Below are 144,179 nucleotides of genomic sequence, written 5' to 3' on the forward strand. Positions count from 1 at the left end.
CTCCCAGGGGTGTGATTGTGCCCTGTTTGTACACGTCCTTCAACCTGCAGGGGGTTGGTAGTCCCAGCGCTGTAATGTAGCGGGGATCCTCCGCCGGAGGGAGTCGTGGGTTGTGCGATACAGGGCAGAGAGGTGAGAGCTCCGGGGCCATGTCCTTTTGTAGGGCCAGTCTCCTCCAGATGGTCATTGTGACGTTCAGCGTTGGATGTTGTTTCGGCAATTCGCCTGGCGTTGCTTTCAGTAGCCACAGGAGGAGGGAGAGGGGAGTTTGCGAGAAGCTCGCCTCTATCGGTATCCACAGTTTGTCCTTTGGGTTGTGTGTCCATTCAATCAGTCGTTGGAGGTGTATCGCCTGTCGGTATTTTGTCAGGTCTGGTAAGCCTAGGCCCCCATGCAGTTTGGGTTTGGTGAGAGCGGCAAAGTTCAGTCTCGCTTTTTTACGGTGCCACACGTATCCTGCCATTGTTTTTCGGACTTGTGCAAAAAAAGGATTTGGGGATATGGACTGGTAGGGTCTGTAGGAGGTACAGGAGACGTGGGAGAACATTCATCTTGAGTACACTGATCCTGCCCAGCCATGTGATATGGGGGAGGTGCCAGGCATTCAGGTCTTTTGTGATCCGTTCCAGGGGGGGGAAGTTGATGCGGAAGGTGTCCGTAGGGTCCGCCGATAGCCATGTCCCCAGGTATTTGATCGCCTCTGCGCACCAGCGGAAGGGGAAGTCATTCTGTAAGCTGGTAACCAGCGCTTGGGGGCATCCCACATTGAGAATCTCAGATTTAGTGTAGTTGATTTTTAGGTTTGACAAGGTGCCATACGTGTTGAATTGCTGCAACAGTACTCTGAGAGAGTGCCGTGGGTTGGTGATAGTGAACAGGAGGTCATCCGCATATGCGGAGACTTTGCTGACTCCCCAGCTGCCTCCAATTCCGGAGATGCCAGGTTGAGCTCTAATGGCGTTGAGGAACGGCTCCAGACTGAGGACAAAGAGCAAAGGTGATAATGGACAGCCTTGTCTCGTGCCATTTTTTGAGAGGAGTCCGTTCACCTGTACCCTGGCTGTTGGGTTGGTGTACAGGGCCGATATCCAGGCCATCATGTGCTGACCTAATCCGAGGTGTGCCAGTGTGGACCGCAGGAAGGACCAATCGACCCTGTCGAAGGCCTTCTCCGCGTCCGTTGAGACCAGTAGGGCGGGCAAGGGACCCTGCTTTGCTGCGTGGATCAGGTTGAGCGCCTTGGTGGTGTTGTCCCTGGCCTCTCTGCCTTCCACGAATCCTACCTGGTCAGGGTGGATTAGGTCTGGCAGTAGCGGTTGGAGGCGAAGAGCCAGAATCTTGCCGAACAATTTGAGGTCAGTGTTCAGCAAGGAGATCGGGCGGTAACTGGCACAGGAGGACGGGTCCTTCCCTTCTTTTGGTATTATCACTACGTGGGCTCGAAGCGAAGCGGGGTCTAATGAGCCTCCGTTTTGAATGGAGTTGAAGAGGTTGAGCAAGTGTGGGGTAAGAACGTCCGCGAACATCTTGTAATATTTTGCCGTATATCCGTCCGGGCCAGGACTCTTTCCCTGCTTGGCTTTTTTGATGGCCAAGCATACTTCTGCGCTCGTGATGTCTTCCTCCAGGGCAGCAACGGTTTCGGGTGGGAGCTTAGTTGTCATGTGTTGTGTGATATATGCCTTCTGGCGAGCCTCGAAGGTCTCCGCCGTTACGGTCTGGCGTGAAGGGTTTGCGGGCAGGTTGTATAGTGAGGAGTAATATTGTCTGAACCCCTCCGAGATTGTTTTCGGCGTGAGCAGTGATTGTCCCCTCAGTGCGATCCGTTGGACATGGCTCTTTTGCCTCCGTGCTCTCAGCGCTCTGTCGAGCAGTTTGCCGCTCTTGTTCCTGTATTCATAGAATGTTTTCTTTGTGAGTTGAAACTGGAATGTAATCTTAGATGTGAGGCGCGTGTTTAGATCTGCTTTGGCGTCCAGGAGTTGTTTGTAGGTAGCGTGGTCAAGGGAGCGTTTGTGTCGTGTTTCAAGTTGGGTCACTCGGTCGATGAGGTGTGAAATTTCTTGTGCGCGTTGTCGTTTCAGGCGGGTGCCGTGCTTGATGAGAATGCCTCTGATGACGCATTTGTGCGCTTCCCAAATGGTGGGTAGTGTGCAGTCAGGTGGCTTGTTGGTGAGGAAGTAGTGTTCCAAAGCGGTGCGTATTTCCGTTTGGATGATTGGGTCTTCCAGGAGGGATTCGTTTAGCTTCCACGTCCATTGCGGTTTGTAGGGTCTGGGGTTATCGATGGCGAGGATTAGTGGTGCGTGGTCGGACCAGGTTATGGGTGCAATGCGGGCAGATCTCAGCGTGTCTAGGTTCCTGTGTTGTATGAAGAAGTAGTCTAATCTTGAATAGGAGCTGTGTGGTGCTGAGTAGTATGTATAGTCCCTTTCCGTATTGTGGAGAATGCGCCAGCAGTCCGCTAGTAGATGCTCGGAGAGAAGGGATCTCATGCCTCGGAGGACATGGTCCGGAATCGTGGAGACGCCTTTCGACGTGTCGACTCTGGGGTCCAGGGGGGCATTGAAGTCCCCTCCAATTATGACGGTGCCCTCTCCAAATGTTTCCAGGGTTCGTAGGGCGGAGGACAGGAATTGCTTCTGGCCCTTGTTCGGGAGGTATAAATTCGCCAGAGTGATTTTGGAGTTGCCTATGTTCCCTTTAATGAAAAGGTACCTGCCTTCCGCGTCCTGTATCTCCGCTTCGAATTTGAATTGGATTTGTTCAGGGGGTTGTGGGCGAAGTATCCCGTGGGATAGTATCTGTTGGAGAATCTAGGGGCCTGGGGAGTGTGGAAGTGGGTTTCCTGGAAGAAGGCCACCGATATCCCCAGTGCCCTAATCTCTCGCAGGGCTCTGGCTCGTTGGTGTGGTGAGTTGAGGCCCCTTGCGTTTATCGTGTAGAGGTTGATGGAGTTGCCATCGCTTCTGCCCGCGCCAGGGGCGCGGGGAGCGGGGGGAAGCGAACCCATGCCACCGGGTCACCTTCAGGCCCGGAGTGGGAGGTGTAAGGAGGGGAGGGGGAGGGGCAGTGGGGAGGGGTGTGGGGTGTGGTAGGTGTGATCGGGTCGCAGAGGCGACAGTAAGTAGGGGTAATGTGCCGCTGGGAGGCGGAGGTCCAGGGACGAAGTCCTGTGGGTCCACCTCACAGGTTGTTGGCAGTACACCCGTGGGGTTGGCAGTGTCGGGGGAGGGATGGTCGCCCACTGATGACTTCCCGGTGAGTGGTGAGTCTCAGTCGGCCCTCATCCGTCTCCTGCTGCCCATTAGCTCTGTGGTGGAGGTTGAAGTGGCACCCATGAAGGGTAGAGTCGTAAAAGGGAGCGAAAGCGGTCTGTGTAGTGTGGAAGCGGATGTCCGCTTCGGCCCCGCAGTGGTGTTTTCGTGAGTTGAGCGTTGCGAGAATGGGGCGGGGTGAGGGAGGGACTTTCTGATACATTCGTATAACCTATATCATTAAACAGTAGCATGCACAGGAAGATCGTAGGTAACATTTTAAACAAGTCAAACATTTCAGACGTTTTAAACATATTGAACAAGTTAAACCAGTTGAGCAAGGTAAGCATCTCAAACATGCCCATGTAGGGTGATGTGCAGTGGTGCGATGGCACTCAGTCATCTGTCGGTGGGAGTGTGCGTCGTGGGGTGCACGTCTGTTCGAGAGGTGACCAGTCAGGAATGAGGGGGGTTGGTGGGATCGAGGTGGGGGGGAGCGTATGCGAGTTTGTCATTACCCTTTGAGTTTCCGTCTCGGTGTTTTGTTAATTCAGGTTGTCTCACGTGGGTAGGGTTATGGGTAATATCGGCGTACCTGTATCTTGTGGGCGTTTGTAGTGTGGTTGTGTACCTGCGGCTAAGTGTGCGTACTCACGACGGTATGTGCCCCTGTGTGCTCTGTCCACCCTTTCTGGTGTCAGCCCTGTCGTCTATCGGCACTATGTGGTGGTGTTTCGGGCCTTCGGGGGGCTCGTCAGGGAGGGTCAGTCTTCCCGTCGTGTTGTACCACCCCCTTGCTGTTGTAAAGGCAAATATGACATTTTAAAGATTACATGGATTAAGATAAAGATAAACAACCTTGACATGAGCGGTACATCTTTGTAACATGGAAGATCTTAGGTAACATTCTAAACAAGTCAAACATTTCAGACGTTTTAGACATATTGATCAAGTTAAACCAGTTGAGCAAGGTAAGCATCTCAAGCATACCCATGTAGGGTGATGTGCAGTGGTGCGATGGCACTCAGCCATCTGTCGGTGGGAGTGTGCGTCATGGGGTACACGTCTGTTCGAGAGGTGACCAGTCCGGAATGAGGGGGGTTGGTGGGATCGAGTTGGGGGGGAGCGTATGCGAGTTTGTCATTACCCTTTGAGTTTCCGTCTCGGTGTTTTGTTAGTTCAGGTTGTCTCACGTGGGTAGGGTTATGGGTAATATCGGCGTACCTGTATCTCGTGGGCGTTTGTAGTGTGGTCGTGTACCTGCGGCTAAGTGTGCGTACTCACGGCGGTATGTGCCCCTGTGTGCTCTGTCCACCCTTTCTGGTGTCAGCCCAGTCGTCTATCGGCACTATGTGGTGATGTTTCTGGCCTTCGGGGGGCTCGTCAGGGAGGGTCAATCTTCCCGTCGTGTTGTACCACCCCCTTGCTGTTGTAAAGGCAAATATGACATTTTAAAGACATTACATGGATTAGAATAAAGATAAACAACATTGACATGAGCGGTACATCTATGTAACATTGTGACCATCATTAGGCAGTGCTTCGGTGATCTGTCCCCCCGGTATCAGTGCCTGAATGTGTGTGCAAAGGTGTGATGAGTAGAGTTTTGTCATGCAGGTGTAGGCCTATATAGTTAAGAGTGAGATGTTTGTATTTTCTGTGTGTGTTGTCTCCTGGGGTGGATGCGGTTAGCGGTGTGTCTGTGGTGTCTGTGTTCCCCTGCAGTATACTTGCACAGCTAGGCACATTTCCCCCAGTGGTCTCTGAGAGAGTGTTCAGAGCGTCTCTGGGTCAGTAATCCACAGAGGTTCAGAAAATCACCAGGCAGGAGCTTCAGCGTGAGGGTGGGGTGTAGTCTCTAGTAGGCAATCGGAGTGGAATGTCAGATGTCTACGTTGTAGGGCCCATATGGCCTGTATGGGGATTTACGGGGCAATCCAGATAGGTTGGGGGGTGTCAGGGTACCTGTGGTCTCTACCTCCAAAAGAGGTAGAGACTTAGCTGTTCCACCATCCAGACGGTCTGATGACTCCCTTCCCCGCGGTCTATCCGGTCATGCAAGGCCGGCCGCGAGGGAGTGACTGCCTTTAGTCACTCAGTGCTTGTGTATTCTATTATCCCTTTTGGTTTTGACCCGGCTTGTTTACCTTACTCTGCTTATCTCTGTTACCCTTGATTCGGCTTGTCTCTCGCTTACCTGTCTTCTGTTACCCTCGACCTCGGCTTGTCTTTGACCATTCTATACGGTACTACTTACGTTAGTCCGGCCATTCTAAGGTCCGGTATACGTATCTGGTTACTGTTTGTACTCTGCATGTTGGATCCCTGTCCCGATCCTGACAGGGGGGCAGGGGGGAGTCCAGCTATGTGAAGCTGCGGTGTGCAGGTGCACGTTGTCTCTGGGTTGGTGAGCAGCGTCCAAGGGGTCTTGCCGAGAAGGTGAGAGAGGGGCCGATAAAAACGAGGAAGTTTCAGGTTTGGGGAAGGGTATCTTGATGCCTGTCGAGGGTAGGTGGGTAGTGCCCATTGATGTGTAGTTCAGACATGGGTCTTGAGTGGAGGGGGGTGGGTAGTGCCCCCTTTATTCTTCAGGTGCTGCTTGCAGGGGGGAAGTGAAGTCGGTGTCTGGGCCTTGGTGTATGATGCGGTGGGTCGGTCTTCCTGCGGAGCGTTCGTTCATCGGGTAACCAGTCCAATCCGGGATGGGGATTCGTGGGAGGCCAAGCGCCTCTTGAAAGGCCTGGGTGTCTTGTGGCGTGCGAATTGTGGCTTCCGTGGTGCCCCGTCGGGCCGTGAGGGCAAAGGGGAATTGCCATCTATACCGGATCTGGGCCTCTTGTAGCGCGGCGGTTATGGGCCGTAATGCCCTCTGGGCCTGCAGGGTTAGGTGGGAGAGGTCGTTGTAGAGCTCGACCACTTGCCCCTCGTGCCTCCAGGAGCGTTCTGTGCGGGCTTTCCGCATAATGCCTTCCTTTAGTTGGAAGTCAGGGATGTGGCAAATTATGTCTCTGGGGGGGGCACCCGGGGGTGGTTTGGGCCTCAGTGCCCTGTGCGCCCTGTCTATAGGGATGCGGGCTTCCCTGGGCCGGCCTAGGATGCGATTAAATAGTGGTATTAGGAGGGCCCTGGTATCCTCTGGGGCCTCTGATTCCCTGCAGCCTCTTACCCTGATGTTGTGCCTTCTGCCACGGTTGTCCAAGTCCTCAACGTGGAGGCGCAGGTACTGCAGTTGTCTGGTTTGTGCTGTGATGGCTGGGAGTGCAGGACAGTGCTGGTCTGGGCCCTGGGATTCAAGGGCCTGCACCCTTGCCTCCAGTGCTGTGAGGGAGGTGCCAAGGGCCGAGATTTCTGTGCGCAGTGTGGATCTGACCTCCTCCAGGAGGGTCTGGAAATCCTCCTTCTTCGGCAGGGATGCAAAGAGGGCATACCAGTCCGGCGTTTGTGGTGCCGGTATGCTGCCTCGTGTGTTGGGACCGTCGTCCGACATCTCGGAGCTCGGCGAGGAGGGCGCCATATTGGAGTCCTCATCCCGCGGGAGTAAATCGCCCGGCGTTTGGAGGTAACTCCTAATTGAGGGGTGGGAGCTGGTCCCCTGGGTTCTTGGTGTGGAGGGGGTCATTTGGGACCGTCTAGTGCGTCCCATGGGTGCCGGTTCGTGCAGTTTTAGCGGTGTTCGAGAGCAGGCAGGAGCGGAGCGCGAGGATTAGGCGGACATTCTCGTCCGGCGCCAAGCCACGCCCCCGATCGTTAGTTTTTATTTATTTTTGGTTACTGCAGTAACCCTTCCTCTGTCTTCATGTGGCCACATTGCTTTATTTTGCTGAGACATTTTTCTAGTGAATATGTATTTTGCTGATATAACTAATTTGACTAAAAAAAAGAGAAGTGTTTGCTTATACTCCACAACACCTTGAATCTTTTATTAGTGCTAATTAACCTGAAACTGACTCAATTGGTTTAAAGAAGTGTTTTGAATCCCGGTGTAAGAAAGAGATACATTCTAAATTACATCATTAAACACTTGACAAATACTTAACAGTAAAACGCATCCCTCAAGGTCTGAAAGGTTTCACTACAGTATTACCAACTCTGTGTAAGGACAATACAAATCAGTGTGATCTGATATCAGGTAATAAACAAGTGTGCTCTTGACCTCATTGATCTAACTGTTGAACGTTTAAAGGAGAAATTGGATAAGATTGCCTCACAAAAAGATCGAAATTTCCAATTTACTAACTGCACAAGTAGAAGCAGAAAATGTTAAATGCTACATCCAGAAAATCTCAGCAGTTTCTGAGGTTTTTGAGGTTTGTAAGAAGGTCTGTACATTTTTCACTATAGTGCTGCAGTACAAACTTTCTCTAATGTAGTAAGAACCATAGTGGAACATCTATCCTGACACAACCAGAAGGTTTCTTACAATATGCCCTTCAGAGAAAAGCAGGATATACATGAATTTTTATGTACTCCCCAAAGTACATAACAACCCTACAATCCCACCTGGATGTCTCATAGTTGCAGGATATGATTCTGTGTTTAAGCCATTGGCTTTCTACATCGATCAGTTCTTGCAACCACTTGTTTATTTAAGCCAATCCTACATAAAAGACACTAAAGATTTGATTAGTGCCCCAGACATGATTTTTGTTATCCTGGGTGTAGCCAACCTCTATAATTCCATACCCCGTATGGACAGACTTAAAGGTATCCATGAGAAGTTATCTAACGTCCTACTTGATGAGAAACTATTTGCGCCCACACTCTTGGAGATTGTCCTTAAATAGTCCCTACTGTCGGTACCTTACTAGTTCTTATGAACAGGTTAAGAGTGCAGCGATGTGCCCGATTATGGCACAACCTATGCCACCCTGTCCATGATGGATTACAGGAATGCTTCTTGTACAATAAACCTTTTTCCTCTCCTAATGCTCAGACTTGATATCCGTATGTAATTGATTGCTTCCGTACCCGGAGGAGCTCTTCCATTGAACTTGGTCATTTTGTTAATTTTTGGAATATTTCATCATGACATCAAATTCACACATACCTCCAGTGAGCTATAATCTAGGCGTCTGGCTGTTCTTCTTCAGTGATGATGGTACCGGGTCATTTGTTCTCACTTCTGTTTTTGTATTTATATGGGTGAGGGTGTTTTGTTGAAACGTCTGTTTCCTCCTTGTAAGTAGCCCTATTTGTGCATGTTTGAATCTAGTTGTGCTGCTTTTATTTTTTTTATAATATTTTGATTATTGGAGTTCTCATTCACACTTAATTTTTATTTTGTTTATTTATTTTTAACTATGAGGTCGACCCAGCCTCCCTTTTTTTACCGTTGAAAGGGAGATGGGGTGGGACCTTATCCTTAGAGTCCAGTAGTAGGAGACTGCTGAGATCTCTCTGCACTCATTGCCCAGCTCCTAACTGATGCAACATCACATCCCACATCCCTGTTTCTAATTTACTAAGACTGATTTCTAAACACATTTATCGTAGTTTAAACACACATTACTGTGAGTGTTATTGCAGTGGAGCTCTGTAACATACACGGACACACCAATAATATAGAGACATTAGTAAAAGAGGGACATTAGGATAGAAAACAGGGACAGATAGATTTGGGCCCAAAATAGGGACTGTGCATTCTAAATAGGGACAGTTGGGAGTTATGAGTCACCCCAGAAAACTGATATCTACCCTTTATCTAGGTTTTCTTTTCAATAATCTCTATACCAAGAGGCTACTTTTGCATTAATATTTTTCAGCCCATGAAAAATGTATTTACTACATCCACTCTATTTATGCTCCTCCATTCCCAAAACGTAAATTTCAATCTTTCCATTAGTCTTTTACCCCTATTCTTCTCTTCTGCATTTTTTTTTAAAATCTATCCTCTAATTCCTTATCCCTCTCAGGCTTTTATTTGCTAAATCTCAGCTTTCTGACACCTTTGTTGAATAATACTTTAAATAAACGTGAGTCAACAATAGATACGTATTGCCTTCATGCACTCCAATATTGTTCTTACTGTCCATTGTCTTTGTATTGAAAGGGGTTAGGTGTGTTTAATGAGGCCCTTTCTTAATCTCAGTGATTAATAATCATGCTGTAAATCACACTGTACTTTTTTATTTTATGTGTTAAAAGTGTTACACAACTGTCATTTTGTGTTTTTGATATTTTATCATTACATTCTGACTTCTCTTCCTGTGCTTTTGAGCTGTTAAAGGGTCACTCCACTGTCCAAACACAAAATAAAAACTGCAGCTTAGTAGTTATACCCCAAATGAAAACTTGTATGCATTTGATTATGCATTTTTGCATTGGGAGTATATATAAAACGGCTTGCAAAAACCGCAGATCTCTTGTCTGCTGACTTTGCAAGCCATCCTCTTTTAACCCTGCCCAGACTTTCTGAGGCTGACCAATCACAGACTTTCCAGTGCAGCTCAATGAGAAGGCAGATGCTGTGAGCAATTGGTAACTTGTAAATTTAGCTCCACTGAGCTAACCAAACCAGGAAGTAACAGGACCTGTTATCTGCTTGAAAGCCAAGGGGGTGTAACCAGGTTAATTTATAAAAGTGTTAGTTTCTAATGAAATCTGCACTTTTGCAAAATGAAAGAAAGAGGACACGCTCTTCACACCTAAAGCTTTTCAGTAAGCTAACCTACTTTAGGGTGCTGTAGTCACCCTTTAACATTTTTAAAGCGGCTCTGTCACTTATTGGATCCCTCAGTTGACCATTATTTTTTTACTTTTATCTTGTCTCCTCCACCCTCCTACCCCAAACCTTTTTAGACTTATGAACTGCATTTGATTGCAGGACTGAGCCTGACTTGTTTCTGGAAGTGAAAGCGTCCTGTAGTAGCAGTCAGAAGGATAACCAAGAGATGTGCATTTAATCTTACAATGATTGTACAGGACCAATGCACCAAGACCATCGTATTTAGATGAATGACTTTTGCCTCACCCTGTATCTATAACCCAGCAACTTACACTATACAGGTTTTTTCGCTAATGTGGGAACTGGAAATTCAAAGAGAAGTTCACATTTTAGAGCTGAATAAGAAAAAATATTTTCCCGAGTCAGCGATGTTTTCAGCGTGCCTATTTTGGACAAAAGATGAAATTCACATCTCAGTGATTAACCTTGTACTAGGTTGATTCATTAACAGGGTTATTCATTAACCCCTTAAGGACCAAACTTTTGGAATAAAAAGGAATCATGACATGTCACACATGTCATGTGTCCTTAAGGGGTTAAAGGGAGAATTGTTGGAAAGTCAAAGTGGATTTCAAATTGAAAGGACCACTAGAGGCACCCAGTCCACTTCAGCTTAATGAAGTGGTCTGGGTGCCAGGTCCACCTAGGGTTAACCCTGCCTGCTGTAAACATAGCCGTTTCAGAGAAAGTGCTATGTTTATAATAGGGTTAATCCAGCCTATAGTGGCTGTCTCATTGACAGCCGCTAGAGGGCTTCCACGCTTCTCACTGTGAAAATCACTGTGAAAATTGATAATGCTTTCCTATGGACTGGCTGAATGCACGCGCAGCTCTTGTCGCGCATGCGCATACAGCCGAAGAGGGAGGAGAGGAGGAGGAGAGCTCCTCGCCCGGCGCTGGAGAAAGAGGTAAGTTTAACCCCTTCCTCTCCATCCAGCCCGGCGGGAGGGGGACCCTGAGGGTGGGGGCACCCTTAGGGCACTATAGTGCCAGGAAAACAAGTATGTTTTCTTGGCACTATAGTGGTCCTTTAAGGCCAAAGAAGATGAACTAGAATCATAGCTGTGGAGAGATTTTTTTTGGTTCTGCTATTTTGGCTTTAAATTTCAAATTCACTTACATTTCCTGACAATTCTCACTGTAGTGAATAACCCTGCAAACAGTGAATTGTGGTGACTTAAACACTGAGTAGCAACATTCAGCCTAAAGATTGTATGCATAAAATGTATAGTTTATTTTTCAATTCACTATTTAGAGAATAATCCCGTTATATATAACACCTATACATTTGTTCTCCCCACACAATGTACAGATTCTTTGCAAGTCCAGTTTCAGTGGCTGAGGGTGATGGGAGATGTATTTTAATGCCATCTGCAGATCCTTGGTTTCAGAAAACAAACTTCGCAGCTGAAACTTCTTAGAAAAACATTCAGGCAGAACTCCCAAAAGTCAGCTTTTTTAACCATAGTTCACAGGCAGCTCAGGAAGTAAATCTGCTTCGTCTGCAAAGGAGGACAGGGGGAGGAAAACTTAGAGGAAGAGGGAGATACTGGAAACTGGGAGGAAGGGGGAGGAGAGGAAACCAACTGGAAGAAGGAGAATACAGGGGATTGTAATGAGATTGTAAAATACAGGAGGAGACTTCACACAGGTAAGCAAAGAATGGTGTTTATCTCCCAACCCTCCCCACACAGTTTACTAGTTTCTGGTCCTTCCTCTCTGAGCAAGTCCATTCTAGTAATGTGAGCAGGACAGGGAGCCGGAGACAGCTGGATGCAGCCTCCCTGATACTGTAACTTCATTTATTGATGAACTGGGGCAGGATATAGCTGCGCCTGCTAGACGGATTCATTGCAGGTAGGATATCATTCAGCTTCACACTAATCTTCACTGAGAAAGAATAGACTCACACTCACTCACTTAGAATGGATAGACTCACACTCACTCTCTTAGAATGGATAGACTCACACTCACTCACTTAGAAAGGATAGACTCACACTCACTCACTTAGAATGGATAGACTCACACTCACTCTCTTAGAATGGATAGACTCACACTCACTCACTTAGAAAGGATAGACTCACACTCACTCTCTTAGAATGGATAGACTCACACTCACTCACTTAGAATGGATAGACTCACACTCACTCTCTTAGAATGGATAGACTCGCACTCATTCACTTAGAATGGATAGACTCACACTCACTCACTTAGAATGGATAGACTCACACTCACTCACTTAGAATGGATAGACTCACACTCATTCACTTAGAATGGATAGACTCACACTAATTCATTAGAAAGGACAGACTCACACTCAGAGACACATCAATACACAGGCACACAGATATACTCAAAAACACATCAATCCACAGACACACAGATATACTCAGAAAAACATCAATCCACAGACACAGATATACTCAGAAACACATCAATCCACAGACAAACAGATGTACTCAGAGACACATCAATACACAGGCACACATATATACCCAGAAACACATCAATCCACAGACACACATACATACTCAGAGACACATCAATCCACAGACACACAGATGTACTCAGAAACACATCAATCCACAGACACACAGATATACTCAGAGACACATCAATCCACAGACACACATATATACTCAGAGACACATCAATCCACAGACACACAGATGTACTCAGAGACACATCAATCCACAGACACACAGATATACTCAGAGACACATATCCCCAGAGGACCATATCCCCAGTTTATTTTTTATGATATTTTTGTTTTGTTTTTGGTTGTGACTAGTTAGTATATGCCCCAACCCTGGTATACAATTAAAGCTTATGAATCTACAATGCAAGACAGATCTTTTATAGTTGGCCATGCTTGCACACATCTATGATCTGTGTTACAATACACTTAAAAGAACACTACATCAAAAAAAATATATACTTATATTTATTTAACTAGATGTGTTCCTTTTGATTGTAAATTACAGGGGACCCCCATTTTGCCATTAAAAAGGTTAAAAATCAACCTTTATTTCAGCTGTGCGAGAGTCTCCTTGTTGTAGCTCCAATCCTCCTTCTGTGAGGTCATTGGCACTGGCAACTTGTGTCCAATCAGATGCTTCTGAGAAGTATTGCGTCACATGCGCAACAGTTGTCTTGCTTTAAATTTAGTTCAAAACAGAACAAAAATTAAAGCATTTTCTTCTGTTTTGAACTACAGTTCAATGGGTTTGAGTCTGTAAACCCAGACTGTTACTTCTAATAATGGTGGCACTTCTAATAATATGCCTGCAGGGGCATGGAGGGAGTGTCCCTTTAAAGGGACCAAAATGAGGAGAATTCATTGCCATTTTTTCCATTTAAATCTCCCTTACCACATCTCAGTCGTTTGTTTCTTCTCCAAGTTTTTCCTGTATGCCCCTCCGCTCTCCCCCCATTGGGTAATATTCTTAATAAATCCAATCTTAGAATCCTATCACAACCTTTGCAATTTAGCTAAACAAGATACGCTTTTGCCTCTATTTAGTTGGGAATAACTGTATTTAGTAAACTTCCAATTATTAGAGAAACACTTAATAAATGTATTTAAACATGCATACTTAATTTTTCAGCATGATTTCTTTGTGCATATGTGAAAACAGCTTGCAGAAACTGCAGACCTGTTGTTGCAGTCTTTGAGAGCCCCCACCTCTTACCAGACAGAGACTTTTAGTCTGGAATACACCAATCAAGGCTTTACGCTTTTCAATGAGCTGTAATATAGCTCATTGAGAATTAAGGCAGGCAGGTGTACTGTAGCACAGTGCACCTGTCACTTCTGTTACATTTGTGGAACTAACTGAAGAGGAGCTATACCTCCCTGTCAGTCTGAAAGATGGGCTCAGAAAGAAAGCATTGTATTGGCTGAGATCATTGATTTCGATGATCTCAGCAAAGGGGCCAGGCTTGAGCGAGGAGGAAAAAAGCTTAGTAATATTGCCCAGAGCACCTGTCTTGCAAATAAATCTCATTGTCTCATTGAGTTGCATCGTAAAGTCTGTGATTGGATAGTCACAGATAGGCCTGCCATAATAAATTTTGGGGCCCATTACACAGATCAATGTCTTGGCTCCCAGTGCTTGCTCACGAGTCTGCCCATGGGGTCCACCTCCGTGTCTGCCCCCAAGGATAAATAAAGTCGATGCAGTGTGTGGGTATATCGATGGATGCAGAGAGATTGTGGGAGGAAAGTGAATGCAGTGTGTGTGTATATCAATTAATTTATTTTTATAGAGTGTGTGTGTTATGTGGATGCAGACAGTATGTGTGTGTATAGTAAATGCAGAGTGTGTGTATAGTGGATGCAGTATGCATAATGGATGCAGTGTGTGTAGTAGATACAATGTGTGTATCTGTTTATGTTTGTGGTGTTGGATGAGGGCTGTTGGGGTGGAGGTGAGAATTTTTTTTTTTTTAAATGGATAATTAGGTATATTCCCCTCTCCTTGCCTTTTACCTGTGACCAGGTAGGTGCGGGGACAAGATTTCCTGGTGGTCCGGTGGCACAGTAGCTTGTATAGTGAAGAGGGTGAGCAGGAGTCTCATCTTCCACCTCCGGCAGCCAGGTCCTCTCCTTCTCTCGCGAGCCCAGCATGCATTGCGTTTCATGTGGTGCATTGCCGTGGCAACCCTTGGCAATGCTCTGACAGCAGCGGCTCACTAGAGGAGACTGCTGGAGGTGGAACATGGCGTTTCCTGGGCCCCTTCTTCATCATAGGAGACAGCAGGGCCCTGTACGTGCATATATATAGCAGTACTTGCTATGTAGATATATGCACATTGGTGGTATAGGGCCCGGTCACGCTGTACCCCCCTGATGGCGACCCTGGCCATTGAAAGGCTGGACTGAGGAAGAAGGCAATGGGAGACAAAAAAAATCTGCAAATTGCTTTTAAATATACCCAAATAGTAAATGCATAACTAAAATTATGCATGTTTTCATTAATGATACATTTTCTAAATGGTGTGGGGGAGGGGGTGCGGGTTAAGGATTTTTTTTTTTTTGGACAATGGAATGTCCCCCTAAGCCAAAATTGCTCAGTTGTACATTTTCTCCAGCCCTCCTACCTTTCCAGCTCAGCTATTTTCAACTAAAAATTCTCTTAATAATCACAATTCCAGAATAATGAATGACCCTAGTGGAAATTAAATTACACAGCGCTTCATATCTAGAAGTTTACTGAATGCAGCTAGTAATGTTTCCAGTCTCTCATTACTCCACTTTACAATTACTCCGAGTATTGTTGTTACAGGCGGGTAAACAGAACTGCCTGTTCATTGTACACATGATTACAGGGAATTACTCTGCAAGTGTCATTTGACCTAGAATGACAAGGATATTTGTTGATTTATGCAACATAGATGACATGATAGCTGCCTACTGGAAGAAAGAGTCATGTTTAGTTTCCCTTCCTTTCATAAAACAAATGACTTGCTTTGATCTCTATTGACTGACTGGTCTTATAATAATGAACGCAGAAACTGTATGATCTTCACCCAATACCAGCCTGATCCAATAACCTCTATCATTTGTTCTGTAAGTAACTTCAACTATCATATACATACGTTCCAAAGATTATATTAGGAAGTTGATGATTTCTCTAAGTAAAGCTAATTCTAAATTGTACTCCAGTTTCTGCTCCTTATATCCTTTGTGGTTGCATGTAGATGTACGCGACCTGTATTGAGATGTCCCTCGGTTACTTTGTTAGTGTTAAATTACATGATTAGAAGATGGATGGATTTACATTGTATTGCTTGACTGTTTAATCTTTATATTTGTTTATTTGTTTAGTAACAATTCACCTAGTGAGATAGCATTGTGTGTGTTTGTCTGTGTTAAACAGGTGTTTAGAATTCTGCTTTGTCCTTACCAGGCCACGGGGTCCCAGTTATGAACACTTTTTTAAAATATTGTATATGTTTTATCATTCTGGTATCTCTTGTGAATTGGGCTGTCATAGGGATTCAGACACGTGCCTTGGTACTCTGTTTACTGACTGTGGCTGACAGTCACTGATGTTGTGGCTGCTGGCGTATACACATAAACATTTTGGAGGACTACATAATATCAGAAGAAACAGATGGCATATTAGTTGATAATACCAGGGTAATTGGCACTAAATTAGGGCTTATTTTAGTGATTATCAAAGTAATTTAGCGACAAGTTGGTAATATCTAAAATGGCATAGCTAGTGTTAGCTAGTACACTCTATGCACTATAACAACATCATGCCATTGAAGTTGCTATGGTACCTACTTTCCCTTGACACGGCCCTCTGTTCAGTGTTAAACCATTTTAAAACACTTTGACTATAAATGGTGGTTCCTTGCCACCTGCAGCTAGGTCCCTATTAGAGGTGAAAGAGACACTACAGGCACCAAAACAACTCTAGCCTAATGAAGCAGTGCTGGTGTACAGATCATGCAGTCTCACTGCTCAATTCTCTGTCACTTTGTTTATACAACCCTAGTCACAGCTCCATGCATGTGACTTGCACAGCCTTCCTAAACACTTCCTAAAAGGAGAAATATAGTGTTTTAACTTCCTTTATTGCACAGTTTTTTTAAAATTTAGAATGTATTTGCTCCTGCTCTGTTAATAGCTTTCTATACCCTCAGGAGCCTCCTGTGTGTGAGATAAAGCAGGAAATAACAACTTCTAAAGCAAGTTAGCATCTGATTGAAAGTGTTTTTTTTTTTCCATGCAGGCTTTGTTAGTTACAACCAGAGGGGGCTAGGGTTGCATGGACAGAAACAAAAGTAATGTATCTCCTAAATGGCAGAGAATTGAGCAGTAAGACTGCAGGGACATGATCTATACACAAAACTGCTTCATTAAGCTAAAGTGGTTTTAAAATACTATAGTGTCCCTTTGAGTTATACCAATTCATACCAACAATGGGCCGCTCTGATAGGCTGAAAGTAGTTAGTCAATGCAGGGACTCCATTGGGAAGTATGCCCCATGCTAATTCCACACTCAGTTATCTCCACTCACTCTCTTCCCCTCCCAGATGCATGCTCACCATAGGTGAGTTTGAACTGATTTTCCAAATCACTTGCACAATGCTGGTTTCTTTCTAACAGGCGGGCCTGCAGTTCTACATTATTAAAAGGTCCTAATTTTAACACACAAGAGATGGGGGCAGGAATGGGAGAAAGTGCAGTTCCCTCTCTCCATTATTTTCCTCCCAACCTGGCAATTTGGGACCAATTGACATGTATTCAGACACATCAATTCAGAGTTTAATTTGCTTAATTAAGATGACCGTAAATGTGGAGAATGTCATCTGAATTTTAGGATCTGAATTGCCTTTAATTTCTTGAATGATTGTTTTTGAGTTGGCTACTGCAGAGTCAGCCTTTTGTCCATAGCCCCATCCTGTGTACATGTGTAGGTTGAATGCTGCATGTCAGCACAGTGCACACAGATCGTCGCACAGAATTTAAGATAGGCAAGCGTGTGAGTGATCAGACAATGAAAGTGCTCAGCTATGTATGAAAGATCATGTCTTGTTCATCCGTACGAGGCACAGAGCGTTAAAATCCAATCTAAATATTGTAAACCAGGTTCAAAGAGCAGAGACTCTGGATTTAGCAGGTTAGGAATTTACCAAACTTTGGAATAGCTGATGTTAGCCATTAAATTCAAATAGCGATTTATGATACACAACCTTCTTAACATGTGAAAGAATTTAGCAATTTTATTTTTTTTAAGTTGCCTGGATAGCATTTATAGTGACACTTTAATCCGCCTAATTAGTTTCTTTCCACTAACATCCAAAATTGTAACAAAATTAAATCAGAACAGATACATGTTCAACCCTTGGGTTGCAGGTTCGAATCCCAGCAGGGTTGACTCAGCCCTTCGTTCTTCCGAGGTAGATAAAATGAGTCCCTTTAGATTGGGTAATAGTAACAACCCCTGGATGTTGAGCTACGGTAACATCCCTGGTACGTACTTGACAAGCAGAGTAATCTGCATGTGCCTTTCCTGGTTAAATACTTTGTTATTATTATTATTATTATTAATATTATTATATCCAGGACTATTTACTAAAGTGAGAATTTAAAGTTAATTTCAAGTTTAAGATCAAAATGACCAAGCTGGAATAATTCTCTTAACCAGCTATGCTTTCCATTCGACTACTATGGTCTTAAATTCACTTTGAATAGTCATTTGAGTAAATGACCCTGATAATTCTAAGAATTCCTGAGAGAAAAAGCCCTGCTTAAGGGCCCTTTAATTGCAAACCAAGTGTAAGTTTGTATTTTGCTAAAACAAAACAATTTACAAAAATATTTAAATCATTACTACATAAAAGGCCTGTCTATTTTTACCTGAATTACTACATTTATTTGCACATGAACTGAATTAGCACACTGTATTACAGTGCATTGAAAACGAAACTGCTAAATAGTACAACATTTGGATTTGGAAAAATTGTCTCAGCCATGGTCACATATTGGTTTTTTGCTAGTCTAACTTTTTTCGTTTTTCATTTTTTTTTCCAATACGCTTTGCTAATCAATGTTTAGTGAATAAGATGAAGTTGTGAGGTATGGTATTGTTGTGGATCTCGGTATTACCCACAATACCATGACTTTATTGCAATGGGGGCCTCCAATGCACACAACTACAATGTATATATTATTGTGAATTGTTGTGAATAAATGTGCGGCCATGTGCTACATTCACACACATTGCACAGTACTGTGAATCTTGGCACCGTGGAGCTTTGTGACACACTCATTCACATTGCACATTACTGTGTGTTTTAGTGTTCTGGAACCTTGATACATTCACACACATTGCCAGATTAATGTATGGGCTATTAGAATTGAAGCCCCAGGCCCATGCATTGCAATGGACCCAAGCTGACTGACATTTATTTGTGATTTGCTTCCACCCTGAAATGTTGGGTGCCGTGCTCATAGTGTGTGGCAGGGGAGGCATAGATATAATTCCTGGCATAGTTCAGCACCATGGGAAACACTAACTATATAATATCAAAGTTCCAAATGTAGCTTTGGTATTGTGTATACTAATAAGTATTTGATCTGTGCCCGGATTAATAACTGAGAGGCCCAAATGGGGCCTTTGCACATAGATATGACCTATATCTCTCCTCCAACACATTGTTTATAGACCTGCTCTGCCTCGTAACCGTATAAGGGTCCCCTGTGCTCAATGACTCATGGGATGGCCTATATCACTTCTCCAAACATATTGTACGTAGTCCTTCCCTGGCCTATAACCGGGGCAGGGAAGGTGCTCAATGTTTCGTAGGATGGCCTATGACCCCTATTATCCCTTGCTACCTCAGCAAATTCCTCTGTAACTCCATTTGCTTGTGAAGATACATTGTATATGCTTGAAATTTCCAAAGTCTAGTTGCACATGGAGGAAAGGCGCATGAGACCAGAAATACAAATTTTAAATTTCAGCTCCAGGCCCAAGAAGCCTGTAATCCAGATCTGCACATTACTGTGGGTCTTATTGCTGCTGAGCTCTGTGATACTAGGGTTGCTCCCTGGACGGTATTTTAATAGCACAGATGGTATTTGAGGCTCTCTGGCCAGTGATGGAATTGCAAAAATACCAGCAATGGAAAAGCTGGTATTTTTTTTCAAGGCAATAAAATAAGAATCTGGCAGCATTTCTGGTATATACAACTATTACATAAATTCATATGCCAAATAAAGCATCAATATAAATGTCCCTTAAAAGAAATTAAGATAACCTTAAAATAAGTCAATGACAGCACTACAATCCCAAACAGCTATGTCAATACAATTCCAATAGATATAAAGAAGTTCAAACTGACTGCATGAAAGGACACAGTAATCTTGCGATACAACGTCTTCACTGTTCTCTTTATACTTCAATGGGAAAAAAAATCTTTTATCGAATGTATCAACTTGTGGCAAAAGTGTTTATAGTATTAGCATCCTCTCAAGAATCATATGTTCAGCTCCAGAAAACACCAAGAGATGATTTGTCAAGATGGCCGATTCACTAAACAGCCATCACTGCTCCGATTCCTCATGCAAATGCAGTAAAAAAAATCTGCATAGCTTGATGCTGTCTGTTAAGATAAAGTGTAAAAGTGTTTTACACTTTATTAATTATTTTAAGGTTATATTAATTTATTTTGAGAGCAATTTCCACTGAAGTTTTATTTTGCTAATTAATTTATGTGATAGTGGTATATACCAGAGGCGTTGTCAGATTCCTTTGTATTGTATTTTTGATTAACAAATGAGGGTGAAGCATCTTTATACCTGGTATTAAGGTTTTATTGTGACATTTGGCTCGTTTATTTCATTTCATTTTCTTTTATTGAATTGTTTACAGTATTTTTCTCTGACTTGGCTCTGGGAGATTGATGAGAGAAATGGATCCAGAATGTCCACTTATATCATACATGGCAGGCACACACATTGCTATACACACAGTAGCACACACAGACACATGCACAAACAGCAATACACACACTTAGATAAAGTATATATACAATAATACACTACTATACACCTACACAATCAAAGCACACACACAGCTTTACACACATTCATTCAGAAAATATACACACAACACACACTTATACACAGTATACACACGACAATATTACACATTCAGTGAGACACAGTATACACACATTGATACAAAGACAATGCTACACATACAGTCAGCTTTAATACCCTCATTGTCAGTAGTTGTTTTCCCAGATTTAGGGAATTTTCCCCCTTCATGTGTTTTTTTTCTCTTATGTCACTCCCTGTGATTTTACACAACATCCGGTGACATCAGGAGGAGAGAGATGGCACTTGAGAAGTATGTAAAGACAGCCTTACAAGAAGGTGCTAGTTATAAAAGAATCTATTTCACAACCTAGATAAACATTAATAGAATTGACTGAAACATTAATTATGTTCCTTTTTTTTTTTTTTAAGCAATTCCTTATTTAACCCCTTAAGGACACATGACATATCTGACATGTCATGATTCCCTTTTATTCCAGAAGTTTGGTCCTTAAAGGGTTAAATTCTAAATGGGAAAACATGAATTTGTACACTTTATACAATTTTTTAAATTCATGTATACTTGTAAACTTTTCCATTCTTCATTTTCTTTTTACTGAAATCGAAAAGTATTTTTCTTTTGTACACGTCTCAGGGTCATTTACTAACACGGGAATTGTAAGGAATTCAACGGTGAATTTCAAATTTTAGGCAATTTGTCTCAACCTGGCTTTTTGACGTATAATTTTAAATGCACTTTTCATTTCTGGCAAGTCACACTTTTTTTTAGATTGCATATAGATGTTTGAGGGAGTTTATCACAATGCAGATTAAATCATCTCTCATTTATAGATGGAATTACTGAATGATTTTCTTTGATATTAGTACAATGTGTAGTCAACAGAAACTATGTTTACTCTGTTTAAAACTATAAGTACGTGATTTAGAAATTGTTATGATGTTATATTTAGTGTTATTTTGTATTTTCCTGTATGGGTGCATATTCCCTGACATCTGCTGTTATCTTAGTTGTTCATTTTTATGTGCAAAGTTTACATTGCTATTTTTCTAATTTGTTTAGATTTCCAACATTTGATCTCCAGCTAAAATGTCTTGTGTACGATTCGAACCCACAGCAGAGGCTACTGCAGTTAATGGGTGAGTGATTGACAAAATGATTTGTAAGAATTGTGTCCTAAACATTTTGTGAATATACAGTATCTCACAAAAGTGAGTAAAGAAATGACACTCTGCTACAATGTAAAGTAGTACGTTTACAGCCTGTATAACAGTGTAAATGTACTGTCCCCTCAAAATAAGTCAACAGACAGCCATTAATGTCTAAACCGTTGGCTTCAAAAGTGATTACACCTGTAAGTGGAAATGTCAAAATTGGGCCCAAAGTGTCAATGTTTTGTGTGGTCACCATTATTTTCCAGCACTGCCTTAACCCTCATGGGCATGGCGTTCACCAGAGCTTCACAGGTTGCCACTGGAGTCCTCTTCCACTCCTCCATGACGACACCATGGGTCTGGTAGAGTTTAGAGACCTTGCGTTCCCCTACCTTCCGTTTGAGGATGCCCACAGATGCTCAATAGGGTTTAGGTTTGGAGACATGATTAGCCAGTATATCACCTTTACCTTCAGCTTCTTTAGCAAGGCAGTGGTCTTGGAGATATGTTTGGGGTTGTTATCATGTTGGAATACTGCCCTGCGGCCCAGTCTCCAAAGGGAGGGGATCATGCTCTGCTTTAGTATGTCACAGTACATGTTGGCATTCATGGTTCCCTCAATAAACTGTAGCTCCCCAGTGCCGACAGCCAGTGGTGTATCCTGGTTTTGTGCTGCCCTAGGCATCGGACCACAGGACATGGTTCCAGTAATCCATGTCCTTAGACTGCTTGTTTTCAGCAAACTGTTTGCGGACTTTCTTGCCATGCAGACCAATTTGATGCAGTGTGCGGCGTATGGTCTGAGCACTGACAGGCTGAACCTCTGCAGCACTGCTGGCAGCAATCAAACGTCTATTTCCCAGAGACTACCTCTGGATATGATACTGAGCACGTGAACTCAACTTCTTTGGTCGACTATGGCGAGGCCTGTTCTGAGTAAAACATGTCCTGTGAAACCGCTGTATGTTCTTGCCCAGGTTGCTGCAGCTCACTTTATGTAGAGCTACAATTCTTTTTTTTAGATCCTCAGAGAGTTCTTTGCCATGAGGTGCCATGTTGAACTTCCAGTGACCAGTGTGAGAGAGTGTGAGAGCAATAAGCACCAATTTTATTGGCGCTTCTGTCTTCACTGTCTTTAACCCCTAAAATCATTTTGACTTAGCTTTCTCTTCCCTGTTCTATTCTACGTGTCCTTCTTCCTGATTATTCCATTCTCCTGCTGACATATTCCCTCTTTTCTGGTCTTCGTGTACCTGATCAGTTGATCTTATTGTTATTCTTTCCTTATGTCAATGTACAAATGACCTATTCCAATCTCAGTTTCTTCAGTATGCATGTACATTGCCATTGCCCCTCTGTTCTAGTCTGTTCTTTCTCCATTTCCTGTCCCTCTGTTCTTCTTTGGTAATTTTCCATGTCATGTCCATCTGTTCTAGTCTGGTCATTCTCCAGTTTTTTTGTACTTCTGTTCTAGTCTGGTCATTCTCCATGTCTTGTCCCTTGGTTCTAGTCTGATCATTCTCCATGTCTTGTCCCTCTGTTCTTGTTTGGTCATTCTCCGTGTCTTGTCCCTCTGTTCTAGTCTGGTAATTTTCCATTTCTTGTCCCTCTGTTCTCATTTGGTCATTCTCCATGTCTTGTCCCTCTTTTCTCGTTTGGTCGTACTCCACGCCATTGTGTCTCTGTTGCATTCTGGTCATTCTCCATGCTTTTTTATTACTGCTACAAGGTGATTATTATCAATGCTTTCTCTCCCTTCCATTTGGTCATTCTCCCTGCAGTTACTTTCTATTCCATTCTTCCCATAGTTTGTGTTGGCAGCACTTTCTGTCTGTTCCATTCAGTTCATTCTTTCTGTATTTGCATGTTCGATTAAGATTCTCCCTGCTTTTTGAGGTTATGCTAGGCAGATATGATAAAGCTGTTCGGGTTGGTATTCCAATCCTTGAAATTACAATAGTAATGGGACACAATGATTGTGTTAGTGTATTAACGTTTATAGGAACCATCACAAAATGGGTAGGTTTTGTTTTTTACGATTTGTTGTATAAACAAAGTACAGATCAAATAAAACATCAAAATAATCATGAAAGTGTCAAATGTTTCTGTGTTTTTTTGTGAAGTGAACAATAATGTTACTTAATTTTTCACTGTTAAAAGTTAGATGTAGGGGTCAATGAGTTCAGCACAATTTACATATTGAAGTTTAATCTGTGTATATTGTATAAACAAAGAAGATACTGGTTCTGGAACAGAAATGCAAATCATGAGGAAATATCCATTATTGACTGTAAATACTGGTTTATACGACATCCTCATCGCTTTTTAAAAAAGATCGAGTAATCTTATTTTTGTCAGAGGTTCATCATCTATGCTTGGCAAAGAATGGCACACCACAGTAGAAATGTTACAAGTGGCTAGTTGGTTGGGGACCTTGTAACTGTCAGTGGTCATACAGTAATAATATCTACATATAGTAAAAGTGAAAGATATATTACACATAAGTTGGGATTCAGTAAAAAGTAATAAAGGCAAACAAACAAAAAAACCTGTAAATGTGCACATCTATTTGTCCAACCTGATAATAAATCATAAACAATGGCTTGAGTTGATGTCCATGAAAGATCAGGTCTCAACGATAGAGAGATTAGTCTTAAACTGGTGGCAGAAATTCAGATGGGACAGAGAATGCTTCAAAGTTCAACACCTACATTGCTAGGGGTACCATAGCTGTTTCCCTTTACCCATACTGACTCCCTGGACCCATTGATTTCAGAATTTAGAATTTTAGTGGTTGATGCAGAACTTACTCACTTTCTCCTGAATACGGTATATATCCATGTATAGCTTTCTGGAACTCATACTGAAGGTTCTAATCTTGACCTGGTGGAGGAAGCCCTTGCATAGAAATGCGAATAAAATCCTTATATAAAAAAAAGGCAATCATGTCACATACTATGGCAGATTTTAAAGGGACACTATAATCACCAAAACAACTTAATGCTTAATGAAGCAGTTTTAGTGTATAGATCACTGCTCAATTCTCTGCCATTTAGGAGTTAGAATTACTTTGTTTCTGTTTATGAAGTCCTGGCCACACCTTCCCTGGCTGAGACTCACACAGTCTGCATGAAAACTGCTGATTGTTCCGCAGGGAACTACAGGCATTCACTTAGTGTGCTGTCAGGTGATATTGCGAGAATTTTGGCATGGGGTTCTATTTCTGACAGCAGTGGATCACATCACCACTCTGAATTGGTGTGCCCTTAACTGAGGGACAGCAGGGGAGAGGGGGGAGATGGTGGATAAATTGCTTGCCAGCATTAAGGTAAAAAGTGGTCCCTGATCCCTTATGGTCAGGTAAACGCCAGATGTGTCTAACCCACTCCAATGCCCTTAGGGGTTAGGTCATATAAGGTGAGCCTTCAGAGGTGTGAGGGAGGTAAGTAAAATAAAAAGTTGTGAATGTAAATGCAAAAACAAAACACAAAATATAACAAGAAACAAGTGGCTGCACGAACAGGCAAGACAGTGACAGCAAGCTTAGTCAGGTGTTAAAAGACTCAGCTCTTCTAGCTGCCGGCACAAAAGGCGCCATGTTTGCCGGATCCCAAGTGTGTGGTGCCTGGTGAGTCATGGTGGGGTGTGGTGCAGAAAGTCCAAATGTGGTCAGGAATGTTGGTGCATCCGATGCAGAGTTGAGTCTGTGCACAGTTCCATTATGGGTCACCAGTAGGGATCGAGGTGTCCCCATCTATACATAACTCCTGCTGAGCGCAGTCGAAGTGTGATGTTCCGAAGGGATCTGCACCATTGCCAAGAGTCCTCAAACGTGAATGGCGTCTTGCCCCGCAGTGCAGTCATGAGGAGCCCCTTGTCTGGGAAGATTTACATAGTAGAATGACATCCCGTGGGGTGGCAGTAGGAGGCTTAATAGCGTCATGGAGTCAGTATATTCCGTCAGTGGTGAATCTTTTAGCTGCCTGTGGGGGTAACACCGTTGCCAAAAGATGTCGCAGAAAGTGAGGCAATTCTTCTGCCGCGATTGCAGCTGGAATGCCGCGGATTTTTATGTTGTTGCGTCTGTGACGATCTTCGAGGGCAGACAGCTGGGAGGTGAATATATACTGGGTAGATTGTACCTTGTAGGGCCTTCCCGTCATGCTGGAAACCTCTGCGTGAATGTCTATCACTTCCTCCTCCGTGGCCCTCACACAGTCTGTGACATGCTGGACATCCATCTTGATCACTGCCATATCTATTGCCAGCAGGTTTTGTATGTCTAGGAGCAGAGTTTGGAGATCTTGCTTGGTGGCAAGTGTTCCCACTAAGAAGTCACTAAGGACGTGGGTGGCTGCTGCAGTACTTTGATCTTAATGAGAGGGGGACTCACTGCATTCAGGTGGCTCTTGAGGGGTCGGCATGATATTACTCTCCTCGGAAACCATCTTGGATTGCGCCTGCATCTGGAGCATGGTGCCTATGTCCCTGGATTCAGTCCCTGTTGCGGGTGCGGGCTTCTGATTTCTGCGCCTCATAGTTAGTGTACAGGTCGTGGGTTCAGGCAGGGGCTGGGTTGGAGCGGTTGTGGAACTTTCAAGCTGTGATCCGCCGAGAAGTAAGTCCCAGCCAGAAAAGGCAGATACCTTGTAGGCCCCAGACCTGCATTTCTGTTTTGCCACTTTCAGGGCATGAAAGAAAGACATCAATGGACTCTGGTGCCATTGCTGTGTCGAATGTAGGGTGTGTTGCGTTTGGACGGTATTGGGCGATATTAATCAGATTGGCTCTGAAAGAGATGGCGTCTGCTCAGGCTCGCTGGCAAGCTCCGCCCCCCCCCAGATGTAACTTACTTTTAAAGGAGATAAGAAATTCTATATTAAACAGAATTTGTAATAAAGGAAGTATAAACATTAGATGACTCTTTGTAAATGTGTAAGTCACATGCAGGGAGGTGTGCCTAGGGCTGCATAAAGAAAGTGATTTAACTCCTAAATGGCAGAGAATTGAGCAGTGAAACTGCAGTGGCATGATCTATACACCAAGCTAAAGCTGTTTTGGCGACTATAGTGTCTCTTTAAGTTACTTTCTTCCTAAAACATGCATGCTTCCCTCACAGGATCATCAGGTTCAGAATTTTGGCTGATCCTTATTTTGATGCAACTTGCTTTGCCTATGGTCTACTAACCGAAGCACAGCCACTTCATAGAATGTCTGTATTCCCAAAACAGATATTCATATTTCATGCAAATGACTCTGCTCTTGTACTCCAAATGTCTCCTATGCATGAAGAAAGATGCTGTTTGGTCTGTATGAAAATAATTATCTACATCATATAGAGTGTGACTGATCAAACCATTCCCTGGGATGAAGAAGTAAAGGTATTATTTATCAGAATGGAACAGCATAAAAACATGGTTTAATTATTAGACTTAAGAACTAGCATTCAATCGGGGCAAGGCCAGTCTTTCAAGTTGGACAAAGCTAAAGTAGAAGAGGGTGTTGAAGAAACTATAGTGTTAGGAATATAAAGCTGTATTCCTGGCAATACAGCCCCCCCTGCCTCACCCGCGCCTTCCTCTGCCTGGTAAATAAAGGGTAAAAACTCTTCATATACTTACCTGATCCCAGCACCGATGTCCCTTGGCGCTGGGACGAAGGCCCGCCCCCTCCAACGGCCCTCGATGAGCGGGCACTAATGCGCATGCTCGGCAAATGCAGCGATCACATTAGACCTCCCCATAGGAAAGCATTAAATTAATGCTTTCCTGTGGGGAAAAATCTGACGCTGGAAGTCCTCATGTAGAGAGTGAGGACGTCCCGCATCAGATACTGGATCCATTTTAATCCAGGAAGCCCTCTAGTGGCTGTCTGGTAGACGTAGACTTAAGGCAGACTTAGTACTGCAATGTAAATGTTTAACATTGCAGCACTAGGTGCAAAAGAGTCAGTCAGTTTCGTCTGTCAGTTTTTTTTGAAATTTTAGAGGTGTAATATAACGTACATAAGTAAGTGAGCAACGTTAAAATTGTAACAAGATGTGTACAATGATGGGCACAAGTGAGGTTTTGTGAGGTGTGATTCGTTTGACCGTGGTGTTTTTGCTATTTAATGCAGTTAGTCATGGTCTGCGTTAACCCGGCCCCATAGGAGAGTTAGCTGTCAGCTCCCTCAGGGGTGCGGGAACCCATTGGTCATTTGGTGGTGGGGATGAGCGTCCACTCCCTGCCCTTCAGCTCCAAGATGGAGTTAGTCGTCATATTGTTCCCATGGTGCCCATACCCGATTAAAGGCTGTCATAGTGTTTCGGACCTGGGCTGTCATTTTGTCCATTAATTTTTTCTCAGTTTTTTAATGACTACTTCTCTGTCATATTTTCTTTATTTCTTTTTGTCTCTATGTTTATATATCTGTCTGTCTATCTGTTAATTAATTAATCAATTAACAGTCCACAGTAAAAAATCTGTCAAGCTAAATCATAGGGTGGTTATTGACATAGATTTTGCTGATGATATTATTGCGATATAATATAATTAGCACTGTAATTAAATGTTCTGGGGGGGCGGAGCTAGCAGCGGAGCAGAGCGGTCGCACTCACCGAGAGCTCCTCAATACAAACCGCGACAAAGCGTTATTTCAGGTGAAATCCGACGACCACCCGGGCTCAACGACCCACACCTGACACAGGATTAGCCATGGGACGCAAGCACAAAAAAACCAGAGCAGACAAAGACCCGACTACCCACGATATCGGGGAACTTCTCCGACGCTCGCAAAAGTCCGCATGGGACAAGATGGCGGCGGGAGACGACGGCTACTCCTTTTCATCTGCTGATCTCTCTATAGACCCCAGAGAAGGTATGGTACAAGCCCTACAACCCAACCCAAAGCCCTCACAAGCCACTGCAGAAAACCCTGTCACACCCTCTATTCTTAAAAACATGCTGGCAGAGCTCAGATGCAATATCGCAGCAGACATGGCTGGTATAAAAGAGGCAGTGGGGGGGGTCACTACCAGGGTTCAGCGACTGGATGCCTCAACTACCTCCCAAGAGGCAAGGATAGCGTCCCTAGAACAAGCACTTACTGAGGTGCAATCTCAGCAAAGCACAACGAACAACCGGATAAACACCCTTGAGGACCTCAGACGACACTATAATATTAAGATCCGTGGCATCCCGGATTCAATAGGCCAGATGGACCTACCACACTTCATCAGACGCCTGCTGGCTGACCTACTGCCGCCCAAACAGGCAAAAGCAGTGCGCCTAGACGGTATGTTCAGACTGCCAAAGCCCGCCACTGCACCAGCCGCGGCACACACAGACCTGATCCTCCACTTTCAAAATCTGCAAGACAGAGCCCAGCTGTTGGTGGCCGCGCAAGGGAAAACCCCTCTGATATTCGAGGGAGCCACGCTGTCCCTCTTTCAGGACATAACTAAAAGCACAAAGGGTTGGCGCAAGACCATGCAGCCCCTCTTACAACACCTCAGGAACAAGAACATCCAGTATAAATGGGGGACACCGAACATGGTCACCTTCACGTATCAGGATACCACTTACCGAGCTCGGAGCTACCCTGAAATGGACTCACAACTGCGCACGGCAGGCCTACTGTCGCCCCCCATGAAGGGAAAGCCCAAGCCTCGCCCAACTGCACCCAGCTGCGGTTGCGGACTTCATCCCAGGGGCACCCACCAGACCACCGCACCAACGAAAGACACCCTGAGGGAAATTGCGACAGGGAGGTTCCTCCCCAATACCCCAGAGACTGCTAATAATACACTCTCCTGGATATGGCCCTCTGCCCAAGATGGACCCTCGCGAACTCACGTATGATTACCACCCAAGTTCCTCCTCGCCATTTATTTTTGGTTGATCAAAATGGACTTTTTACTAGTCCACAAAAGTCCATATAGGTCTTCCAGGAGCGAACTTCATGCACCTGAGGCACTCTGGATGCACTCACTGCTCCCATTACCGGTGACACAAGCACTCACGACCGGACGCACGACTGACCACATCTGCACCTGTCTCACTTCCACACACGAACATAGATGGCACAACTAACAACACATCCAGTGTGACAGGCGGGTATCTCCAAGATAGGACATACCCCAGCCTAGGCCGCTCCATCCAAAATAAGACTCATCCCCGCACACCGGGGACTACACGAACACCCACACTGGGGGACTCGCGGACTTCATACCACACATACAAAAATACGCCTCCATAGCTGGTCCCAACACGGACCCATACGACACAACACATGCCCAAGACAATCTCCAAGTAGGCATACTCACAGACTCCACCAGGTCTTGGACATGCCCGGAACGCTAGACGACTCCACAACTATATATTAATATATAAAACGTGCAATGTATATATATGCCGCTACTGTATTACCATATGTTGCTAAGTATGACTACATAAGCTGTTGTGGCAATGTGGACATTAATGTTGAACCTGCACAATAAAATAAAGAATATAAAAAAAAAATGTTCTGATTGTGGTAGTTATTTAGAAGCAAATTGTGTAATAAGTTAATTTATTCTATGACTGTATTTTTTTGCCTCATTTAGCTTTAAACTTGTATATTCATTAGCAACAAATGGTTCTACTACATTACGTAATAGGAATATATACCATATAAAATATTTGCACTTTGCAATTCTAAAATAATTAAAATGTTACTTAAACACAGGGCCATCTTTAATATTGATTGGACCCTGGGCAAGCATCTGCTTGGGCCCCCTGGGCATGCAATCACTCCCTCCACCCCAACCTAGAGGCGAAACTAATGTAGAGAGTGCCTTGGTGCAAAAAAAAATTCAGGCCTGCCCTGTAGCACAAGAGTAAAGAAAAGATAGATCCCCATCTGTCATACAACTCCTGCGATGCTATGCCAGCTGGGGATCTACCATCCTTGCAGGGTTGTATTTTTGAGCAGTGTTTGTGCAATTGAATTTCAGCATGTTATTGTATAGAGTGCATGTGTGCATGTAGGGGTGTATTTGTATGTACTGTTACCATTGGAATGCAGTGGTGTACTTGTGTGTAGTGTTTGCGTTTGAATGCAGGGATGTGTGGTTGTCTGTAGTGTTGGCTTTTAAATGCAGGTGTACTTTTGTGTGTAGAGTTGGTGTTTGTATATAATTTTAGCATTTTAATACAGGAATGTGTTTGCATGTAATGTTTGTATTTGCATGCAGGGGGGTGTTTGGATGTAGTGTTGTGTTTTAAATGCATATGTACATTTGTGTGTAGTATTGGTGTTTCAGCAAACTGGTGTGTTTGTATGTAAGGTTTGTGTTTGCAGGGGTCTGTTTGCATGTTGTGTGATTTCTATAACACATATACATATATACATTAACACGCAGAAACACACATAAGCACACTGACACATGTTCACACCTTGACACATACTGGCACATACATACACACACACACTCAGATACACACACAGAGATACACACACACACACACACACTGACACAGGTATGTACACACACACTCAGATACACACATACATAAAGGTATAAATGCAGGGGTGTATATGTATACAGTGCTAGAGATGGAATATAGGAGTGTATTTGTGTTGGCATTAAAATGCTGGGATGTATGCATTACCACACACTCAGATGCACACACCGACACATACATACACACACACCCACACAGGTACACATACACACTGACACACAAGTACACATACACAGGTATACATACACAGAGAAACACTGACACACAGACAAACACAGCCAGATACACACACTGACACAAACACAGCCAGATACACACAAGGACACAAGGACATAGCCAGATACACACACTGACACAAACACAGCCAGATACACACACATACACACACACACACACACATATATATGTGTACATTTACATATTTTAGTCTCTGCCTTCTAGCAGCTCTTGGACAGCAAATCCCAGCAACCTTGGCCAATATAATGTCTCAACTCTGTTCTTACATACCCTGGTCCAGAATTTGGCAAAAGTGACATTTGGAAATGGTGTACAGCCTTTGATAACACTTGATGCAATAATATGTTAAAATACATACTTTTTACATTTATATTTAATAGGGAACTGCCAGGTTCTTCTAGGATGTTTAACATGTACTTATTCCCTGTGTGTTACATTACAAACACCAACACTTGAATAAAAGTGATATCAGAAATATGCAAAATAAAAAACAAACAATATTTAGCCACCCTCCTGTCTCCTTAGCTTTTGGGTACAGAGGGGTGGCTTCCCTGGGGTCCAGTGGGAGCTTGCTGGCCAAGGCTGATGGGAGTCTGCCATCAGCTTTCTCAGTCCCTCTCCCCCACAATGCCTCCATGTGGTGTGTGCCTCCTCCCCAGCGGCACTGAGGAGGTGGCGATCTGAAAAGGGATCACAGGGCAGTGTGTGCAGGGGCTAGCTGTGAGTATGTATTCAGCCAACCCCCGTCTTATAGGGGCCCGGTCCAGAGCAGTATTAAAGGGCCGGGGCCCCTGATTACCTCAGGTGCTGCAGGGGGCCCATGGGGCAGCTGCCTTAGGGCCCCCAGGAGTAACTGGGCCCAGGGCAGCTGCCCCTTTTGCCCCTCCTTAAAAACGGCCCTGCTTAAACAGCGAATTGTGATGAACTGAAACTGAATCAAACAGTCATATACTGGAGAGTTTTTCAACTAACATTTAAAGGGACACTATAGTCACCAGAACAAATACAGCTTATTGTATTTATTTTGGTGAGTATAATTAGTCCCTTAAGGCTTTCTGCAGTAAACATGGCAAAACATTTTTTTTTTTCAGATTAAAGGCAGTGTTTAACTTACAACCTAGGGATACCTCCACTGGCCACTCCTCTGATTGCTACTAGAGGTGCTTCCTCCTCTGCCTGGAGACATCGAACATTCCTCATAGAGATGCATTGATTCAATGTATCTCTATGAAGAGATGCTGATTGGCTAGGGCTGTGTTTGGCTGGCACTGGCTCTGCGCTGGGAGCATGGGGGTAGTTTTGATTTTAACACTATAGGATCAGGAATACATGTTTGTGTTCCTACCATATAGTGGTACCAAGTGATTAAAGGATTAAAGGGACATGCATCACTTGACAATATGTTTCTTAAACACTTTTAAACAAATATTGAAACCAAAAAAACTCCTGAAAAACTTAAACTGATAAAGTATCTAATAAACTTAGATATAAATATAGATACATGTATCTATAAACTTATGCAGGATAAAGAGATGTGGATTTCTAAATTTAATTACGGTACATTTTCAAACCTCACAAATACATGTTTGTAAATGACATACGGAGATAAGTAAACATAACATTGCAAATCCTGAGAAGTCACAGTTCCATTTTTAAACCTAGCAAAATAGCATTTTATGGCGAAACACTTCAAGAAATGTGTTCATTCAGTAAAAGTAAAACAAATAATACTTAATTTTCAATTAATACATACAATTTGCATTGTATTTAAACCCTATGAAATATTTTTTTTAACTCAGTATACTTTGTTTAATTTCATAATTTTATTTTCTATATTAATATTTTAATAATAAAACCATAAAAATATGTTGTATTGCTAGGGAATCACTTACCCCAAAAGCTGCTATGAACCACAGCATAACTGTTATATCTAATTAGCAGCAATAGCCTAGATATAGGAATTGCCCAAGCAGTTGGCTTGCTTCCATGTTATTCCCAGATGTCTTTCTCTGTTTGTAGAACAGGTCATTTTAATAATGCTATTGCATGCCAAGAATACTAATACAAAATTAATAAACTCCAGTGTCTTTCTTAATATGTGGTGAGATGCTGTAGATAAATGGCATGTGGCATGTGTCAGGATAAGATTACCGTAGATTCAAAATTAATGACATTTTCTTGTCACAGTTCCTGAAATTTCAACTGGTATGAAAAAATATATATAGTATTTGTAGAAGATAAGGCAAACCTCCAAAGCTCTGTAGAATATGTTGATGCTGTATAAATAAAAATAATAACAACAATTATATTAAGAAGAACTAATGAATGAAGTTAGGCCAGCGGTTCCCAAATTGCGTGCCGGGCACATAGGGGCGCCGCAAATTGATTCCCTGGTGCGACGATCATTCCCCCCACACACATAGCAGGAGGAACCGACTGCATGACTAGAGGGGAGATCAGAGATCTGATGCAGCTGGCAGGGAGAGAGGGAGGACCCTGGGGAACTCTTACCTGCAGCTCTGCCGGGTTCTCTTCTCGTGAGCTCGGAGCGTTGCTGCGGTTACCACGGAAATGCTCAGAATCTCGGGAGACTAAACTCTAGCCTCAGGAGTTGGACCACCAGGGATTTCCTTGTACTGTCCCCCTCCCAGGCAAAAGTAAGAAGGGAGGGGGGATATAAAATTATATATTTTTTTTTAAATAAAAATAAAATAAAATATATATATATGTTTTAATCTGCCCTCCCAACCCCACATAACTCCCCCATACACACATACTGCTCCCCACACACACACATACACACACTTCCCCCCTACACACATACACACACTGTACCCCACACACATACACTACCACTACATAAACACACACTTTACCCCTCACACACTGCCCCCCCACACACACTCTGCCCACACACACACACACACACACACACACACTCTGCCCCAACACACACACTCTACCCCCCCCCACACACTCTACCCCCACAAACACTGCCCCCACACACACTGTGCCCCTCATGCACACAGCACCCCTCACGCACACACTGCCTCACAAACTATGCACAACTCTCATACACACTGCACCCCTCAAACACACACTACATACTTCTCACACACACTTCTCACACACAACTTCACACACACACACACACACACACACACTCTGCCCCAACACACACACTCTACCCCCCCACACACTCTACCCCCACAAACACTGCCCCCACACACACTGTGCCCCTCATGCACACAGCACCCCTCACGCACACACTGCCTCACACACTATGCACAACTCTCACACACTATGCACCCCCATACACACACATTGCACCCTTTACACACACTTCGCTCCACACACATTGCACCCCTCACACACACTGCCCCCACACACACCCTGTCCCCCCACACACTATCCCTCCATAGACACACACTGTACCCCTCACACACACTTTACCTCTCACACACATTGTACCCCTCAAACACACTGCCCCTCACACACACTATGCCTCCACACACACTCTGCCCCAACACACACATTTTACCCCTCACACAAACTGCCCCCCCACACACTGTACCCCTCACGCAAACACTGTACCCCTCACACACACACTGCACCACCCACACACACTGCCCCAATACACACACACTGCACCCCTCACACACACACTGCCCCACACACACTGCACCCCTCAAACATGCACTACATCCTTCTCACACACTTCACCTCTCACACACACACACTTTTATTCTAAATTTAGCAAATAAATATTAACTATGCAATCAAATGTGCCGACATATAGTTTGCGAAAATTTGCTGTAAATACTGTGTTAAACTCTAACATTTTTTCTGACATCCTGCTTTAAGTTTATGATGCCCCACTGGGCATAGGTCCCCTCCTTATAAGGGTAAAAAACTTACCTGGAAACCAGCATCGGCAAATCTCCCAGCACTACCTTCTATATTATGTCTGACGTGCCTGATTGTGGTCCAATCAAACACTTCTCATAGAAGCGTTTAATTGGACTGTTTCTCTCCCTAAGAGCACATGCGCCCTATGAGCTAAATAGGGGAGGGAATTTGAAAAAAATACAACCAAAAAAACAAACAAAGAAAAGGCAATGCAGGGACAGCTTGGAAAAACAGAGAGAGGAAGGGAAGAGCAGGATTCCCCTTGCAGTCAGCGAGAATCTCCTTACATCTGTCACTAGTGAGCTGGGCGTGCTGATGACAGACATAAATTTTGCACAGAGTTGACATTTTTCCAGAGCTTCCTAAGTCACATGTGCTGAGTGTTGTTACTAGCCCTCGGCACAAAAGGGCAAATATGTGCAGCATTTCAAGCAGAAATGCTGCACATACAGACTTCTACCACCATGACCACTTGTAAAAGCAAAAGTGGTCATGGTTGTTGGAGTAACCTTTTAACTTCTTTTTATGTATAAAAATCAGCACAAAGTTTTTAATTTTCAGTGTGCCCAAACATTTACTTGAAAATTCACGTCAGAATTTCTAAATCAGTTTATCTGTTTGAGTTGCCAGTTCTGTTTAACCGAACTTGCAGGTGTTTTTTTATTCCTTGGCGCACAATTCACAAAGACGTCTGTGGCAATAAATTTAAAAAATGACACGTGCCTCCCTTCAAATTATCCTTCCTTTCATTTAAATGGTGCATGAGGGTAAGAGGTCCCACACAGGTTATTGATTTAAACCCTGTCCTCTGGAGATTTTCTGTGGGTGCTACCTGGTAAGTAGGAGGATGGGGATAAAAGAAAATTATCCAAAAATATTCCTAAATCAGTGATTGCTGTGAAGAATTTGTTTTTTTCTTTACCATAATTCTTAGCAAGATAAAAAAAAAAACTTTTAATGACAATATGATATATAATATTGAATATATATAAAACGAAAGATGTACCATATTTACAAAATATTAAAAAGGTATGAAATAATGTATCCATCTGCATATTTAGATTTAACAAGACTGAAGAGAAAATAGAAATTGATGATGGAAAACATGAACCCGAAGAGGAGGAAACGTGGAGCTTGTAAGTGTTGTATGTAGATGTTCTTGTAAACAGCATTGAGTGAGTGCAACGTAAACAGAGGTTGATCTCAATATTTACGTCGAATAATATCGACGTACGTTGTACATCACACTGGTCATGTTCGAGTGTGTTCCTAATGCACTGTACTTGTTTCTCAAAAAGATACATTTTTATTAATTTAAATTAAAGTTGCTCTTCAGATTTTCACAGTTATTCTTTATAAGATGATCTAGATGGGTTAAAACAGAATAGTGTAGAATAATGAGGCTAAAGATGACTAAGATACAATCATAACCCCTTTGCATCCATGCTTGCCACAGAAATAGTGGTTCTTTAAAGTCTGTTAGGATAGCATGGAATGTTCTGAAGTTTTGGTGTGAGCCGGGTTAAATCACAGATCACACCCGGTACATATTGGTATCAACTGATACCCAGGGCTCACCTATAGTGGATGCTGGTTGACAGATAAGCTATGTGCAGTGCTCAAAGTGAGTCCCTAAGAACTCAAATCATGTACTGTGTACTCTTAGATGTAAATGCATTGATAACTGATGTAATGGTTTTTATTATTTCCTAAATAATAGTCCTTATTTAATTGACTTTGAAAGCATGAAAGCATCAGGTAGCCTGTGGACCTTTACACCATGAAGTTTAAACAGGCTGTCCAGGTTGTGCATCACTTAACTGGACTGCTCCATAAGATTAAATACATTTATTATTTTTGTGTGATATATTAAGAGCTGCAGAAAAAGTTGGCGCTATATAAATGCCAAAAATAACAATAATAATTTGTTTGAATTGTAAGCTTGTCCTTAAAGATTGTAACCTCGCTTGAGCAGTCCGCGTCTATGTTATTATTCTGTATGACAATTTCTTGTTGTCAAATATCCCCAATTCTATAATTGCAAAGCTCTTTGGAATATATTGGCCCTTCATCCTACTGAGGTAGATAAAAGGAGTACCATTAAATTGGGTAATAGTAACAACCCGTGGATGTTGGGCTCACTTGAAAACTAGAGTAATCTGAATGTACCTTTCCTGGTTTAATAATTTGTTATTATCATTATATACACTGATCAGCCACAACATTAAAAAAAAACCTGCCTACAATTATGTAGTTCCCTCTCGTTCTTCCAAAACAGCTTTGATGTGTCGAGGAATGGGCTCCACAAGACCTCTGAATGTGTCCTTTGGTATCAAGAACCAAGGTCCTTTCTGGAAGTCCAGGGTGGCATGGCCGGTAGGGAGGTCAAATATTTATGTCTATATCTATATCTATATGAGATCTCATGCAGGGCCGGCGCACAAGTACAGAGAAGATTTTATTGTATCAGAGCGTCCTTTTGGACATTCAAAAACTGACTGTGCCCTTGCTGTCTATTATATCCCACCCCTTAACAGGACCATTGTAACGATATAATTAAATGTTATTCACTTCACCTCTCAGTGGTTTTAATGTTGTGGCTGATCAGTGTTAATGTTATTAATAATAATAATTCATGGATTAAAACAAAATGAATGGATACATGTAAGCCGTGGAAAGCATACTTTGATAAAAGTCACATGTATTGACTGTCAGCTTACATATATTTACTGTATTGTTTTTACAGCAAACTGAAAAAATGTCTCTCTCCACTAGTGATGTCTTTTGGATTCAGGTAAGAAACATATCTATTTTGTTGTTATATTTATTGAATAGGGTCTCAAGGTGCATGGACAAATACCCAAGATGAATGGACACATTTCAAGTGTAAAGAACAAATTGTTTAAAACCCTTTAATGAGTCCTTTGTTTGCTATCACTGTGGATCCACGGTGTAGAAAGAATGTTTTACTTTGGTTTGTGTAATAAATAATAATAATAATAATAATAATAATAATAATATTATAGACAACAGCAGGATCTATGCTGAATAAAGTGGCTGCTTTATTAATCAGGATTCCAGAAGGAAAACAAAAGACATAGACTTGAACAGGGATAGGCAACCTTCTTCACTCCAGATGTTGTGGACTACATCCCCCATAATACTCTTACACCCATAATGCTGTCAAAGCATCATGGGAGGTGTAATCCAAAACATCTGAAGTGCCGAAGGTTGCCTATGCCTGGACTAGAATAATAACAATGAGGATGGATATATGAAGATACAGCTTGAAAGTTTGGATCCCAGCTGTTTGTCCTCAAGGCTTAAATGAAGAACTAAAGTAAACATTATGTCGAAGTGTCCAGAAAGAAGCTCCAGAAGAGCTGAAAATACAGGTTGAGAACCTCTACCTTCTACTACTGCAAGCTGATCTTAGTAGCCACTCAGAAAGTGAGCACCAAGTCGCTGTGATCCCCTTAATGTAGAGAGGAAGATCCAGAAACACTGAATGGCAAAAACTGGTGAATTATCGGAAGCAAAAATGCAATATTTCAGCTCTCACAAGGAGCCTTTCTGTCTTGCGAGAGCCGAATCATGTTTGTGCTCCCAGTTCAGTGTACCTGGACCCTTCTTCTCTAAAAAAGGTTTCCTGGGAATATGACCACTCCAGTCAATGTGGCACCCAAGACACACCATGTATTTGGTGAGTGCAGTCTCTGGTTCATGATTTTGAAATGCATTTTGATGTTAGAGGTATCTCTCCCCACCCTTTCACCTTTGAGTATTATTGTTGCCCTGTCCATAGCCACAAACATTTCATTTTCACATTAACATCAGTGATGGAGAAGTAACGTGCATCCTTATTATTTTAATCCTTCACATATTTTTTTCTCTCTAGACCTCACGGGGTTCCACTAATCAGTTAATATCCTCCATAGGAGTTCTTAGTTTAGACAACAACTCATTGACTTATGAAGTCACATTGATGATGTTAGACGGGATCTTGTCCAATCCACTTCAAAGCTGAAATCCCACCATATTTTACTTTGACAGTGACACCAATTTACCAACTGCCTGTAACTATGACAACTTTACTATCCTTTACCCTAGTTTTTTTTTCATATGTGTTGTCTAAGCTTTTCTAATCTATCCAAAATGGTTTAACACATAGTTTCTAAGAAAAGAACAAAATAATAAAACAAAACCCTTGAGAATAATAATGACATTTAACACCTAGAGCAGAGTTTGAAATAATAACTTGTCAACAAAGTAAGCGTGCCGTAGGCGATAAAGCACCTTTGGGAAATTGTTTTAGTTTGAATTGTTGTAAGTTATGAAAAATAAGAAAAGCAATGTCACCCTCTAAGCTGCTGGTCGGCCTTTGCTTTTATCTAACACCACTCTTTTGTGACAGTCAAAATCAGCAAGTCAACATCAGCAGGGTTTGTACAGAGTATGTGAGGTAATAACTAGCATAATCAAGGTTATGCTGTATTTAGGAAACCAGAAGTCAGCCTTAGGCAGTAAACTAGAATAGGACATATATAGATATATATAATAAGTATATCAGACATCATAATATATACAAGTCATATTGAGCTTGAACCACAGGGGGGCATTGTGCTGGCTATTTATTCACCTCTCCCACGAGTGTTAAATGATGATTTGTAAATAAACTTTGAATGACACATGCACAGAGAAACAGGAGTCACTTTTTTCTGAAGGTGCCATTCATTGGACCTTGTCATAGTTGTCAGTGTCCACAAATTAAGCATGGGTTGTGAACCCAGTGGGAAACATCCTGGAATTGAAGCGTGACTATCAGGAATTAGGATAAACAACATAATGGGACATACCAGCCATGCTCACAAGGCTGGTGGCATCTTTCCTCAAGTTCCAGCTCTTCACCATTCCACGTATTTTGACCCGAGCTTTAAAGATCAGCTGGGACAATCTTCTTACCTTGCCAACCAGCCTATAGCTTCAAACAGTACTTCACGTAGGCTTATGAAAAACATGCCAGGATGTTGGTGACCAACAGTATAAATACATTATATAAAAGATGCATTATACTATACAATAACACGTGTTAAATAATACCCTGTATTAAACTGTTACTAGCTCCCGACTGATTCCTCTTCTGCAACTGTCATTAGTCTAATACTATCCTTACCTTTTTGTGTCATTTGACCCCACTCCCTCTAGCATGTAAGCTCATTGAGTAGGGAACCTCAACCCCTCTGTTCCTGTGTGTCCAACTTGTCTGGTTACAACTACATGTCTGTTCGTCCACCCATTGTAAAGCACTGCGGAATTTGATTGCGCTATATAAATAATAATATAATAATAATAATAATTTAGATATGTATTTTCTGCAGTAAGTTCTGAAGAACTGATAAAGCCACTTTTAATGCTCCCAATATTTTCATGCAAGTTGAGCATAAACCATAAACTACTGTGGCCTTCTGCAGTGAAAGCCCAATAAACTAGGAGCCAAATCTTATTCCCCACTTTATTTTCAGTGGAAATTGAGCATAACACATCATATTACATAAACCCCAATATGCATTTGTAGTATTGGAATGGGCAAATGTGAGAATGCTCCTCTGAGTATATAAGTAAAGGGGTGGTCTTTTATTTGCAGCCATTTTGAAGGTCTTTACAGAGTCTGGGACAGTGGACCTCTGTGTATCAGCTAAGGGTCAAAGGTCGTTAGAATGTTTGGAGTGTTCCTTCAAACTGGCGGTGCATTGCACACACCTGTCACTTACTGCTCTGATTAGCCGTTTAATAATGAGTGGGACTAGCCTCTTTTTTCATAAATATCTAATTTATAAATTTGTTAGGAATTAGGCACCATATGGAAGACATGTAATTTTTTTAATGAGGCCTAAATACTAATAAGGGGGTGGACCTAATGTCCTCCCCCCTGGCCCCCACCCCTGAGCGGCGGGTGGGGGCCCTAAATACTAATAAGGGGGGGACCTAATATCCTCCCCCCTGGCCCCCACCCCTGAGCGGTGGGTGGGGGCCCTAAACAAGAATATTTTTTTAATGAGGCAGTGTGTCATCTTTGACATGTATACTTTAATTACAGTTAATGTAAATTACGACTAATGTATACTTGTTTATAATTATTAACATATTACCATATTTAAAGATAAACATGACTATAAAACATTTTAATAACAGAGTACTTTGAACATGTGCACAATGTTTCAGGAACACTATATTGTTGTGTAAAAACTAGCGGTGTTTAACTAAAATGTATGCTAGAGAGAGGAATATGTTTGCCAGATGCAACTTGCTGGTTGCCATAAAAGTTTCAGTTTACTTACTGAGGGGAGAATTGTATAGGTTTGAGGGAATTGCAACATTTAAGTTAAAATATGTAAAATAGAAGCATTCTTCAATTTAGCCATTTTTTAGCATTCTTCAATTTAGCCATTCTTCAATTTAGCCTAATGTCCTCCCCCCTGGCCTCCACCCCTGAGCGGTGGGTGGGGGCCCTAAACAAGAATAAGGGGGGGACCTAGTGTCCTCCCCCCTTGCCCCCACCCCTGAGCGGTGGGTGGGGGCCCTAAATACTACTAGGGGGGGGACATAATGTCCTCCCCCCTAGCCCCCACCCCTGAGCGGCGGGTGGGGGCCCTAAATTGTAATAAGGGGGGGGACCTAGTGTCTTCCCCCCTGGCCCCCACCCCTCAGCGGCGGGTGGGGGCCCTAAATACTAATAAAGGGGGGGACCTAATGTCCTCCCTTTAGCCCCCACCCCTGAGCGGCGGGTGGGGGCCCTAAATTGTAATAAGGGGGGGGACCTAGTGTCTTCCCCCCTGGCCCCCACCCCTCAGCGGCGGGTGGGGTCCCTAAATACTAATAAGGGGGGGACCTAATGTCCTACCCCCTGGCCCCCACCCCTGAGCGGCGGGTGGGGCCCTAAACAAAATAACCCCCCAGGTGACTAGGGGTCCCCAAACCCCTAGTCACCCCCTCCCCCCAATAAAATGATCCCCCTACCTACCCCCCTCACCCTAAAAACTAATGAGGGGGGGACCTTTAACTAAGTACCTGTACCATTCAATGTTTTCTTTCTTCTAAAATCTTCTTCTTTCAGACCCAAAAAAGGCCAAATAAAAAACCATAATAACCTACGCAATTTAAAAAAAAAAAAAAACGAGCGCAAAAAAATAATAATCCTTCTTCACCCATGGAAGGCTCAGCGCAGACTGAGCTCTGCAGGGCGGGGGAAGGCTTATAAAGCTTTGCCCCGCCCTGCAATTAGGCTCAGAGCACTCTGATTGGTGGGTTTAAGCCATCCAATCAGAGTGCTCTGACAGGTAAATGAAGAGACTGACAGGTAAGTCTCTACATTTACCTGTCACAGCACTCTGATTGGTTGGTTTGAAATCCACCAATCAGAGTGCTCTGTGTCATTTTACACAGCGTGGGACAGTTCTTTGGAATTTTCCCAAGCTTTGTAATTTGACTCATAACTTTCTGATTGGTTACTTAATACACCAATCAGAGAGTTATGAGTCAAATTACAGGGGTGGGGGCCAGGGGGGAGGACATTAGGTCCCCCCCTCTTTATTCTGATTTAGGGGCCCACCCGCCGCTCAGGGGTGGGGGCCGGGGGGAGACAATAGGTGTCCCCCCCATTATTTTACATTAGGGCCCCCACCCGCCACTCAGGCTGCTCACTGTTTAATAGACATGCCCCTACTCGCGGTATAGCGAGTAGGGGCATAATTTATTAATACTAAGTAACCTTTACTTAGTATTAGTAAATTTGGCTGAAAGACCAATTTAGGTCTGTAACGGAATGCAGTACATTAGTCCACGATATCCGTTGGTATCCTCAGGAAATCCACAGTCAGAGCAGAAAGCACGGCAATATTCCCCATCCTCCCAATAACCGGACGAAACACAGTTTGGGAGTCAACTAACTCAGTTTATTCACAGGCTGGCATATTTAAGCAGTTCCCCATGCAAGGGGTTTCCTTACAGATAATCCAGGGGATTTCTCCCAACATGCATTGTTCTTTTCCCAGCAGGCATTGCTGCACGAGAGGGATACTCCCACTAAAATGGACGATTAAGTGGATTATCCCCTCGTGCAGCAGAACTGACAATTTACTTTAAAATACATATTTTCCACAATATTCGGTATTTTAAGATGACTGAACGTTCGGTAGATAGCTGGGGTCGGAGCGCATACTTCGTGGGAATACCGCTTCGATCCCAGCTGAATTGACCAAACGCCGCACAAAACACATTAAAACATTGAGTTCGGTTTAAAAGTACCGAACAGCTAGGGAAAACAGAATGTGCCGAACGCGGGACTCCCGAACGCTCTGGAAGTCCAGCGGTGTTCGGATCATTGAGTAGCCGTTTTCAGTTCCAGGCTCTCGACGACCGAACACCGCTGCAGAGACAAAGGATCCAAGATGGCCGACCGCCGCATGGTCGGTAGCCGAACGGCGGCCACCTAGGAGAGCCCTTAATTACCGATTGCAACATTGTTGCAATCGGTTAATTGGTGCCACACGACTTGTGAATGGGTGGTCTACCTGGGGAGCCCGCATTCGTACGGCGAACGGCCGGGATAGCCGTGTTTCGTCGAACGAATGCTTTGTATGCTGGCAGCGTACGGCTGCCAGCATGCGAACGGCCATAACACAGCACATATACAGGTAAGGACACACAGTATGCATTCAGCCTATGGACAACCTACAGTAAATATAGTTCAGAAGTGGCTAGGTTTGCCACAATGCTCCCCCAGAACCAAGCCGGCATACACAATCTGATCCCAACGGATCGGCTTGGGGATGTCCTGGAGAGTACTCACAGATCACTTCTCGAGTTCAGTCTGTCTGGATAACCCATCAGCGTTACCGTTTTGTTTTCCTGGCCGGTAATGGATGGTAAAGTCAAAGGGCTGCAGCGCCAAACTCCAGCGCAGCAGCCTGGCATTGTCTCCAGACACACGGTTTAGCCACACCAACGGGTTGTGATCTGTGAGTAAGGAAAAAGGTTGTCCATACAAATACGGCTGTAACTTTTTAAGGGCCCACACCACGGCCAGGCATTCTTTCTCAATGGCGGCGTAGCTCACTTCACGGGGCAACAACTTGCGGCTTAAGTAGGCTACGGGATGTTCTCCGCCATCGGCTCCCACTTGACTCAGCACTGCCCCCAATCCAAACATTGAAGCGTCTGTGTGGACAAGAAATCTCTTAGTTGGATCAGGAGCAGTTAACACAGGAGCATTAGTTAGGGCTGTCTTGAGTTGTTGGAATGCCTGCTCACACTCTGGGGCCCAGACAACCAGTCGGGGAAGGTTCTTTTTGGTCAGGTCCGTCAGGGGTTTGGCCAGGGCGCTGTAGTTGGGTACAAATTTCCTATAATACCCTGCAGTCCCTAGAAACGCTAGCACCTGAGTTTTGGTCCTTGGGGTAGGCCACTTAGCTACGGCCTCAATTTTGGCTGGCTCGGGTCTCTGCTGCCCACACCCTACTCGGTGTTCCAGATACTGCACCTCGGCCATACCTACGTGGCACTTACTAGGTTTTAAAGTTAACCCGGCTTCCCCAATACGGTCTAAGATCGCCCCTATATGGTGTAGGTGATCTTCCCAGGTCTGGCTGAAGATGGCTATGTCATCCAGATAGGCACAGGCATACTCCTGGAAGCCGTCCAGTAGCCGATCTACCATCCGCTGAAAAAGTAGCCGGAGCGTTTTTCATTCCGAAGGGCATGACCTTAAACTGGTACAGGCCAAACGGAGTGACAAACGCCGACTTGGGGATGGCATCATCGGCTAGAGGAATTTGCCAGTATCCCTTACACAAGTCAATGGTAGTGAGATACTGACCCCGTGCCATCTTATCTAGCAGCTCGTCTATCCGAGGCATCGGGTAGGCATCAGACACTGTCTTGTCATTCAGCCTCCGGTAGTCAACGCAGAATCGGGTAGTGCCGTCTTTTTTAGGCACCAAGACTACCGGCGATGCCCAGGGGCTATCTGAGGGTTCGATAACCCCTAGCTGCAGCATTTCATCTAGCTCGGCCTTCATATGGGTCCGGACTGATTCCGGAACCCTATATGGAGCCTGTCGCATAGGTAGCTGTCCCGGGGTTTCGACTCGGTGTGTGGCTAGCGGAGTGTACCCAGGTAAATTGGAGAAGGTAGCCCCTTTAGCTACGATCAGCGCCTGTACCTGGGCACGCTCGTGAGGGCTTAGCCGCTCCCCCAGCTGGACTCCCCGGGAGGGCTCTATCGGTTCTTCCGGTTCTAGTAGATCAGGTAGTGGCAGGTTCTCCTGATCTTCTAAGGCGGAGGCACAGATTGCCGTCACATCCTCTATCCTCTCATGGTAGGGTTTGAGCATGTTTACGTGGAGCATGCGTCTCTTCCCTACCCCTGAGCAGGGGCCGATCACATAGGTAGTGTCGCATCGCTGCTCTACTACCTGGTATGGGCCTTGCCAGACGGCCTGCAGCTTGTCTGTGCGGACAGGTTTTAAAATCAAAACCTTCTGTCCCACTTGAAAGCTGCGGTCTCTGGCTCCTCTATCGTACCAGCGTCGCTGACGTTGCTGCGCCGCCTGGAGGTTGGTGTGCACAGCCTGAGTTAGCGCCTCCAGACGGTCTCTGAACTCCAGTACATATGATACGATAGGGGTTTCGCTAGCCGTACTCTCCCCCTCCCAGTGTTCCCTAATCAAGTTCAAGGGTCCCCGTACCCTTCTCCCAAACAATAGTTCAAATGGGGAGAACCCGGTCGATTCTTGGGGAACCTCTCTATACGCAAAGAGCAGGTGAGGCAGGAACCTCTCCCAGTCTTTGTGGGTTTCCCCGAACGTCCGAAGCATCTGCTTCAGCGTCTCATTGAATCTCTCACATAGTCCATTGGACTGGGGGTGGTAGGCGGAATTGACTATTGGCTTAATGCCACATACCTTCCACATATGTTGGGTGACCTCGGCAGTAAATTGGGTGCCCCGGTCGGATATTATTTCTTGGGGGAATCCTACCCTGGAAAACACTTTCATTAGGGCTTCAGCTACGGTTTCAGCATGAATGTTAGTGAGGGCCACCGCTTCGGGGTACCTGGTGGCGTAGTCCACCACGGTTAAAATATACTTTTTGCCAGAGGGACTGGGTTTTGGCAGGGGCCCTACTATGTCTACCGCTACCCTGCTGAAGGGTTCGGCAATAATGGGTAGGGGGCATAACTTGGCCTTGTGGCGATCCCCTCGTTTACCTACTCGCTGGCAAACGTCGCAGGAGGTGCAATACTGTCGCACATCCTGTGAGATTCCGGGCCAGAAAAACGCATGCGTCAGGCGGTATCGGGTGCGGGTCATCCCTAGGTGTCCCGACAAGGGGATATCATGAGCAATTCTAAGCAGCTCCTGCCTATACTTCTGTGGTACCACTAACTGTTTGTTAGTCAAGGTGACAGATCCCCCCACGTCCTTGGCCGTGACACGGTACAATAACCCTTTCTCCCACGTGTAATGCTCCCCCTCTAGCCCTGTCTGGTCAGCTTGTGCCCGGTCCCTATAGACTTGCAGAGTGGGATCGGTCTGTACTTCAGTGACAAAGGTAGTCGGGGTATCCCAGGACATGGGAGTCGGGTGGGGGTCATGGTTTCTTACCTGAGCCTCAGAGTGTATCGGTGTAGCCGTGGTGCGAGCCTGTTGCCGTGTGGTTACTGGATGGGCTTCCTGGTAGGGAGCCTGTGGAACAAAGGCAAAGGTCATCTGGCCCAAATCATTCCCTAGCACAACATCTGCTGGTAAGTTCTGCATTAGTCCCACTTCTACTGTCCCCTCTCCCGCACCCCAGTTCAAATGTACTTTCGCCGTGGGTAGTCGGTATACGGCTCCCCCGGCTACCCGAACGGCCACAGATCCACCAGTATGCGTGCCCTCCGATACCAAATGGGGTGCTATCAGGGTTAAGGTAGCTCCCGAATCCCGCAGTCCCTGAACCTCGTTCCCCTCAAGCGTTACCAGCTGCCGGTGATGTTGCCGGTTGTCGGTGGCTCGGACCGACATTACCTCGTGCAAGATACCCAGGGGCTCCCCTGCATGAACACTCCACAACTCCTGAGTGGCTGGTTCCCTCTGGTAATGGTGAGCAGCCGCCCTGGGTACGGGGCTTGGACGCCCCTGATTCCAGGTGGGCCTGCCACGATTCTGGGTGCATTCTCGGGCCATATGCCCCCATTGTTTACAGGAATGGCACTGGATGTTGGCCCGCCCGTTGTATCTGGAAGGGGGCGGTACATGTCCTTGCGAAGGACGGAACGGGGTGGCTGTGGGCGCTAGAGGTGGTGGAGCGCTAGGTAGTCCTGTGGGTCGGGAGTAGCTTTTGGCTACAGGCCCCTGGTGCCTCCGGGCATCAAAGTGTTGATCGGCCAATCTAGCTGCTTCAGGTAGGGTGAGGGGTTTCCTGTCCCGCACCCATTCTTGAGTCTCCGTGGATAATCCATTAAAAAATTGCTCCAGCAACATCATCTGACGCAATTCCTCCATGGTGGTGGCGTTGCTGGCCTGTATCCACCCTTGGGAGGCTTGATCCAGTTTGTGTGCCCATTCGGCATGCGAATCTCGCTCTGGTTTGCGTAAGTGTCTGAACTTGCGCCGGTATGCCTCTGGGGTAATGGCATACCTCTCCAAGATTGCGCGCTTTACCTTTTCGTAATCTTTGCTGTCCTCACTGGGCACAGCACGGTAAGCTTCAGCTGCCCGACCTGCTAGTTTGCTTGCTAGCAGTTGCACCCATACTGACCGTTCTAGCTCATGTAGATCACACAGTCTTTCAAAGCCCTGCAAGTACCCATCGATTTCGTCCTTTTCCTCGCAAAAGGCTCTGAAGGCCTGGTACGGGAGCTTGGGCTTTACCGGGTTGTAAAGGGACCCTGTGTTGGACTCGGTTCGAGTCAAGGCGTGCTGCGGGCTGTGTGCCATTACGTATTCCTGCACGTTGGCCATCACCATATTCAATATGGCATCCGATATAGGCTGCAGCAAAAATGCTAGCCTGGTCCTCATCTCTCTTTCATAGAGCGTTTCTTCCATAACTACTGGGGGTGTAGCGCTGCGGGCTTGGTCTCCCTCCATCAGCTCGGCAATTAGTACCGCCTTGGTTTTGCTGCTGGCTACTTTCCCCCTGGCTTCCAGTAGTTATTTTAAAGTCTGTCGTTTCAGTATGGTATAATCAATCTCCATACGAATTGCCCTTGCTTTCCTTGTTCGGTAGTTCCAGTTACACAAACTCTGCTTTTCGGCTGTAAGGTTCGGATCCCGTCGCTTGCCACCAATTGTAACGGAATGCAGTACATTAGTCCACGATATCCGTTGGTATCCTCAGGAAATCCACAGTCAGAGCAGAAAGCACGGCAATATTCCCCATCCTCCCAATAACCGGACGAAACACAGTTTGGGAGTCAACTAACTCAGTTTATTCACAGGCTGGCATATTTAAGCAGTTCCCCATGCAAGGGGTTTCCTTACAGATAATCCAGGGGATTTCTCCCAACATGCATTGTTCTTTTCCCAGCAGGCATTGCTGCACGAGAGGGATACTCCCACTAAAATGGACGATTAAGTGGATTATCCCCTCGTGCAGCAGAACTGACAATTTACTTTAAAATACATATTTTCCACAATATTCGGTATTTTAAGATGACTGAACGTTCGGTAGATAGCTGGGGTCGGAGCGCATACTTCGTGGGAATACCGCTTCGATCCCAGCTGAATTGACCGAACGCCGCACAAAACACATTAAAACATTGAGTTCGGTTTAAAAGTACCGAACAGCTAGGGAAAACAGAATGTGCCGAACGCGGGACTCCCGAACGCTCTGGAAGTCCAGCGGTGTTCGGATCATTGAGTAGCCGTTTTCAGTTCCAGGCTCTCGACGACCGAACACCGCTGCAGAGACAAAGGATCCAAGATGGCCGACCGCCGCATGGTCGGTAGCCGAACGGCGGCCACCTAGGAGAGCCCTTAATTACCGATTGCAACATTGTTGCAATCAGTTAATTGGTGCTACACGACTTGTGAATGGGTGGTCTACCTGGGGAGCCCGCATTCGTACGGCGAACGGCCGGGATAGCCGTGTTTCGTCGAACGAATGCTTTGTATGCTGGCAGCGTACGGCTGCCAGCATGCGAACGGCCATAACACAGCACATATACAGGTAAGGACACACAGTATGCATTCAGCCTATGGACAACCTACAGTAAATATAGTTCAGAAGTGGCTAGGTTTGCCACAAGGTCTTTCAGCCTTTTAGTAGATAGCTCCCTAATACCGTGGGAATTAGGGAGTTATCTACTTATTTATTCCTGTCTTTACATTAACTGGCCAAGTAACATCAGCGCATCCTCAGTATTCGAGGTATTGAAAAAACATACTAAAATATGAAGTTCCTCACTACCTTTGCAGAATGCTGACCTCCTTCACCTCCTCTATAGTCAAAACTATCCTCCTTGAATATCACTTTTTGGGTTCCCAAGTTGCACTGAGCCCCCCAGCAGGGACATGCTGATATGTTTCCAGTCATTCTGGTGTAAACAACGCATTCAGGCTACTACTTGTGAATCACACTCTTACCATTTTGAGGGTTCCTCTTTAATTACTTCTCTAGGTCTATCATATTATGGTGACGAACACTGAGACCTGTGACACAGATGCGGCGGGATAATTAGATCTGATATCAATGGGCCACAACCTGTCTATGCTCCATAAGTAGAAGTGAGCTCAACTCTCTCATCTGTCAGACACTGGGTTTACTCTTCACAGATGCCTTAGTAAGGCCTATATTGGGTCAAATCTCTACCTCCTCAGCTAAGTTATGAGACGTGCCAAAATTCAGCATTTTGTATCCAAAAAATGGCTAAATTGAAGAATGCTTCTATTTTACATATTTTAACTTAAATGTTGCAATTCCCTCAAACCTATACAATTCTCCCCTCAGTAAGTAAACTGAAACTTTTATAGCAACCAGCAAGTTGCATCTGGCAAACATATTCCTCTCTCTAGCATCATAATGAAAGCATACATTTTAGTTAAACACCGCTAGTTTTTACACAACAATATAGTGTTCCTGAAACATTGTGCACATGTTCAAAGTACTCTGTTATTAAAATGTTTTATAGTCATGTTTATCTTTAAATATGGTAATATGTTAATAATTATAAACAAGTATACATTAGTCATAATTTACATTAACTGTAATTAAAGTATACATGTCAAAGATGACACACTGCCTCATTAAAAAAATTATTCTTGTTTAGGGCCCCCACCCACCGCTCAGGGGTGGCGGCCAGGGGGGAGGACATTAGGTCCACCCCCTTATTAGTATTTAGGGCCCCCACCCGCCGATCAGGGGTGGGGGCCAGCGGGGTAGGACAATAGGTCCCCCCCCATCATTTTACTTTAGGGGGGCACTTTTTTTTTTTTTAAACAGTGAGCAGTCACAGGCTGCTCACTGTTTACTAGACATGCCCTACTCGCGGTATAGCGATTAGGGGCATAATTTACTAATACTAAGTAATCTTTACTTAGTATTAGTAAATTTGGCTGAAAGACCAATTTAGGTATTTCAGCCTTTTGGTAGATAACTCCCTAATACCGTGGGAATTAGGGAGTTATCTACCAAGCGGCTGCAAGAGAAGTCCCGAAATTCTGAAATGCCGAAGTTCTGAAATTCTGAAGTGTTGAAGTTCCGAAGTGCCGAAGTTCTGAAGTGCCGAAGTTCCGAAGTTGCCGAATTTCCAAAGTGTCGAAGTGCCGAAGTTCCGAAGTTCCGAAGTGCTGAAGTTCCGAAGTGTCCGAAGTTCCGAAGTCTTGAAGTGCCGAATTGCCGAAGTCCCGAACTGCGAAAATCCCAAATTTCGGAATGCCGAACCGAACCGAAAATTTTCCCCATGCACATGCCTAAAAATTAATAAAAGGAATGGAACATTTTAGTTAAGAAGAAAGGTTCACATATTTAAATCTGTTTAATTTAAAAAAACAGCACCAGAGAGGGTATATGATAGCATTATACAAATATATTCGGGGCCAATACAAACCATAGTCTGGAAATCTATTCATAGACACGACTATACATATGACAAGGTTACGCATTTAGACTGGAAGAAATGAGATTTAGTTTTTTTTTACAGGTTTTTTTTTTACAGTAAGAACAATAAGGATGTGGAATTCTCTGCTGAAGAGGTGGTTTTTATCAGAGTCTGTACAGATGTTTAAACAGCAACTGGATGAATACTTGCAAAACATAATATTCAGGGATGTAATTTTCCATCTGTTGGGTAACAGTTTACTAATCCATGGAGAGATCTGTCCGCCATTCTGGGGTCAAGAATGATTTTTTTTTATCCTAGTTTGTTGCAAAATTGGAAAGAGCGTCAAACTGGGTTTTTCCCTTCTTGTGGATCAACAGCAAAAACAGATTTGAGAAAGGCTGAACTTGATGGACGCATGTCTTTTTTCAGCCTATGTAACTATGTAACCCCTGGACTTTCTTAATAAACAGCTCACTGTTTATTGTGTGTTCGTATGTGTATGTGATAATAGATAATTTGCTAATTTGTTCTAGGCCAGGTTGTTCTATGAATGTGTGTGCTTGTGCTAATCTCATTTTCTGATAGTAATGTTTCATAACAAACAGATTAGTGCTAGAAAAGGGTGGGTCCCGGCATTTTTTACACGGATTAACCTGGAAAGTAAATCTCAGTTTACAGACTGTCTCACCTGCAACTTGTCACTACATTTAAGTGCTTTTTCTTTAAATAATAATTATCACTTTTTATTTCAAAAAAATACTTTACTTAATAAGGGGAGAATAGACTATAAAACAAGTGATGCAGTTTCTGCTCAATAGTAGTGCTAGTCTTTGTATTCACACACTTTGTATTCACACGCACACTGGATGAAAAATCTTTTGTACATGAACAGGCAAGTTTTGCCAAAACACAGGCTTATTAGCAATTTAAAGAGCGGTAATAATGTAGGTAGTATTTATTCTCATTTTTGACTTCCATGTTTGATCATTAAAGGGACACAATAAACAACTTTAGCTTCATGAAGCAATTTTGGTGTACAAATCGTGCTCCTGCAGTCTCACTGCTCAATTCTCTGCCATTTAGCAGATAAATCACTTTTGGTTTCTGTTTATGCAGCCCTGGCCACACCTTCCTTGCATGTGACTGACACAGCCTGCATGAAAACTGCTTCATTAAGCTAAAGTTGTTTTAATACCTATAGTGTCACTTTAATGTCTCACCAGAGCAAAATGCCCAAAATGCATATCCTGAATGTGGGCTAATTTAGGGATCTACCTGTAGATTGCCCCTGTCATAAAAATTATAATAAATGCATGACTATGCAAGAAATGCAGTGTTTCTCTCCACTGAACATACCATTATTTGCAAGCTACGCATTGCACATAATTATCCTTAGCACATACTATTATATACAGCACAAGAAATGCATTGCATCTCTCCTTAGTGCATTCCATTATTTGCAGTGCATGACATGCATTTAATGGGCCGGATTTTTTTAGTAGAGTAAGGGCTTACTCTGCTTACTGAACAGTCATTTTTTTTAAACTCAGATGGAGGAATTGCTATTTAGTAAGCAGAGTAACTCCCTACTCTGCTGCAAGAATCCTAAACTCTCTCTGTCTGTACATAGCACATGTGACTACCGTATATACTCGAGTATAAGTCGAGTTTTTCAGCACATTTTTTGTGCTGAAAAACCCCAACTCGACTCATACTCGAGTTACTCGACTTACTACTCATACTCGACTTACATTGCCATAATACAGACCAGGACGGCCAGGCTCATTACAAGCCTGGCGGTCCTGCTGGGGGCTGGAAGAGAGCTCTTACTTACCACGCCTGCAGCTCCTGTCAGCTCCCTTCTCTCACCTCCGGTCCGGTCAGCTCCTCTGTCAGCTCCCACTGTAAGTCTCGCGAGAGCCGCGAGAGACCGCGAGACTTACAGTGGGAGCTAACAGAGGAGCTGACCGAACCGGAGGTGAAAGAGGGGAACTGACAGGAGCTGCTGTGAAGGTAAGTAAGAGCTCTCTGCCAGCCCCCCTCCTACACAGCCCATCCACTGGACCACCAGGGAATGAGAGTCCCCCTCCCTGGCCAGCTAACAAGCAGGGAGGGGGGACCAAAATATAATATAATAATAATAAAAAAAATATATTCAAATAATAATAATAATAAAAAAAACTACTAAAATACATTCTTTTTCCTTTCACCCTGTCCTTTAAACTATCTGAATGTATTGCATTAGAGTTACACTCCAGATACCATAACCACCACACTCAGCAGTGGCTATGGTGCCAGGAGTGCTATGTACTCTCCTAGGGTAAGCAATCAAACTGCCTAAAAGTGTTTGAGAGCTAACTTGGGATTCTCTGGGCGCTGGTCGAATCCTCCCATTAGCTCCACTGAACCAAGCCTTGCTGTGCAGGAGCTTCTGGGACACAAATGATGAAAACATTTCTATTTCACTATAGACCTACACACACACACAAACACACAGTCATACAAACACACACTCTACATTATATACACACACACTCATACAAACACACACACTGCATTCAATACACACACACACACTCATACAAACAGACACTGCATTATATACACACACACTCATACAAACACACACACTGCATTATATACACACACACTCATACAGACACACACACACAATCTGCATTATATACAGACACACACTCTGCATTATATACACACAGAGTGTGCGTATATAATGCAGAGTGTGTGTTTGTATGAGTGTGTGTGTATAATGCAGAGTGTGTGTTTGTATGAGTGTGTGTGTATAATGCAGATTGTTTGTATGAGTGTGTGTGTAATGCAAAGTGTGAGTTTGTATGAGTGTGTGTGTATATAAAATTATAAAAATCACAGAATTTCATAGCCCCAAGTTTTACCCTCGACTTATCCACGAGGCATAGCATATTTCACAATTGTTGGTCACAAAACTGCACTCGACTTATACATGAGATCGACTTATACACGAGTATATACGGTAGTCTCTGTACCAGAACTATAATGTATCTGTCTGTGGTGACCTCACTTGTAATACCCCAAACTCTATCCGTGGTGCTGAGCGAAGGTGACGAGACAGATAGATCTGGGATCCTTCTGTATTACACATTCATTCTCATATCACCTCTCTGTCCCTGTGTGAATGTTTTTTTTTTGTAATGTCACCTTTTGTTAATTATTTATTGTTTTCTATTTTAGGGTATTTGGTGTTTTACTCATTATTGTGGACTTTATCTTCGTAATTGTGGATCTGTCTGTCACAAACAAAAGCGACGAGACCATCGCCATCATAAGTGGAATTTCTTTAACCATATCTTTGTTCTTCCTCGTTGACGTCCTTCTACATATCTTCGTTGAAGGGTAAGTGATCAATGCACTTGCTGGCTGCACAGCCTGACAAATAGCTATCATAGTGAAACAGCTGATCTATTTCTGTATTGGTTCAATTGGTTAATGCACTGATTGTATAACCTGTATAATTTGCTTTTCTTCAAATTCGTAGAAAAAACGAAAAGCTTTTAATCCTTCTAAGGCCATTAAAATTGACATTGTTGGGAAATGGTACCATTTATTGAAGCGAATATAGTTTCACAAGTACAATAGGACAACTGTTATGAATATGAGACATGCAGGTCTCAGTGCATATAAACCAAAACACAAGTAAGTAATAGGTGTTCAGTATACAGTTTTACCTAAAAATAAGAAGATGTACATACGAATATACCATATCAAGGTCTACAGAATATCACATAACATCATGTAGTGGTAGTCATATCCTTCAATGGTAAGCTCGGTGCGGGGTCTCGCTATTGTTATAATGCTTATTTGGTTCGAGCAGGTTCGGTGACATAGGAGCCATCTGAATTGTAAAAGTAGGATCTGAACTATTGATCTTGTTTATATGCCTTTGGGAAAACAGAGTACTGGGGGTTGGAAAGTGGGTCATAATTTGAGGCAGGAGATCTAGGTTGTGGCAAGGATTGGTAGGGTTGGAAATATATCCTTCCCCACATCTCTCATGGACTCAATGTTACTATAGGAAAGGACTCTCGGAGTATGTGTATACCTATGTCAGCACCAATATTATCGGTTGGCTCCTACATATCTTGATACACCGATCAGACTCGCCCACGTCATCGCCTTGAAATTGTACTATTTATTAAACAACGATCTGTTGGTTAAATACAAGCTATAGGAAAACTTGCTTTCTTTATATTTGTAAAAAAAAATATAAAGTACTCCTGATGCACAGCAGAAACAAATAGTCCAAATCAGAGCTTTTTACATTGTCCAAAACCCACAGAAATGGTGATTGCATATTATTATACAATATACAATTAGTGTTTTTTTTACCATGTTCCTTTATGCACATTGAAATGGTATTCCAATTTTTTTTCCATTTACTTTTAGTAAATTTTATAGAAAAACACCATCATGCCAACTTTAAAGAATAATTTAATACAAAATAATTAATTCAAGCAAGATACATTATACCTGAAACATTTTACAGGATAATGTACGCAAGCGGATCAACCCGGACATGACGACCCTGCTAGATGAACCAATCAGCGTTGAGGAAGTAGCGGCGGCCCTGAAGAACACTAAGAGAGGGAAGGCGCCGGGCCTGGACGGGTTCCCAGCGGGATATTACAAAGACTTTTCCGCAACCCTCCTACCTTGGCTGACGAAAGCCGTTAATGCCACCACGGAGGGGAAACGCTTTGGCGCGGAGTCACTGGCAGCCACAATCACGGTTTTACTCAAACCGGGGAAGGATCCCGAGAACTGCTGCAGTTATCTGCCTATCTCCTTACTGAATGTGGACACGAAGCTTTTAACTAAAGTGTTGGCCACCAGAATACAGCGAGTGCTACCGAGTATCATTCATGCAGATCAGACAGGGTTTATCCCTGGAAGAGAGGCGAGAGACATCACCGTATGCCTGTTCTCAATACAAAATCGAGCACGGAAAGCAAAAGATCGCCTTCTCATCCTCTCCACAGATGCCGAAAAGGTTTTTGATCGGGTTAACTGGTCTTATATGATGACTTCACTAAACACCATGGGACTGGGACAGAAGATGATGTCGTGGATATCCGCTGTGTATGACAAGCCTCGGGCATCGGTCCAGGTCAATGGCACGCTGACCGACAGCTTTGAGATTAATGACAGGACGAGGCAGGGATGCCCTCTGTCCCCTCTTTTGTTTGCAATGACCTTGGAGCCTTTGCTACAGGCAGTGAGACAAAATCCTGACATTCATGGCTACACATGGAAGGGCTCAGAACATAAGGTGGCCGCTTATGCAGATGACCTCCTCTTCTTCATCACTAGCCCCCGAATTACAATACCCTGCCTACTCGCGAAACTGGAACACTATGGTAAGTTGTCAGGATTCAAACTCAACCTGTCAAAGTGTGAGGTGCTGAATGTGACCTTCCCATCGAATGAATACACTGAACTGAGCACTATTTTCCCGTTTCAACGGCGTGAAGAACGGTTGAAATACTTGGGTATATGGATAACCACCGACCCCCAGGATATCTACCGACACAACTTCGCTTACTTGCTACGGACAATTACATCAGATTTAGAAAGATGGGCATACCCGCATGTCACATGGCATTGTCACGTCTAAACATTTGTTATGAAGGAACACAACTGCAGATTTCTTATAGTTTGAATATTTATTATCAAAAAGTAAAAGGTATTGACTTTAATTCCAATTTACAGGTACTGTAGCTTTAAGTAGTAAACGATAACTGAAGTCCACAATTATGTGCACTGTAGCTTTAAGTAGTAAACGATAACTGAAGTCCACAATTATATGCACTGTAGCTTTAAGTAGTAAACGATAACTGAAGTCCACAATTATATGCACTGTAGCTTTAAGTAGTAAACGATAACTGAAGTCCACAAATATATGCACTGTAGCTTTAAGTAGTAAACGATAACTGAAGTCCACAAATATATGCACTGTAGCTTTAAGTAGTAAACGGTGACTGAATCAGAAAGAGTCCTTTAGTAGCATTAATTAATTGGGTGATAAGAAGTTACAATAGCTGTTCCATAGACTTTAACTGAAGTAAGACAGATGCAGCTAACTGAGACAAAGTATGAGTTGAAGTTAGCTGTAACGGGTTTGTTTTAACGAAGGACTTTGGAGACAGGAAATAACAGCTTTGAGATGCAACGCTTATCACAGAGGTTTTACTTAGCTTCCGGCACATAGAACACTGGTTCCCGAGATTTCCTCAGAGGCGGTTTATCCTGCATGGATAGAGTTCAGCTTTAGTCGTGGATGAGGAAAGGTGAAGGGAACTTCAGGTCTTCCAGTCCGGTCCGGTAATAGAGGGCTTTCACAACGATGTTGCAGCCGGTTCGTGAGTACGGAACGTAGTTCATTAATCCAGCGTCGATCAGCTGGTGCGGTCAGATTAAATAGGGAGACCGTGTCATAAAGAGGTGTGGCTAAGCTCCGTGGAACCAGGAAGTAAGAGGATATTATAATTAAGGCATGACAGTATCCCCTCCTTAATGAGCAACCTCTGGGTGCTATTGACTTGGCTTGGAAGGGTAACGTTTATGAAATTTGGAAATTAATTTGTCAGCATGAACGACAGAGGAGTTTTCCCATGTATCTTCATCAATTCCATATCCTTTCCATCTGATGAGGTATTGTAAGGAGCCACGATGGATCCTTGAATCCAGTATACTTTGAATTTCGTATTCTTCTTCACCCTGGACCAATATGGGATCAGGAGAAGTAGTGACATTTCTTTGGAAAGGGTCAGGATGATGAGGTTTCAACAATGACACATGAAAAACAGGATGTAGCTTTAAAGTTGGTGGAAGTTTCAATTTAACAACATTACGGTTGATAACTGATATTATTGGAAAAGGACCAAGAAAAAGAGAACTTAACTTCTTTGATGGACGATTTGTAGAGATGTTCTTTGAGGAAAGCCAGACAAGATCACCGATTTGATAAGAAGGTGAAGGTTGTCTTTTTGTATCAAAAAACTTCTTTTGATTGGAATAGGCCAATTCTAGATTCTCATGCAATTTCTTGAATAAAGAGGACATATGAGAGATTTGATTCGAATCGGAGAGATTAGATGATGAAACTGTCTGAGCAGGAAATGAGGAAGGATGAAATCCATAATTGGATAGAAATGGAGTCATTTTGCTGCTGGTATGATGATGAGAAGGAGGTACGTAAATCCGGTCTTTAAAATAGTAGAGACCGTTTTTCTTGGATAATTTCATTGATTTAGGAAGTTCGAGAGCATCTTCACTGAGATCTTTAATGTCGTCAATAAGAGAAGATAAGATTCCAATGACTTTAGGCGAAGGAGGTTCAATTTTAGTGTCTTTATGGATCCTGGAGAGGGCATCAGCCTTTTTGTTTCTAGACCCAGGTCTAAAGACGATTTGGAAGTTGAACCGGGAGAAAAAGAGATTCCATCTTACTTGTCGAGCAGACAGTGTTTTATTGGAGTGAAGATATTGGAGATTTTTATGGTCAGTATAAATGATTAAAGAGTTCTGAGTCTTGATAACACCCATCTGACATGTTTTCTATGTTCCTCAGGAGTGTTGGAGTATATGAGAATATCATCTAAATAAATGATGACACAGACGTCCAATAGGTCTCTAAAGATATCATTTATGAAATGTTGAAAAGTTGCAGGGGCGTTGCAGAGGCCAAAAGGCATCACCAGATATTCGAAGAGGCCATATCTTGTTCGGAAAGCAGTTTTCCATTCATCATTAGCCTTTATCCTGATGAGATTATATGCCCCGCGAAGGTCAAGCTTAGTGTAAATGGTAGCAGTTTTCAATCGTTCAACCAGTTCATTGATGAGGGGAAGAGGATAACGATTTTTAACTGTTATTTTGTTTAAAGCTCTGTAATCAATGATAGGACGTATAGTCTGGTCTTTGTTTCTTACAAAAAACATACTTGAGGCAGCAGGTGAACTAGAGGGTCTAATGAACCCTTTCCGTAGATTTTCATCCAGATATTCTTTGAGAATTTGTAATTCAGCCTCAGAGAGAGGGTAGATGTGCCCAAAAGGTACTGGGGCACCAGGTATGAGGTCTATAGGACAATCGTAGGAACGATGAGGTGGGAGTGTTTCAGCTTCTTTTTTACTGAAGACATCTGAAAAGTCTGAATAACAAGAAGGTATGGTTGGTTCTTTGGTGATCTGAAGAATAGGAATTTGCTGTAAACATGTTTCTTTACAATAATGTGAGTTAAAGGTGATAGAGAAAGGAGACCATGAAATTTGAGGGTTGTGGTTCCTTAACCAGTTGATCCCTATTATAACGGGATAGAGAGGTGATGGAATAACATCAAATACTAGAAATTCAGTATGTATATGATTAGTGGTTACCTTTAGAGGGATGGTTTCATGAAGAATCGGTCCCGAGGAGATAAAGGAGCCGTCAATCACTTTAATAGGAACAGAAATGGTTTTTCGAACACAAGGAATTTTATTCTTTGTTACAAAAGTTGAATCGATGAATACCCCATGTGCACCTGAATCGATGAGAGCTTCAGTAACAATTCTCACCTTATCCCACTGTATTACAAGGGATATAGGTGTGAACGGAGTGGTCGGTGTTGAGTGGAGTGCACTGAAGATAGCAGAGGTATAGGCTTGTCTACCGGCCTTTGTCCGTTTTAATAAGGGACAATCAGAAACCAGATGATCTTGAGAAGCACAATACATGCATAGGTTTAATTGACGTCTTCGGTTCTTCTCTGCAGGAGTAAGAGGACTTCTTATTACCCCTATTTCCATAGGTTCACTGGGTAAGGAAGTCTTTTCTGGAGCTTTTGAGGGAGTAAAAGGTTTTCGGTCTTTAGAATGAAAAAGGGCTTTTTCTGCCTTTCTTTCTCTTAATCTTCTGTCAATGCTGATTGATAAGTGAATTAGAGCGTTCAAATTAGTAGGGAGTTCTGTTCTAGATAGTTCGTCTTTTACAGCTTCAGATAACCCAATTCGAAATTGGTTGCGCAATGTGATGTCATTCCATTGCGTTTCTACAGCCCATCTTTTAAATTCAGCAATGTAATCTTCAACGGGTCTATTTCTTTGCTGTAGTGTTCTGATTGTTAAATCAGCTGTAGCTTGTTTGTTAGGATCTTCATAGAGAAGAGACATGGCTTCAAAAAATTCATCAAGTGAGTCTAAGATGGGGTCATCGTTTTCCAGAAAGGAATGGGCCCATGACATAGGTTCACCTCTTAGAAAGGAAATAACCGAACAAACTTTAGTTCTTTCTGTAGGATAGGATCGAGGTTTCAAAGCAATTAATAGTTTGCAGGTGTTGAGGAACTCCCTGTATTTTGAACGATCTCCAGAGAACTTTTCTGGGTTACATACAGCAGGATCACTAGCCGAGTGCAGAATGGTATGAGGAGTATGAGTTTGTAGATCTCTGACATAAGTGAGAATCCTTTCGTTAGTAACTTGCAGGTCTTGCACACCTTGGGCTAGTGTATCAACTCTTTGATTCAGCGTAGTTATAGTAGAATCGAAATCTGCTGGATCCATTACAATGGCTGGATTAATCTGTCACGTCTAAACATTTGTTATGAAGGAACACAACTGCAGATTTCTTATAGTTTGAATATTTATTATCAAAAAGTAAAAGGTATTGACTTTAATTCCAATTTACAGGTACTGTAGCTTTAAGTAGTAAACGATAACTGAAGTCCACAATTATGTGCACTGTAGCTTTAAGTAGTAAACGATAACTGAAGTCCACAATTATATGCACTGTAGCTTTAAGTAGTAAACGATAACTGAAGTCCACAAATATATGCACTGTAGCTTTAAGTAGTAAACGATAACTGAAGTCCACAAATATATGCACTGTAGCTTTAAGTAGTAAACGGTGACTGAATCAGAAAGAGTCCTTTAGTAGCATTAATTAATTGGGTGATAAGAAGTTACAATAGCTGTTCCATAGACTTTAACTGAAGTAAGACAGATGCAGCTAACTGAGACAAAGTATGAGTTGAAGTTAGCTGTAACGGGTTTGTTTTAACGAAGGACTTTGGAGACAGGAAATAACAGCTTTGAGATGCAACGCTTATCACAGAGGTTTTACTTAGCTTCCGGCACATAGAACACTGGTTCCCGAGATTTCCTCAGAGGCGGTTTATCCTGCATGGATAGAGTTCAGCTTTAGTCGTGGATGAGGAAAGGTGAAGGGAACTTCAGGTCTTCCAGTCCGGTCCGGTAATAGAGGGCTTTCACAACGATGTTGCAGCGGTTCGTGAGTACGGAACGTAGTTCATTAATCCAGCGTCGATCAGCTGGTGCGGTCAGATTAAATAGGGAGACCGTGTCATAAAGAGGTGTGGCTAAGCTCCGTGGAACCAGGAAGTAAGAGGATATTATAATTAAGGCATGACAGGCATGGACGTATAGCGGTTCTCAAAATGAATGTGTTGCCAAGAATTCTATACTTGTTTCAAACCATTCCACTGGCACTACCAAGGACCTTCTTCTCGACCCTGAAAACGGCGATTATACGCTATGTCTGGAGAGGGGAGAGATCCCGAGTGTTTACCCAGGTTCAGGGGAGGCCTAGTGCTCCCCGACTTCAAAAAATATCACCAAGATGCCACTATGCAACGCATTCTGGAGTGGCACGCAGCCGAAAATCCGAAGCAATGGGTGACCCTGGACAGAGGTGACTCAGGGGCCAAACTCAGGGCCGAAGTGTGGCAGGAGAAATTGAGATGCCATAGGAGAGATGACGACGGGAACCCGGTGGCTCAGACGCTGAATGTGTGGGAAAGAATTTGGGGATTGGCGTTTGTCTCCCCGAGTCCTAGCCCCTTAATCCCGATCACACACAACCCTAATATTGGAGGGGGCCTCCCGGCTGGTGCATGGACATTCCTGGATGAAAGTGAATATATTCCGATCTGCGCAGCGCTAGAAGGGGGTTGGATGCGATCCCTGGACTCCCTGCTGGGTGATAGAACACGAACGCCCATGACTGGTGCAACTGGTACACTTTTATGACTCCGTCCCCCATAAGGAGTTCCTCCACAGGGAGTTAACGTGGTTTGAGGGCCTCTGTCACAGAGGAACCCGATTAGGCAACGCAGTGTCCACACTTTATCAACACTTGATGGTGGGAAACAACGCGGACAATAACACTTTCAGGAGACGGTGGGAAAATCAGTGGAACAAAACACTCACGACTGCACAATGGGACACGGCACTCCTGTGGCAATACAAAAGTTCCTCTAGCTCATACTACCAAGAAGTCAATTATAAATTGATTTCTATGTGGTACAGAACACCGGTGGCTCTACAACGGATATTTCCGGAGGTGTCCCCGATATGCTGGAAATGCCGAGAGGAAAGAGGCACCATACTGCACCTGTGGTGGGAGTGCCAAGCCATTGCACCGTACTGGGACCAAATTCACATGGAAACTAGAGCTATGCTAGGTGATGACATGGAATGGTCGATGGAACTGGCTCTGCTACATATCACCTCACAATCCATCTCCAGGTACAAAAAGTCTATCCTGCGCCATCTACTGAACGCGGCAAAATCCCTCATTCCCGCATACTGGAAAAAAAACGAAATTCCAATGCGTACGGAATGGCTCCATAAGGTAGGGGATATACAGTCGGCAGAGGCACTACAGGTATCCATCGCGGGGCGCTCGACCAGGCACGCGGAGACTTGGGGACCATGGTTCTTGTATCAACCGACCGGGCAGTAAGCGGATGGCTCCGGTGCCTCAGAGGGAAGGAGGGACAGGAGACAGATCCACAACCGATCACAGCCTGATTCAGCGTTCATCCTCAGGCGAGATTTTACAAACTTTCACACACACACAGAATGAGGCGACACGACAGGTGGCCACTCTGACCGACACTGCCATGCGCACACTGACACATGACACAAGGTCGCGGAAATCAAATGCGAAAAACTACGCATGGTCGGGCGTTTGGTGGGCTGGTCCCACCACAACACTGACAGAACCCCGGATAACTACACTTAGGGACGGAGACCGTACCAACACCACCCAGCTACACCTAGCAATGACCAGCTGATACATATCCGTGGAATATCTCACAACCCTCAACATACGCACCATGCGAAACTCCACTAGCGATGGACTGCTCACGACAGGCAATGGCGACACACATAGTACTCGCCTGCAGGGGGTGCCGAAGTTGGAATGGGGAATCCTCCTCATACCTATCCCCTTTACCTTACTCTTTCTCTATATAACCAAATCTCTGAACGACACCTTACCCATTCTTGACAAAAGGAAAGCAACAGCTATTCATGGTATCACTGACTGCAACAGATAAGGATAGCACACGGGGACAACCCGAGAGTATAAAAAAAAAAAAAAAAAACCTGACCTACCGCACACACCCACCTCACAAAGGAAGGTGACTTACTCGGAAATGCATTCCCAAGATACTTAGACATATTATGAACCCCATGGTAGTATCTGTATCCGTATCTTTAACACTTCATATATTGTAACTAAACTTGTTTTGTTGAAACTTGTAACCAACATACCAAACGCCAATTGTTACACTTATTTACTATGTTATATCTGGAGGCCTGCGAGCCTCATACTCTTCCTGTTCCACATCAATAAAACAGATTTACAAAAAAAAAAAAAGGAAAGGAGTGGAGTGGAGCTTCCCATTAAGTTGAACATTTTAGTTTAGTTTTCATAACTACAATTATTCTCCCTACGACATACCTGGAAATGTTCTATAGTAGAGTAGCCCAAAGAATAGGTCTTCAAGTCTTATAGAACTACAAGGCTGCAAAGCACCATGGTTGTTGTAGTTCTGCCACAGTATAGTTACTGCTTTTGGACATCCCTGGTTTATACATTTTACTTTGCAAGAATTCACAGTCAGGTTTGTAGTGATTCCTGTAATGGTTTAGCAGACGTCAGGCATATATGTATGTAATAGAGCAGCAGGAAATGCTAGCAGAATGCTTGGTTGTATAGGGAGAGGTATTAGCTCATGCCATTGTACAGAACACTGGTGAGACCTCACTTGGAGTATTGTTCGCTGTACTGGAGACCGTATCTCCAGAAGGATATTGATACTTTAGAGAGAGTTAAGAGAAGGGCTACTAAACTGGTTCATGGATTGCAGGATAAAACTTACCAAGAAAGGTTAAAGGATCTTAACATGTAAAGCTTGGAGGAAAGACAAGACGGGGGGATATGATAGAAACATTTAAATACATAAAGGGAATCAACACAGTAAAGGAGGAAACCATATTTAAAAAAAGTCATAGTCTTAAATTAGATGGGCAAAGGTTTAAAAATAATATCAGGAAGTATTACTTTACGGAGAGGGTAGTGGATGCATGTACTAATCTTCCAGCTGAAGTGGTAGAGGTTAACACAGTGAGGGAGTTTAAGCATGCTTGGGATAGGCATAAGGCTATCCTAACTATAAGATAAGGCCAGGGACTAATTAAAAGTATTTTGAAATATTGGGCAGACTAGATGGGACAAATGGTTCTTATGTGCCGTCACATTCTATGTTTCTATAAGTATGTTCATTCACAGTTCAATATAGTTTCAGTGGAACATGAGATTAACAGGTGCATTATTTACAGACTGTGCCTTTACCTGTCTGATTAATAACTACTACAAGTGCTGAATGATTTAATTCATGTGTGTGAAAGGCATAGGAAAGTATCTAAAGTACAGTAACTTTATACCCGAGCAGTGGTGCTTTTCTCTGTATTCCTATGTGCAGAGTAATCTATACGAGAGTGACAAATACACTATGAGGGCTATTCTAAATTGGGCTTTGATGGGAATTCAGATTTCTTCAAACAGGGTTATGTACGAAAGTGAGAATTGTTGTGAATTCATGACAAATTTCTTGCAATTCACACTTTACTGAATAACTCTGTGCTATAAATTATTATGTACAGAAAGTATGTTCAATGGGACATCACTGCACTTTTTCCCTTGACAGGAGCAAAACCTAGATACAGGAACGCTGGACTAAACTATTCTGGACAAAAGTATAAAAATTGGGACAAAAAAGTAGTGTTTTTCTTGGATTTATTTTTTTGTTGGTCTTTGTACATTACCCTAGTGAGCTTTAAAAATTCTCTGTGGGTTAAGTTGCTTATTGTATACTAAAATTCTGCAAAAACGCATAATTCGTCTGAATTTTTTTTTTTTTTTTGTTAATCAATAGAGGAACAAATCAATTCCGATTCTCTAAAACGATCTTACCTGTACAGGTAATACCATAGATAAAACAATTCGAAATTGATTTGTTCAACAACAATTACTAGGAATTTTATTCTGAAAAATCGGCTCAAAATAATTTTTTGGCACAAATCTGCTTCATAATTCTATAAATGTAACTGTGACTTTATTGATATTTATGTAGTTTATTAGCCTCAAATTGATTAGAGCCGAACAAATACTATTACTGTCTACACAGGTTGCCCTTGCTGAGATCATCACAATTGATAATATCCAGTTCATCAAATAGTTTTATAGAGAAGTATCGGTAACCCATGGCACATGCGCAGCAACCACTGCACTAATCCATTGTTTCTCAGAGAGTAGCACAAGTTTCAATACTTCTCTCTAAGAATAATTGCCTTCTTCTTAAAACTACAGTTCAAATCAAGTGAAGCAGGAAACCCTCCCTGTTGCCTGCTTACAGTAAGAAGGGTGTAAATATGGATTTTTTTTTTAATAAAAGTTCCAGTTTTTCTTGAAATCAACACTTTCATAAAATTTGACAGAGAGGATTTTAAAGTTAACCACAAAGCTCTTTAGCAAGCTGATGTGCTTCAGGCAACTAGAGTGTGCCTTTAATCTGGATCAAGACATAGCACTGTGTTATCCAACCATTCTTGCAAAATGTTTTTAACGTAGTTGTATTGTTTCCTAACATACTTTGCATTTTGAACTCCTGTGTATAGGGCGGGGGTTTGCAGAAGTGTAATAATTTGAGAAACTTTCTGAAAAAAAAAATGTAAAAGAAGCCACCTCTTTTTAGTAAAAAGAGAAGGTAAATTATGCAGTAGATGAGATACTTAAAACCAAGCATAGATAAAGTTTAGTATTCATAAAAAAAAGAACTAGCAGTTGGATTTGAATACAGAAAGGTGACAGAACTGATCGTGAATAATTTAAAGACACAGTGACACAAAGTCATTGTTTCCACTGAGCCTTTCACATGATCCCCTCTCGAATTTCCATATTGTGCTCATCCCTTCATCCTAACATAGCGTTTGTCATTGACCTACCATGTCTAAAATGTATTCTATTTATTAATTCATCTTTTGATTACAGAATTTGCAGTCTCCCATGTCTTTTTTAATAATATTGCATGCAAACAGAATCTTCTATGTATATATATTTATATAATAAAGAAATTCTTTTCTGCTTTGCAGATTTCAACGGTATTTTAGTTCTAAGTTAAATATTTTTGATGCTGCTATCGTGGTGATAACCCTGATCATTACTGTAATATACACCTTCACAGACTTCAGCGGGGCAACAAATATTCCAAGGTAGGTAATCAGGGTCACTTTAAGGTGCTTGTGGGTCTTAAACGTATAGCACTGGATTTCACTGTACTCGTACTGTGTACTGATTAGAAGAGCAGCTGAGAAAGGCTTTCTACTTTTAAAGGGGAACTTTTACTTCCCAAAATTTGCAATACTATGTTCATTAATTCCATATATTTAATATAGGGTTAAAATATAAAGTTAAAGTTACAACTGTACATTGCTGTATTTACCTCTATCTTGGAATGAGCACTGCCATCTTGGCGTCCCGTCAGTTATAGTTATAAGTTCTGCCCTTTGCTTGTATCAGTCAACAAAGAGAAAAACAGGTTGCAAAAGTTGCAGATCTCTCGTCTGCAGCCTTTGCAAAGCCTCCCCTTCTAACCCCGCCCAGACTTTCTGTGGCTGTCCAATCACAGACTTTCCAATGCAGCTCAATGAGAAGTCTTTGCAAGGCAAGTGCTCTGAGCAATTACTGTCTCTTGAGTTTAGCTTCACTGAGCTAAATAAACCAGGAAGTAACAAGACCAAATGTCAGACTGACAACCAGTGGGTTAACCAGGATAATTTTAAAAAGTGCCAATTTCTGTTGTAATCAGCACTTTTTGTAAAATAAAAAAGAGGACATAAAGAATTTTAGAAAGCTGAAGTGCTTTAGGGCTCCGGAGTGTCCCTTTAAATATAAGAAATGGGCCATCACATGTATAGTTACTTTTTTAATATGTTTTCAATGTTGTAATTTCCATAGAAGTGATAGTTCCTCTTTTAATTGATCCCACATTCTTTAGTACACTCATATAGTTTTTATTTATCCACATTCATTTTTCCTTCTCCATCTCCTGATGGTATTCTTTGCTTAGATACTCACTTATACCATTTGACAAAGTATCTATGAAACACGTTCTTTGGTGTAACATGTAGAAGTCAATTTTTCAAACATGCAATATGGCAATTCTTGAAGGAGACATACATTTATTGGTGTTGTAAAGAGTATTTAAAAATATATATATCATGTACTGTACACCCGTATGTATTCCAGTGGATCAAATATTTCACAAACAGTTCCCTACAGCTGCTAAAGGCCTTATATCACATATTTTACCAATATCTTGTCACTTATTTACATAGAATGTATTGTATTGTTCTACAAAGAAAGGGTGATTTAACCTTTATATCTTCTTTTACCTAGGCTAGTTAACTTTTTCCGAGCTTTAAGAATTGTCATCTTGGTTAGAATCTTCCGACTGGCTTCCCAGAAGAAACAGCTTGAAAAAGTCACTAGGAGGATGGTGAGTTGATTCTTGGTGTAACAAAGATGTTGTCGGTGCTAAGAGAACACTTACATTTCATGTGTATCATATAAAAACAATTATGCAGAACCCAAAACTTTTTTTTTTTTCACGTAACAGAAGTCGGATCTAGGCGTGTTATTAAAGAACATTGTTGAGGCAATTCTATTAATGTTAAAATTAGGTGATGAGTACACAATTACAGATTTCAAATGTCCTTGAAGATTAAACATAGAAACTATTTGTAGAACACACATTGATTATGCTAAATTATTTATACTAAAACAAAAAAATGTGTTTTACAAATAGTCACTAAAATATGTACGCTTGTAGAGCAAACAAAGGTTTGGGAATGTCACAGTAATGTGGCAGAGATGTCATTATTTAGCTCTTTTGAGCAGAGTCCTCGTCATCATATTGTTCCTGTAACATATTGTATTGCCAAATTTCCCATTTTATAATATCGTAAAGCGCTGTGAAATATGTTGGCGCTAAATAAATGGCGATAATAATAGTAATAATTTAAAATGCCTTGGGTCCAACTATCTATTTTACCCCTACCTAAACGTAAATACCAAGGAATTATTTTAGTAAAAGTGATGTGATTCACCTCATTGGTTCGCCCTAGTTTACTCTGTCGACCCTCGTCTCACTTTGGGACACAGATGTTGAGGGATATGCAAGAACTCTATACTAACTCTTCATTTACCCACGTCGCAAATAAAATATCACCTGTAGCCATATATAGTAAATTAAACCTGCATACCCGGTAATAAATTAAAATGTGTACTTTTACAGCCCATTTTGTCCTATGATATCAATTTCTATTATGTCCTGGCAGCAGTAACAGCAGGCCTTGTACATTTAGGCAACACTGCATAGCATGACATTATTATATCCAATTTATGAGGGTTTTGTGGTAAAGTGTGAATTTCAAATGAATTGCAAAATATTGACCTAAGTAGCCAAACTGAGAACATACTTCACTTGGACGTATTTAGATTTAATTCACATTGAATCATAGCTGTTTTTACCAAAAGATGACCTCTACCAGTTTACCCAATATGTGAATGATCCCCACAATACTTTAATTAGCAAATTATAAACAACAAAGTACCACTTTTGTATACAGATACACACAAGTCCGCATTTCCACTATGACATATTGTATTAATCAGATTGTTTCTGTGGCTTTTTGTTTGAAAACTCATGATGTTGAATTTGAGATTTCTCTTTGATAAGGTGAACTTGCAAAAATTAAAATAACTATAATTAATGTTATTATGAGTGTACAGGCATTACATTAAAAATAATTTACTGTGGAGGCATCATGGTTTTTTTTGGAGCTGGTAGACTCATTAGAAAATTCAGATCTTTTCACACACTAGGTAATTAACCAATAAAAATGCATCCCTAGTTCCCCCTAATTCCTGCAATAATTAGTTTGAGCTCTGTTATTCTGGAAGGTTTCAACATGTTACCTGTTGTCAAGTCAGAACTTTTTTCACCCTCGGTCAATGATATACAAGCTGAACATGGTGGGAATTGTAGTCCAACAATAAACATCTGGAGGTTCTGTAGTCGGAGTTTTCAGAGGCTCATTAATGATATTGTGATATAATCATTTGTATGAGCTGTATTTTAATAACTTTTTTTGTTGAGGTAGGTTTCGGAAAACAAAAGGCGTTACCAGAAGGATGGGTTTGACCTGGATCTTACCTATGTAACTGGTATGAACCTCACATTTTGTTCATCAGCATTTCTTATATTGCTTCAGTTAAAATTTAACATTTGCCTTAGAATATAATTGTTAAAATGAATAATCCAGTACTATTACATACAGTGTGTATATTATTCTATTGAGTTATTTTTTTGTTTTCTCACCTATTTATGGTAGGCTCACTGTACCAAGTATACAGTATGTTCAAACCTCATTGTCATAGCTTCTATTCCCGGCGGGATCATCTCAGCCATTCTTCCTTGCAAGGTTACTAAATGGATTACTATTTGGTGAATTAATACATCTATTTCTCTAGAACATATTTGAAACATCTTTAGATTGTAAGCTCAGGGGCTGTTTCCATAGCATTTTGTAGAAGATGCTGCAGGCATTGGATTGAAGCCCACAATAGGAATCTCTACTGCTTGTACACCTTATACAAATTGTAAATAAATACAATAAATAGGATATATCAATGCCCCATTCCCTGTAAAATAATTTGTACAAAATGCTGTTCCTTCTGTCTGCCCAACTCCCTCCAATATTTAGCACTGTTTTCTCACAGTGACAGGTATCCACTGATAACAGGTCATTTACACAAAGTTACATTTTGTAAAATAAAAATATTGTAATCTTAAGACCTCAGTTGCATTTTCTCAAGGCTCCATATTTGATCCCTTTGTTTTGTCTGTTGTGTCAATCTAACATCCTCATGGAACTAACCCCCCCTCTGTCACTGCCCAACAAGTAGACGGCATGCGGATCAACGTATACTTAAAACCTTTCTGCATTTTCTGCATTGGTGTCATCTTTGACTCTGGCCTAACTTTGAATGAAGGCAATGTGTTAATCGCAGGGACGCTATGTTTGAACATATTGTTATTTGCACTTATATATAATAGGTACAATATAAAATAAGGAGTGTGGTCTGTCACATTTGAAAGAATTAAACTACCATGCTACAATTTACAAAGATCATCTGATAAAGTAAATTGGATTTTAGGGGAAAAGTTGCCTAGTGAACATTTGATGTAAATCAAAGCAAATTTCAAGTTTAAGGTCAAGGACGAAGGTGCAATATACAGGCACCGAAACGCGTGTCGGGCGTTTTTCATCTATTGGTTATTTTCTGTTCAACATGGGAACTGGGCTATTTTTTGTTTTGAGCACTCTTAAGTTCAAATATGCTTTGAATATAAATCTTTAATTTGGGCGTTTTTCATCTATTGATTATTTTTTGTTCAACATGGGCACTAGGCATTTTTTGTTTTGAGCACTCTTAAGTTCAAATATGCTTTGAATATAAATCTTTAATTCATGTCTCTACCACTATACCTGTCTAGTTAGTTTAACAGGGAGAGAGGCTTTATAAAGTTCATTGTCAGTTTATTTCAAACTGACTTTCATTTCATTTTATTCTCTCTCCCATTTATCTTTCTATTGCTCTGCTCGGACTAGTAGTATCCCTGGAATATTCCTATACCTAGGGATTCTATCCCCTATTAGGAGTCTAATTACTAGGGCTCCATAGGGGGGGTGCTTAGGACCTTGTACAACTTTTTATCGGAGACTTTATACTCCTGGAGGTTGCTCGGCAGAGTGCTGTTTAGATATAGGGGCACTAGGGGGATGGACACTTATGTTCTAGCCTTTTCCTAATAAAGCTTTATTATTTTTTGTGTAATAGATCCCTCGGGCTATTTAGCAGTGTTTTTTCCCCTATATCTTCTTTGGTGGTATAGTAGGTATTAGTCACCTTTGTATATACTTTCTTTTTTTCTTTTTATTGTTTATCTGGCCTCACCCTCCGTGGGTTTATTAAGCTAGTATTTATTTGCAAACCAGTTTCCTATGTGGCTATATTTATATCCAGGTGATGCACGGGGTCTCATGTCTTGTTTTAGATTGAGACTCCTTAGCATCTCTCTCTCTCTCTTTTTTGTTCAAAATAGATGATCTTGCTGTCACTGCCTAACTCTGTCTCCTCTCGGAGGCAGGGGTGCTCCTGACTCATTGTATAGCCCCTTTGAGCAATGTTATGTTCTGGATTTTGATGATAAATTGCAGGGTCCATTGATCATGTGGGAGTGTTTTTGCCCCTGGTTATTATACCCTACTGTACACTTTGCTTATATTCCTTTATATTACATGGTATAAATCTCTCAAATAAAGATTTGCAAAAAATGAAAATAGAATAATTGTACTAGAACAATTCTCTAACTCAAATATGCTTCCAGATCGTCTCTTTTGGCCTTATATTTGAAATGCATTCGCTCTGAATTCTTACGTTAGTAAAATAACCCTGATGGTAGAACATTGACAGATACATATACTGAACGATGCGCTTCTTTATTTTGATTAGATCGGATAATTGCGATGTCATTCCCATCATCTGGAAAGCAGTCCTTTTACAGGAATCCAATAAAGGTAAGACTTTTTAATATGGTTCTCATATATAAGTGTGTTTGTGTGTGTGTCTCCCAGTGGAACCCAGCAGATAGCATTAAGTTTTCTACTGGATTTATAGCCATGTTTACGGTTTACCTCTCTGACTGTCCCAGGTGTCTCTTTACTGGACACTATTGAAACTTAAAATTTCAAAGAGCCCCCGAGGATTGATGTCTAATGGTGTGAGTTAATTTAGTAATTAGGAGACCACTTTAGTCACCCAGAGCACTTCATCTCAATGCTGCTATCACCAAGTCAGATTCGGTTATAAGGACATTGAATGTCCTCTAATGCTGATCATAGGGAAGCATTGGATTTAATACTTCCCTATAAGAAGCATTTGATTGGACGAGCGTACTACTGCCGCACATGTGCTACTCACCCTCAATGCTATTATTGGATAAGAAGATGAAGATGTGACTGTCTGTTGGATGACGTCACCAGAGGTGGGGTTTTTTTTGTAGGGCTGCCCTGAATGTAACTATGCATTCCTAACGTTAGGATATAGAAGGAAAATGTTAGTGCGTTAGCGTGCTAGCATTCTTGTGCAATGTTTGCGATAATTTTTTGAAACAAGATACGGGCTTCTATAAAGTTTATAAGCTTTATAGTAAATTATGAAATGGTGTGTGTTTTACTTGTACATTATATATAATATATTACTTTAACTATTTTTAAATTTTTCTTATTTCTTTTATGTTGGGAATACAATGTATATGTCTATTATAATGTATGCATGTCTTTATTTTAAGGAGGTGGCCAGATTTTTGGACTTGAAGCATAAAGATCATTACAAAATCTACAATTTATGCAGTAGGTGTCCTCAAAATTATTTTTATTTCCTGAAATTATAATTTTTTAATTGGGGTTTAAAAGCTCAGAAATGTGCAGTACATAGCATGTGCAGCAACCACAGGAGTGAAACAACATGACAGTGGTTATAAACTGAGATCTCAGCCTCCTGGAAAAAAGCAGAATAACTCTCAAAGTAGGAGGAAGAAGAAAGCCAGTGGAAACAGAGAAACAATTAATATAATTTAAAAAAAGAACTTCTTAATGGAATTGGCAAAAAAAAAAAAAAAAAATGATATCACCTTGTGTGTGACGTGTAATGAAATGTGGCAATCCAGGAACAAACTTATTTTAAAATGTCTAGAAACATTGGAGGCAACCTATGCCATCCAGATGTTGTGAACTACATATCCCATAATCTTTTGCCAGCCATAATGCTGATAAGACACCAGGGGAGATGTAGTCCACAACATCTGGAATGTCAAAGATTGCATGTCCCTGATATAGAACTCTGAATTTGTTAAAGGGACACTATAGGCACCCAGACCACTTCAGCTCATTGAAGTGGTCTGGGTGCAGTGTCCCAGGTCCCTTAACCCTGCAATGGTAATTATTTCAAGCCTAGTATCTGTCTAACAGACAGCCACAAAAGGGGCTTCTGGGCTGTTAGGCTACTTTTGGTCTCCTGACGCTGGATGTCCTCACGCTATGCATAAGGACTTTCAGTGTCACCCAAATCCCTATAGGAATGCATTGGAGAATGCTTTTCTATGGGGAAATCCTAATGTGAGCGCAGCCGTTGCCGCGCATGCGCATTAGGTCTCCCCTGCCAGCTGACGTCGGTGGGGGAGGAGCAAAAGCGGACCCGAGAAAGAGCCTAGGGATGCTGGTGCTGAACTGAAGTTTTTTTTTTACCCTTTCTGTACCATAGGGGGTTGGGGCGTGGGTGGGGTGACGTGAGGGAAGGGGGCCTATAGTGCCAGGGAAAAAAACTTTTTTTTCCTGGCACTATAGTGTCCCTTTAAGTTTATAAGATTTATACATTTGTAGGACTTACAGATAACAGTCAGTTTTTTTTTTTACAAACTATGTGCCATGCATTAAATGTACTTTAATGTACAGAAACACTGTAGTTCATGTTGCAAAATGGCTAATTCATGCAATTCCAATTAGTACATATTATCAGGTCAAATACATCTGCCAGAAACTCCACAACGTAGTGATAAAGAATACTGTTTATAGAATGATGTGTTACTTGCTATAGAAAGCTGTATGATACAATATTCTGTCTTTTCAGGTGAGAAAGGATATGATCCCAAATTTTTCCATTATCGGGTGGAAAGGGTGTTTATAGATGATCATAATGTCCCGGCATTAGCGTAAGTGCCTTTTTTAATCAAAGGCTGGACAATTTATATTATATTGATTATATTGTACTTTATACACATCGATCAGTTCTCAGAATTCAGTAAGTTAAGACAAAACCTTATTTACTTTTTTTTTTAGAGATATGTTGGCCTTCACCGCAAATGTACGAGCATGGATGGCACTAGATCCTAAAAACGTTATAGCAATTCACTGTAAAGGGGGAAAAGGTAAGAAGACGAGAAGATGCTTCCTTATTTGAGGTTCTTCGTTACTAAATCGCTGTTTTAAACCACATTAGTTATCATGATCACAGAGCTAGCACATGCATAGCACATATATACGATCCTGTAATATTGTAAATCTTTGAATACATATATTTGGTTGTTACAATATATTATCAATCACAGGGTAACGTAGCTCTCTGTTAAAGATCTCAGCATCATGAAGGCTCCAATCCATAGTCTAATGCTCTTAGGACTTCTGGAGGAGGTCAATGTCACTGTCCAGCAGCCAGTAAGCAGACAGCAGTGAGAAAGTTAAAATAACACAAAAGCTGTTTTTCATTATTCCATACTCTCTGAGGCTTAGCATGCAATAACATCTGTTTGCTAGATAATACATTTTCTAGGTAGTAAAGCTGTTTGGATTGACATTTGAGTTAACATAATATATTATGGTATACAATCTTCATGTGCTTTATTTTTTTGCCTGTTTTAGGTCGAACAGGAACTATGGTTTGTACATACCTCGTTGACTGTGACCAATTTGAGAGTGCGAAGGTATGTCACTGAATTCTTTCCACTGAAATGTATAATTTGAACCACTGATGCTATAAACCATTAAATAGTTTTGGTCACTTCCCAATGCGGTGGTCACCTCACCATTATTAGTGGGAGAACCCAATATTAATTTGATGCAAGTGAGAACCAGGATCGCTGACAATGATTATATTGCCATTTTAGCCTTCTGTTCCTGTTAAATCTTGTTGTTTGTCTTATATGCTACTTATAACCCAGTGTACCATTGCAAAGCACTTCCTGAAAATATTAGTCCTCTTTCTTTCTTTATTTTAAATTCTGTATTTGCTGTCAGTCAGAAGGTACAAAAGTAGCATATGAACAAACACAGCAATGTTTTCTGGAAAGAGGCCATAGAATTGGGTACCTCAGCAGTTCATTTGTCCATAAGATAGGTACTTAAGGACAACGGCATTCAACAAAACCTCAACCAATACTTCTATATAAGAGGGTAAAAAATGTCACTGCAGGAGAAAAACAAAAAATGGACAATCAATAGTGTAGATATACAAGTTATCAAAGTGGCTAGAAATGATTGCAATGTTAGCACTCACAAAGGAGTCTCTGGTGATTGACACTTGGCTCTGGTGATGGATGCAATTGCTTTAAATGGAATCACTCACGCGGTTTTGAGCCTAGTATAGCGTCCCAAAGACGATAGATTCCACTCGTCCTGATATAAATAAGGAATTGAAATGTATTAGAATTAAAAATATAAATAAATAAAATCAATGCTTTATAAAAGAAATCGCAATGGGTACATGCTAGTCCAAAATGTGTTTCGCCTGGTCCGGCTTCATCATTCCTGTTCCTCTCTCCATGTTTATATCCTCCTTCTAATTATCATAATTAAACTTCCTTGCCTCTTTCAAACCAACCCTCTTCTGTGTTTGGAACAAACCTTGCGTTCCACGGTTATGATGTTGCACTTTTGGGCTATGTTTTGTCACTTTGTGGCCGTCTGTCTATCTTACGTCTTTAGAACACACCAGGTGTTCCACCTACCAGACCCAGCAGGTCCTAGCTTTCTGTAATGAAATGCATAGCTTCTTGTATCCAAGCATCCCTTATAGTTTGACGATGTCCTCTTTCTTGTATATATTGTATTTACTATATATACCTGTATCACGTGTCTTCTTCTTGTAGGAAAGTCTGGATTATTTTGGAGAACGTAGGACTGATACATCTGTTAGCACCAAGTTCCAGGGTGTGGAAACACCATCTCAGGTGAGTGTATCCACTGTTACTGTAATTGGATGCATTATTTATGTGAGACGAAGTTTCCAGAAGTCTAATACAAAAGGTGTTTGTTTGAAAAGAGATCAAAATATGTAAATCCAGATTCATTTCACAATTGAACACTTTTGGGTTCTACTACACATAGATAGAGCCTGGGGTCTAGATTTATGTTAAGATAGTCTTCCATTTTTTTTTCCACTGTGATATGTATTTTTGTACTCCAGGAAAATAATAACATTTGGTCTAATTTATGGAGATTTTTTAAATGTGTTTTTTTTTTCTACTGTTTATTAAATCTCCCTTCTAACACAAAATAAAAGTTTTAAAGGGCAACTTTTATCAAATATTAATTTCTTGATTTTTAAACATGTATTACATTTAATGAAACCTAATTGTTTTATATTGTTTCTTTGGGTTCTCAAACTTGGCCTGGCAGACAATGTCTCGTGTCACAAGGGACTGTCAAGTCCAATGACAAAAAACACTAAAAGATGCCCTTAGTAGCAGAATTTCTCAAAACTTTGCCTCAAGCTTTAATCATCCCTAACCCTATTTGATGGGCGCTTTTAGCTACCAATACATACATATAATTGTGTAGTATTATGTGGAAAAGGTTCCATGGCATCAAATAAGAAAATCAAGAACATTGGAGACTGTGACCTATAGCTTAATGACATAATTTGTTGCCATTGAAGCTGCAATTGCCTTTGACTCTTTAAAACATTAATGTGTATCAGATGATACATTTTGTGAATCAACATAATGTTTTTAAGATACAAAAGATTCATTTTTGGGGGCTTTTTTTTAAAATTAGAAACAAAAATATAGATTAGTATACCACTATAGTTGACCCTTATCTTTGTTAGCCTTCATGATAGGCAATGCCTTCTAATATTGACTATGGTGTATATGTTACGTTCCAGAGCAGGTATGTCACCTACTATGAAATAATCAAGAACAAATACCAGCTGCAGCTTCCCCCAGAGAAAAAACTCAAGATTCGAAGCATCAGAATCCACTCAATTGGTGGTAAGACCTCAGTCATCTGACCAGTGAACAATGTTGCCTTTAAAAACCTTTGAATGTTAGAGTCTGCAAACTGTATTAGTAGTTTAAAGAGTACGGCTTTAATAATGAGTTAAAGTAATAGTTTAAATAAAGACAATGTGATTTAAATGTTTTCAGTGTATTACAGTATTTTATTTGCTTATTTTATTATTATTACTAATATTGCCATTTATATAGCGACAACAGATTCCGTAGTGCTTTACAATATTATTAGAGGGGGGATTTAACTATACATAGGACAATTACAAGAAAACTTACAGGAACGATAGGTTAAAGAAGACCCTGCTCAAACGAGCTTACAGTCTATAGGAGGTGGGGTATAAAACACATTATGACAGGAAATAGCAATCAAACAAGGTGGGAGTGAAGCAGAGCTAGAGGAGAGAGTAGAGTGCTGCCCTTTGGGAGAGAGCAAGAGACAGGTATGTGAGGTAGAGGTTACTCTGGGAGGCCAGAAGCTAAAGAGATGGGTTTTAACCCCTTAAGGACCAAACTTCTGGAATAAAAGGGAATCATGACATGTCACACATGTCATGTGTCCTTAAAGGGTTAAGGCACTTCTTAAACGATTGAAGACTAGGGGAGAGTCTGATGGCGGTAGGCAGGCTATTCCATAGGAAGGGAGCCGCCCGCGAGAAGTCCTGCAAGCCGTACTGGTGCGAGCAGCATACAGGAAACTCATATAGGATACAGGAAGCCAATATAAGGACTGACAGAGGGGTGAGGTGTGAGAGGACCGACTAGAGAGGAAAATTAGTCTGGCAGCAGCATTCATTACAGACTGTAGCAGGGCAATGCGGCTTTTGGGGAGACCAATAAGGAGAGGGTTACAGTAATCCATGCGGGAAATTACTAGAGCATGGACAAGCTCCTTGGTAGCATCTTGCGTAAGAAAGGGGCGGATGCAGGCTATGTTTTTAAGATGGAATCTACAGGATTTGGCAACATACTGAATGTGAGGCTCAAAGGTGAGGCCAGAATCAAGTATGACGCTAAGACATTTATCATGTGATATGTCTGTTCCATGAACAAAATAAAATAAATCCCAGGATGCTCTGCAGTAAAACACTAGGTGTTAATGAGAACTCTGTAAACATTATATTTCTGTATCCAAAACGAATTTTTTGCTAGTAAATTATTTATTTTTCCAGATCAAATCTGATGTTTTATATTTTATGATCTCTAAAGCCTTTTACCCACTCAATATTTTTTTTAAAGGAATAAAGAGACAAAACACTAAAATTGCAGTAATTCTTTTAGCAATATCAGGGTTATTCAGTAACAGTAAGAATTTTTGAGAATTCAAAGTGAATTTTAAATTGAAGACCAAAGTAGCTGAACTAATAGCAAAGCTGACTTGGAGGATTTTTACAATCTTGGCTTTAAATATGACATTCAGTTTAAATTACAAATAGTTCTCTCTTTAATGAATAACCCTGTATGTCAAATTGCTGTTTTATCCTATGTTTATGCATCCTGCTTTTTCAAATAAATGTTATCTCATTAAAAAACCTAAAAGAACTTGGTAGTGAAGAGGTTAATAAGAAATGTTATGATATACATTTTCAAATGCATATATTACAATTCTCATATGTCACATGTTTGTTTATTCCTATTGACATTTAGCTTGTATTACTATTTCTTTTGAGGTGTAGGAAAAAGCAATGGAAGTGACTTGAAAGTTCAGATAGTATCAAAGCAAACAGTGGTTTTCAAGTGTGTTTGTGAAACTCAGGAATACTGTAAGGTAAGTAACAAGCTCTCTAACAGCAAGATCTGCAACATAGCATTTTGTCTAGCAATAACAGATTCTATCAAAGTAACAGTATCTATAACAGTAACATGTTCTGTAACAGACTGATACTGTCTGCCAATAGCACACTCTGTCACAGTAACTCAATCTATATCAGTGACATGATCTGTAACAGTACTATGCTGTCTAGCAATAACAGATTCTATCAAAGTAACAGGATCTATAACAGTAACATGTTTTGTAACAGACTGACACTGTCTGCCAATAGCACACTCTGTCACAGTAACTCAATCTATATCAGTGACATGATCTGTAACAGTACTATGCTGTCTAGCAATAACAGATTCTATCAAAGTAACAGGATCTATAACAGTAACATGTTTTGTAACAGAGTGATACTGTCTGCCAATAGCACACTCTGTCACAGTAACTCAATTAATATCAGTAACATGATCTGTAACAGTAGTATGCTGTCTAGCAATAACAGATTATATAAAATTAACAGGATCTATAACAGTAACATGTTCTGTAACAGAGTGATACTGTCTGCCAATAGCACACTCTGTCACAGTAACTCAATCTATATCAGTGACATGATCTGTAACAGTACTATGCTGTCTAGCAATAACAGATTCTATCAAAGTAACAGGATCTATAACAGTAACATGTTTTGTAACAGAGTGATACTGTCTGCCAATAGCACACTCTGTCACAGTAACTCAATTAATATCAGTAACATGATCTGTAACAGTACTATGCTGTCTAGCAATAACAGATTCTATCAAAGTAACAGGATTTATAACAGTAACATGTTCTGTAACAGAATGATACTGTCTGCCAATAGCACACTCTGTCACAGTAACTCAATCTATATCAGTGACATGATCTGTAACAGTAGTATGCTGTCTAGCAATAACAGATTCTATCAAAGTAACAGGATCTATAACAGTAACATGTTCTGTAACAGAATAATACTGTCTGCCAATACTACACTCTGTCACAGTAACTCAATCTATATCAGTGACATGATCTGTAACAGTAGTATGCTGTCTAGCAATAACAGATTCTATCAAAGTAACAGGATCTATAACAGTAACATGTTCTGTAACAGAGTGATACTGTCTGCCAATAGCACACTCTGTCACAGTAACTCAATCTATATCAGTGACATGATCTGTAACAGTAGTATGCTGTCTAGCAATAACATTCTATCAAAGTAACAGGATTTATAACAGTAACATGTTCTGTAACAGAGTGATACTGTCTGCCAATAGCACACTCTGTCACAGTAACTCAATCTATATCAGTGACATGATCTGTAACAGTAGTATGCTGTCTAGCAATAACAGATTCTATCAAAGTAACAGAATTTATAACAGTAACATGTTCTGTAACAGACTGATACTGTCTAGCAATAACAGATTCTATCAAAGTAACAGGATTTATAACAGTAAAATGTTCTGTAACAGAATGATACTGTCTGCCAATAGCACACTCTGTCACAGTAACTCAATCTATATCAGTGACATGATCTGTAACAGTAGTATGCTGTCTAGCAATAACAGATTCTATCAAAGTAACAGGATCTATAACAGTAACATGTTCTGTAACAGAATCATACTGTCTGCCAATAGCACACTCTGTCACAGTAACTCAATCTATATCAGTGACATGATCTGTAACAGTAGTATGCTGTCTAGCAATAACAGATTCTATCAAAGTAACAGGATCTATAACAGTAACATGTTCTGTAAAAGAGTAATACTGTCTGCCAATAGCACACTCTGTCACAGTAACTCAATCTATATCAGTGACATGATCCGTAACAGTAGTATGCTGTCTAGCAATAACAGATTCTATCAAAGTAACAGGATTTATAACAGTAACATGTTCTGTAACAGAGTGATACTGTCTGCCAATAGCACACTCTGTCACAGTAACTCAATCTATATCAGTGACATGATCTGTAACAGTAGTATGCTGTCTAGCAATAACAGATTCTATCAAAGTAACAGGATCTATAACAGTAACATGTTCTGTAACAGAGTGATACTGTCTGCCAATAGCACACTCTGTCACAGTAACTCAATCTATATCAGTGACATGATCTGTAACAGTAGTATGCTGTCTAGCAATAACAGATTCTATCAAAGTAACAAGATTTATAACAGTAACATGTTCTGTAACAGACTGATACTGTCTGCCAATAGCACACTCTGTCACAGTAACTCAATCTATATCAGTGACATGATCTGTAACAGTAGTATGCTGTCTAGCAATAACAGATTCTATCAAAGTAACAGGATTTATAACAGTGACATATTTTGTAACAGACTGATACTGTCTAGCAATAACAGATTCTATCAAAGTAACAGGATCTATAACAGTAACATGTTCTGTAACAGACTGATACTGTCTGCCAATAGCACACTCTGTCACAGTAACTCAATCTATATCAGTAACATGATCTGTAACAGTAGTATGCTGTCTAGCAATAACAGATTCTATCAAAGTAACAGGATCTATAACAGTAACATGTTCAGTAACAGAGTGATACTGCCTGCCAATTGCACACTCTGTCACAGTAACTCAATTAATATCAGTAACATGATCTGTAACAGTAGTATGCTGTCTAGCAATAACAGGTTCTATCAAATTAACAGGATCTATAACAGTAACATGTTCAGTAACAAAGTGATACTGCCTGACAATTGCACACTCTGTCACAGTAACACAATTAATATCAGTAACATGATCTGTAACAGTAGTATGCTGTCTAGCAATAACAGATTCTATCAAAGTAACAGGATCTATAACAGTAACATGTTTTGTAACAGACTGACACTGTCTGCCAATAGCACACTCTGTCACAGTAACTCAATCTATATCAGTGACATGATCTGTAACAGTACTATGCTGTCTAGCAATAACAGATTCTATCAAAGTAACAGGATCTATAACAGTAACATGTTTTGTAACAGAGTGATACTGTCTGCCAATAGCACACTCTGTCACAGTAACTCAATTAATATCAGTAACATGATCTGTAACAGTACTATGCTGTCTAGCAATAACAGATTCTATCAAAGTAACAGGATTTATAACAGTAACATGTTCTGTAACAGAATGATACTGTCTGCCAATAGCACACTCTGTCACAGTAACTCAATCTATATCAGTGACATGATCTGTAACAGTAGTATGCTGTCTAGCAATAACAGATTCTATCAAAGTAACAGGATCTATAACAGTAACATGTTCTGTAACAGAATAATACTGTCTGCCAATACCACACTCTGTCACAGTAACTCAATCTATATCAGTGACATGATCTGTAACAGTAGTATGCTGTCTAGCAATAACAGATTCTATCAAAGTAACAGGATTTATAACAGTAACATGTTCTGTAACAGACTGATACTGTCTAGCAATAACAGATTCTATCAAAGTAACAGGATTTATAACAGTAAAATGTTCTGTAACAGAATGATACTGTCGGCCAATAGCACACTCTGTCACAGTAACTCAATCTATATCAGTGACATGATCTGTAACAGTAGTATGCTGTCTAGCAATAACAGATTCTATCAAAGTAACAGGATCTATAACAGTAACATGTTCTGTAACAGAATCATACTGTCTGCCAATAGCACACTCTGTCACAGTAACTCAATCTATATCAGTGACATGATCTGTAACAGTAGTATGCTGTCTAGCAATAACAGATTCTATCAAAGTAACAGGATCTATAACAGTAACATGTTCTGTAACAGAGTAATACTGTCTGCCAATAGCACACTCTGTCACAGTAACTCAATCTATATCAGTGACATGATCTGTAACAGTAGTATGCTGTCTAGCAATAACAGATTCTATCAAAGTAACAGGATTTATAACAGTAACATGTTCTGTAACAGAGTGATACTGTCTGCCAATAGCACACTCTGTCACAGTAACTCAATCTATATCAGTGACATGATCTGTAACAGTAGTATGCTGTCTAGCAATAACAGATTCTATCAAAGTAACAGGATTTATAACAGTAACATGTTCTGTAACAGACTGATACTGTCTAGCAATAACAGATTCTATCAAAGTAACAGGATTTATAACAGTAAAATGTTCTGTAACAGAATGATACTGTCTGCCAATAGCACACTCTGTCACAGTAACTCAATCTATATCAGTGACATGATCTGTAACAGTAGTATGCTGTCTAGCAATAACAGATTCTATCAAAGTAACAGGATCTATAACAGTAACATGTTCTGTAACAGAATCATACTGTCTGCCAATAGCACACTCTGTCACAGTAACTCAATCTATATCAGTGACATGATCTGTAACAGTAGTATGCTGTCTAGCAATAACAGATTCTATCAAAGTAACAGGATCTATAACAGTAACATGTTCTGTAACAGAGTGATACGGTCTGCCAATAGCACACTCTGTCACAGTAACTCAATCTATATCAGTGACATGATCTGTAACAGTAGTATGCTGTCTAGCAATAACAGATTCTATCAAAGTAACAGGATTTATAACAGTGACATATTTTGTAACAGACTGATACTGTCTAGCAATAACAGATTCTATCAAAGTAACAGGATCTATAACAGTAACATGTTCTGTAACAGACTGATACTGTCTGCCAATAGCACACTCTGTCACAGTAACTCAATCTATATCAGTAACATGATCTGTAACAGTAGTATGCTGTCTAGCAATAACAGATTCTATCAAAGTAACAGGATCTATAACAGTAACATGTTCAGTAACAGAGTGATACTGCCTGCCAATTGCACACTCTGTCACAGTAACTCAATTAATATCAGTAACATGATCTGTAACAGTAGTATGCTGTCTAGCAATAACAGGTTCTATCAAATTAACAGGATCTATAACAGTAACATGTTCAGTAACAAAGTGATACTGCCTGACAATTGCACACTCTGTCACAGTAACACAATTAATATCAGTAACATGATCTGTAACAGTAGTATGCTGTCTAGCAATAACAGGTTCTATCAAAGTAACAGGATTTATAACAGTAACATGTTCTGTAACAGACTGATACTGTCTGCCAATAGCACACTATGTCACAGTAACTCAATCTATATCAGTAACATGATCTGTAACAGTAGTATGCTGTCTAGCAATAACAGATTCTATCAAAGTAACAGGATCTATAACAGTAACATGTTCAGTAACAGAGTGATACTGCCTGCCAATTGCACACTCTGTCACAGTAATTCAATTAATATCAGTAACATGATCTGTAACAGTAGTATGCTGTCTAGCAATAACAGGTTCTATCAAAGTAACAGGATCTATAACAGTAACATGTTCAGTAACAAAGTGATACTGCCTGCCAATTGCACACTCTGTCACAGTAACTCAATTAATATCAGTAACATGATCTGTAACAGTAGTATGCTGTCTAGCAATAACAGGTTCTATCAAAGTAACAGGATCTATAACAGTAACATGTTCTGTAACAGACTGATACTGTCTGCCAATAGCACACTCGGTCACAGTAACTCAATCTATATCAGTAACATGATCTGTAACAGTACTATGCTGTCTAGCAATAACAGATTCTATCAAAGTAACAGGATCTATAACAGTAACATGTTCTGTAACAGAGTGATACTGTCTGCCAATAGCACACTCTGTCACATTAACTCAATCTATATCAGTGGCATGATCTGTAACAGTAGTATGCTGTCTAGCAATAACAGATTCTATCAAAGCAACAGGATCTATAACAGTAACATGTTCTGTAACAGAGTGATACTGCCTGCCAATTGCACACTCTGTCACAGTAACTCAATTAATATCAGTAACATGATCTGAAACAGTAGTATGCTGTCTAGCAATAACAGGTTCTATCAAAGTAACAGGATTTATAACAGTAACATGTTCTGTAACAGACTGATACTGTCTGCCAATAGCACACTATGTCACAGTAACTCAATCTATATCAGTAACATGATCTGTAACAGTAGTATGCTGTCTAGCAATAACAGATTCTATCAAAGTAACAGGATCTATAACAGTAACATGTTCAGTAACAGAGTGATACTGCCTGCCAATTGCACACTCTGTCACAGTAATTCAATTAATATCAGTAACATGATCTGTAACAGTAGTATGCTGTCTAGCAATAACAGGTTCTATCAAAGTAACAGGATCTATAACAGTAACATGTTCTGTAACAGAGTGATACTGTCTGCCAATAGCACACTCTGTCACAGTAACTCAATCTATATCAGTAACATGATCTGTAACAGTAGTATGCTGTCTAGCAATAACAGATTCTATCAAAGTAACAGGATTTATAACAGTAACATGTTCTGTAACAGACTGATACTGTCTAGCAATAACAGATTCTATCAAAGTAACAGGATTTATAACAGTAACATGTTCTGTAACAGAATGATACTGTCTGCCAATAGCACACTCTGTCACAGTAACTCAATCTATATCAGTGACATGATCTGTAACAGTTGTATGCTGTCTAGCAATAACAGATTCTATCAAAGTAACAGGATCTATAACAGTAACATGTTCTGTAACAGAATAATACTGTCTGCCAATAGCACACTCTGTCACAGTAACTCAATCTATATCAGTGACATGATCTGTAACAAAAGTATGCTGTCTAGCAATAACAGATTCTATCAAAGTAAACAGGATCTATAACAGTAACATGTTCTGTAACAGAGTGATACTGTCTGCCAATAGCACACTCTGTCACAGTAACTCAATCTATATCAGTGACATGATCTGTAACAGTAGTATGCTGTCTAGCAATAACAGATTCTATCAAAGTAACAGGATTTATAACAGTAGCATGTTCTGTAACAGACTGATACTGTCTGCCAATAGCACACTCTGTCACCGTAACTCAATCTATATCAGTGACATGATCTGTAACAGTAGTATGCTGTCTAGCAATAACAGATTCTATCAAAGTAACAGGATTTATAACAGTAACATGTTCTGTAACAGACTGATACTGTCTAGCAATAACAGATTCTATCAAAGTAACAGGATCTATAACAGTAACATGTTCTGTAACAGACTGATACTGTCTGCCAATAGCACACTCTGTCACAGTAACTCAATCTATATCAGTAACATGATCTGTAACAGTAGTATGCTGTCTAGCAATAACAGATTCTATCAAAGTAACAGTATCTATAACAGTAACATGTTCAGTAACAGAGTGATACTGCCTGCCAATTGCACACTCTGTCACAGTAACTCAATTAATATCAGTAACATGATCTGTAACAGTAGTATGCTGTCTAGCAATAACAGGTTCTATCAAATTAACAGGATCTATAACAGTAACATGTTCAGTAACAAAGTGATACTGCCTGCCAATTGCACACTCTGTCACAGTAACACAATTAATATCAGTAACATGATCTGTAACAGTAGTATGCTGTCTAGCAATAACAGGTTCTATCAAAGTAACAGGATTTATAACAGTAACATGTTCTGTAACAGACTGATACTGTCTGCCAATAGCACACTATGTCACAGTAACTCAATCTATATCAGTAACATGATCTGTAACAGTAGTATGCTTTCTAGCAATAACAGATTCTATCAAATTAACAGGATCTATAACAGTAACATGTTCAGTAACAGAGTGATACTGCCTGCCAATTGCACACTCTGTCACAGTAATTCAATTAATATCAGTAACATGATCTGTAACAGTAGTATGCTGTCTAGCAATAACAGGTTCTTTCAAAGTAACAGGATCTATAACAGTAACATGTTCAGTAACAAAGTGATACTGCCTGCCAATTGCACACTCTGTCACAGTAACTCAATTAATATCAGTAACATGATCTGTAACAGTAGTATGCTGTCTAGCAATAACATGTTCTATCAAAGTAACAGGATCTATAACAGTAACATGTTCTGTAACAGACTGATACTGTCTGCCAATAGCACACTCGGTCACAGTAACTCAATCTATATCAGTAACATGATCTGTAACAGTACTATGCTGTCTAGCAATAACAGATTCTATCAAAGTAACAGGATCTATAACAGTAACATGTTCTGTAACAGAGTGATACTGTCTGCCAATAGCACACTCTGTCACATTAACTCAATCTATATCAGTGGCATGATCTGTAACAGTAGTATGCTGTCTAGCAATAACAGATTCTATCAAAGCAACAGGATGTATAACAGTAACATGTTCTTTAACAGAGTGATACTGCCTGCCAATTGCACACTCTGTCACAGTAACTCAATTAATATCAGTAACATGATCTGAAACAGTACTATGCTGTCTAGCAATAACAAATTATATCAAAGTAACAGGGACTATAACAGTAACATGTTCTGTAACAGAGTGATACTGTCTGCCAATAGCACACTCTGTCACAGTAACTCAATCTATATCAATGACATGATCTGTAACAGTACTATGCTGTCTAGCAATAACAGATTCTATCAAAGTAACAGGATCTATAACAGTAACATGTTCTGTAACAGAGTGATACTGTCTGCCAATAGCACACTCTGTCACAGTAACTCAATCTATATCAGTGACATGATCTGTAACAGTAGTATGCTGTCTAGCAATAACAGATTCTATTAAAGTAACAGGATCTATAACAGTAACATGTTCTGTAACAGACTGATACTGTCTGCCAATAGCACACTCTGTCACAGTAACTCAATCTATATCAGTAACATGATCTGTAACAGTAGTATGCTGTCTAGCAATAACAGATTCTATCAAAGTAACAGGATCTATAACAGCAACATGTTCTGTAACAGAGTGATACTGCCTGCCAATTGCACACTCTGTCACAGTAACTCAATTAATATCAGTAACATGATCTGTAACAGTAGTATGCTGTCTAGCAATAACAGATTCTATCAAAGTAACAGGATCTATAACAGTAACATGTTCTGTAACAGAGTGATACTGTCTGCCAATAGCACACTCTGTCACATTAACTCAATCTATATCAGTGGCATGATCTGTAACAAAAGTATGCTGTCTAGCAATAACAGATTCTATCAAAGTAAACAGGATCTATAACAGTAACATGTTCTGTAACAGAGTGATACTGTCTGCCAATAGCACACTCTGTCACAGTAACTCAATCTATATCAATGACATGATCTGTAACAGTACTATGCTGTCTAGCAATAACAGATTCTATCAAAGTAACAGGATCTATAACAGTAACATGTTCTGTAACAGAGTGATACTGTCTGCCAATAGCACACTCTGTCACAGTAACTCAATCTATATCAGTGACATGATCTGTAACAGTAGTATGCTGTCTAGCAATAACAGATTCTATTAAAGTAACAGGATCTATAACAGTAACATGTTCTGTAACAGACTGATACTGTCTGCCAATAGCACACTCTGTCACAGTAACTCAATCTATATCAGTAACATGATCTGTAACAGTAGTATGCTGTCTAGCAATAACAGATTCTATCAAAGTAACAGGATCTATAACAGCAACATGTTCTGTAACAGAGTGATACTGCCTGCCAATTGCACACTCTGTCACAGTAACTCAATTAATATCAGTAACATGATCTGTAACAGTAGTATGCTGTCTAGCAATAACAGATTCTATCAAAGTAACAGGATCTATAACAGTAACCTGTTCTGTAACAGAGTGATACTGTCTGCCAATAGCACACTCTGTCACATTAACTCAATCTATATCAGTGACATGATCTGTAACAGTAGTATGCTGTCTAGCAATAACAGATTCTATCAAAGTAACAGGATCTATAACAGTAACATGTTCTGTAACAGAGTGATACTGCCTGCCAATTGCACACTCTGTCACAGTAACTCAATTAATATCAGTAACATGATCTGTAACAGTACTATGCTGTCTAGCAATAACAGATTCTATCAAAGTAACAGGATCTATAACAGTAACATGTTCTGTAACAGAGTGATACTGTCTGCCAATAGCACACTCTGTCACAGTAACTCAATCTATATCAGTAACATGTTTTGTAACAGAGTGATACTGTCTGCCAATAGCACACTCTCACAGTAACTCAATCTATATCAGTGACATGATCTGTAACAGAGTGATACTGTCTGCCAATAGCACACTCTCACAGTAACTCAATCTATATCAGTGACATGATCTGTAACAGTAGTATGCTGTCTAGCAATAACAGATTCTATCAAAGTAACAGGATCTATAACAGTAACATGTTCTGTAACAGAGTGATACTGCCTGCCAATAGCACACTCTGTCACAGTAACTCAATTAATATCAGTAACATGATCTGTAACAGTACTATGCTGTCTAGCAATAATAAATTATATTAAAGTAACAGGGACTATAACAGTAACATGTTCTGTAACAGAGTGATACTGTCTGCCAATAGCACACTCTGTCACAGTAACTCAATCTATATCAGTGACATGATCTGTAACAGTAGTATGCTGTCTAGCAATAACAGATTCTATTAAAGTAACAGGATCTATAACAGTAACATGTTCTGTAACAGACTGATACTGTCTGCCAATAGCACACTCTGTCACAGTAACTCAATCTATATCAGTAACATGATCTGTAACAGTAGTATGCTGTCTAGCAATAACAGATTCTATCAAAGTAACAGGATCTATAACAGTAACATGTTCTGTAACAGAGTGATACTGTCTGCCAATAGCACACTCTGTCAAAGTAACTCAATTTATATCAGTAACATGATCTGTAACAGTACTATGCTGTCTAGCAATAACAGATTCTATCAAAGTAACATGATCTATAACAGTAACATGTTCTGTAACATAGTGATACTGCCTGCTAATAGCACACTCTGTCACAGTAACTCAATCTATATCAGTAACATGATCTGTAACAGTACTATGCTGTCTAGCAATAACAGATTCTATCAAAGTAACAGGATCTATAACAGTAACATGTACAGTAACAAAGGGATACTGCCTGACAATAGCACACTCTGTCACAGTAACTCAATTAATATCAGTAACATGATCTGTAACAGTAGTATGCTGTCTAGCAATAACAGATTCTATCAAAGTAACAGGATCTATATCAGTAACATGTTCTGTAACAGAGTGATACTGTCTGCCAATAGCACACTCTGTCACAGTAACTCAATATATATCAGTAACATGTTTTGTAACAGAGTGATACTGTCTGCCAATAGCACACTCTCACAGTAACTCAATCTATATCAGTGACATGATCTGTAACGGTACTATGCTGTCTAGCAATGACAAATTATATTAAAGTAACAAACTCTATAAAAGTAACAAGCTCTATAAAAGTAACAAGCTCTCTCGCTATATAATTCTTTGTAAAACTATTAAGTTATCTTGCAGTAACATGCTTTAACATGCAAAGTCCTTTTAATACCTTGCTAACATTAACAAGCTCTCCTATAATAACAGGTTCTTTTGCAATAACTTGCTGTCTAGTGGTAACAAGTTCTCTCTTAGTCACATGTTCTATAACAGCAATTAGGTATCTAGCACCAACATACTCTTTAGAAGTGACCTCCTCTTTAACAGTATTCTATGACAGTGACAAGCTCTGTAGTGGTGCCAATTTCTCTAGAAATAACGAATTCTCTCAAAGTCACATGTTCTATAGCGGTAACATGCTCTTTAGAAGTGACATACCATCTAACAGTAGCATGCAAATTTTTAAACAATGGAATCTATTGCTAAAGATAAATGAAACATTTATTTTTGTTTTTAGTTGTTCTTTGATGCTGGGAGCAATTCAACAGTAATCAGTCTTGAAGAAAGTCCGATAATTTCAGGGGATATCAAAATAAGATTTGAGTCCAGCACTGTAAGTAATATTTGATAATTAATAATAATTGACTTTTTTCGATGAACTGGTTAAAAATCATGATGGCCTAGTATTTTCTTGAAGGATTTTGGATTACTGTTCCCAAAATTCTGTGTCACCAATCGACTATTATTTGGTAGGGCATTCTGGGAAATGTATTCCAAACAACGAGGTCTGTGTTAGAATTAATTGTAAATGTCTCCAGACCCCTAAGATCTTCATATATATATATATATATATATATATATATATATATATATATAAACAGTAAGGAATATAGGATGCACTCACAGGTCTTGGTGAAAAAATCTTCTTGTTTTATTTAATCCAGGTGTATATATAATAAACAAAAAGGAAGATCTGGCACTCTACCTCTAATATAGCAAGAATTCGATAGACCTTGGTGCTGCACAGCGTAGAAATATAGAAAATATGAATGAAGAGAGAACTCAAAAGATTTTCAAAAATTAAATGGTGTTGTATAAAGCGATCAACATTTCGACCCGAAGGTCTTTATCATGATAAAGACCTTCGGGTCGAAAACGTTGATCGCTTCATACAACACAACTTCATTTTTGAAAATCCTTTGAGTGCTCACTTCATTCATATATTATATATATATATATATACATATATGAAAAAGACATTTGCTATATTATGTATATGTTTCATCAGCCTCTTTAATGATTAATAAACACAAGTAATATGTTAAACTGCATTTCTCAGGTTCTGACCTAATATGCTGGCTTCTTCTTGTACGTTTCGGAAGTCAAATAATGATGATCTCGCAACTGGCTGCTTTTTATGAGCTCTTAGAGGTTTTCCGTTAGAACAATAATTTCACCTATTCCTTAATGATTTTACACTTAAAGTAAGAGTTAACCCATTGAGTGTTAGAGGAGTGTTCTTCACCCTTTTGGCTCTAAAAGGATTAATTAAATATTTCAGAGTAGTAAAATTGTGCTAAAGTATACTACACTGCATAGTAATAGTATAGAGTAGTAAATAGTATAGGATTAAGGAAAGATTTTCCCTATTCTGTATGTGGCCTTACATTTAAATGTATTAACCCCTTTCCCACCAAGTTTATATATAAATGCAGCCTATTTTGTTTTCCGGGCCAACCAACTGTACTTTCTGTAAGTGAGCATTTATGCTCACATACAAACCTTATTTTTACATTCTGATGGCGTTTTTAGGATGTTCCATTCCCAAAAATGTCATTAGGTTCTTTATAAATATAAGCAGGGCAGTTGACCATTTTTATTTATCACATCTACAGTATCTGAAACAAATGTGTTTCTATAATAATATTTTATACTCTGCCATAATTATAGTATTTAAAACCTTTTATTTTCAACAAACGAATATGAGACACTTAAACAAAGATTTCTTGAAAGCATGTAGGCTGTGCTTCAAAAGTGATGTTTAAATGAAACCAACTTCTGTTTTATATTGCTAACAATTTTCTAATATGCTGGTTCTGTTTTACTTAGGGCCTCCCGAAAGGCTATGATGACTGCCCATTCTACTTTTGGTTCAATACATCGTTTATAGAGAATAACAGGTGAGCTGGACTTGAAACTGCAGTTAGAAACAGTTAGATGGTATGCTATATTCCAGAATGAATCTGTATGCCTTCTGGATATCATTTGAAAGCTGTTTCTTACATTGCGATTCTCAGTAAACAACAAAAAAATGCGTTTCTTCAAATTTAGATTTTTGTTCTTATGAGCAAATATTAATGTACATACTATTCAGAACAGATATATTTTTTGCTAATAGCTTTGGCAAAAATGGCAGAGGTCAGGGAGGGTGTGCTACAATTTTGCTAGCTTTTCAAGACAAAATTCCTCAAACTAATGTTGAAGTCAAAAGTGGTGAATATGTGCCATTTCACGTAGTGACACCTTAATCTCATTTTACAAGAAATTCTCATTTAAAAAAAATAAATCTTTTCAAACCATTTGAAATTATATAATCAATGGCATTTTACTGACCATTTGATATCTTATGTAGGTTGACTAAAATGCTACATTCATGACTTGAATATTTGGTGTAACATTCTATTCGTTGGTATTGTTTGGTATGTAACACGAACCTAGTGCATTTTAAAGTACTCACGAGATAAACCCTACAATATCTCCAGGGCATAGCCGAGTTCACCCAATAGCCCATGATGAATGGCTCATGGTAACCCAACATGTAGGAATTACCTTTTTCACAGCCATGTGTCAGTCATCGTGGCTGGCCTTTCAACGTTCTAGGAAATTCGCAGCAATATATCTGATGTTTGTATCTTTAGTGTGGCTGTCTTCAGCAGCGTTGCAGTATTGGGTGAACAGACATCTATATCACTTCGCTGCAAGCACTTTCTAAACCCGAGGTGTTATTTATTAAAGAAAGGGATGGTTTTATTTTTATTTTTTTATTTTTTACATAAACTCAATTTAAAAAAAAAATCTATTTCCTTTTAAAACTTGATGAAAGGGTTATTATAATAAAAGTATTTTGAGATGGCGGTTATTCTTTAAGAGATGCTAAGTAAGTAATGATTACTAAGAACGCTGTTAATTATCGATTGGGAATTTGACATTGGAGTTTTGCACTTTGTTGCTTTAAAAAAACACAATGCAAAATGAATGCCTGTCTTGTTATTGTAGGCTGCATCTTTCCAAGAATGAACTGGACAATCCCCACAAAGAAAAATCGGGAAAGATCTTTAAGGACGACTTTGCGGTGGAGTTAAACTTCGACTCTTCATGAATTGATTGTCGTCTGCTTACATTCAGAATATGTCTGTACATTAGTCCACCTTGGAATGTACTGTATTCAATCCACATTCAAATTTGATCAAAAATTTACCAAATTCAAGCTTGGAAGATACTCTTGAGGCATTGGACTAAGAACTCTCTTCCCAAGTCAAGAAAGGGACAGTGTGAATTGTTCTGTTTACTCTTTGGTGTATGCGCCCAAAACAGCAATTACCCATATTTTGATAAAAAAAATCACCCGTTTTGTGAACTTTGCCCGTTCTTGGCAGCTCCATTCATGTTTGTAATCAGATGTGACCCTATTTGCCTGTCACACCTCACTCTGTTACACCCGAGGGAAAGCCTTGAGTAAAGGGAATTGGACAGTTCCAAGGTCTGTATATCAATCAGTTACAGTGTATTTAAAAACCGGTCTCCACAAGAACCCTTGAGAACCAATCTCTCTTTCTCTCAAAAACAAAAAAGAAAAAATGTTGATGTGCCAAAGTATTTTGTCTAAAAAAAGTTTTTCTACAGTTATTAATATATATATATATATATATATATTATTCTTGTCATACAGATGTCCTATAGTATTTTATAAAATATTACATTGAAATTAAAACATGATATAGTGCTAAGGGAGATGTTCAATTTTGGATGTTTCACAAAATTTCTTTGTATTCATCATTATTCCAATACCCCCCCTACATCCAAATGCTCTCTGTTTGTTTGTCCTTGTAATATAGAACATGAACATAATTTCATAGATAATTAAATGTGAAATTGTGCAGGTTGTTTTCAATGTTATGCAATATATGTATGTAATATGCGTAATGTTACTTGTAAACACACTATTTGGAGAACTGGCAACGCTCCAGGGTTTAGCACTCTCCTCTCTACACGTGTAAGCAGCAAGGTGAATAGCTAACCTATGACTCACCTAAGAGGTTTTCTTTGAGTTTAATATCAATTACAGTGGTACCAAAATGTCTGTTATTGAAGTGTACACAGTGATGAAGAATGGTGCACAGGTAACTTTTGTGGTTTTGTTAATTTCAAGAATAGTAACAGTTCCCCTTTTAAAAAAAATTTTTATAGTAGATTTTATATCTCTTCAATTACACAACAAATATTTAAAGTGCATTTATAATCTGCAGATGACAATCTTTGTTTAAACATCCACAAAAAAAATGCTTTTAACTCTGCTATTGAAACTGTTTACAGAATGATTTGCATAGTGGTATACACAGCATGCATGCAACCTTCTGAACACAGTGGACCTATGGAGACCTAAATACTACGTTCATACATGGAACTTAAGAGGCACTTGCTGTCAGTTTGGCTGGTATCAGGTCAATATAGAGAAGGCTAATTTTATAGAACTTTGCCTTAGTGACTTTACAGAGCATTATTATCACCTCCTACTCAAGGAGAACGCTGGCTATCTCCAAGTTTTAGCAGGGTGGATCTGATCTGATCTTCACTTTCTAAATTTCACCACTATTACTATTATTACATTAATGTTATGATTTTAAGCCCCTTCCGATTCATGAACAGCTAGACTTTTATTGTTGCCTTTTTGTGACAAGAAATGTTTGCATGAGCAAATCGAAGATCTAACTGATGAACATCAGTTTCATTATTTTCTTTAACTAACAACAGATCCATTAAAATAAAGGTTCTCACTTCTCAGCTTGATTCTAAGGGACCCAAAACAATGTTGGGGTTTTAAGATCTATTGACCTGAGGGTTCTGTGGACCTGTTTATTAGTGCAGTGGAATTTGTCAGAAGGATTGAGAAATTGGCTTGTGGCATCCAGGGTTATGGAAGAAGAATGTTTAACATTTTCACCCTATGCCACTGTGTAATCATGGCATATATTAGTGGGCTAGTCATTTGTAGGGGTCCAGCCATAGTTAACTACCTAACAGTAGGTGGACTACACCTCCTATTCTACTTGACACATCTTGACTATTATAGGCAATGCAAATCATCAAAAACAGGAAGGTGTACAATACACCAACCAGAGAAGTGGAGCGTGTAAGGTGTACTATAGGATACACCTACCCTTTGTTGCTTATTAAGCTGTAAAATGGAGGGAATAAAGGGACTAATAGTGAAATAACGTCAGGGGTATAAGTGGACTGTAGGTGTCAAATGGTCCAACTCACATGGGAATGAGCCTTCCAGGACCGGCTCAGATCGTATAGGCAGAAGTATACTAGGTGACACAATCCCCTCTTCTGTCCGCTCAAATATGGTATATGAAACGAAAAAGAAGTGGGGAAAGCAGTAGAATTCTGATGTAGTATGTAAGGTATGATAAAACAGAGAGCTATCACCTTGAGCCAGGCATTAAGGGCTCTGGAATAGGTGAGCAAGATCTGTTTATTGTATATCTGTTTTATCATACCTTACATAGTTGTGAGTTGGACCATTGGACACCTACAGTCCACGTATACCCCTGACATTATTACACTATTAGTCCCTTTTTTCTCTCCATGTTACAGCTTAGCCCCCACGTCGCAACAAAGGGTAGGTGTGTCCTATAGTATAACTTACATGCTCCACTTCTCTGGTCGGTGTATTGTACACCTTCCTGTTTCTGATTGTTTGCTCTCACGTGTGGGGTGGAATAGGGGGATATCCAGCCGAGTGTAGTAGCGTGTGAACTTGTTAGATTTTTATAACTGTACCTAAGCGCCTATATATTCACAGAGCACTTTGTGTATTTTCTGGATTATAGGCAATGCAACCTGCGGACATCTAAGGTGCCTGTTTTAGATATTCTAGATAGGACAAATTCATAATGTGCATCGTATGCTGTCATAGTAACACATATGGTTCTCACGTTTTAAAGAAACATTTGGACACAATCTCTGGTCGATTCCCTCAAGCATTGCCCAAGTGCCTGAACCGTCAGTCCGCTCCTGATTCAAGGCAAAAATAGCCGAACTGGAAACATTCTAGGTTAGCTATGCTTCAAGTTCGGCTACTTTGGCCTTAAAATTTAAATTCATTTTGAATTCTCGCTTTAGTGTGTGACCCTGTAGGAGAAACTATACCTGAAAATATAAGCGTTTATAACAGCCCGGATTAATTCTGCTATATTGTGAACTATTTTTTTTTCTGTGAAAATAATTATACTTAGTTCATGTTTCAAAATGTTTTTCTTTTATATTCTTCATATTATATAAAAATATTTGCATAATATCAATGTGGAGAGATTTGTTAACGTCTGTTAAACTCAAAATGATGAGATTAAACTGTAATAGTAAATTTCAATAAAATAAAGACCAATTTCTTATTTTTGTTATGTTTTTTTCGGATACTTCTACTACACCCACCTTTTATTCCAGATCAAGGCCACGCTCTGTGTTTTGACTATAACATGTATTTGAGTTGAATTTATTGTGTTTAGCAAGTAAATGGAATATGTCATTTTAGAAATCATAAACACCGAAACATACTTTCACGACAAGTTTGCAATTCTGTCAATATTTTGTCTTCCTCTGAAATATTGTTCTATCCGCTGTCACGCAACAGTTGAATATCTTCCATTAGCATAATTAATACCCTACAAAATGCTGCTTAGAGTGTCGGGGCTTAACTTTTACTTTAGTTTAATCCCCAAATTTTCCACTCGCCCCTACCCATTTGAAAATTCCGCTGTAGAACCTCCAGGCTTGGACATAGTCTTAAATTAGAGGGACAAAAGGTTTAAAAATAATATCAGGAAGTATTACTTTACTGAGAGGGTAGTGGATGCATGGAATAGCCTTCCAGCTGAAGTGGTAGAGGTTAACACAGTAAAGGAGTTTAAGCATGCAGGGAATAGGCATAAGGCTATCCTAACTATAAGATAAGGCCAGGGACTAATGAAAGTATTTAGAAAATTGGGCAGACTAGATGGGCCGAATGGTTCTTATCTGCCGTCACATTCTATGTTTCTATGTTTCTATTTTAGACCTGTGTAGTAGTGTGGAACATGGAATTTGTAGCCCTGCCTTCATTTATTGTGTTTAGAGCTCACATTTTTAAGTCGTTTTCCTGCAGCATTAGTCTCAGGATATTTCAGGATTAATTATTTATAAAATAATGACACAAACACTGCTATCATATGAGATTTGGTTACAGATGTTGATGCCAAAATATTATATGGAACCTGAAAAAATATTTTAAGTTCACTGAAAAAAAAATGATGTTAATAAAATAGCAAAAAAACAACAAACCATTAGATAAAACAACTTTTCTTGCATGCTGCACCATAGTACGGTGTACCATACTGCCAAACAACACCAAAGTCCACATTGGAGCAGTGGTAACAAAACAACACAATACAATATTAAGAAAGTTTAGAGGTAAAATAACATTTCAGTCTTATAGATCATAGAGAAAAAGATTTAAGGCGTAAAAGAAACACGCCAAGTACCATAACCACTACAGCCAGTGGACAAAGGAAAGTTGTCAAACCAATCACAAGTTATTTCCCCTTTTAGTGCTCCAAGGTCCTCCAAGCACCATAATCACTGTAGCTCACTGTGGAGGCGCCAATCAACATTATGGGGAGGGGAGTGCCTTATAGAAGACTATATCTTCCTTAACCTTTTGAAAAGAGATAACCAAATGGTAAACCCACCTAGCTCTAATAGAACTGCAACTCTCAAGATACTTTGGCAGTCTTAAGGGAAGATTTGCAACAATTGCAATTATTTTATTTTTAACGCAAAACTCTTTTAGTTTAGAAATTCAAGCATGAATTTCTAGTTTTAGAGTTTACGCTGGCATATTCTGATTGGCATATTTTGATATATGAGCCCTTCTTTATGCCCATAATTTTTTTTACTCATCTGCCATCCCTTGCCATGCTGGGCTCATTGCTGATACACTCGTCCCCTTGCTGCAATCATTTTAACTTATGGTCTCAGCCAAACGGGGATCCACTGGACAAGGGTGGCTAATTGTATGTGCCCAGCAATTGCTGCGTTTCACCAATCAGCATCTACTCATAGAGATGCGTTGAGTGCATCTCTATCGAGAGCATTCGACCTCTTCATGCTGAGCATGACCCCGTTCGTCAGTCCTGCAAAAATAATGCAGGACCATAATATTAGTTAGCTAAGGGAAAAATGTAACTCATTACGACAAAACAACCTACATTAAGCAAGAGTGGTTTTTATTCTTATAATGTCCCTTTAAGCCCCCACCTAATGGAAAATGCATGAGCAGTGTTGAAGGGTTACTCCAACCACAAGACAGCATTTCAACAAAACACTGTTTATAGTTAGAGTAATCCTTCATATCCTGGTCCCTCCCCCCCATAATTAAAAAAACAAAATAAAACTGAAGCTAAAACTTGGGGGGAGGGTAGGGGGAATCGTACCGCCAATGGACACCTGTCGCCAGCACGCTAGACGTCCAATATGCACAGAACTGACATTAGCCAGACCGGCCAGACTTAGGTTGCTACGTGGAGTTACATCTCTGGCAGCAAAGGGGTTAAATGCATAGTGAAACACTTGTCATACAGACTGCAGGCACCATGATCACTTCAAAATCACTATGAAAGAGTAATCCATTCAGAGTGGACAAAAGATAGGTAGTATCTGGACAGGGTGAAATACGTTGGGAATTCATGGCCATTAAGATTCAATGTTTGAATTTCCAAATGCAGCTGGGTTATTTTTGCTATTATAGGGTGGGGGCATTTTGAATTTAGTAAATAACCCTCTGAAGGGTTAATTCACTAACTCATTTATTCGCTAAACTATTACCAGGGTTACCCCTTCTAACAGGCATACAAACCTTTGCCCACTTGAAGGCACAACATCTGGCATATCTGTTCTTTAGCTATGTCTCTGGCACTGAAAGGGTCGAATAAATGTTCCCAAGTACTTTTAGTAAACACAATTACTAAAACATTGCCAGTGCTAACCCATAACCCACCAAGACAAGCCACTTGCCAGAACGATCCAGTTTGTAGATATATGTAGCAAGTGAGCACACAGCGATCTCAAAGTGGATGTTACGGCTGGAGAATTTTTACCTGGTTGTTAATCATAAAACGAGACATGGAAACAGGACACACTGTTCTAGTCCTGCAGAAAGCCTGCATTTAATACCACACCTTGATCTACGCACTCATCCAGATCAATCAGGTAAATCTAGGCCGGAATTAGCATTCAGCAATATCCAGCCATGTGAGTCACACTCTCAGGCCCTCTGCTCAGAGTACAACCTACATTTAGCTAAAACAAGATAATCACATAATACCATATACACAGACTGCCCTGATTAATTCATTTTTTTCCCTGCATGAAATTCATTATACACACTGCAAGGTATCAATTTTCACTGACTACTCATCACCATGAATAATATTTGTGTTCAAGAAAAATATGCTAAATCTCGTAACCCTAACTGCAGGGTAAACCTTTTCATGTACTGCCCATCAACACGAAAAGGATGAAAAGGCAGTATTCAGGATTCCGTGATGGATCTGACAAACCAAGTTAGGGAGATGTCTTTATACAGCCGGCTTGTGTTTAAAGGTTTAAAAAGTCAGACAAATACTTTAAAATGTATATAATGTTACTTTTGTAATGTTACCGGAGAAACTGACGGAAGCCAAGCACAGAGAGATGGACACAGGTTTCTTCAGGAAGGAAGAGATTCTTTATTCGGTTCACCGATCGGGACTCAGAGGGACTAATGTCACCAAAATACAACAAGTTCTGAGCCCCGGACAATAGTGCAGGCTCCTCATATAGGCACATAACTCCTCCCATATTAAGCTCCACCCGCACATTCTCTTAACCAATCAAAACAAATAAGAATTAACTTCCTGCTTGACCGCATGGCCTGTCCAGCACAATGGAGGAGGGGAATACTACATCCTGTATTCTCGCACATGCTCCGTACACTACTGATCGTATCTTGCCTCGTGCAACCAACCGACCGAAACGTCAGTATATGCACGTACGCATGCCACGTGGTAATCTCGGCCTACTAAATTTATTTCTACCGAGATTCCACCACATTCCCCCCTTTGATGCCTCTGATATTTCACAATTACTTGAGGCATCACTTAACCTTGGTTTGCATACACCTCAGGTTACCATGAACCAGACCAGACTTTTCCATGATGTGAATCCCTCAACACTCCTCTTCCTGCATTGGTTCTCCCTGATTTAGAGCCTCATATTTATATATGGCCATTATCTGTGTTGCAGCCTTCCTTTCTGCTATATTTTCTATCAGGCTTTGCACAGACCTAACTACTAAGGGAATAAGACAAGGCAGGAGCAGACACAACATTAAAATCAATATGACTCCGCCTACCAATGCCTTAAGCCCTCCAAACTGCTCATACCAGTTACCAAACCAACTACTTGGATTGTACCCTTTCCATACCTGAGTAGGCACATGCGCTAGTTTAACCATATGGCTAGTAAGCTCAGCTATTGCCTGCCCTTCGTCATCTATTTGAAGACAGCAATTGCTCAGGTTAAACTTCCCACATACACCTCCCTCTACTGCCAATAGGTAATCCAAGGCTAATCTATTTTGGTACACTGCTGTCCTCATCCTGGTATTATGCTTCGCTAGAAGATTGAGCGCTTGTGAAGTCTCATTAGTAATTATTTCAACCACCGCCTGTAACCTTATAATGCGGTTGAGCATATAAATTGGGGAATTGGGGTTCTATATCTGAAAGTACCATCCTCTGCCCACGTGGCTGGCCCATAATAATCTATAATACGCTGGGGAGGCCATTCATCATCTTCCCAGGCGCCTATCTCTATGGGTCCCCTTTTCTTCCTATGATTCACATCATACACTTTAACACCCAAAGTCTCACCTGTTTCAATAGGTAACAAGAAGAAGGATGGTTTGAGCATACCCAACACACATGCCCCTTCCCAGTCCTGTGGCAACTCCGAATAGGCCTTCGTACCACAGATCCAGTACAAATTTGCTGGGGCTTTCCAACTAGATGTGATGGATAAATCAAACCATACGTCCTTTAAATTGGCATATCTTGCAAACGGGTTAGATGGTTCTGAGACATTTGAAGCCGACCACCAAGTTGTATTCTTTGTATCATCATCATAAGCTTTTTGCCCTAGACAAGTTAACTCTCCTACAGAAGTATTAAACATCATTCCTTTCCTTGCTATGCAAACATAACCTATGATGGAGGTCTTTAATCTCCACTCAGATTTACCTCTAACACTCATCTGATAATCGGCTTGTGAGGATATTAATTGTTCAACTGCCTCAGAACCGGACATTACCTCCTTTGCTTCCCAAGGCCATCGGTCTCCCATGTTAGTACCTCCACACACATAGCAGTTGGTTACATTAAGACTACCAGCAATACTCTCAGCTAAATCTATAAACAGGTTTTTAGCATTATGGGGGATCTTATTATCTATACTCATCTCTTCATAAAACGAATGGAATACCTGATGAGTTTGGGAGGTTACCGTATCGGTCTCTATCCCTATAAACAATACTGTCCCAGGGTCTAAACCCGTCCCGTATATTTGAAACCCAAATAAGTTACCATATCTATCTAAGAATTGGTCAGGATTATTTATAAGAATATGGACTGGATTGCATTCCATAGACTTACAGTATGGATTGGTAGGCAACTTAGTAACAATCATATCCTTGTCTGCTGTCTGTCCCCAAGTTGCCCACCCCACACAAGACCAATATGGGCAAAAGTTATATTCTCTATTTGGGCATCTAGGACTCACATACTTATTTTTACTACTGGGACATATATATTTATCATTAGACCCATACGTTCTCTCCCATCTAAGATCCCCACATACATTCCACGTCTTTCTACCACTTGATATTGCTTTACATGCCTCAAATAGCAGAACACCCGAAGAATGTACGGATTCTAACACTGTTTTATTTATTAGGGTCCCATGAGGATCTCTATTCCTGAGAGTCAACCAAATTGTACGGGGTTGATACTCTGGATTGAAGCACCTAGGTTCTCCTACTCCCAAATGGCATACACTATACTCTACATTTAAGTATCTACACCTAGACACATCACCTTTACATTCATATTGCGAATGCCAAATTAGGGTCTGGGAAATATGATTACCTGTCCTTGTAGTCTTAATGCATACCTCACAGCTAGGAGTGTCGGTACCTCTACCTTCCTGAATATAAAAATACATATAAATAAACATTATCACAAGCACATCTTTCGTCGGCTGCATCCTCAATCTTCGTCCGTGCGATGGCACCTCAGCTTCCAGGATGTAAGGGCTGCAGGGAATGGAGTTCTGCTCGTCTTCACAGGGGTCCCTTCGAGACTTTCCTGACTTTTAAATTACACGTCGGTGAGCGGACAGGCTTTATTATGGCCGTCTAAACACTCACTTCCCAATCTCTGAAACAATAAAATTTGTAATCCACAAGTTTCCTCGTCACTCCGACTGAGTCGTGCGTTTTAACCGGATCTTGCAGGGATTCTCTGGATCTGATGTAACTTGCCAAGAATCTACCGCTGCTGGTTTAACCCTGGAGTGATGAATCCACGGAGTCACTTCGGCCACTTTTATCGCTGTAGGGGTAGACAAAAGAACAACATAAGGACCTCTCCACTTGGGCCCTAACGGTACATTATTCCACTCTTTAATCCACACTTGGTCTCCTGGGTGGTAACTATGAACAGGGGGATAAATATTCACAGGTAATCTATCTTGTACCCATTTCTGTCCTTCCTCCATAGTCTTACCCAACTCTACAACCTGCTGCCGGGTAATTCCTTCTCCCAACTGACTCAAATCCCCCCTTAAGTTACCAAGTACTGGAGGTGGACGCCCATACATGATCTCAAAAGGAGAGAGACCCATCCTTCTGGTAGGTGTACTGCGAATTTGCAACAGAGCTATGGGCAAAAGGACGTTCCACTTAAGCTGGGTTTCCTGACACATTTTTGCCAACTGGTTCTTAATAGTTCTATTCATTCTCTCTACTTTACCAGAACTCTGAGGTCTATATGCCGTATGAAGTCTCCACTTTATACCAAGCATACCAGTCAGTTGTTGTAGGCACTGATGAACAAAAGCTGGACCATTGTCCGATCCTATAGAGCAGGGTAGTCCATATCGAGGTATTATTTCTCGTAGCAGGAATCTCACAACTTCTCCTGCTTTCTCTGTACGAGTAGGACATGCTTCTACCCAGCCTGAATAGGTGCACACAACTACTAGTAGGTAGCGATGTCCACCAGATTTAGGCATTACTGTATAGTCAATTTGTAGATCGGACATAGGGAGTCCCTCCATATACTGAACTCCTGGTGGCTTTACTGGTCCTTGCCTTGCATTATTTTTAGCACACGTTACACATCTTCGTACAATGGCTTGAGTTAAGTTGGACAATCTTGGTATGTAGAAATGTTTTCTGAGAGATTCTTCTGTACTATCTCTTCCAGAATGCGTCCCATTATGATAGTTTTGAACAATTTCTACCGCTAGTGATGCTGGAATAACTATTCTCCCATCTTCTAACTGATACCATTTGTTCTCCAAATACTTTCCAGGTTCAGTCTTTAACCACTCCTCTTCTTGAGCTGTATAAACTGGAGTCCATTGAGACAGTGGAGTTGGAATAAGAGCAGCTATATGTTCCACATATTCCTGTCTTCCTGATTCAGCGGCACGCTTAGCTGCACTATCTGCCATCCGATTTCCTTTGGTTACATCACCATCTCCTCTCAGATGTGCTCGACAATGTATAATACCGACTTCTTTCGGTTCCCATACTGCTTCCAATAGTTGTAGTATTTCAGCTGCGTACTTGATTTCTTTGCCCTCTGAATTCAATAGTCCTCTTTCTTTATACAAAGCTCCGTGGGCATGAGTGGTTAAAAACGCATACTTGGAGTCCGTGTAGATGTTTACTCTCAAACCTTCAGCCAATTGTAACGCTCGTGTCAGTGCTATCAATTCTGCTTTTTGTGCTGATGTTCCTTTTGACAGTGGCCGAGCTTCTATCACATTATCTATCGTCGTTACTGCATATCCTGCATAGCGAATCCCTTCTTTCACATAACTACTGCCGTCTGTATAATATTGGACATCGGGGTGCTGGATGGGAAAATCACGAAGATCTGGTCTACTTGAAAATACTTCATCCATCACTTCCAAACAATCATGTTGACTTTCAGTAGGTTGCGGCAAAAGGGTAGCTGGATTTAAAGTATTTACAGTCTCTAAATGCACTCTTGGGTTTTCACACAACATTGCTTGATACTTGGTCATACGGCTGTTACTAAACCAATGATTTCCTTTGTAATCCAACAACGTCTGTACTGCATGTGGAACTCGTACATAAAGTTCTTGACCCAGCGTGAGTTTATCAGCTTCAGCTACCAGCAGGGCGGCTGCAGCTACGGCTCTTAGACAAGGTGGAAGACCGCTGGCCACTGCGTCCAGTTGCTTAGACATATAGGCAACAGGTCTTTGCCATGATCCCAAGTACTGTGTCAATACTCCCACAGCCATTCTTCTTTGCTCGTGTACATACAGGTAGAATGGTCGTGTGTGATCAGGTAGACCTAATGCTGGGGCACTCATCAAAGCCCTCTTCACATCTTCAAATGCCGTTTGCTGTTCTTGAGTCCATAGGAAGGGGTCGTGTTCTGTACCCTTAATAGCTGCATACAGAGGTTTCGCCAATATCGCATAACTGGGAATCCATATCCTACAGAAGCCTGCTGCCCCCAAGAACTCTCGCACTTGTCTTCTATTCTTGGGTATTGGTATTTGGCACACAGCTTCTTTTCTCTCTGGCCCCATTATTCTTTGACCTTCAGAGATATGGAATCCCAGATATTTGACAGTTGGCAGACACAACTGAGCCTTCTTCCTAGACACCTTGTATCCTGCCTTCCAGAGAATGTGTAGTAGATCGTGTGTTGCTTGCTGACATATTTCTCTTGTGACTACTGCTATCAACAAGTCGTCTACATATTGTAATAATACACACTCTCCTGGGATGGACTTGAAATCCAGTAGATCTTGACTCAGAGCTGAACCAAATAGGGTAGGTGAGTTTTTAAACCCTTGGGGCAGTCTTGTCCAAGTCATCTGGCGTTTCAAGCCCGTTACAGCATTTTCCCATTGGAAAGCGAAGATACATTGGCTTTCTGCAGCAATTCGGAGGCAAAAGAAGGCATCTTTGAGGTCTAAGACTGTAAAATAGGTAGCCCCGCCCGGAATTAAAGCAAGCAGGTTATACGGATTGGGCACAACTGGGTGTATACTGACAACCGCATCATTGACTGCTCTCAAGTCCTGCACAGGGCGATACTCATCTGTACCGGGCTTTTGAACAGGCAGCAATGGGGTGTTCCAGGGGGAAGTACAGAATTTTAGGATACCATACCGTATGAACTTATCCAGATAAGATTGAATATTCTTCTTAGCCTTCTGCGGGATATGATATTGCCGTAGGCTCACTGGATAAACCCCATGCTTTAGTTCAATTCGAATAGGTGGAATATTGCGGGCCAGTCCTGGTGGGTTGTTCTCTGCCCAAACTCCTGGTATGTTGAATAAGGATTCATCACTCTTAGGGTTTTGGCTAGTCAACGCTGTATAAAGTCGCCACTCTTCCTTCCTTTGGTACGGATAATGTCATAATACCTGAAGGTCCATTAAACTTTAAGGATGTTGTTCCGTTTGGTAGGAACGTAATCTGCGCTTGTAATTTAGATAGCAAATCACGTCCCAACAATTGGACTGGACACTCAGGCATGTAAGGGAATTGATGTTTTACTACGTGGCCTCCCAATGTACAGAGTAGACTTTTAAGAACCGGTTTTGCAGCACTTCTTCCAGTTGCTCCTATTACGGTAATAGTTCTTCCAGATGGAGGAGCAACTAGGTCAGTCACCACCGAATGTTCAGCACCAGTGTCAATCATGAATGCACTCCTTTTTCCCCCTATTGATACATCGACCATAGGCTCCGCTCGACCAAGGGGGATGGAGCCCGGTCGGTATCAATAGTTCTCCATAACCGTGTCAGCCAATCCTACAAAGTCCCTATCTTCTCTGTCGCGGGACCTTTGCGCTGCGGGATAGTATCTGTCTTCTCTTACACTTCCTCTGTTATTACTATTACTCCCTCCGGGACCTCCTCTACCTCTCGCTCTGCCTCTAAAGTTTCCATAACCTGCCCTGGGTGGGTCTCTCTCGTACTGCTCTCTTTTTGGACACTCGCTTCTCCAATGCCCTTCTTCTCTACAATACGCGCACTAATTTCTACTCAGGGGTTCCCTATTCCACCTACTATCACCTCTATCTGGGCCCCGTCTATCTACCCCTGCGATCGCTACCGCTAGCATATCCGCCTTTTTACGCATCTTGCGCTCTTCCTCTTTCTTACTTTCTGATTCCCTATTCATATACACCTTATTTGCTACCTCCATTAGTTGGGTGATGGACATTCCTGCGAACCCTTCTAACTTCTGTAGCTTGCGCTTAATATCTCCGTAAGCTTGGTTGACAAAGGCAGAGTTTACCATTCGGGAATTCTCAGTGTCTTCCGGATTAAAGGGGGTATACAGACGGTATGCCTCCAATAATCGGTCATAAAAGACACTAGGCGCTTCATCACTTTTCTGAATCACCTCAACCGTCTTCGACATATTTATGGCTTTCTTCCCTCCGGCTTTCATGCCAGCAATTATAGCGTCTCTATTGGCTTTTAGATGAACCATATCTGCGCCATTAACATCCCAGTCGGGATCAGCATTAGCATAATGAGTTGTGGCCCATGCTGCTGGATTTGCTTGGTTTAAAGTACGGGCTTCTTCCTCCAGCGCTTTAATAGCCGCTTGGTTTATCCTAGTCCTCTCCTCGTTATTAAACAATGTCATTAATAATTGCTGGCAATCAGCCCAAGTTGGATTATGCGTCTGGACTATCGAGGTGAACAGGTCGGTCATGGCTTGTGGCTTTTCAGTATACGAGGAATTATGGGTCTTCCAATTCAAGAGATCGGTAGTCGTGAACGGGACATATACGAAGACTGGGTCAGCATACACCATTTGACCTAAATCATTAAGGTAAGCTGACCCAGGATTCAAACGAAGAGGCATCTGGTAATGTTTAAGTTTTTGGGTTCCGGTCAGTTGTCGGGTTAGTACAGGGCTTCGTTGAGGGGCGTCAGTTAGGGGTTCCGGTCGAGGGGTAGTAAGGCATGAGGATGTAGAAACTTGATTGTGGGGAAGGTCGGTGAATAGAATATTCCGAGCCGGGCTAGAGGAAGCCTGACCGGAAGCTTGAATTGGCGCCAAATCAGGATATATGGGTTTAACGGGGGTTGGTACCGGAAGGGGAGGTTTAGTAATGGGTGGGATAGATTCTGAGCTGGAGGAGGAAGTAGATGGGGACAACGGGGGGGGGGGGTGTAGAACTTCCTGTACTTGTATCACTTCCCCTTGCAGAGAAATAAGGGATCTCGGACTCAGGGGGCGTGTCCAAAATGGGCTTAACCGTGGTCCTAGTGGACAAACAAGTCCTGGCCACCATGAGGCGACATTGCTCCTCGTGGCATATTCGGACCCATCTTGGCAAGTCGTTTACGGCCTGCCTCCAACAATCAATGTATGGAAACTGTCCGTAAAGTTCAGGCCTACCTGATACAGCCACGTGTACACGCTGTACCAGATTTGGATCTAAACTGCCACGTGGCGGCCATGTCGCAACCAAAGTAGGCCATTCCCTAGTGCACAAAGTGATCAAACGTGCAGGAGACATTTTAACCCCAAAATCACATACTGTAAATCCCTTTTTAAAATTCTTTACCATACATCCTAAGGGATCCAAAATCGTCGACTCCGACGCGCCCATACTTATCAATGGAGCGTCGTTGACAACGAATGCTATACACACACTCTATTCAACAGTCACACCCGTTCCTTCGGCAACAGCACCACGTGGTACAGTTACCAAGTGAAACGTACACAATAACACAATAAAAACACTCAGGGAATTCCCGTACACACAGCTGTTACACCAGTCACTAAGTAATCGATATTATGCCCTTTGGCGAAACTATACAGTCACCCACGCTATAATTCCCTATATATGAATTACCCATCTATAACACACCCCAGTAACATCGTCTTTACAAACAGCAGTTACAGTACGGTTAGCATAGGTCAAAGTACAATTTAAGGTCACAATACAATTATTAGTGGTTATGGTGTTAGACATGCAATAGACGACAATTATTAGTACTTATATACAGTGTCAGTAAATATACAGGGTTATGGTACCGTGCACTATAATACAGCAACACACTATTAACACTCTCGCTAGACGGCAGAGCTCACGCTATCTAGCAAGATATACACGCTACTAAACAATCTTTAACACATATACAATCCCAACTAATCTATTGGCCAGTACCTTGATGGACTACCTAAAACTATCTACATCCGTTTTGGTTAGCCACACTGCCCAAGCACCACATATAGCGAACTAGAGGGCGGAATTTACAACAGAACCCTTTTAGTCTTTCTACTCTATCAATAGTCTAGTGGGTTCCAAATTTACACGCCTTCCCACTTAGCCAAGATAGGTTGAGAGCTAGCGGACCGAATTTACACAGACGCCGCTTAGTCTCCCGGTCCCTCCGACCTAGCGAACAAATTGTACACCCTAGAACGCTAGTCTAGACAAGACACCGGTGTACGGCTAGGGCTATTTACACAGAACCCCGCCTGACTCCAAACCAAATCAAACGGTCTTACTAAAGAGCGTTCGATTGAGCGGTGCGCCTTCGCTCCTTCCCTCCGACAGAGGGGGCAGATTCCATACACAGATTAACCCCTTATGGGCCTACCGCACAATCGGTATACCCCTAGTGGGTCCGCCGTCTAAAACAGCGGTCGTCTTACCTCCTCGTTCCTGAACCTGAGTTCACACTCATCGACGGGGACACCCCAGCACTTACTACGTAGAGGCCGATGATCTCCTGGACAACAGACCAGTGGCGCCGAGACGAAGGGAGGTCCACGCAGAAGTTCAGGGGTGCAGCCGTAGAGAACGTGGGCAAAGATAGACCATCTCACGCCTCTGCTTCTCAGCTACCGTTGAACGATGAGCTTCCCGGCCAATGCACCAAATGTTACCGGAGAAACTGACGGAAGCCAAGCACAGAGAGATGGACACAGGTTTCTTCAGGAAGGAAGAGATTCTTTATTCGGTTCACCGATCGGGACTCAGAGGGACTAAAGTCACCAAAATACAACAAGTTCTGAGCCCCGGACAATAGTGCAGGCTCCTCATATAGGCACATAACTCCTCCCATATTAAGCTCCACCCGCACATTCTCTTAATCAATCAAAACAAATAAGAATTAACTTCCTGCTTGACCGCATGGCCTGTCCAGCACAATGGAGGAGGGGAATACTACATCCTGTATTCTAGCACATGCTCCGTACACTACTGATCGTATCTTGCCTCGTGCAACCGACCGAAACGTCAGTATATGCACGTACGCATGCCACGTGGTAATCTCGGCCTACTAAATTAATTTCTACCGAGATTCCACCACAGTAACAAGAGTAGACATCATTTTTTTGTAAAAAGTATGTTGGTCCATTTTTTTCTAAATATTTTATATAAATTCTTTATTTATGTAGGTTTTTCATTTTTGTTTGTCAAGGTAAGAAATCACAGAATAAAGAAATGACATTAAACGTAAAGAACATGTCAGTATAGTCGGGTGATAGCAAGATACATCAAATAGCATTCGTGCATACGTAAAAATAAGGGGGGGAATGAGGTTGTGGAATGGCAGGGAAAAAGCTGGAAACCAGGATGTGGCAAAACTAGCCACTTCTGGACTGTAGTTATTAAAGGTTGTCCGTAGGCTGAATATATACTGTGTATTTTAACCTGTGTATGTACCGTATTGTGGCCGTTCGCATGCTGGCAGCCGTATGCTGCCAGCACACCAAGCATTCATACGACGAAACACGGCTATCCTGGCCGTTCGCCGTACGAATACGGGCTCCCCAGGTCGACCACACATTCCCAAGTCGTGTGGTACCAATTCACCGATTGCAACATTGTTGCAATCGGTAATTAAGGGCTCTCCGAGGTGGCCGTCGATCCACTACCGACCATGCGGCGGTCGGCCATCTTGGATCCTTTGTCCCTGCAGCGGTGTTCGGTCGTCGAGAGCCTGGAACGGAAAACGGCTACTCGATGATTTGAACGCCGCTGGACTTCCAGAGCGTTCGGGAGTCCCGCGTTCGGTACATTGTATGTCCCGTACTTATTCGGTACTTTTAAACTCACGTTAATGTTTTATTGTATTATGTGCGGCGTTCGGTCAATTCAGCTGGGATCGGAGCGGTATTCTCACAAAGTGTGCGCTCCGACCTCAGCTATCTACCGAACGTTCAACTATTGCAAAGTACCGAATATTGTGTAATTTCTGTATTTTAATGTCAATTGTCGGTTTGGCTGCACGAGGAGATAATCCACTTAGTCGTCCATTTTAGTGGGAGTATCTTTCTCGTGCAGCAAGGCCTGTTGGGAAAGTCACAGTGCATGGTGGGAGAAATCCCCTGGAATTACTGTCTGGAAACCCCTTGCATGGGGAACTGTATAAATATGCTGCCTGTGAATAAACCGAGTGAGTTGACTCCCAAACTGTGTTTCGTCCGGTTATTGGGAGGATTGGGAATATTGCCTTGCTTTCTACTCTGACTGTGGATTTCCTAGATGTACCAACGGATATCGTATGCTGATACATTGCATTCCGTTACAATTGGTGGCAGCGGTGGGATCCGAACCTTACAGCCGAAAAAGCAGCGTTCGTGGAAACTGGAACGACCGAACAAGGAAAGCAAGGGCAATTCGTATGGAGATTGATTATACCATACTAAAACGACAAACCTTAAAAGAGCTACTGGAAGCCAGGGGTAAGATAGCCAGCAACAAGTCTAAGGCTGTGCTGATCGCTGAACTGATGGAGGGAGACCGAGCCCGCAGCGCTACACCCCCACCAGCCAAGGAAGAGACCCCATTCCAAAAAGAGCTGCGAACCAGGTTGGAGTTTTTACCGCAACCAGTACCGCTGGAAATACTGACCGTGATGGTATCAGATGTACAGGATTATCTGATGGCGACCAGCACACCAGCAACCCCGCCTAGGGCAGAGTCTGTTACTGCCTCCACCTACGGACAGGTCAAGCCCAAAGTCCCACATCACGCCTTTAAAGCGTTTTGTGAAGAAAAGGACGAAATCGATGGGTATTTGCAGGACTTTGAGCGGCTGTGCGATCTGCACGATTTGGAGCCCGCAGTATGGGTGCCGCTGCTGGCAGGCAAATTATCGGGTAGGGCAGCTGAAGCCTACCGTGCTGTACCCCGAGAGGACAGTAAGGATTACCCTAAAGTAAAGAGGGCAATCCTGGAGAGGTATGCTATTACCCCAGAGGCATACCGGCGGAAATTCCGGGGCTTGCGCAAGCCTGAGAAAGATTCTCATGCAGAATGGGCGCACAAGCTGGACCAAGCATCGCTAGGCTGGATACAGGCCAGCAACGCCACTAACATGGAGGAGTTGAGGCAGTTAATGCTGCTGGAACAATTTTTTAATGGTTTGTCCCCAGAAGCACAAGAATGGGTGAGAGACCGGAAACCACTCACCCTACCCGAAGCCGCTAAATTGGCGGATCAGCATTTTGATGCCAGGAGACATCACGGGGCCCAAAATAAGACTCTCCCTTGGATTACAGGGCCACCCAATAATTTTACCCCTACCGTCCCCACCGCACCCCTGCACAGGCCGGCACTGAATACTCCACCAGCCCCCTCCCGATACAACGGCAGGGCTAACATTCAGTGTCACACCTGCAAGCAGTGGGGGCACATTTCTCGAGAGTGCACCCAAAACCGGAGCCGGCAAGCTTGGAATCAGGTGCGACAAAATTTGGCACCCAGGGCTGCTGCGCACCATTATCAGGTAGCACCCGCCACCCAAGACGTGCTGAGCGCTCAAATTGAGGAGCCTCTAGGGGTGCTGCACGAAGTAATGTCAGTCCGAGCCACCGACAACCGACAGCACCATCGGCAGCTAGTGACCCTGGAGGGAAAGGAGGTGCAAGGGCTCCGGGATTCGGGAGCCACTTTAACTTTGGTTGCACCACATTTGGTACCAGGCGCAACCCACACTGGCGGCTCCGTGGCAGTACGGGTGGCCGGGGGAGCAGTATACCGGCTACCTACTGCCAAAGTTCATTTGGATTGGGGTGTGGGAGAGGGGACCGTAGAAGTGGGGCTGATGCAGAATTTACCTGCCGATGTTGTACTGGGGAATGACTTGGGCCAAATGACTTCCGCTTTTATTCCCCAGACTCCGTACCAGGAGGCCCTTCCCGTAACCACCCGGCAACAGGCTCGCACCACGGCTACACCAACGCACTCTGAGGCTCAGGTAAGAGACCATGTTCCCCAACTGACCCCCATGTCCTGGGATACCCCGACTACCTTTGCGACCGAAGTCCAGACCGATCCCACTCTCCAAGTCTATAGGGACCGGGCACAAACCGACCAAGCAGGGTTAGAGGGGGAGCGGTTCATCTGGGAGAGAGAGCTGCTATACCGTGTCACGGCCAAAGATGTGGGGGGGTCTGTCACCTTAACTAATAAACAACTAGTGGTACCCCAGAAGTATAGACAGGAGCTGCTGCGAATTTCTCATGACATCCCCTTGTCAGGACACCTAGGGATGACCCGTACCCGATACCGTTTGACCCATGCCTTCTTCTGGCCCGGGATCTCTCAGGACGTGCGCCAATATTGCACCTCCTGCGACGTCTGCCAGCGGGTAGGTAAACGAGGGGATCGCCACAAAGCCAGACTATGCCCCCTACCCATCATAGCCGAACCCTTCAGCCGAGTAGCAGTGGATATCGTAGGTCCCCTGCCAAAACCCAGCCCCTCTGGCAAAAGGTATATCCTAACTGTAGTGGACTACGCCACCAGATACCCCGAAGCCGTGGCCCTCTCTAATATTCACGCTGAGACCGTAGCCGAAGCATTAATGAAGGTATTTTCCCGAGTAGGTTTTCCCCAAGAGATAATCTCGGACCGAGGTACCCAATTTACGGCCGAAGTTACTCAACATATGTGGAAGGTGTGTGGCATTAAGCCAATAGTTAATTCCGCCTACCACCCCCAGTCCAATGGACTATGTGAGTGGTTCAACGGGACGCTGAAGCAGATGCTTCGGACGTTCGGGGAAACCCACAAGGACTGGGAGAGGTTTCTGCCTCACCTACTCTTTGCCTATAGAGAGGTCCCCCAGGAGTCGACAGGCTTCTCCCCGTTTGAGCTACTGTTTGGGAGGAGGGTGCGAGGACCCTTGAACTTGATTAGGGAACACTGGGAGGGAGAGAGTACCTCTAACGAAACCCCTATCATATCATACGTCCTGGAGTTCCGGGACCGTCTGGAGGCGCTGACTCAGGCTGTACACACCAACCTCCAGGCGGCCCAGCAACGCCAGCGACGCTGGTACGATAGAGGAGCCAGGGATCGCAGCTTTCAGGTGGGACAGAAGGTTTTGATCTTAAAACCCGTCCGCACAGATAAGCTGCAGGCCATCTGGCAAGGCCCATACCAGGTAGTGGAGCAGCGATGCGACACTACCTATGTGATCGGCCCCTGCTCAGGGGTAGGGAAGAGACGCATGCTTCACGTGAACATGCTCAAGCCCTACCATGAGAGGATAGAGGATGTGACGGCAATCTGTGCCTCCTCCTTAGAGGATCAGGAAAATTTACCCTTACCCGACCTACTAGAACCCGAGGAGCAGATAGAGCCCTCCCGGGGAGTTCAGCTGGGGGAGCGGCTAAGCCCCCAGGAGCGTGCCCAGGTACAGGCGCTGATTGTCGCAAAGGGGACTACCTTCTCCAATTTACCTGGATACACTCCGCTAGCCACCCACCGAGTGGAGACCCCGGGGCAGCTCCCTATGCGCCAGGCTCCATATCGGGTTCCAGAATCCGTCCGTACCCATATGAAAGCCGAGCTAGACGAAATGTTGCAGCTAGGGGTTATCGAACCCTCCGATAGCCCCTGGGCATCGCCGGTAGTCCTGGTACCTAAAAAGGATGGCACCACCCGATTCTGTGTTGACTACCGGAGGCTAAATGACAAGACGGTGTCTGATGCCTACCCGATGCCCCGGATAGACGAGCTGTTAGATAAGATGGCACGGGGCCAGTATCTCACTACCATTGACTTGTGTAAGGGATACTGGCAAATTCCCCTAGCCGATGATGCCATCCCTAAGTCGGCGTTTGTCACTCCGTTTGGCCTGTACCAGTTCAAGGTCATGCCTTTCGGAATGAAAAACACTCCGGCTACCTTTCAGCGGATGGTAGATCGGCTACTGGATGGTTTTCAGGAGTATGCCTGTGCCTATCTAGATGATATAGCCATTTTTAGTCAGACCTGGGAAGACCACATACACCACATAGGGGCGATCTTAGATCGCATTGGGGAGGCTGGGTTAACCCTAAAACCTAGCAAGTGCCACATAGGTATGGCCGAGGTACAGTATCTGGGCCACCGTGTAGGGTGTGGGCAGCAGAGACCCGAGCCAGCCAAGATTGAGGCCGTAGCCAAGTGGCCTACCCCCAGGACTAAGACCCAGGTGCTGGCGTTCTTAGGGACAGCCGGCTATTACAGAAAATTTGTCCCTGACTATAGCACCCTCGCCAAACCCCTAACCGACCTGACGAAAAAGAACCTTCCCCGACTGGTTGTCTGGGCCCCAGAGTGTGAGCAGGCATTCCAACAACTCAAGACTGCTCTCACCAATGCTCCTGTGTTAACTGCTCCTGATCCAACTAAAAGATTTCTTGTTCACACAGACGCTTCAATGTTTGGATTGGGGGCAGTACTGAGCCAAGTGGGAGCCGATGGCGGAGAACACCCCGTAGCCTATTTAAGCCGCAAATTGCTGCCTCGTGAAGTGAGCTACGCCGCCATCGAGAAAGAATGCCTGGCCGTGGTGTGGGCCCTTAAAAAGTTACAGCCCTATTTGTACGGACAACCTTTTTCCTTACTCACAGATCACAACCCGTTAGTGTGGCTAAACCGTGTGTCTGGAGACAATGCCAGGCTGCTGCGCTGGAGCTTGGCGCTGCAGCCCTTTGACTTTACTATCCATTACCGGCCAGGAAAACAAAACGGTAACGCTGACGGGTTATCCAGACAGACTGAACTCGAGAAGTGATCTGTGAGTACTCTCCCGGACATCCCCAAGCCGATCCGTTGGGATCAGACTGTGTATGCCGGCTTGGTTCTGGGGGAGCATTGTGGCAAAACTAGCCACTTCTGGACTGTAGTTATTAAAGGTTGTCCGTAGGCTGAATATATACTGTGTATTTTAACCTGTGTATGTACCGTATTGTGGCCGTTCGCATGCTGGCAGCCGTATGCTGCCAGCACACCAAGCATTCATACGACGAAACACGGCTATCCTGGCCGTTCGCCGTACGAATACGGGCTCCCCAGGTCGACCACACATTCCCAAGTCGTGTGGTACCAATTCACCGATTGCAACATTGTTGCAATCGGTAATTAAGGGCTCTCCGAGGTGGCCGTCGATCCACTACCGACCATGCGGCGGTCGGCCATCTTGGATCCTTTGTCCCTGCAGCGGTGTTCGGTCGTCGAGAGCCTGGAACGGAAAACGGCTACTCGATGATTTGAACGCCGCTGGACTTCCAGAGCGTTCGGGAGTCCCGCGTTCGGTACATTGTATGTCCCGTACTTATTCGGTACTTTTAAACTCACGTTAATGTTTTATTGTATTATGTGCGGCGTTCGGTCAATTCAGCTGGGATCGGAGCGGTATTCTCACAAAGTGTGCGCTCCGACCTCAGCTATCTACCGAACGTTCAACTATTGCAAAGTACCGAATATTGTGTAATTTCTGTATTTTAATGTCAATTGTCGGTTTGGCTGCACGAGGAGATAATCCACTTAGTCGTCCATTTTAGTGGGAGTATCTTTCTCGTGCAGCAAGGCCTGTTGGGAAAGTCACAGTGCATGGTGGGAGAAATCCCCTGGAATTACTGTCTGGAAACCCCTTGCATGGGGAACTGTATAAATATGCTGCCTGTGAATAAACCGAGTGAGTTGACTCCCAAACTGTGTTTCGTCCGGTTATTGGGAGGATTGGGAATATTGCCTTGCTTTCTACTCTGACTGTGGATTTCCTAGATGTACCAACGGATATCGTATGCTGATACATTGCATTCCGTTACACAGGAGTAAGCTCCTCTAGTATCCATCTCCATCCCCGCTCTGCGCCCCCTCAAGCAGGGCTGCCATCAGAAATTTTGGGGCCCCAGACAAAGCACAAGGTCTGGGCCCCCCCCCCACCCCCTCCCGGGCCCGCCCACGCCCTACCTAGTCCGCTGACAATGATGCAGGACTGAATGTGGTGTGTATAGTGGAAGTGAATTAGAATGTGTGTAATGGATGTAGTGTTTGTGTGTATTAGATACTGTTTGTGCAGTGAATGCAGAGTGTGTGTTTGTGTAGCGTATGCAGTGTGTATAGTGAACGCAGAGTGTGTTTGAGTAGTGGATGTAGTGTGTGTACAGGGATGTAGTGTGTGTTTGTGTAGTGGATGTAGTGTTTGTATGTACAAGATGAAATGTGTTTAGTGGATGTAGTGTGTGTATTAGACGCAGTGTCTGTGTATAGTGAATGCAGAGTGTTTCAATTTGTGGTGGATGTCATGTGTGTACTGTGAATACAGGATGTTTGTGTAGTGGATGCTGTGTGTACAGTTAATGCAGAGTGTGTGCCAGCAGGCCCGGACTGGCCATCGGGCACACCGGGCAAATGCCCGGTGGGCCGCGGTGGCCGTGGGGCCGAGACCGGCAGGGGAGATCACAGGATCTTCCCTGCCGGTCTATGCAGGGCCGGCACTATCCGAGCGCCGGCCCCGCTGTTTTTAATGATGGGCCGGTGGGGAGATCAAAGCTCTCCCTTACCGTCCCACTTGGACAGACCTGCAGGCCGCAGGCTAGAGTTCACTCACCCACTGGACCACCAGGGATTCTGTGGTGTGATTCTGTGATTCTGCCGGTCCCCTCCCCATCCCCCCTCTCTCCCAGGTACCAGATTTCCGGTCCCCCCTCCCAGGCTAAAGGTAAGAAGGAAGGGGGGGGACATAATGCCTACTTTTTTTTCTTTTTTTTTCACACAGCACAGCACTCTCACACACATCACACACAGCCCTCTCACACACAGCCCACACAGCACTTTCACACAACACAACACTCACACACACAGCACTTTCACACACATCACACACAGCCCTCTCACACCCATCACACACAGCACACACAGCCCTTTAACACACAGCACTCTCACACCCTTCACACACAGCACTGTCACACAACACAGCACTCTCTCACACACACACAGCACTTTCACACAACACAGCACTCTCTCACCCATCACACATAGCACTCTCACACACATCACACACACCCCTCTCACACACATCCCTCTTACACACAGCCCTCTCACACCCATCACACATAGCACTCTCACACACATCACACACAGCACTCTCACACCCATCACACATAGCACTCTCACACACATCACACACACCCCTCTCACACACAGCCCTCTCACACCCATCACACATAGCACTCTCACACACATCACACACACCCCTCTCACACACAGCCCTCTCACACACAGCACTCTCACACCCATGACACACAGCACTTTCACACAACACAGCACTCTCACACCCAGCACTCACACACATCACAAACAGCACTTTCACACAACACAGCACTCACACACATCACACACAGCACTTTCACACAACACAGCACTCTCACACCCATCACACACAGCACTTTCACACACATCACACACAGCCCTCTCACACCCATCACACACAGCACTTTCACACAACACAGCACTTTCACACAACACAGCACTCTCACACACATCACACACAGTACTTTCACACAACGCAGCACTTTCACACAACACAGCACTTTCACACAACACAGCATTTTCACACCCATCACATATAGCACTCTCACACACATCACACACAGCCCTCTCACACACAGCCCTCTCACACACAGCCCTCTCACACACAGCCCTCTCACACACAGCCCTCTCACACCCATCACACACAACACAGCACTTTCACACAACACAGCACTCTCACACACATCACAAACAGCACTTTCACACAACACAGCACTCACACACATCACACACAGCACTTTCACACAACACATCACACACAGCACTTTCACACACATCACACACAGCCCTCTCACACCCATCACACACAGCACTTTCACACACAGCCCTCTCACACCCATCACACACAGCACTTTCACACACAGCACTCTCACACCCATCACACACAGCACTTTCACACAACACAGCACTTTCACACAACACAGCACTCTCACACACATCACACACAGCCCTCTCACACCCATCACACACAGCACTTTCACACAACACAGCATTCTCACACACAGCACTCTCACCCCATCACACACAACACAGCACTCTCATACCCATCACACACAGCACTCTCACACCCATCACACAACACAGCCCTCTCACACACATCACACACAACCCTCTCACACATAACACTCTCACACATAGCACTCACACCCATCACACACAGCACCCTCACACACATAATAAACAGCACCCTCACACGCAACACCCCTCAAACACAGCATCCATCACACACACATACTGCACCCTTCACATACACACTACATCCCTCACAGACACCCACTGCACCCCTCACACATACACACTGCACCAAACACACACACACAATACTTCCGAACATATTTATATATATATATATATATATATATATACACACAACAGCACCCCTCACACACATACTGCACTCCTAAACACATTACGTTCCAGACACACACTAGATCCCTTACCCAACTCTGGATCATATACACACACACTAGATCCCTTTATACACTCTGAATCCGTTATATACACACACTCACTAGATCTCCTACACATTTTGGGTCCTTCAAACACACACTAGACTCCTGTATACACACACACTGCACCACCTACACACACACACTACATTCTTAAAATACACACTCTGGATCCCTTATAAACACACTAGATTCATTGTAAACAAACACATAATACACCCCTAAACACACACTCTCTACAATCCCTACAAACACGACAACACCTATATACACACACACACACACACACACACACACTATAGCCTGTATGCACACACTTACTACATCCCCTATACACACATTCTCTACAGCCCCTAGCCACATATGCACTACATTACACCAAAAACACAACACGACTAAAACCAACCTTATTACACAATACCACACCACAATCAGCTCACTCTACACACACGCAATCCCACAAGTAGGTTCCAAACACATGCACAATACTCTTTCCTTTTGTCTCCTGGTATCCATTTATAGAGACACCAGAGACAAGTTGCAAGGAAACACAGTGCAAGCATGTTATTAAATTTGCTTGCACTGTGCAGAACAAATACAGGGCTTTTTTTTCTCATGCTAAAGCTCTTTAGCAGAGTTTTGCGCATGGTCTGCCCTGGAAGAGCATTGAACCAACATGCTCACTTTGAGAGGGGGCGTGTTTGTCATTAGTGATGACGAAACACACCCTCTCTGACCCGCCCCCTTCTTAGTGGGCCGCTGTGATAAAAAAATGCCCGGGCCAAATTTTTCTCCCAGTCCGGCCCTGTGTGCCAGTATAGTGAATCCAGAGTGTGTGCATAGTTTAGTGAATGCAGAGTGTGTGTTAGTGTGTAATGAATGCAGAGTGTGTGTTAGTGTGTAGTGAATGCAGATAGTGTGTTAGTGTGTAGCGGATGCAGAGTGTGTGTTAGTGTAGTGAATGCAGAGTGTTGATGTGTAGTGAATGCAGAGAGTGTGTTAGTGTGTAGCGGATGCAGAGTGTGTGTTAGTGTAGTGAATGCAGAGTGTGTTAATGTGTAGCGAATGCAGAGTGTGTGTCAGTGTAGTGGATGCAGTCAGTGTGTTAGTGTGTAGTGTATGCAGAGTGCATGTTGTATTAGTGAATGCAGTGTGTGTATTGTATTAGTGTATGCAGTGTGTGTGTTAGTGTATGCAGTGTGTGTGTTGTGTCAGTGTATGCAGTGTGTGTGTGTTGTATTAGTGTATGCAGTGTGTGTGTTAGTGTATGCAGTGTGTGTTGTATTAGTGTATGCAGTGTGTGTTTTGTCAGTGTATGCAGAGTGTGTGTTGTGTTAGTGTATGCAGTGTGTGTTGTGTTAGTGTATGCAGAGTGTGTGTTTTGTTAGTGTATGCAGTGTGTGTTGTGTTAGTGTATGCAGAGTGTGTGTTGTGTTAGTGTATGCAGTGTGTGTTGTGTCAGTGTATGCAGAGTGTGTGTTGTGTTAGTGCATGCAGTGTGTGTGTTGTGTCAGTGTATGCAGTGTGTGTTGTGTTAGTGTATGCAGTATGTGTGTGTTGTGTTAGTGTATGCAGTGTGTGTTGTGTTAGTGTATGCAGTGTGTGTTGTGTCAGTGTATGCAGAGTGTGTGTTGTGTTAGTGTATGCAGTGTGTGTTGTGTTAGTGTATGCAGTGTGTGTTGTGTTGGTGTATGCAGATTGTGTTGTGTTAGTGTATGCAGAGTGTGTGTTGTGTTAGTGTATGCAGTGTGTGTTGTGTCAGTGTATGCAGAGTGTGTGTTGTGTTAGTGTATGCAGTGTGTGTGTTGTGTCAGTGTATGCAGAGCGTGTGCTGTGTTAGTGTATGCAGTGTGTGTTGTGTCAGTGTATGTAGAGTGTGTGTTGTGTCAGTGTATACAGAGTGTGTGTTGTGTTAGTGTATGCAGTGTGTGTTGTGTTAGTGTATGCAGTGTGTGTGTTGTGTCAGTGTATGTAGTGTGTGTGTGTTGTGTTAGTGTGTGTGTTGTGTTAGTGTATGCAGTGTGTGTTGTTAGTGTGTGTGTTGTGTTAGTGTATGCAGTATGTGTGTGTGTGTTGTGTCAGTGTATGTAGTGTGTGTGTGTGTGTAAATGTGCAATCTGGAGGGCAGGGGGAGGAAGGGGCATTTTCACATCAATTTTTATTTTATTTTTTAAATTTAATTAAATTGTTTCATCCCCCTCCCTGCTTACCTGTGTCCAGGGAAGGGGGAGATTCCCGGCTCCCTGTTACCGCAGAGGGGGCCCAGGCAGAACACAGCCTCTTCTCTTCTCTCCTCCAATAACTCGCTAGAGTTATTAGAAGAGAGAAGAGGCTGTGTGCTGCCTGGGCCCCCTCTGCGGTAACAGGGAGCCGGGGGCCCGCGGCTGCACACATAGATAGCGATATTCGCTATCTATGTGTGCAGAGAGGGAAAGTGGGGCCCAAGACTGCCAGAGCAATCCAGGCCCCCCAGGGCTGCCGGGCCCGTGACAACCGTCATGGTTGTCACCCCCTGATGGCGGCCCTGCCCTCAAGTGCTGATTTAGGTGGGGAGTAGAAACTTGAACAGCTAAGGTTCTCAGAGTTTATTGCAGCGTTTTGTGGTGTCATGGATAAATGCGGAAAGGCTGTCCATTTTCCTGGCATCGTTCACCTTACTTTTTACTGTATCCAAAGAGGGATATCCGGGCTTCCACATTTTTCTGCTTTTGCTCGTCTCATGGCTAATGCAATTTTTGCAATTAGTTTGTTATGGGCCCGTGGGGTGTCCCTGTGAGGTTTGGAAAGGAACCATGGGTCAAGCAGAATATTGGAGTGTAAGATTTCGGATGACACTTGAAGCCTTAATTGTGCTAGTTAGTCGCATTACCACCATAAAAGGATGTATGTGCCCTTACTCCCACACACGTTCCAGCAGCAGTCCAAGCCTGCCCTCCCCATCTGTTTTAGCCTAAGTGGGGTAAGATACCAACTCAGCAGCCTGCTCATTATGATTCACGCAAACAGAGATCGTAGTAGTGGCCTACCAGATGGCTATCTAATCCTTGAAATCCCTAATAGGACCCAGATCCCTCTCCAGGCAGACATATAGGATAGGGGACCTTCTTCTGAGTTCTGAGATATGAGGGCTTATAGTGTGGAGATTTGAACGTTTTGTATTGAATGCATGCTTTTTCAAAAGGTGTTAAGGGGGTTGTACTTGCTAGATTATAAGTGGGTGTATTCAGGAAGCTCCTGATCAGAACATGAAAATAATCGAAAGTTGTTAGTGGATTGGGTTGTGGAAGGTTTGCGAAGGGGATTAGTTGTTGATTAGCGTAAAACTGATAGAATCTGACCAGGTTGTTATCTTCAAAGTGTGCAAATTCTTTGGGGTGCATGCCAGGAGTAAATTGCATGTTTCGGAGGATAGGTGTGAGTAGTGAAGGGTTTGAGATGAGGCCACGTTTAACAGTTACCTTATATCTTTATGGATGTAGGAATCGCCGGCAAGGTGGAAGGAAGTGGTGGTCTCGCTTGCATAGGGAGCCATATATACAGGGATGGAAAATTCCTCCTAAATATGGTTTGATCTACCCATCTTTTAAAACCAAAGGAGGCATAAAGGTTTTGAATCTGGGCCAGTTGAGCAGCGTGGAAGTGGTGGGTAACGTGTGGCAGTCCGAGACCTCCTGCTTTGTTTGGAATGTAGAAAGTTTGGCGTTTGATGATAGCTCTTTTATTGTCCCACATGAATTTGTTGATGTTTCTAACATTTTAAAGTAAGGTGTTGCAATGGGGATTAACAGAGCCTGGGAGAGGTACCACGGCAGTAAATTCATTTTTATTGAGGCTAAGCGGCCTAGCCAGGATATTGGCATGTCATTCCAAGTCTTTATATCTTGTAATGTCTTGCGAATCAGGGGAGTGGAGTGGAGAGAGTGGTGCCTAAGTATTTATTTGTAGTGGCTTGGAAATTGAATGGGTATTGTTCTTGGAGGGCATCTAAGGTCGCTGGGTTAAACTGGGACATTTTATGTATATTTTCGTATATCTAATAATTTTCATTTTTTGCTTTGAACTTGTTTTCACATATATGAAATCATATATAAATCTTAACATAAACCCAGCAAGACTATTGAGGTGATGTTTGATTTGTGACTGTATACAATGTACCATGCACAGCAGGACCTGACTTTGCAAGCCAAATTACTATTCCTCTTATCCTACAGGGGTATAATAATATCTTATGATATTATTAATATATTGTATGATACTGTTACCAGCTAAAACCAGAAAGATACACTTTTGTTGTTATGAAATAAGAATTTAGTTGTTTGAGAAAGGTACAGATCCAATTATATTTCTTGGGAATTAATTAAGATTCATGGACCCTCTTGAATTTGATTGTGTTTTTCTACAAAGTTAAATGGAACAGGCTTTACTTCTACAAATATGAACAGATACAACTGTATTCTAATAAAACAAACAAACAAAAAAAAACATGAATTTTGTTTAATTTATGATCACATACCAAAATATATTGAGTTAATATCTAACAGATATTGTAACATTCATTTAATAAAACCAATATAAAGAAATAAGTGAAAGCAAACATGACTGATTTCCATTTATTTCAAATGTGCAACAGGAAGGAATGAAAATCATAGAAAAATCTATTGTGGATCATTTTTATTTAGAAACAAAACCTGCAATTTTAAACATAGGAAATTAGCATGTTTAAACAATCATACTGAACAGTCAGTAAAACAACATATCATTACACATAATACAAAACAAAAAAAAATACAAACAAATACAGTATGGTATTAATGATGAGTGCAGATGTCTGTAATCCTGTCTTGTAGTGTGGGAACTGCATTAAGATCTAAAAGGTAAGTTTCAGCTATATTCTGTCTTATTTTTTGTTAGGGGGGCGGGTGGGCAGTATAGGAAGAGTTACTCTGATCGAGCTAACTAGAACACCTTTTTGGTAACCTTTAAATTAACAATAACAGAACCCAGTACAGATCTGCTTATTACAAATGTCCTGCGTACCTTGAAAACTGGTTCCAGGTATTATGTAGTACTTGGGGTTGTGAAATATATTTGTGTACACATACATGTTATAGGAAAAGCTCAACTGGAATGGGTTGGGGCTATCATTTCCCCTGCTCTCGGTTAGAATGCCTTTGTTTGTATCGGTGTATGTAGTTACACTTAGCACTTTATTATTGCTCAGTAGTGGTTTGGGGACTATTGCTCCAACATATATTGCACTGTTGTATGCACTTTCTCTTCTGTCAAGTCTGTTTTATCCAGTATTGTATGAACAAAAACAATTTTTTTAAGTGCAAGCTCTGGTGTGTCTTGGGTTCTTTTCTATTTTCTAAATATATTTGTGTAAACAGAAACAGATCAAATATAGGCTTGGGGGAAAAAAGTCACGGAGTGCCTCAATGTAAATTGCAATTCACGAGTGAAAAATAGCTATTATTGTTCTCGGCACTAAATTAAGTGCACTCAATTTTTTTTTATAAAAAAAAGATCTTTTCTAGGATCCTCTAAAATCATAATAAAAGGCCATATTTAAATAACATTGTCATTTTGGAAATGCACATTATTTAATACTAGATTAGAACACATTTTAAATGTGATTTAGATGCTCTCAAGCATCTTATTTTACAAGTTGAAGTGCTTTAGGTATATGGAGTGTTTCTTTAAAATATTTTCCTGTGTCTGAGTTTGACGGACTTCCTTTGGTTATATGTGAACAGTAATCTATAATCAATTATGCACATTATAAAACTCTCAACAGAAACGGAGGAATGGACTACATTACATATTGCGTAGAAATATAAAAAGGTATATATGTAGCATTTCCACTGATACCAACGGAAGACCAGACTTGGCTCAAAAATGTTAGCCACTGCAAATATCACAGTGGAAGGAGCACACCCGAGGATTTGCTACAATATATACAATATATTTCAAATAGGAGTGTAAGGCTTTAAACTCCAGTCAAAACTGGTCCTTTAAGGATTAACTCACAACAGTAGACTATGAAAACTGAAGAAAAGGTGATTTGAGCGACGATTTTGCGCAGGATCTCATCTTGGAAACGTTCTCGGGATCTGAGTTGACAGTGATTTTCCCTGAGTTTAGTTATTTAGTTACTTGGGACTACAACAAGACTGCAATTAGACATGTAACGGGCTTAGCCCATATTAAATTTCAATAAGAAAATATAAATATATTAATGTAAATAACTAAGTGCACACCATTTCACTGTAGTGAGGTAAGAGAATTTGCCTTTTGTTTGTTAACAGAGTAGATTACACTAAAAAAAATATAGATTCATCTAAAATATACACAGTACAAAAATTCTATATGTAACATATACACAAAAATTATATATGCACATGTTGTGTAATACATATTACACAAGATCCAGCGCACTCATCCACTAAACAGCAATTTCAAAGCTTCCAGATTTTTTTTAAAAGCACCTAATCTAGGCAAAATAATGGGGTTTAGTTACAGTATATGATCATACAATGTATAAACCTGCCACAACGTCAATGTACCCCATCTTTGGCAGGTCCTAAAAAAAATAAAATCAATCTGTGAGCTTTGAAGTTGCTGTTTAGTGGATGAGTGAGTGTGCGGATCTTGTGTATTGCATAAATTGGTCCCAGCAGCACCCCATTTATGCATGTTAAGGTGAGTGCAGCGCCCTGGTTTCATGTGTGTGTGTATATATATATATATATCTCGGATATTAGCAAAACGAGGGATGATGATTAGGACAGAAGGAGTTTAAACTACCAGAATGTCAGATGTCAAATAGGAGATGTAGTACCTGGGAATTCCACAAACACATGGCAACCATGAGGAATATGCATGGAGGATAGCAACATCCAAGTACCTCCAGAGAGTCAAACAGGTCCTAAAGTCCCAGCTCAATGGCAAGAACAATGTCCTACCAGTCATCGGGTACTCAGCAGAGATAATGACCTGGCCAAGAGAAGAGCTGGTAACCATGAATTTCAAAACATGGAAGCTACGCACGAGAAATGGAGGATTCGACCCAAAGTACAGCACCCAGAGACTGTACAATAGCCGGAAGGAAGAAAGTCGGGGTCTGATGTGTGTTAAGGCCACAGTCCTAGATGAAACACGGAGAATACACAAGTGCATTGTGAAGATGGCTCCCAAAGATGAGCTGCTAAGGGAATGTCTGAAACAACAACAAATAGAGGATGCAGAAATGGAGGAAGTTCCATGGAGTTTACAACCAGCGGATAGTGGATGAGGCTCAAATTACAAAATACTACCAGTGGTTAGAAAATGCAGGACTGAAAAACAGCACTGAGGCACTAGTCCTAGCAGCTCAGGAACAGGCACTCAGCACCAGATCAATAGAACTGAGGGTCGACCACACCAGACAAGACCAAAGGTGCAGACTGTGCAAAGATGCCTCTGAGACAATCCAGCACATAGTAGCCAGGTGCAAAATATTAGCCTGGACATCATATGTTGAGAGTCACAACCAAGTCGCTGGGATTGTATACCGCAATATCTGCAAAGAATATGGGCTGGGACTGCCCATATGGGAGATACCACAAAGGGTAGTTGAGATAATAGGGTTAAGATTCTGTGGAACTTTCAGATCCAAAATAGACATGCAAGTAGTGGCCACTGAACCCGACATCGTGGTGGTAGACAAGGAACGGAAGACTGCAGTGGTGGTGGATGTGGAAATACCCAGTTACTATAACATGAGGAAGAAGGTACAAAGAAAAGAATACTGAAAGAGCTAGAAAGGATGTGGAAAGTGAAGTCAGTAGTTGTCCCAGTTGTGCAGGAGCACTCAGGGCTGTGACTTCCACATTGTGGGAGTGGCTTCAGCAGATTCCAAGTGGGATATCTGAGATCTCTCTCCATAAGAGTTCAGTTCTAGGAACAGATACTGCACATAACCCTCAGACTCCCAGATCTCTGGTAGAGGATCTGAGAATGAGGAAAACACACACAAAAAAAAATATACATACCACCCAGGACGAGTGAGAAAATCAATTATTATTACATATATATGTGTTCATAAATCTATAATTTCTGATATATAATTTATGTAATAAAAGCTAGCTATCAGTGTATATTTATGTTGAGATTGCGATACGAGTACAACTAATATCAGTATGAGGGTGAAAATATTCAAGTACAAATTATTCTTAAAGGAATAATGTAAGGTTAAAAATAAATATACTTACCTTAGTTTGATAGAGAAGCATTGGGCACCTAGTGTGGTGATTGCTGCACTCTGCCAAGCGGACACTTGACCAGTGCTTCTCTACAAAAGCATTCAAACTATTCAGCCAAATGAAAAGATTTCCAATTTTTGAAGGAAGAAGTCCCTCAAGTGTCTGTCTGACATCCACTAGAGGCATGTTCATAGCCAAATATAAACTTTGCAATTTCTCTGAAACTAAAGTGTTTTATACCGGCAGACTGAAAGGACATGGTCAATGAACCTTAACCACTTCATTTAGATGAAGTGGTTCTGGCCCTTGGAGTGTATCGTTCCTTTCATTATTTTAAGTGCGTATAGTAAAGTAACAGCAGAATTAAAACTAAATGTAGTTTCTAGGAAACCAGCACTGTTCACCCTGTCAAACAGGAACATATAGTGAGTTTTGAGTTTGACACGGAACCCTTAAAAAAAGATTCACTATGGTCAAGGTTACAAAACAGAACCTCTGAGAAGCAGATATAGATTAGCATCAACATAATAGACCTTATATATAAAGAGCAATTGTAGTGCAAACTGCTAAATGAAGAGCAATTGCCATAGAAACCAATGGGATGTTTCTACTGCTCGGCCACACTTAGCACTTTGCCAATCAATGGTCTTTATGCATGTAGCCCAATGTTTCTAGGGGTTATAGAAATTTATAAACCAGTCTAAATTTAAAAGTGTAAAACCTTTTTGAAACTGATGCCTGCCCACAACTACCTAGAACCAGATATCCCTGTAAATAAAGGGATATAATTTTGTTTATAATACAAAAAAGTATACCTTTTACCCACTAAACCGGAATTGTGAAAAATTCAAGGGAATTGCAACATTTAAGGGCAAAACTACAACAATTAAAAAATAACTAAGCTTGACAAAGTTTCCGAATGAACTGTTTTTCACTTCAAATTAATTTTCCTTGATTTTCCTTTTAAGGTCCAGTCTTTAAGTGCTACAGGAGTGGGTTGAAGAACTGGCACTCAGTAATTTATTTTTCTATTTAAAATATGTTGTGGAATGTAATTACAGTCACCAGTGGTGATAGGTAAAATGTAAAGATGGTGGGGCATTAGACTCTATATATACACACACAAGTATCTGGGAAACAGCAACCACAATAAAGAGGTTTGATCCCATCCCCTGAAGCTGTTACCCAATGACAACCGTAGAACACAAGACAATTTGATGGCCTTCCTTTTATGGAGTCCAGGATCCGACGGCCCAATGCATAGTCTATAAGTAACATCAGTAATCCAGTTTGAACAAACTAATCATGTCTGAGAGGTCTATACCCAAATATAGGGGCATTTTTTTTTATTTTTTTTTAAATGCCAAAGACATTTCTCATAATTAGCCGCTCAGGCTCCCAGCAGCAACTCCATCCAGGAGGTTTTTCTCTAATACTACGACAAAAAAGATCTGATATTTTTTATGGCAACAAAAACTGGGGTGGGAGGCACTGTCCACCTTCCCCTGTGGAACAGCCTCCATAAAATCTAAATAAATATTGTTCAAATAAAATGAATGGGGAAATCCCACATTTCTAAATTGGTAGTTTTGGAATTGCTTTAAAAATTGGCTGATTTTGCATAGCAATTTCCCAAGAATTTTAGACAATATTTTCAGTTCGCTATTTTAGCCTACAACGTGCAGCGCCTGTGTTGATTTTTGGCAATTCCCAATGAAGTGGAATTTTTTTTGTTTTGATACAAACATCAATATCAAGAGACACATTTATCAAGGCAAAACTTGAGCAATTCTAGGGTTAAGTGCTTAATGTGGAATTGTGACCTTGAAAAACAATGGAGTGTTCCAGTAGATTTCTACAGTTCTAGAATATTGCTCCAGTATTTCCTAGATAAATAGGACTGTGTGTGACTGCACAAGCCTGAGATTAGTGACTGAGATTGTAGCAAATAATCCTCAATTACACCTATCAAAACAGTCAGTGTTAGTTAACATAAGGGGCCTCAGGGTGGCTTCCACAATACCATTTTTCCCTCTTTACTTCAAAATAGAAGTATTCTTTTAAAATCCATTGATGTTCATATATACAATAAACTATATAATTCAGTCAAGTATAATGCACAGAACAAAATAATTCCTAGTTATATGTTCTAACAGCATATTGGAGTTATCTGTTGTGAAAAAAATACAAAACTTAAACTATTAATTACCCTGTTGAAGTTGAGTAAAAACAAAAAACAGAACATGAAGAATGCTCCGTTTTTCCACAGTCTTGCGTGAGAACCCTGAGATTATGATGCTTTTAGCAAGGTCGATGGGAACGTTAATACGCCTCCACCTGCCTCATCATCAGTTTTCTAGTGTACTCGTACGTCAGGAAGAGGATGCCATTGGCTGGAAATGCTCGGATCAAAGTAGGCTTCAATCCTGAATATAATGCTGGTATTCCTGCAAGATGGAAAAACGTATGAAAATGTTATTTTATGTTAAAGTGTATCTAAGAGCAGCCATGTCTTATTTATCAATAGGAATAATTGCTGAAAGATTTACTGTATAATAAAAACAATATGATAAAAGGAAAACTAATGCTGCAGAATATGATGGTGCCACACAAATATAATAATCATTTTGCAATATTTGAATATGTGAAAAGAAATAGGAGTGGCCAATCGATAATGCGGACAGAGCAGGGGGTAACCCTAATAGTAAATTGGAACAAAAAAAGGAGAGAAGTCTGTCCTATAGGATATAGATCGCAGTGAATGCAATAGGTAATGAACAGTTAAAATACCCTTTAATAGAGTGGGGTAAATACAGTGAAACTAATATAACAAAAAAGGTAAAGAGTAAAGTGCAGAGACACACACAGAAAGGAAAAATTAGTGTGTCAAAAAACAACTAAATACTACGTATAACTACTATCGGTGCCCTAATGTCATAAACTGGGCAAGTACTGTGAGTGCCGCAATTAATCTATATGCTGGTAATTAGTACCACAGTGGTAACTATGATCGGTATGGTAACAGGTAACCCAACAGTAGATGAGGCAGATAACAGTAAGGGATATCAAATATCACGGGGTAGCGGTAGTAGTATACGTATATTTATTTTAAAATAAAACAGTACCGATGTCCTACATGGAGTCAGTACATCCCCAAAGATATCTCAATTGGAGAGTAGGAAAGCCATGTATTGACATGGAGAGTACCACCGACCAATCTTAAGCTCAAACCACCGGTCCCTAACTGGAACCATATACTAGGGTATACAATCCTAGTGGGCAGTGTGAGAGAAGAGAGTAGCCGGGTATCGGTTTAGTGGAGGGGGTGAGCCGTATACCGACTAGAAAAATGTCGGATTACAGTGTGCCTCCCTCCGGGTTAAGCATACATACCCATAAAAATTATGGTCAATGAAGGAAAAGGTCGAGGTTATTCCCCATAGTTGCCGATGTTAGGCGGACTGTATGGGTAGATAAATATTTGATATCACAGGTTAGTCGTGTTTCTTAGACTAACTTGTTTTGACCTATGGTTGCCAGTGTCGGACAAACCAAGGTGGTGACCCGATAATAAAATCGAGACAAGAAGTATCCTTACTCGACTACCTTACTATAGTTGGCTATCATTGCTGGTGTTTTATATACAATAGACGCTACCAAGTAGCCCTCTGTTAAGTGTACAAATATCTGTATGATAAGCAGGAAGTTTAAGTACAGGGAGGGAAGAATGGTGCCTTCGTGGGTACCAGGTATAGTAAAGTGGTAGGAGACAATGAAGAGGGAAGGGTATGTAATAAATGTTTGCCCTAATAGTTCTTTTTCAAAGGTAAAGTTAATTTAGTTGTAATAAAGTAGTATCCTGGTTGATACTGAAGGTTACTGTTCGTCCGGAGCTTAATTAGGCAACCCGTATGTGTGAGGTAGTAAACCGGGATGCTGGATGATAATAACAAGTATCGCTCGAGTACAAGGTTTTGGTCAACCAAGAGATTTTCGTAATAATGTCCGAGGAGTCAGGGTAACCTTGAGGTGGACGGGTTAGTGTCAAACCCGAGACCGATAATAGGTGCCACACTTCAGCCCGACGCGCGTTTCGCCTGTGTGAAGAGGCTCATCTATTAAAGGGTATTTTAACTGTTCATTACCTATTGCATTCACTGCGATCTATATCCTATAGGACAGACTTCTCTCCTTTTTTTGTTCATATTTGAATATGTGTTCCAGGTAAACAAATTGATGGGTACGGCTTTAAAATCACAGTACCTTAAAAAGAAGAAAACACCTAAATATATTTATTTTACATTTTATTTTAAATTCTTTATTTTAATTTCGCAAAAAGTAACAACAAGCGTGCAAAGCCACAATAGCATCTGCAGGCATTTTTCAAAATATTTCAAAGTGTGGCAGTGGAGACAGCACATTTTTTTTATATATATATAACAAGAGGATAACAGGCTAGTAAACACCATTGAATTAGAGTTTAGCATGCAAGGTTAAAACGTGTATGTAACGAGGCTAATATGTATGTAGCTTTGCATCGTTAGGAAAGACAGCTTTTACGTTGAAAGTGTTAGTGAAATGTTATTAACGGTTGGCACTAGGCAAGAGACGGTGGCTTTAAACATGAGTCACATTCTTTATGCTTAAAGGAACACTATAGTCACCTAAATTACTTTAGCTAAATAAAGCAGTTTTAGTGTATAGATCATTCCCCTGCAATTTCACTGCTTAATTCACTGTCATTTAGGAGTGAAATCACTTTGTTTCTGTTTATGCAGCCCTAGCCACACCTCCCCTGGCTATGATTGACAGAGCCTGCATGAAAAAAAAAAACTGGTTTCACTTTCAAACAGATGTAATTTACCTTAAATAATTGTATCTCAATCTCTAAATTGAACTTTAATCACATACAGGAGGCTCTTGCAGGGTCTAGCAAGCTATTAACATAGCAGGGGATAAGAAAATCTTAATTAAACAGAACTTGCAATAAAGAAAGCCTAAATAGGGCTCTCTTTACAGGCTTGGCACAGTTATGCAGTCATGTAACCTTTATCCCAGCTGGGCTATGAGCTTCCATCATGCCGGGTTGTCAGTATTCCGTTGGGCTACAGGTGCAGTCCTGAAGTTTGCTGGGATGCCCAAGAAACGGAGCCGTATACAACGGGACACCGGCAGAGTCAGCCGAGCTGTTCCCTCTCAAGAGTCACTTAACCCGCGCCCTCTGTTGGTATGGCATTGTTCCCCAGAGTGGCGTTGTTTAGGGAGTCCATGTAGCCCTGTGAGCTCTGTTGGTTGTCGGTGTGTCGGGGACTCTGTGTGATGCGGTGATCCCACAGATGTGGTTGGTGACGATCGACTGCACCCTGCTTTTCCATGTGGGGCTCTGCTTCTTTCTTTCTCTGGGGTGAGCACAGTGATGTGAGGTCTGATGTCTGGGGCCCACGGCTTAGTTCATGGGCTGGGGCGAGTCCCTTAGGCCTTCTTCGTGCCGGTAGGTGACGCTGTGATGTGTGGCCCTTCTGCCCGAGTGATCTGGGTACATGGGGTAAGTTTATACCGGAACGCTGTGTGGTGCAGTATCGACGGGTTGGGCAGACATGTTTGCGTTGGTGCCCTGCTCGGATGGTCTTTGGTGCTTGGCGATGCCTCAACCGTTGGGCTGTTTGAGGTGGTTCGCTGGGTTGCGGTCGCCTCGAGGGAGCAGGAGGCCAGGTTGGGGGGTTTCGATTTACCTTACGCTCCAGCTTCCTCCAGAATGCTTCGAAATGGAGGTTAAGTCGTGTAATAATATCATGTTTGTCGAGTGAGTCGTCGGCACATGTCGGATCCGCCATTTTAGGTCTTATTTTACATTTTATATATAACTTAATACTTTATTGCAAGGACACTTTCATTGATGCCAAAAGACTGTATAAAGATTATTTTTAAAGGGTTACTCCAAACCAAAGTTGTCATGGTGGTAGGAGTATGTATCTGCTTGAAACATGTCACAGCGAGTTATTGTTAGTTGTGTACTGGGGGCTAGTTGCATCACCCGGCAGACGCGACATTGGCAGCAGAGCCTAATGTCAATTCTGTGCATAAAAAAAAACAACATTTGTCATCAGCAGACACTGCACAATGCCAACAGATGTACACATCTTCCTCCTCCTCCCCTCCCTAAAATATGCAATTCTCTTGTCCATTCTCAACAATTTCTTGTTAAGTGAATAACCCCAATTAATAAAAATTCTCAAACTATACCAAAAGTATTAAACACTTTCTTCTCCTGAAACAACTGATACATTCTTCTATTTCTTTCTTACAGTAATATATTTTGTCAACCACATCAGAATAATGGAAATTATAATGTATGCCTTGATTTAATATTTCATCTTTTATTCGGATCTTTGAAACAGTAAATCCTGTTAAATCCATGTTAGTAAGCAGTAAGACTATGGAGAATACACCTTTCCACAATTGGAAAATGACTCTTTGCTATTTACTACTGACACAATATCAGCTTAAACTAAACCTATAAAAAGGCTGTGAGCAAAAAATGGCCAGGTCAGAGAGCACCACCTGCTGGACACAAAATGTACATACAAGGTCTACAGTGACCACATTTAACCACCATTATTATTATTTTTATATAGCGGCAGCAAATTCCGTATCGCTGTACAATGGGTGGATTAACAGACACGTAATTGTAAAAGTACAAATGGACGCACAGTAACAGAGGGGTTGGGGTTGGGGGCTGTTCAATGAGCTTAAATGCTAGAGAGAGTGGGGTATAGTGACACAGAGGGAACAACTAGGGGTAATGAAATGGGTTGGTAGAAAATTAATCCCATAGAACTTATTTTTGACAGTTGCATTAGAGGAGTCATGGGGATAGGGGGATGAAAACCCGCTAACAGTTTAAATAATACGCTTTCCGGAAGAAGTGAGTTTTCAAAGATTTTTTGAAGGAGTGGAGACTGGGTGAAAGTCTAAAGGAGAAGGGAAGGGAGTTCCACAGAAAAGATGCAGCCCTGGAGAAGTCTTGGAGGCGAGCATCAGATGTGGGAGTACGGACAGAGGATAGGCGTAGGTCTTGGGCAGGGCCTCGACAGGACATATTTGTATTGGGAGGATAGGTAGGTTGGAGCAGCATTATGTAGGGACTTGTAAGCAAGCACCAGAATCTTAAATTGAGCCCTATAGCCAACTTGAAGCCAATGTAGAGACTGACAGACGGGGGAGGTGTGGGCGGGCAGAAAAATGAGCCTCGCCGCCGCATTCATTATAGATTACAGCGGTGCAATCTAGGAACACGTAAGACCACTGAGAAGTGGATTGCAGTAGTCAAGACGAGAAAGAACAACGGCATAGACCAGAACCTTAGCTGCGTCTGGTGTTAACCCCTTAAGGACACATGACATGTGTGACATGTCATGATTCCCTTTTATTCCAGAAGTTTGGTCCTTAAGGGGTTAAATAAGGATGGAATGCGAGCTATGTTTTTGAGATGGAAGCGGCAGGATTTGGTGATTGACTGGACATGAGGGGTGAAAGAGAGGTCGGAGTCCAAGAGAACACCTTAGCAGTGCGGTAGAGGTGATGCTGGCGCCGTTGACATGGAGGGAGACAGACACGGGAGTAGCAACACTTGAGGGAGGAAGTTCTGTTTTGGACAGGTTGAGTTTAAGGAAGTGAGCAGCCATCCAGTTGGAAAATCGCGGAGAGGCAGTCAGAGACATGAGTCAAGGGTGGAGAGAGATCAGGAGAGGACAGGTAGATTTGCGTGTCATCTGCATATAAATAATAATAGAAGCAAAAAGGAGCTGATGAGTTTACCAAGGGAGACAGTAAAGATAGAGAATAGTAGGGGACCTAGGACAGAACCTTGAGGAACGCCAACAGAGAGGGGTTGGGGAGAAGAGGCAGAGCCAGAGAAAGAAACACTGAAAAAGCATTGGGAGAGGTAGGAGCACCACCAGGACAGAGCAGTATCCTGTAGACCGAGATTACGGAGAATGGGAATAAGCTGTTGATGATCAACAGTGTCAAAGTCAGGAGAAAGATCAAGGAGAATTAGGATAGAGTAATGGCCGTAAGATTTAGCAGCGATTAAATCATTGGATAGTTTGGTCACAGCTGTTTCAACAGAGTGATGAGCGAGGAATCCAGACTGAAGCGGGTCAAGCAGAGAGTTGGATTCGAGGAAGTCTGTCAATCTCGCATACACAACTCTCTCAAGGATCTTGGAGGCAAATGGCAGTAGCGATATAGGGCGGTAGTTGGATAGGGAGTTGGGGTCATGGTTGGGCTTTTTCAGAATTGGCTTTATGGTTGCATGCTTGAAGGGTGAGGAAAATGTACCGGAGGAAAGGGAGAGATTGAAAATTTTAGTGAGTGGAAGAGCAAGAGAGGGAGACAGAGTGCGGATGTGATATGAGGGAATAGGTTAGAGGGAACAGGTGGTGGGGTGGGAGGACTGGAGAAGAGCTGAAACCTCTTCCGTTGTAGTAGGTGCGAATAAGCATAGAACAGCAGAGGGAGTGGGGTTGGGTGATGTATTGGAAGGGGAGGGAGAGAGGTTACAGATCTCTTCCCTGATTGTAGAAATCTTCTCAGTGAAGTGAGTTGCAAAGTTTGAGGCGGACAGGGTGGTGGGAGGAGGGGGAGCAACAAGGCGAAGGAGAGCATTAAAAGTGTGAAATTGTTGTTTGGGTTCACGGGAGAGTGTGGTTTTGAGGGTATTGAAGCAATTTACTTTTGCAAAGGAAAGAGCCAGAGTGTAGGAGCGCAGCATAAATTTATAGTGGAGGAAGTCAGGTGTAGAGTGATACTTTCGCCAACAGCGTTCAGCAGTTTTTGAACATTTTTGGAGATATCGGGTCAGCATGGTGTGTCAACGTTTTAATTGGGAATGCTTCCTGCGTGTAAATGTAGGAGGTGCCATGATGTCTAGTTGAGAGGAGAGAGTGGAGTTGTAGAGTGAGGTTGCAGAGTTAGGGCAATTGAGATTTGAGATGGGTAAAAGGAGAGTTTGGAGTTTGGTGGAGAAATGCTGGCGATCAAGACAGTGGAGGTTTCTGCGAGATTGGAGAGTTAAGGGAGGTGAAATTTGGGTATGGGGTATGCTGATGTCAAAGGTCAGCAGATGGTGGTCAGATAAAGGTAATGGTACAGTGGAGAGATTGGAGGTGGTACAGAGATTGGTGAAGATGAGGTGAAGAGTATTTCCTGCTGTATGAGTTGCTGAAGTAGACCACTGTGTGAGGCCGAAGGAGGTTACAGAGAGCAGACAGGAGGCATCAGGGCAATGTTGAGTGGGATGTTAAAGTCCCCAAGTATGAGAGAAGGTGTGCTAAAGGAGGGACAGTGGGGTAGTCAGGAAGAAAAGTGTTCACTGAATAGCCAAGGTTGACCGGGGGGGGGGGCGGTAGATGATGGCAATTCTTAGAGGAGTGGGCTTAAATCAGGAACAAGGCCGGAGTCAGGAACCAGGAACAAACAGGAAACACAGGAACAAGGAGACTTCTGGGGGAACAGGAAACCACGCAAGGACTCCCCCCATCTCTGCTGGTGGGTCCGGGCTTCATGGGGAAGCGGGCGTGATAGAAACGAAGGAGGGATGGTGCATGGACATCAGAGGCTGGAACCCAGGAGCGTTCCTCTGGACCGTACCCTTTCCAGTGCACCACGTATTGGTCTGCCCTCTGAAGAAGTGCGTCAGCTACAGGGTTAACCCTTTGAAGTATACGAAATGGCCCAACGTATCGAGGTGCCAGTTTTTGTGAGAGAAGACAGCCAGACCCTCTCTCTGACCTGATAGGTAGGTGCAGGAAGGCGTCTGCAGTCGGCCTGGAGTTTGTAGTTCTGCATTGCGCGTTGCAAAGAGTTCTGAACCTGCACCCAAGTGGAACTAAGTTCCCTGAGATGTTCCTCCAATGGCGGTATCCCCTGTGGCAAGAACATATCAGGCAACATGGACGGTTGAAACCCATAGTTCACCAAGAATGGGGATAGCCGGGAAGAGGCATTAATCGCACTATTGTGGGCAAACTCCACCCAGGGTAGCAGATCAGACCAGTTGTCCTGGTGGTCAGAAATGTAGCAACGCAGAAACTGTTCCAGTGTTTGGTTAGCTCGTTCCGCTGCACCATTGGATTGCGGGTGGTAGGCCGAGGAGAAGGAAAGCTGAATTCCCATTTGTGAACAAAAAGCTCTCCAAAATCTGGACACAAACTGGCTACCCCTATCTGAGATTATGTCAGGGTACCTGAGGTCTCTACCTCCGAGAGAGGTAGAGACTTAGTCGTTCATCCATCCGGACGGCCTGATTTCCCTCTTTCTCGCGGTCCATCCGGTCATGCAAAGCCGGCCGCGAGGGAGTGACTCCCTTTTATAGCATGACGCCCGGAAGTCGACGTCAGGACGTCAACCCGGAACGACCTGTCACTCAATTGGTTTAGGACCAATCAGGACTCGTCGGAGGTGTGTCTACTTATCTGAACAGGGCATTTAACAGTGCTTCTTTCATTAGCTCATTGCCCTGTCGTGGTTCTAGCTTGTTCTAGTCACTCAGTGCTCGTGTTTTCTAGTTATCCCTTTTGGTTTTGACCCGGCTTGTTTGCTCTTCTCTGCTTATCTCTGTTACCCTTGATTTGGCTTGTCTACCGCTTACCTGTCTTCTGTTACCCTCGACCTCGGCTTGTCTTTGACCATTCTCTACTGTACTACTTACGTTAGTCCGGCCATTCTAAGGTCCGGTATACGTATCTGGCTACTGTTTGTACTCTGCGTGTTGGATCCCTGTCCCGATCCTGACATTACGACAGGGCCAATGGATCCTGCAAGTACAAACAGTCAGCTTGGTTCTCCTGATCCTAGGTTTGAAGCCATGGATCACAGAATGGATCAGATGGCGCTAGCGCTACAGGCGTTATTATCTTGTGCCAATAATCCACCATAGGAGTTACGTACTACTCCTATCTCTCCTGTAGGTTCAGGCCTAGAGGTAGCCACTGTAGGTGCTTCTTCTCGCATTACCCCACCAGTACGTTATGGTGGTGCTCCTGAGAAGTGTTGTGGGTTTGTAAACCAAATTAGTATCCACTTTGAATTGCAACCTCGCTCCTATCCTACGGATAGGGCAAAGGTGGGATTTATTATCACCTTACTCATTGAGAAGGCTCTGAGATGGGCCAATCCACTATGGGAGAACGATAACCCGTTAGTATATAACTATAACGCATTTGTAGCTGCTTTTAGAAGAACTTTTGACCCTCCAGGTAGAAAGGTTAATGCAGCCAGATTACTGTTACGCCTGAGACAGGAGAACCGAACACTTGTGGATTATGCACTAGAGTTCAGGTCTCTGGCGTCAGAGGTCAAGTGGAATGAGCAGGCGTATATGGACGTATTTTTGAATGGGCTATCAGATGTAATCCTTGACGAGGTTGCTACTAGAGAACTTCCTGAGAATTTAGAGGATTTAATTTCGTTCATTTCTCGTATAGATGAACGTTTAAGAGAGAGACAGAACACTCGAGAGAGGAACCGGAGACCTTCCTTTAGGTTAGCTCCCGCAATTCTAAGTCCTGACTCCACGGTCTCATTGCTCCCTGAACCTATGCAGATAGGCTATACCCGCCTCTCTGAGGAGGAGAGACAGTACAGGAGAAGGGAGGGGTTATGTATGTACTGTGGAGCCAGAGGTCATTTACTCTCGAACTGTCCTAACCGCCCGGGAAACGCTCGCACCTAAGTTTCTCTAGAGGACAGGCCTTGGGTGTTTCTATTTTGTCCTCTACTTCTAATTATAAAGATCACAGGCTTCTGCTACCAGTTTCCTTAACCTGGGAGAAGGAAGTAGTAAAGGCTATGGCCTTGATAGATTCCGGAGCTGCTGAGAATTTTATCGACCAAGCCTTTGCCACTAGACACAACATCCCATACCAGTTAAGGGAGACACCCTTGGCCGTTGAGGCCATAGATGGTAGACCATTACTGGACCCCGTTATCTTTCGTGAGACCATACCCATTAACTTAAATGTTGGTATCCTACACGTGGAGAATTTATCTCTTATGCTCATTTCGTCCCCTTCTGTTCCCATAGTTCTGGGGTATCCATGGTTGAAGAGACATAACCCTATTATCGATTGGGAGTTAGGGGAGATACTCTCGTGGGGTCAGAGCTGCCAGGAGAGGTGTTTACGCAAGGTTTCTCCATTGGCTAATATTAATACACCAGGTAGTTCTACTCAGTCCACAGAGAAACAGATACCGTCCCTGTACCAAGACTTAAAGGCAGTATTCGACAAGAAGAATGCCGATTCATTACCTCCACACAGGTCATTTGATTGTAAAATTAAGCTTCTACCTGGTACTATGCCCCCGAGGGGTAATGTATATCCTTTATCTGTTCAGGAGAACTCTGTTCTAGAGGAATATATTCGTGAGAATTTAGAGAAAGGATTCATTAGGAGGTCTTCTTCTCCTGCCGGGGCTAGGTTTTTTTTCGTTAAAAAGAAGGATGGCACGCTGAGGCCTTGTATTGATTACCGAGGTTTGAATAAAATAACTATCAGAAATGCCTATCCTATCCCATTGATTACCGAGTTGTTTGATCGTCTTAAGGGCTCCAAAATCTTCACCAAATTAGATCTCAGAGGGGCATATAATTTGGTGAGAATCCAGCATGGACACGAGTGGATGACGGCGTTCAATACTCGGTATGGCCATTATGAATACACAGTTATGCCATTTGGACTTTGCAATGCTCCTGCAGTATTTCAGGATTTGATTAATGAGGTACTTAGGGAGTTTCAACATGATTGTGTTATTGTCTACCTGGACGACATACTGATACACTCTAGGGAGATTGAGACTCACCATAGACAAGTCAGAAAGGTACTACACAAACTTCTGCAACATGGTCTATACTGTAAATTGGAGAAATGCAGCTTTGACCAGTCGCAGATAGACTTTCTTGGTTACGTGATTTCTGGGGAAGGCTTTAAAATGGACCCTGACAAACTCCAATCTATTTTAGATTGGCCGTTGCCTAAAGGACTCAAGGCTATTCAGAGGTTTATTGGTTTTTCCAACTATTATAGGCGCTTCATTAAGGGATACTCTTCTATCATCTCGCCTATTACCAATATGACCAAACAAGGGGCTGATACTAAGACTTGGTCTACTGAGGCTCTTGTTGCTTTCAAGACTCTCAAAGAACTTTTTGCTTCTGCTCCCATTCTAGTCCACCCTGATACGACTCTGCCATTCTTACTCGAGGTCGATGCCTCTGAGACGGGAGTTGGTGCTGTTCTGTCTCAAAGGTTAGGGGTGGACAAACCGTTACACCCTTGTGGTTTCTTCTCTAAGAAATTATCTGGGCCTGAAAGCAGATATGACATCGGCGATAGGGAACTGTTAGCGGTCATTAAGGCTTTAAAGGAGTGGAGACATTTACTAGAAGGGACATTACACCCTGTTACTATTTTAACGGATCATAAGAACTTGTCTTATATTGGGGAGGCTAAGCACCTGTCCGCCAGGCAAGCTCGTTGGTCATTGTTCCTCACTCACTTTAATTATGTACTTACTTATAGACCTGGTTCTAAGAACTCTAAAGCCGATGCTTTGTCTCGTCAATATGAACCGTTCACTATAACTGAGCCAGTCCTTTCCTCGATAGTTCCTAAGGGTAACATCATCGCTAACACGAATCTCAGGATTCACTCTCCGTTGCTTACTGAGATCATGAAATTACAGCATCTTGCGCCCAAACAGACTCCTGGGGATCGACACTTCGTTCCCGCCACTCTCCAACTAGAGGTGTTACGCTGTTTCCATAACAGAAAGGTGGTTGGGCATCCTGGCATTCGCAAGACGTATGCTTTGATCTCTAAAGATTTCTGGTGGCCTGATTTACGTAAAGATATTAAAGAATTCATCGGGGCGTGTGAAGTTTGTACCAAGAATAAGCAACCTCATTCGCTCCCATGCGGATTTCTGCACCCTTTAGAGGTTCCTGAAAAGCCATGGTCCTGTTTGGCTATGGACTTCATTGTTGATTTGCCTATCTCTAAAAAGCAGACTGTTATCCTCACTGTGGTGGACAGATTTACTAAGATGGCTCACTTCATTCCCTTACCTAAACTCCCATCTTCGCCCGAATTAGCAGAGATATTCGCTAGGGAGATCTTCCGTTTACATGGGATACCTTACCAAATTGTATCTGACAGAGGTTCCCAATTTGTTTCCCGTTTTTGGAAATCCTTCTGCTCTCAACTAGGCATCAAATTGAATTTTTCTTCTGCCTACCATCCTCAGTCCAATGGAGCTGCTGAACGCACCAACCAAAAGGTTGAACAATATCTACGTTGTTTCGTTTCTGAACACCAGGACGATTGGGTCGGTTTGATTCCTTGGGCGGAGTTTGCACACAACAATCTCGTTTGTGATTCTACGCATTCTAGCCCCTTCTTCATGAATTATGGCTTTCATCCTTCCATTCTTCCTTCGGAGTCTTCTTCCCAAGGGGTACCGTCGGTTGATGTCCATGTTGCCAATTTAAGGAAGTTGTGGGACCAGACTCGACAAATTCTTCTGCACAATTCTATGCTGGTGAAAAAACACGCTGACAAACGTAGAAGGGCAGCACCGGTGTTTGTTCCAGGCGATAGAGTATGGTTAAGTACTAGAAACATTCGGTTAAAAGTGCCTTCCATGAAGTTCGCTCCTCGGTATATTGGACCTTACAGGGTGTTGGCTCAAATTAACCCAGTTGCGTATCGTCTAGCTTTGCCTACAACCTTACGCATTCCTAACTCGTTCCATGTTTCGTTGCTGAAACCACTAGTTTGTAACAGATTCTCCTCCACGATCGCCCCTCCTCGCTCTGTTCAGGTGGAGGGTCAGGAGGAGTATGAGGTCAATTCCATCGTCGATTCTCGAATCTCCCGGGGGAGAGTACAATATCTGGTCGATTGGAAAGGATATGGTCCTGAGGAGAGAAGTTGGGTACCTCAGGAGGATGTTCATGCTCCCCGTCTCCGCAGGGCATTTCACTCTCGCTTCCCTTCTCGTCCTGGTTCCTTCCGCCCGGTGGGCGTATCTGAGAGGGGGGGTACTGTCAGGGTACCTGAGGTCTCTACCTCCGAGAGAGGTAGAGACTTAGTCGTTCATCCATCCGGACGGCCTGATTTCCCTCTTTCTCGCGGTCCATCCGGTCATGCAAAGCCGGCCGCGAGGGAGTGACTCCCTTTTATAGCATGACGCCCGGAAGTCGACGTCAGGACGTCAACCCGGAACGACCTGTCACTCAATTGGTTCAGGACCAATCAGGACTCGTCGGAGGTGTGTCTACTTATCTGAACAGGGCATTTAACAGTGCTTCTTTCATTAGCTCATTGCCCTGTCGTGGTTCTAGCTTGTTCTAGTCACTCAGTGCTCGTGTTTTCTAGTTATCCCTTTTGGTTTTGACCCGGCTTGTTTGCTCTTCTCTGCTTATCTCTGTTACCCTTGATTCGGCTTGTCTACCGCTTACCTGTCTTCTGTTACCCTCGACCTCGGCTTGTCTTTGACCATTCTCTACTGTACTACTTACGTTAGTTCGGCCATTCTAAGGTCCGGTATACGTATCTGGCTACTGTTTGTACTCTGCGTGTTGGATCCCTGTCCCGATCCTGACAGATTATCACTTTGGGTAACCCATGCAAACAAAAGACCTCCCGAGCAAAAATTGTTGCAAGTTCCT

The 144,179-nt window shown here is 42.1% G+C and overlaps 2 protein-coding genes across 7 annotated transcripts in view; one reads left to right on the forward strand and one right to left on the reverse strand.

The window, feature by feature from the left end:
- Window positions 1-11,558: 11,558 nt before the first annotated feature.
- LOC134597816 (phosphatidylinositol 3,4,5-trisphosphate 3-phosphatase TPTE2-like) lies at window positions 11,559-94,630 on the forward strand. 4 transcript variants are annotated; one of them, XM_063444859.1, is made up of 19 exons: window positions 11,559-11,632; window positions 21,624-21,700; window positions 36,408-36,482; window positions 38,093-38,140; window positions 54,662-54,823; window positions 66,931-67,050; window positions 68,237-68,336; window positions 70,003-70,066; window positions 72,419-72,483; window positions 73,257-73,317; window positions 74,594-74,675; window positions 74,803-74,891; window positions 75,382-75,443; window positions 76,608-76,688; window positions 77,624-77,729; window positions 79,418-79,515; window positions 91,284-91,379; window positions 92,876-92,946; window positions 94,043-94,630. In XM_063444859.1, exons 2-19 carry the CDS (start codon window positions 21,651-21,653, stop codon window positions 94,143-94,145), a joined length of 1,533 nt encoding a protein of 510 aa, XP_063300929.1. In that variant the 5' UTR covers window positions 11,559-11,632; window positions 21,624-21,650; the 3' UTR covers window positions 94,146-94,630. The 4 variants fall into 4 exon arrangements, with proteins under 4 accessions (XP_063300929.1, XP_063300928.1, XP_063300931.1 ...); XM_063444858.1 differs by lacking the exon at window positions 11,559-11,632 and adding an exon at window positions 11,736-11,838; XM_063444861.1 differs by lacking the exon at window positions 11,559-11,632 and adding an exon at window positions 11,736-11,838 and having other exon boundaries at window positions 79,424-79,515.
- A 36,003-nt stretch (window positions 94,631-130,633) lies between these two features.
- LOC134570919 (mitochondrial ornithine transporter 1-like) overlaps window positions 130,634-144,179 on the reverse strand; it is a 184,756-nt gene continuing 171,210 nt past the window's right edge. For all 3 annotated transcript variants that reach the window (XM_063428948.1, XM_063428933.1, XM_063428941.1), the window contains exon 7: window positions 130,634-130,893. In XM_063428948.1, the coding sequence (XP_063285018.1) occupies window positions 130,769-130,893 (125 nt within the window). In that variant the 3' untranslated portion in view covers window positions 130,634-130,768. The remainder of the gene's footprint in view (window positions 130,894-144,179) is intronic.

The sequence above is a fragment of the Pelobates fuscus genome, chromosome 1, assembly GCF_036172605.1.
Source record: "Pelobates fuscus isolate aPelFus1 chromosome 1, aPelFus1.pri, whole genome shotgun sequence".
Lineage (NCBI taxonomy): Eukaryota > Metazoa > Chordata > Amphibia > Anura > Pelobatidae > Pelobates > Pelobates fuscus.

What these genes read in the sequence shown, in the direction of transcription:
- LOC134597816 (XM_063444859.1), top strand. Translation starts at nt 21,651, where the DNA reads ATGTCTTGTGTACGATTCGAACCCACAGCAGAGGCTACTGCAGTTAAT. An exon ending in GGGGCAACAAATATTCCAAG is followed by an intron (nt 67,051 to 68,236) that starts GTAGGTAATCAG and finishes TCTTTTACCTAG; the next exon opens with GCTAGTTAACTTTTTCCGAG. An exon ending in TCGTTTATAGAGAATAACAG is followed by an intron (nt 92,947 to 94,042) that starts GTGAGCTGGACT and finishes TTGTTATTGTAG; the next exon opens with GCTGCATCTTTCCAAGAATG.